At 35.7% G+C, this 139,067-nt stretch overlaps 1 long non-coding RNA gene across 1 annotated transcript; it reads left to right on the forward strand.

The window, feature by feature from the left end:
- The first annotated feature begins 61,032 nt into the window (after positions 1-61,032).
- LOC121391088 lies at positions 61,033-121,530 on the forward strand. Its single transcript, XR_005960353.1, has 3 exons — positions 61,033-61,073; positions 77,058-77,136; positions 121,189-121,530. It is a non-coding gene; the product is annotated as an uncharacterized LOC121391088 (long non-coding RNA).
- The last annotated feature ends 17,537 nt before the right edge of the window (positions 121,531-139,067 follow it).

Genomic DNA, 139,067 nt, shown 5'->3' on the forward strand with positions numbered 1-139,067 from the left:
AAGTCATACTTTACTACATTACAATCTGGTTGATTGAATGCTGTGTATTTCGAGGTTGATTGTATGTTGTGTATGTTTTATCAAATAATCCCTGCATAGTTACACTTTCGACTCTGCCCCTTCTTTGCACAGAACAGAAACTATCCTGACAGGCTCTAATCTAGAATTGAAAAAGTAGGAGAAGTGAATTTCTCCCTTTCAAGAAGAAAGGGAAGAAGTATGATACAAATAGGCGAAGTGAACATTTATTGGTACATTTTGTAATGTTTTCGAAAGGCTTCAAATTAGACACACAGTTCTGATTCGTAGGTACACTGGCAGTGTAACCCCCAGTGTATACAACTCTACAAACATTTTGATAGTCAATACAGATTCAAACATACTTGCACCAGTTTCAGGACCACATTTGTGAGAGCAATGAAACTCCAGGGATTTCTTGGAATGCCAAGCACAAAATAGGGTTCCTCTTTTCTGAGCTAAAGACAACTTACTTTTATCCGTCAATTGCAGCATGAGCTGTATGCAATAGCAAGCATCAATCAACTTGAAAACACCGGATGGCATACAACCTTGGACATTGTTTTAATATTTGTTATCAAAACACTTTCCCTTGGAGTGTATTTGTGTATACTGCCTTCCTTCATCCTTTGACTAAGAAAGTATTTAAATTGGTGATATTGATAACCTGATTCCGAAAGATTCTCAACTGTTTTACAAAATATGTTGCTGTTAGTAAATGTCCCATGATATATACCAATCACAATATTAACATGTTTTGTGTAATGCTTTATACACCATTGATCTACCACCTCTAAACACTTAACATAAACACTGTTTACTACCTGGACTAAGTCAATCCCATCAACAATAGTTAAACAATTTCTGTTAGACTATCTGCTCATTTCAAATTCATTTGCAACGAGGCCCATAATAGAGGTACCAATGAAAGTTAAAGGATATCTGGAAATTATGCTCAGTGATTCACGCAAACAGTGATTACATTTTTGTCACAAATGGTTAATGTTTCAGCTTTTTGTGTTCTGATTTTGTCATGAGATTTATTGGTATATATAATGGCCTTGAAGCTAGGTGACATTGTTCTTCATCAAGTCAAAGGCAGTAAGTATCCACTGAAACTGCTTATGCAGTACAGAATTTCTCAGAAAATGCATTTAATCAACACTGAATGAGGATTACTACCAGTACTATGGAATATACTCATAAACCCGTTAAACGTTTGGCTTGGAAACTCTTTATAATAACACATTGATGTTTTGCTGTATCTTTTATCTGCAGAATGTAGCCTTAACCCTGTTGTAACCTCTAGAGTCCGGGCATCTTTGTTCACTTAAACTTATGGTTTTTAGGAATGCATCCACAAATATTGTTGTCATACATTTGATAAAAAATGCTGACAATCTGAAAGGCTTCAACCATATCAAGGTGCTTAATTGGAAGATAGGTTTTGTGCTTAATACGTCGGTGTGTACGTGCCATAATACAGCTTTTCAAAGCAGAGAACCGTGGAATCACTAATTTAATAGCCCTAAAGTGCAATTCCCACATGATATGCTCGTAGAAGGCTAAGCAATGCATCTATATAACTGTGAGGCTTCAAAAACGCTGAAAACTCTTAATTTCTGTTTGACAAACATTTGAATAAATCTTTCTAGAGATTGTTTAACCCTACTAAAACTTGGCAAACTGCTAGGCTGTCAAATTTCTTTTGGTACAAGTCTTTAACCATGCTGGGGGTTTTCTTTGGTTGGCTTTTTGCCCACATAGTAAACTGACCAGGCTAGTCTCATAATACTTTTAGAGCTTCATGATATACTTCTACATAGTTGTACATTTTTACTTCAAGGACTCAACTAACTACTATACCCCTATACCTATGTGCAAGCCTTAAAATCGCCATCATATGATCCCTATAGCATTAAGAATGATTCCATTCTTAAGATAATAATGACATAGCCGTCTTTATGCCTTTGCAAACTGTTTGATTCGTCAGTACGGCAATGGTTTGTAAAGGTAGTTTTATTCTGAGATGCTTTGGTTCTGGTTCACAATTTGAAATACAATCGTTGGCTCGGAAAAGAACGTATTGATAGTAGGCAGGTATCTTTGAGATGGTTCATATTGAAATCTGGTGCTCATACTGAATTCGGTCCAACTTTGGATTTTCCATTTATTTGTCTTTGTCTGCTGTGCTAGCCTCCACATGAGGTTATTTGTTTTGAAGCAACTTTAGCTAAATGTTTGGGGTTTTGTTTTACCATTGGTACGATCCATTACCAGTGATTCTGGTCCAACACATGCTCCAGAAATATAAAATTTCAAACATTTGCTTGACCAGTTCGAGCCACCTCCAGTCTTTCAATGTTGTCCAAAGATAGATTTGTCTGTATTAGGCTAAATGGTGGCTGCAAAATATAGCAGTGGTAACTCGTGGTAGCCTCTAGTTTCAGGAGACATAAAGCTCTATCATTTGTCTTCAGCAGGGAGTATGCCACATCCTGTCATGTTATTTTCAACGTCTGGATTAGTTCAACATAATTATGAAGGTAGTAATGGATTAATATTAAATTTTAGGAAACGTGTACAGCTGAATCACTTACTAGTGTATTAGTGCAATTAACAAATAGGTAAACTTGAATATAATAAAAAAAATGTGTTGTTTTGCATATTTGTGTGTGGTCATGTTATTATATGTTAGTATCTTCCATGGACTCTGTACAATAATACCTTTATAGTCATGGTTATATTACAAAGATAACAATAAATACATGATCAATATGGGGTTTAAATCAATAATGTAGACTTTTAATCGGTTTTAGTCTAATGAGAGATCATTTTAATGGCATCTCACCAACATATAACGTCAAATTCACTTTACATGCAGGACCTAAGTAGTATTTAGCAGTCTAATATAGATTTGTGTTCAATAAAATCCCCGAAACAGAACATTTGAGGATGTCAACCTAAACTTCATGTGAAATTACTGTTGAGAAATGGTGGAAATTGCACTACGTAATGTCAAAATAAAAGTGTTACTTGAGATCCTCTAGGGATAACACGATTGCTTCTATTTCTGAAATTCATATTCCACTAACTTGCTCTTCTCTTATTTTTGCCTTGACCATCCTAATAAATATTTTATAATGTGTTTTATTTAGTCACTGTTAACAATTCCACTGAAATATTGCTGTTGAGGAAATAGGGGTAGGGTTATAAAATGTGTAACTACACAGCAAATCTTGCAACAAAACTTTAATTTTGTAACCTTACAGAAAAAGTGTTATATGAGACCTTAATCCTGAAAGGATTTCAATGTTGGTAATATATCTGAATTCTCCAATCTATTATCTGCCAAGTTATATTTTCCTAAATGCCCTGAGAAATATTTTACAATGTTTTTAATATGGTCACCCTTCAGCAATTCTGTAAAAATATAACTGTTGAGGAAAGAGGGGTAGGATTATAAAATGTGTAATTACACAGCAAATCTTACAACAACACTTTATTTATAGGATGTAAATAATAACTGGATGTCCAAATGAGCTTCTGTTATAATTAGAACGTTTAAAGAGAATATTTGAGGTGCTGAGCCTAAACTTTATGCTAAATTTCTGCTGAAAAATTAAACTGTGTGATGTTACAAAAAAATGTTATAAGAAAACCCTAATCCTCGAAGGATTTAAATATTGATAATATATCTGAATTCTCCAATCCATTATCTCCCAATCCTCTAAATTTGGTATTCTTAAATGCCCTAACAAATATTTTACAATGATTTTAATATAATCACCCTTTAGCAATTCTGTAAAAATATAACTGTCGTGGAAATGGGGGTACGGTCATAAAACGGGTAGATATATACAAAAAGTTGTGAGTCCTGCAATGCTACCATAAATTTTCCATCCCTAGGGATGTAGGCTGTGACAAAAATCACTATGAGCATTCGTCCCCCCAGATGGTACTGACTGACCCCTCTGTCTCATGGACTATTAGTGCTAATTAGGGATTTAATTGTTGTGAAAGTTCCATCCTTGGAACCAAATGTTAAATGTAGAGTGCTCACCCGATTCAGAATTACCAATTTAAGAAAAAAATATTGCGGGAAAGTTTACTTAAGAAGAGGTCAAATGCTAATTAGTACTAATTAGGGATTTAATTGTTGTGAAAGTTCCATCCAAAATTCCTTTGCTATTTGGTAGAGGACATCTCACTGAGCCCAAATCCACTACTGTTCTGTAAAAGACTATTAGGGGTACACGAAAGAACTTGTAACGATGTTGTTTATAATGAATTAGGACAATTCCCAATGCAAATTATAAGAAAAGTACGGATTTTTAAATATTGGATAAATCTGCGTAACATTAATAACAGTATATTAAGAGCTATACGTGAGAAAATGGTTCAGTATGAAGATGACTGGTTAATGAAGGTCAAACAGGAACTAAACGAACTAGGTTTAAATTATATATGAAACTTAGCACATGTTAATAAGAATGTTTACAATGTAATTAGAGAAAGGATAACTGACATATTCAAGCAACAATGTTACAGTAGAATAATGATAACTCCAAAGAGAAGTCTATACAAACACTTTTTAAATAATTTCACATTACAAGATTATCTTAGAAAACCATTGGACGCTCGTCTTTTAAAAGAAATAACTAAAATCAAAATATGTGTACATAAATTAAATATAGAATTTGGCAGGTATAGAAATATTGAAAGATCAGAGAGAAAATGTACACTATGTGACAAAAATGAAATAGAAGACGAGTATCATTTTATCCTCCAGTGCCCATGATATAATGATTTAAGAATGAAATTTATTAAAACATATTACCATAGACGTCCAAACGTTTTTAAACTTACCCAGCTATTAGCGTCTGACAATGCTAAATAATTTAATAATCTCGGAAAATATTTATTTAGAGCAAATGCCGTTAGAGATCAGCTATTGGAGCAAATTGGTTAATATTAACATTACTTCTATTTATTCAGTATAGTACTATTCGATTATATGCATATTAAACTAATAATAAATGTATCTCTCAGTATACTTAATAATGACTTATATGTATTAAATAATATAAGTCAATAGAATCTTAATTAATTAATTAATTAATTAATTAATTATTATTATTATTATTATTATTATTATTATTATTATTATTATTAATATTATTATTGTTTACTGAATCACTCTCCACCATAATCCTGTACATATCCTGTATATATTTATTATTTTGTTGCACACTATATTATGCTGATAAGTTGTAAAAACTTAAAGCAATAAAGAACTTGAACTTGATGCCGATGGAACGAACTACTTAAGAAAAATATTTTGCGGGAAAGGCTACTTAAGAAAGACTCTAGTTAGTGCTAATTAGGGATTTAATTGTTGTGAAAGTTCCATCCTTGGAACTAAATGTTAAATGTAGAGTATGCTCACCCGATTCAGAATTACCAATTTAAGAAAAAAATATTGTGGGAAAGATAAGATAATGAGGTAATTTCATCATATTGTAACTGCATTATGAAGCATGTCAGCCTTAAATTTTTGTAGTTGATTGCTTTCAACTAGACGGATGGCGATTTCGATAGTGCCACCACTCACAAGGAATGGCCACCACATGTCAGCCATATTGGATTTGGTTTCCACTGGATAACTCATGACTGCTTTAACTGACTGACCTGAAAGTTTTGTTGTGGATTATGTACTCAACTCCGGAAAATTACTTTTGCTAATCTGCATGTATTCCCCCTTATCTAAAATGTCCACAGCATTGTGTAGAGGCATATGTAGCTAAAATAGATCTTGTGGGAATTTCATATTAATTTTTGGAACCAATGATATTTATAATCACTAATGTATACAGAGTCAGAAAAAAATATGGTTCCAGTTTTTCTGATGAATATCAAGGTCATTTTGAAGTCACCAAAGGTCACCACTATAAATCTGTTAAATTAAGGCACTAAGTAAAATAGGGTGTGACTATATATTGCCTTGGCATGTAGCATGCTAAAAGAAAGGACACCATGTAAACTACAATAAACATGTTTGTTTTGTTGTCATTAGGGGCGAATATAATAATTTGAAGGGCGGATGTGTGTGTGTGTGTGTGTGTGTGTGTGCGTGTGAAATATTCTAACTACTGGTATTAGATGTCATATTTGATCAAAATCACCACAAAATTTGCACATTTTCTGTTAAAAAATTGATATTTAGTGTCTGTCAAATAGGTTCTATTCAGAGTAAATCAAAAGTAGGGGTGCACACACCTTTCAGCTAGTGGGTACAATGTGGGCATTGACTAAAGCACAAGTAAGTTTTCTGAGAGATGTGTGCCATCTTCTAAAATGGGTTTTTCAGACTAATAATTGGAGGCCATCCATAAAGTTTAGGTTTTTTTCAAAACCAGAGATTGTTTTATCACCCATGCTCCATGTACACCTTTTGTACATTTCATCATTACTCCCCCCTCCTTCCCCCGCGTGTTCGGGTGTAAATTAATCTTCCACGCTGAAAAATACATCGCACACAATTAGGAGCATGGACTGCATCCATCTGACACCAATAAAATAATACATTTTGGCGTATGTACCCCCTGCCCTTGTATTGCCTAACACACACACCCCTTTTTCTGAGCAAATGTACTTTATAGATGGCCTCTTATTGCAAGACAAAATATATTAAAGTTGTTTTTAAAATAGTTAATAACAAATAGTTTTCGATCCCGACAGCCTGTCACAATTAATACAGCAAATACTAGTATGTTATATAAAGGTGGTTTCACCCCTTGTACCGCCAGGATCTGCTTGTGTAACATACTGACATATGTCTCGATCTTCATAATAGAAGAGCCTTGAAACATGTGAACACCATTTCCTGCAATGACATAAATGGAATTTTTGGCATGCATTAATGGCCTACAGTAGAGTTGTCCACACTGACTCCTACCTCTCTGTGGGCAGCAGGATCTAACTCAGTCGGTAGAGCATTTACCTGAGGTGCTTGAGTCGAAGGAACCCAAGCTCTTGACTGGGGTTTTCCTGTCTCATCCAGTGCCCAACGCCTGGTACATCAAAGGAAAAATATAGTGGTTTCCTCTTAGATTATATGACCAAACGTTTGACATCCATTATGTAACACACTCATTGTCGTTGGAAAGAAAACAAGGTAGGGTCAAGGGTCAGGGATTTATTCCCAGGCAGAACCAGAAGTTATACAGAAATAATACACACGACTCTACAAAATAATAAAAATAATACATTAATAATCACTAATATCACATTTACAACATTTTCATCCAGAGTTATGGTTCTTGAATGATCGACAACTCGCAATCAACAATGACATTTGAACCCATGGATGGTTGGGAAACACAGTCATACAAGCCAGACTTCCAATCGATTATTTCACAGACATAAAAAATATACCTAAAGGGACACTCCTGAATTTGCTGCAATTTTTAAGATGTTATCCACTAACAGAGACTTTTTAACGATTGTAATTACATATCAAATATATTTTTCTGCATAAAATATTAGTGGCTGCATATTAAACGCAGTTCTGGTCGTTCTAATATTTGTACTAGGTTAAATTTCATTTTATTTCCTAAAACATTATTTATTTGTACGTACGAAATTATTTGAATACAAAATCCAGATCTAACGGCCTACCGCAATACGAATAAACTTCACACGAGTGTGATTACATTTTGTATTTGATCTTGCGACAGCATTCTGATTACTCGGCAAGTGACAATCAGTATTCAACTAATTAAGCAGCCCGTCGTTCAGTCAAATCCCAATCCGGTGTAGACAGAGGTAATTAATGCACGAACAGTTCTTTTGTTCTTGATTTTTGATCCAGAGTCCGGAGTAGACAGAATACAGATTAGGCAGAGATTTATACCTAAGAGATAAACGGTAGCTGGACAGGGCTTTAGAAATGGACCGGTTTATGCAGAGATCCGGATTACACAGAATCCGGTTTAGACAGAGTCCACTGTGTAAATATATATATTGAACAAAAAAAGAAACTTCCGATTTGTACATATAGTATTTGTTGTGTTAAAGAATTCATTGTGTAATGAAATTATATAGGTAGTATTAGCCTTGAGCTGTATTATCAGGATTCACGAATTTTATTGATTATTTTTGCAGTTAATTGTCGACAACGTGAAATTCAATTTGCACGTGCATGCATGGTTCGACACATCCCGTGTAGTATTCGGTCAGTTTGTTTTACTTGTCTTACTGACATTGTTGTCAAATGAACGAAAACGCTTCAAAATTTGTAAAAAAATTAACGTTTTTTACATTGTAGCATTTCTAGTATGCCAAGAATAGCCAATAATTTACGCGAATGGGCGATTGGCATGCTTGATGCAGGCATGTCGACAGAAGACGTTGCAAGGCATGTTGGGAGTTCTAGTAAAGCGATACGAAATCTTTGCGTAAGATTTCGAACGACAGGAAGCACCAATGACTTGCCACGTCGTGGACGTCCGCGTGTTACAGCGCGTGGTCAAGACCGCTATATCATGAACATGCATTCGCGCAATCGATTCCAAACTGCCACTGCTACTGCTGCTAACACACCTGGGCTTCATAATAACCGAATCAGTGGGCAAACTGTTCGTAATCATCTGTGGGAGAACGGTTTACATGCACAATGTCCTTACGTCCAATGCATTTTAACGCAATGTCATCGTCTTAATTGGGCACGTGTACACACTCGTTGGATACGGCGACGCTGGAATACCGTTCTTTTTTCGGATGAATCCAGATTTTCTTTACAACGTGGTGGTGGCAGGGTGCGCATCTACCGTAGGAGAAATGAACGCTATGTTGACTGTTGTGTTCTTGAACGAGATCGTTTCGGGGGTGGGGGTTCTGTCATGGTCTGGGCAGCCATTGCCCATGGTTATCGTTCACGACTAGTCGTCATTGATGGCAATTTAAATGCTCAACATTACCGCGATGACATTCTCGCTCATCACGTCATTCCTCTGTTCCATAACAACGCCAACATCTTGATTTTTCAGCATGATAATGCCACCTCTCATACAGCTAGAGACACTGTAAATTTTCTTAGGACAAATAACATTGATTTCATTGATGACTGGCCCGCTAAAAGTCCTGATCTCAACCCCATCGAGCATGTCTGGGATAGTCTGGACAGACGATTGAGGCGTCGTCCCAACCCACCCGTTAACGTCAACGAACTTTGTCAAGCGCTCATTCAGGAATGGAACAATATTCCACAGGCAGAAATCAACACTTTAGTCAATTCTATGCGCCTGCGATGCACTGCAGTGGTCAATTCAAGAGGTGATCATACCCGTTATTAAGTGCGTGGTTTTTTTTTTTTAACCCCTACCACACTTGGTCAAAATTTCTCCCAGTTTCTGTTAACCTATGGCCATGATTTTTGCACCAAACGATGCATCATGGAACACTCTTTAAACGCATTTATAACAATTATTCCCCCAGTTTGTTTTCATCAAATTATGTTCACGCAAAGTTAGCGGAAGTTTCTTATTTTGTTCAGTATATATCCTTTAATTAATACATTCACCTTTTCATCATACTTCAATTTAAAAGCATACAAAAATATAATCAAGACTATAAATTCAATTTAAAAGCATATAAAAATATAATCAAGACTATAAATAATAAATTAAAACGTGTAGAAATACAATGCATATTCAATCATTCACAAAATAATATGCATGATAAACACATATTTCCAAAACAGACAATATAATAGAAATCGTTGCAAGTGACACGAGTGCAGGCCATTACACTCGTGCAACACACGCACCGCACATGATTTAAAGAATAAAACAATTACACCCCTTCGTTGTGGGCGATGAGTCTCACAGGGATAAAAGAACTGTTACATCAAAACCTATAAATAAATAACACTTATAAGCTATTGTACCAATACAGAATAATAGTGTACTTTAGTTGTAATTAAAATGAGATGTTATATTTAACTATGATTAAAATAACTAGTTTTAATTAAATACCATTTACTCATTACTACTTAGTTATGTGACTAAAATGAAACTTCTAAATTACTTTAATTCATGTTCATTTACTTATTATTAGTTACAGTTTACTAAATATATTTATACAGTTTATAATAATGTGCCATATTAAAACCACCAATACATGCATATTACTCAAACCTGTGCTGTGTTCAATGGCGATGAATCGGAAAAAGACCAACAGACCCTTCTTACTTAATCAAAATCTTATGGTGTTGTGTGTATATGTGAATGTTGCACGGACGTTACATGAAACATCACGTGATAAAATAAAACCATATCATTGGCTATTGGCTAATAACAAGCTAGGGCTTTGTCCAAACGAAATACGATATTCTCAACAGAATATCGTAACCTAGAAAACAGAAATAAAATACATATACAGTAAATATTAAAATAAACTAATTACAAATATTTACTCCCCGTTACATACTCCCCCCTACATACTCCCCCCAGTTAAAAAATGGCGTCCCGACATTTACTTTATGGCTTAAAGGAACTTGTGACGATCTGGATCACAGCATTCACTGCATCGGCTGGTATGTGATCAAACAAATTCCAAGAATCCATGTCAGTAAGAATACTGACCCGTTCCTTCCAGTCACAGCCAATAGCACGAGTCATGGCGTAATCCCCTTGAGTCATCCACCTAGGAGGATGTCTGACCCGTGTAGACCTCCATGGAACCGGCACTGGAATACCAAGATTGACTTCAGACTCCAGCAAAGAAGCAAAGTCCAACTCACCTGCCACCTCCTCCATAGCTGATCCGTCATTACCTGTTTCAGCTACTCCAGCAGACGTCTTAGTTGAGCGTCCTGGTGTAGAAGCACTGACTGGATCCATGGCACCTACAGAATCCGTGTCAGCAACGTGTGGGGTGCTGGCATCTGTAGGTTCTGGGATCACTGCATATCTTACCAACACAACAGAGTCCACATCAAGATCAAACTTTTGATCCAACGAGTCTGAATCGTCGTGTGACTCTGGCGAAGGTACTCTCTTTGCAGGAAAGCGTCTTGGTCTTGGTGGTTGTGGCATATCCTGGTCATGCAAGTCAACGGGAAGAGATCCAATGGGCAACGGAAGATTCCTATGCAATGTTCAACTTCTTCCCTGCCCATTCTCCTTCCGTACCACAAACACTGGTACATCCTTATTTGGCTGGTCACGAATGATGTAAGGATCTCCTTCCCATCTATCAGCAATCATGTGTTTCCCCTCAAATGCCAAGGTTTGAACCAAAACTCTGTCGCCCGTCTGTAGAATGGACCCTTGAACTCTGACGTAGTTCTTCTTCTGGCGTTTCCTACTGTCTTCAGCTGCCTTGGAAGCCAAGTTGTAGGAGTCCTGTAACCTCTGACGTAAAGCTGAAGTGTAGTCATGCAGGCTTTGCTTGTCCTGTTTTGGTTTCAAACCTAGAGCAACTTCCACCAGTAGTCCTGGATTCCTGCCAAACATAAGAGAAAATGGAGAATAGCCTGTAGACTCATGCCTAGTACAATTGTAAGCATGAACCAGCGGAGCTATGTGACTCTCCCAGTCAACCTTCTCAACAGGATCCAGGGTACCAAGCATGTTTAACAGCGTCCTGTTAAATCTCTCGGTCATAATACTACTACTAATAATAATAATAATAAAATTCTTTATTTTCAGAGGGTAAACACATTCAGTACAAGGTGACTGGTCTCCCATGAGGCCCTCTCTAATCTATACATGATATTATACATACAAAGAAACAACATCAACATACATGTAATATGTATAGCATGAGTTACAATAGCACATATTATGAATATTTAAATAATATTTAATTCAATTTGTTAAGAAACTTGAGTCAGTGATAACTCAATACATCATAATTATTTTAACAAACACAAAATCAACAACAAAGGTATATCTTAAAACTGATTATTATTTGAATAGTGCTTAAAATAACTGGATTTGAATGAGGCGAGGGATTGAGAATATTTATCTTTGAAGGTAGTGTGTTCCACAATTTAGCTCACCTGCATGAAAAACTATGGCGATAAAATTCTGTTCTTGGTTTTAATTCATAAAGATGACATACCATTACCCATTGGGTGATACGGTGTGATCCTGGATGTCAGTATGCCTGAAATAGAACATAATGCCTTCTTATGGAAAACCATAATGAACAATAAAATGGTTAAATAAAACCACTGCAGTTGTCCTAGCAGTTTGGTTCCCCATAGCTATATGGCCTGAACATATCGGGTAAAATGATCTGTTATAACCAGTATGTTTTGAAAGCCACCTTTAGAGGTTGACTTGTAGTTATGTTGATTAATGGTGCTCTGATGTTGGTTTGTCCCTTACGACGAAGACATCTGTCGCAGGCTTTGATCCACTCGTCAACACTTTTGTTCATGGCAGGCCAGTAGAATCTGTCCTTTAAAAGAGCAAGTGTCCTCTCTCGACCCATGTGTCCAACATCATCATGAAGACCTCTAATGGCTGTGACACGATACTTTACAGGAAGTACCATCTGCATCTTCTGCTTCCCATTCACTGTTGTAGAGCGATAAAGGACTCCTCATTGCAGTTTTAAATGGACAAACTCCCTGTACCAAGACACGGCCTCTGGACAACGAGGAAGAGCATCAATGGATGGCCTTTTACCTTGAGACAGATTTCTCAGGAATGGCTCAATCACTGTATCATTTGTTTGATGATGTCTCCAATCCCTGGGCGTCATGTTACTGATTGAAGCACCATCATCATCGTTGTCATCGATGACATCAGCTGACATACACAGACTTTCCACATAATTTAAAACCTGGCACACTGCTGAAATTGCCTTAATGGACTCTGCAGTAATAGTCGGTCGTTGATCATCAGTTCTGTTTTCTGGAAGACGAGATAGAGCGTCGGCATCAGCATTACATTTTCCTGCTCTGTAAAGAATGTTAAAATCATAGGATGCTAAAGATGCCAACCACCTATGTCCCGTAGCATCTAACTTGGCGGTTGTTAGAACATAAGTGAGAGGGTTGTTATCTGTGTACACAACAAACTTGTGACCATACAAATAATCACTGAACTTTTCAGTTACTGCCCACTTTAGGGCTAAAAACTCAAGTTTATGAGCAGGATAATTACGTCCAGTCTTAGAAAGACCACGGCTGGCATAAGCTATCACCCTCTTTGCTCCATCCTGTTCTTGGTACAGCACTGCCCCAAGTCCAGCGTATGCAGCTCAAACGGAAGAGAATAATCTGCATATGCTAATATGGGAGGTGACGTCAAAGCATGCTTCAGCTGATTGAAAGCATTCTGCTGATGTGTTCCCCACATCCATTCCACTTCAGACGATCCTTTCTTAGACTTAAACTTAGTTCTGGTTGGTGGAAGAAGCATAATGAGTGGACGTGCTGTGGTGGAGAAATCGGCAATATACTTCCTGTAATATCCCAGGAAACCGAGAACACGTTGCAACTCCTCTGGATTTGTAGGTGCAGGCCAGTTGATGATCTCTACCGTATCCAGATCCACCTTGATTCCATCTGCAGACACGATATGGCCCAGATACTTGACCTGATCCTGAAAGAAACTACATTTCTTAGGTGCTAACTTAAGTTTGTAGTCCCTAAGCCGTTGGAAAACTAACTCCAATCTGTGAAGGTGTTGCTCAAATGTTGATGAAAAAACTATCAAGACATCAATAAATATACAACACTTCTGCAGGTACAGATCCTCAAGGCATTCTTCCATGAGTCGCTGGTAAGTGGCAGGACTGTTAGTCAAGCCAAAACCCATCTGGTTATACTCATAGAAGTCAAGGGGTCCTACAGTAAATGCTGTCCTGGGTTTGTGTTCCTCTGCTATCTCTACCTGATGATAACCACTTTTCATGTCAACTACCGAGAAGAACTTTGAACCAGCAAGACAATCAAAGATTTCCTCTGTCCTGGGCAGGGCATAAGAATCCTTGACTGTTCGTGAATTCAACTGTCGATAATCTACGCACATATGCAGAGAACCATCCTTCTTCCGGGCAGTTACCACTCGACAGACCCAAGGATTGTGAAACTTCCATATTATTCCACTCAACAAAAGCTGTTGTAAATGCTTTACCTCATCGTACATTGATGGCGGAATACGGCAATGTCTCTGTTTGATGGGTATTGGATTGGTTACCTCAATCCGATGTTGAACCTTGGTGCAATGCCTTATATCAAAGTCACCTGAAGAAAAGAGATCTTGGTATTTCTGTATCAAGTTGATACCCATCTGTAATCTTCTGCAGCTGCCAGTCCATACCTGTATTGCTTTCTGGTGACATATCCACTAATGTTACTTCCTTGATCTCACACAACAGAGCTCTGGGAGGAACAACAACTGTCCGCATAGTAACATTGGATAATCTCACATTCACTGTGGAATTAGAGCCAAACTGATACCTGAATACGATGGGTGTTACCTTCAGGTCTGGTTGTACCACATCTCCAGTTGCCACCATCATGGCACACGTATCTTCTTATCAATGTAACCTGTAACAGTAACCATAGAATTTGGAGTTATGAAGATTGCCTGAGCACTCCTAATCATTCCCAATCTACCGTTACTTCTTGTCAAACGCTTATCCTGTAATATGATACTCCTGAAGGCAAGATACCTGGGAGTACGTAAGTCTGCTACCTGCAAGAACCTATCACCATACCTCTGTCTACATTCATTCAATGCAGGAGTTAAAATTTTGGTGCCCAGTAACACTGGAACTGTGGCATTGTAACTGCCATGGCCATCAAGATCACCAGATCTCAACCCCATTGAACATCTATGGGATGAACTGGACAGACGTGTACACCAGCATGACCCGGAGCCTCAGACGCTTCCGCAACTGTCACATGCACTGCAGGAAGAATGGGCTAGGATTCCACGTGCCCAGATTCAGAGACTCATTCAGTCTATGCCAAGGAGATGTCGCATAGTGATTGCTGCTGCTGGTGGCCATACATCATATTGTAACTGCATTATGAACCATGTAGTATGGTACGCGGATGACAACATAATACGCATTAGTTATAAACATGCAATTGTTTTTAGGTAATTAGTCATTTTTGCACTAGGCCTTTGACCGATCAACCTGATCTTTTTAATGATGGAGAGAGCTTTGTTTTCAATAACCGGAACCGCTGCTTATTTAAGATGGCCACTATTACCAGCCATATTGAATGTGGTTTCCTGTTGATAACTGAAGAACGCTGATCCATCAGCCTTAAATTTCTGTGGTTGATTGCTTTCAACTAGATGGATGGCGATTTTGATAGTGCCACCACTTATAAAAGATGGCCACCACATGTCAGCCATATTAAATTTGGTTTCCACTGGATAACTCAGGACTGCTTTAACTGATTGACCTGAAAGTTTTGTTGTGGATTATACTCAACTCCGGAAAAGTTACTTTTGATAACTTGCATGTATTCCCCTCATCTAAAATGTCCACAGCATAGTGCAGGGGCATATGTAGCTAAATTCGGTCCCGTGGGAATTTCATGTTAATTTTTGGAACCAATGATATTTATAATCACTATTGTATACAGATTCAGAAAAAAATATGGTTCCAGTTTTGCTGATGAATATCAAGATCTTTTTGAGGTCACCAAAATAAATCTGTTCAAGACACTAGGTAAAATAAGGTGTCACTATATATTATCTTTAAAATGTTGGCATGTAGCATGTTAAAAGAAAGGAAACCATGTAAACTACACTAAAACATGCATACATATTTGCTTTGTTGTTGTTAGGGGCAGATATAGTAATTTGAAGGGTGTGTGTGTGAACTATTCTAACTACCAATACTAGATGTTATATTTAATCAAATTCACCACAAAGTTTGTACATTTTCTGTTAAAAAGGGATATTTAGTGTCTGTCAAAAAGGGTCTGTTCAGTGTAACTCAAAAGTAGGGGGTGCACATACCTTTCTGCTAGTGGGTACAATGTGGGCATTGACTAAAGCGCAAGTAACTTTGCTGAGAGATGTGTGCCATCTTGTCACTGTAAAATGGTTTTTTCAGATTACTAATTGGAGTCTATCCATAAAGGTTTTCATTTTTCAAAATCAGGGACTGTTTTATTACCCCTGCTCCATGTACACCTTTTGTACATTTGATCATTACTACCCCCTCCTTCCCCCGCGTGTTCGGGTGTAAATTAATCTTCCACGCTGAAAAGTACATCGGACACAATTAGGAACATGGACTGCATCCATCAGACACCAATAAAATAATACATTGTGGCGTATATACCCCCTTCCCTGGTAATGCCCGACCCCCTCCTTTTCTGGGCAAATGTACTTTATAGATGGCCCCTTGTTGCAAGACAAAATATATCAAAGATTATTTTAAAACAGTTAATAACAAATAGTTTTCGACCATACAGTCTGCCACAATACAGCAAATACTAGTATGTCATAAAGGTGGTTTCACCCCTTGTACCGCCAGGGTCTGCTTGTGTAACATACTCCAATGTCTCTGCATTTCAACACGATTCCTTGCAGCGACATAAATGGAATTTTCAACATGCATTAATGGCTCACAATAGAATTGTCCACACTGACTCCTACCTCTCCGTGGGTGGCAGGATCTAACTAAGTAGAGCATTCACTGAGTCGAAGGATTGAATCGAATCCCTTAGGTGAACCCAAACACTGATTGTTTTTTTCCTGTCTCAACCAGTGCCCCACTCCTGGTACATCAAAGGAAAAGTATAACGGTTTCTTCTTAGATTATATGATTAAATGTTTCTCATCCAATAGCCAATGATTAATAAATCAATGTGCTCTAATGGTGTCATTGAACAAAACAAACTAACCTGTTACTCTAACGCAAGGCATGTGTCAATTTAGTTGGTAATGGCAATTATGGAACACTGCATTTTCCTGCATGCTGTATTACGGTAAAAAAAAGAACTTCCCGTGCTCAGAGGATGCTGGTCTGGTTAAAGCACAGAAATCTTTATTAATGATTGCCTCCCCAGTGGCCCAGTATGTTTTCTTGCTCCTATCAATGAACAGAAACATTTTGTAACATTGGCAATGAAAGACACCTGCCAGGTCCTAAACTTCAAGACATCACGTGGGCATCCAGTTATTGAAAAGTGTTTCCAGCGTCAAAAGCAAACCGTGGCTATTAAAAATGTTCAGTTTCGCTGCTATGGAAAGAACCAAGAAAACTGTCCACTGTGTGTATTTTGATTTAAGAATGTCCTTCACTGACAGCATCACTTACTTAAACCAAAATATGTCTGTACTTGACAAGAAATGTAATAAAGCCTGGAACAGTCTTTCTTCCAGAAAGATGCTGCTGTTGTCTGGATTTATTATAAACTAGAAGTTATTTGAAGAAAAGATTATTCATCTTGAAACGATCTGAGAAACAAGACATTCCTTCATAAATATATCATACTTGTCATTGACTATCTTAATAAGTCTGTTCATCATATCATTGAAAGCTTGAACTTCAATGTCTCGTCTTTTTGCTGCTTTCTCTAAATATATTTTCCATATGTCCCAACCTGATATCTCTCAGAAATGTCTTCTGGGTGTATTTGGTCTGTTCATGGTGTCTGAGATATTTCAACTTTTCACCGATCTTTATAGATGACTCTAACTCTACTGCCACCTTTCATAGAAGCATTATTCTGCTCACGTCCCTTGTCAATAGCAACAGCAGAGAATGCTTATTATGGGGGTTTTTTCTCTGTGAAGCACCATGCCAAAATTCATCGTATACATCAACATGGTATTCATTAAGTGTCGCCAAATCTTGCAAATGGACTGAAAGTCACCTAGTTTGTGTTGTTTCAAGAAACCAGTAATGATAAAATACTTTTATACAAAATGAAGTTTGCTTTTCAAGTGCTGAGAGAAAGAGCATTATTTTTATTTCCGACTGCAGAACTGGAAAACAAAACTGGAACAGGGTTCATGATTCAGCTCTATGATTGCAGCAATCTTTGACTAACGAAGTATAAGTCATACATGCCTTCTACTATAGGATGGTGGGGAAGTGTCACATTAGTGGCTTTTAGGAAAGGAGTCTATCGATCCTGAAGAGGCAACTCCAGCCTATATAACCTAGGACATCTACTAATTTACTACCATCAAGAATATAGACCTGCTACCACTTTGAGTGCTGCCATCTTTATATGAAGGCATCCAAAAAACTAAATTAAATGATATTCACTATGACTTAATAGACATACACTTGATACGTTTGTCATTAACATACAAAGGGTGGTCCAGGATAATTATGAATATTTGGTTGGGATTCAGAATGCCAACTTCCGTTTTCACCACACACATTGAGTGATGAATAGGCAGCGTCACAAAAATAGGAATACAAGAGAAATGATGGTCACATTCCTCTCAAGGGTGGTACTCCCTGGTTGACGGTTATCGTGGAATATAGCCACGAAATAATCTCACCTTCGTCAAAAGCATACAATTCAAAAAATATTTCTGGTACATGTGACTCATATGCCCTATAAGGTTCATGTCTGCAATATGTGAATTGGTATATGTACTAACCAGTGTAATGTGAATCCTGCGAATGTTTGCAACATAATTAAATATACAAGTCACTTTCCCCATAGAAATAAGGTGGACATAACCCTTCTTCAATGAACAGTATTTGGCATTAATTCTGATGTTGCCCTTGAAATACCAGTCTAATATAAACAATGTAAATCTTTAATGTTAGCTATTTAAAAAAACCAAAAGCAATAAATTACAAGATGTGTAACGGACAATATGTGTTATTTAAGTGTGTAAATAACAATAAATATGTTCAATTCTAACACCTACACTGGCTTTCATAACAGCCAAAGTGGCCATTTTGAAAAATGGCTGTCACAACATTTACCGAATAAATCTCCAATGTTCCTATTTCAAACATATTTCCTAAGATATGTCCTAAAATGCAAAATGGCATGTTTTTATCATCAAAGACACACATTTGTCCTTGGTGGTGATGAATCGGATGATCATGTTAATATTGAGCGAAACCTTTTAGTTGAAATGCACGCATAATATTTAAGGGCAGGTAATATAGTATTCTCACTATAATACAAGATGTTGTATATTCCCTTAATTTACCTAAGAAACGGAGATTATTTAGGCGTATATAAATTTTATAATATAACCTAATCCACATAGGTTTTTAGATGAAACAAAGAGAGACTTTTTAAAACTATATTTAATTTAAAATGACCATTAACATGTCTTATGAACCTGTATACTATATTCATACATACTATTGACTTATTTGTACAATACTCACTACAAGCTATCCATTGATATAATACATGTCCACGTTGTAAAGAAAAAACACTTCTCACATTGATGCTATAAGTCGAATACTGACCTTGAACAACAAAAAGTAACATTCAAATCCCATGGAATTATGTATGCCCTTACACTAAGTAGTTAAAATTCCTGCAAACCAGAGGCATGCCATTTTTCCACATGACTGGAACTTTCACAAACATTAAATCCCTAATTAGTACTAATTAGCATTTGACCTCTTCTTAAGTGCACTTTCCCGCAATATTTTTTTTCTTAAAGTGGTAATTCTGAATCTCCCACAAATGTAACTAAAATGTCTTTAAACAGTGTGAAATATTCTTAAATGTTGTGTAAATTTGATGGATGGTCTTCTTAATGAATATTTTATTAATTGCATAAATGTATTGATGCCATGTCTATTGATGTTATTCAATGCTGTTTTTAAATCAGGCCATTTCCCACAGAATTGGGCAATCTAAGGTTGTATAGTGCCAGTTTTTAAAAAGGGAAATGCCAATGATACGGATAATTTCAGAGACATCACCTTAGTTAGCTGTTTAGGAAAGCTGTTCACCACTATTATGAATGAAAGATTGTTTAAGTTTGACATGGAAAATAATTATTATAACTGATGCACAGTTTGGTTTCAGAAAAAATATGTCTCCTGTAGATGCAATTTTTGTTTTAAATGCTTTGATAAATAGGGCGTTAAAGTCTCGCAAACGGTTATATTGCTGTTTTGTTGATTACAGAAAAGCATTTGATTTTATCAACAGGCAAATGTTATGGTATAAATTAATTAAACAAGACATCAGAGGAAAAATGCTTACTATCATAAGGTCATTATATTATAATGTTAAATGTTGTGTCAAATATAATAATATAATTTCTGATGTCTTTATATGCAAAAATGGATTATTACAGGGAGAAATGTTATCCCCCATATTATTTTCCATGTATGTTAATGATTGTGAATTGCATTTCATGTCTGATAATTGTCCATATATTGATATACAGATGTTAAATATTTTTCTTATAATGTACGCCGATGATATGGTTCTTTTAGCGGAGACACCCGAAGGACTACAAAAAATTATTAATCCTCTGTCAAGTTATACACGTAAATGGGATTTAACAGTAAATACAGAAAAGACCAAAATAGTTATTTTTAGAAATGGAGGACGAATTCGAGACAACGAGAAGTGGTACTTTAATGGATGTAAATTTGATGTTGTAAATGAATTTATTTATCTTGGTGTTTTATTTTTCTACAACGGCAAATTCGCACGCACACAGAAGCGATTTGCAGAACAAGGGCGTAAAAGCATTGTTTTCTTTAATGAATGTATGTAAAAATAATTTTTTCAATATTGAAACAATGCTGTCTGTTTTTGATACATATGTTAATTCTATTTTAAGCTATGCTTCTGAAATATGGGGTTTCCACAAGGCACTTAATGTTGAAAAGCTGCACATACAATTCTGTAAAAGACTATTGGGTGTTAAGACGGGAACGTGCAACGAATTTGTTTATAGTGAACTTGGGCGTTTCCCGCTGCAAATCACAAGAAAACTCAGAATATTTAAATACTGGATAAAATTACCTAACTCCACTAATTATTTGATACGCGGCATATATGAAGAAATGATACAATACAATGTTAATTGGTTAATGAATACGTAACATGCTGGGTTTGAATTACATTTGGAATTTAGATTATGTTGACAATAGATGTTATATTATTATTAAAGAAAGAATATGCGACACATGTAAGCAACTCTGTTATAGCAGGACAATTACAACATCCAAGGGATATCTTTACCAGCATTTATTAAACGAGTTTTATTAGTTCTTTATTCACATTGAGATTTACAGCAAAAATACATAGCCACAGGAGAATAAAATTCAATAAACAAGAAAACCCATATCACATGAAACAAATAAACTACACACATACGGAAAATGCCTTAAAAAACTTCTTTTCTTAATTGAACTGCTTTATATAAATATTTTCCAAAATTACATAACGTTTTAGAATTTTGTACATTATATAATTGCAGTTGCTTAAAAAATGATGGCTTTTTCCAGTAATAAGGTTTAATATATTTTTTCTCTCAAATCAGTATGTAAGTAGCAGTTTAAGATAAAATGAAACTCATCTTCCATAACATTTAAACAGTGACAACATAATCTACCATGTCGCTGTGTATGACTATATCTGCCAGTTTCAATTGCTAACATATGAGATGACATTGTAAATTTTGACACATATTTTCTATAAAGTACTGGAAGTGGTTTCCGTAAATAAAATTGCAGATTGAATGTATCTGTACAATATTTGTACATAATACATTTTGGAGAAATATCAATTTCACTCCTAATATATTGCATAGCTTGGTCTAAAATTCTTTTTTTGATTACAGATAAACATCCAGGATATAGTACTTGATTAAACCATATATCCCCCAAACCCAAATTAATCAATTCCTTTTTAATGTGGTATACCCAGTTTTGTTCTTTATAATGTTCTACTCTGTCATACAAACATTCATAACAATTCTTCAATATACAGTTAGATGTCACTAACAGCTCACACCAGTATTTAATCATATTATATATTCGCTGGTATCTTAATGGATAACAACCAAGTTCCGCATAAATCATTACATTACATGTAGATTTTTTAACACCCAACAGTTTTTTTTTACAAAATTCCACATGAATACGCTCAATATTAGCTCCCTTATGTGAACCCCATACTTCTGATGCATAATACAAAATACTACCAATATAACAATCAAACAATGATAGCATAGTTGCTGGATTGAGATACAGAGCTTTAACATTTCGGTTCAATGCAAAAATAGCTTTTCTATCTTGCTCAGACAATATTTTTTCAGCAATATTAAATTTGTTATTATAGTTTAATACAATACCCAGGTATGTAAAGTTATTCACAATTTTAATACAATTATCATCGTAGAACCATTTTTCATTCTCTCTAAGTTTACCTGCATTTCTAAAAACAACAATTTTTGTCTTTGCATTATACCCTTACGGAAATAACTTATACAAACTTATAAGTGGAATATACTTTACTTATACGCCACTTATAAGTGGCCTATAAGTTACCCATATATTGGTATAAGTGAAGTATCAGTGTGTATAAGTATAAGTGAAAAGAATGGTTAACTGATACATCACTGATACTCCACATATATTTCACCTATAAGTGGTTTATCAGCGGTATAAGTGAACTGGAATTAAGACATTTTTTGTTTGTTTCTATAAGCGAAATATAAGTGAACTATTAGTTTGGAGATAGTCCTTTTGCAAAGGAAATGGTGTGTTCCAAATGAACGGGGGAAAATCTAGGTCCAAAACATTTTCATGGTTATTTTTTTAAAATTCATAACTTCTCACAGGATTGATCAAATTCATTGGGAACAGTGGCTAAACAACCAAACATACATGTAACAGAATTTGATAGTATTTCCAATAATAATTTTAAAAATTATTAATATTAATATTAATACACATGATGCTATTTGATTATAATTATCCCATGCTACCTCCTCACTTAAATAGACCCTCCAGACTCACCACCTGTCACAATAAATATCTGTAAAATTGTAGCTGTAGGGCAGAGGGGTGTGGAGAGGGAGGGGGATGCAGGTGAGCTCCATTTCAATGTTTATTACAGTATGGATTTATTTTATCTATTAATGGTAATTTGTATTTACATATAAAAAAAAGTTAATTAACTTTAAAAAAAATAAATAAAAAAAAATCCAAAAAATCAAGAAAACCCCCCCCACAAGAAAAACAAAGACAACAACAATGACATCAGGAATTGAGATAGAACAAGGGATTATTATGAGAGGTGGAAAATCCTGAGATTAATAGCCTTGCCATCTACGGCAGTATGGTGCAACTTCAAAAGGACTTAATTCAGATACCACTGTGTGGGTCTCCAGCCAGTAGCAGGAATTAAAGAAGAAAACCAAAATGGCGGCACCTGGCCATTTTCTTTGTGCACATGTGTTTAGTTAAGACTATACCTCATGTCCGTGGAACAAGTCTATCATACAGGAAAACTAATTTGGTAAGTATCTGTCTACATGTAGCACCTATTTTTTAATTTTAACACTTCATGTTTTTCATTTAAAAACCATGCATTACAATCATTGTTGGATTTTCAAATAGACAAAATGGCGGCATTCCTTTGATAAATTATCTTTATTTATGTTAATGCATGTGCATAGACATTTCATTTAGTGAATACAACTATACTAAAAGTTCAAACTAGTGCTGATTATAGTTATTTTGTCAAACAAAGGTTTGGTGTTGTTGTTTACATTTAAATATTATAAGTAATTAGTAGTACTTAATTAAAATATACTTGTGGTTTTCCTCTGTTACCAACAAACATGATTTTTCTTTCTTTTTTTATGTCAAAGCAAATTTTAAAGTTTTTAAATCCATATGATCAATTAATAGCTTGGAAGTATTAATAAGTTATAATTTTTAATAAATATAATTTTGATCATTGTGACTAGCTGTCCCTCCATTTCTGGCAATTGAGGAACATTTGTGCCATTGTACATTAAAACAGTTTATGTGATAAAACCAACTTGAAAAGCATCATATATATATATATATGTATTTTGATTAAATGAACTAAAATAATTTATGTAATGTTAATCAACTTCTGCAATTCACAAACACTGGAAATCTTTAGATATCACCTTACAAAGGGATTACATAGCTCCACTAATTAGGGCAATAAAATGTCTAGGAGAATGGGAGTTGTCACCTGATCACTTTGTACCTGTCTTATCAAAAGGATGTGTATCTCTACTTCTGGCAGACTGGGAGTAATTAATTTACTTCACACAGTGCTAATTAAAAGCCCATGGGAAATGGGGGCAGCTGTAATGACTGACATTTTAAACAGTAACATGAAAAATATTTGTTAGCTTTTATGTTTGCTTAATACACATATTAATTTTTATAAGCCCAATCATTGCATGTTAATATCATTTACATTAAACTGTTCTAAAGTCAGAATACCTATTGTTTGTTCAGAAAAATAAAGATGCTACAGAGAACACCAAAAGAAAAACCTATGGTCATCATATTTTTTTGCAAAATGCACAATTAAAATGGATGTTTTCATTTATTCCCCAGTTATAATGTATCTCCAGATACATACATGTTGTAATGGTTCATGTACTGAACAAATCAGTCTGACTGATGTTTTATTAAAGTTGATCATCGATCAGCTTTAATATCCTCAACATGTACATACAAATACATGAAACTTATGGAAACATAATCAGTTGAATCAGAGAAATTTATAAACAGTTATTTGCATGATTCTTTCTAGTAGTTTCCAGAACTTAAGTGATTAAAAATATATGTATCTACATGTATGTATTTTATTTTCTGGTTTCTTCTTAATTAAAATTAAAGTTCAACATTGAACATTTCAAAGTCTGTTTTAATTAAAAAAAAATTAACGTCTATCCTAAAGATTTGATTGAATATTTTTTTTAAACTATTATTTTTAGAAGTAAAATTGAAAATTTAACTGAAAGTTAGTTTTGTCCTGAAGTTTTGATTCCCCACATCTGAAACTTGGTAGGCTGTGATTCTCTAACTTAGTCTTTAAAAACTAATAGAAAGAACTAAATGTTTACATTAAACAATTGTTAATTACATAGCAGATCTATCCAGACTATATGAAATATTTTTTTCTTTTTTGTTTTGCAGAATCCCATCTGAATGTTGGATGACATATATCAAGATGGCACCGAACAAGACATAACTGAAAAAAAGGGATGTGAGAGAATCCAATCTAACATTTAAAAATAAATATACATTTTTATTATTTATAAAATATTTCTTTGCATATACTGTTCAGATATACATGTATTAGTGGGTCACTTCGGGAAGAATGAAACACCACTTTGTTAAGACTATTGTGCTTCAATTTTTATGTCTTGCTGACAGTTTATAGATAGGGTGTGGAAGTGCTGTCATACTGTACTGGAGACATAAGAACAATAACTTTTTAAATCAATTATTTGAATTAAATGGGTCATGGGAATTCCCATGGTATTCATGGATTTTGAACCTGTTGTTTCACTCTTCTTTTTTCTTTTCTTTTTCTTTTTCTTGACAAAACATTTGTTACCAGTTGGTAACTTGACCAAAATTGGTGTCCATTTCTGTGGATGGAGATAGGGTCAGTCGCATTAATACAGAAATTACCTGAGAATATTGAAATTTGGCCTCCAGGGACAGATTGCTGCCTAATTTCATTTGTTTAATGATGTCACCAGAGCACTGATTAGTTCATCACTGGCTACTGGATGTAAAAAATTAAATTGATAATTACGGTAATTCTGACCCATAGTCTTCAGAGGAAGCTCTCTACATGTTTCAAAAGCAGCAAGTCATCTTTTATATGATCTTACCTCAGACAGGACAGAACATACCACAACCTTTGATATTCACTTATATTTCACTTATACTTCACTTATACAGCGTTTTTGTAAAATATCAGTGAATCACTTATACTTCACTTATACAGCAATGTTTGTAAATATCAGTGAATCACTTATACTTCACCTATACTTTACTTATACAACAGTTTCTGTTAAATATCAGTGAATGACTTATACTTCACTTATACTTCACTTATAGTAGGTTTTTTGTAAAATATCAGTGAATCACTTATACTTCACTTATACAGCAATGTTTGTAAATATCAGTGAATCACTTATACTTCACCTATACTTTACTTATACAACAGTTTCTGTTAAATATCAGTGAATGACTTATACTTCACTTATACTTCAGTTATAGTGGGGTTTTTTGTAAAATATCAGTGAATCACTTATACTTCACTTATACAGCAATGTTTGTAAATATCAGTGAATCACTTATACTTCACTTATATTTCACTTATACTTCACTTATACAGCATTTTTTGTAAAATATCAGTGAATCACTTATACTTCACTATACAGCAATGTTTGTAAATATCAGTGAATCACTTATACTTCACCTATACTTTACTTATACAGCAGTTTGTGTTAAATATCAGTGAATCACTTATACTTCACTTATACCTGGTACTTCACTTATAAGTCACTTATATATATCTAACACTTCTGTTAAATATAAGCGAATGACTTACACTTCACTTATATGTCACATATACTTTGTATAAGTGATACCTCATTTGCATATAAAAAATCCTAATCGTTTACTTATAAGTCACTTATACTTGAAAAGTATTAACGACTTATACTTCACTTATAAGTGAAAAATATAAGTCATTTCGGTAAGGGATATTTACATGTAGATCCCATTTTCTAGAATAATCTAGCAAAGTGTCTAATTGTAACTGAAAATCATCAATTGATTCTGAAAAAATTACAAGATCATCTGCATACATTAATAAATATAAACTAAGTGACTGACACTCATATGGTATACAGTTCCCTTGGATAAAACTTACTTCAAAATCATTGATATATAAAGAAAACAAAATCGGTGACAAAACTTCACCTTGCATCAAACCTAACCCATTACAAAAGTAATCTGACTGAAAGCCGTTAATAGTAACACAAGATTTAACATTCTGATACATAGAATAAATAACAGATAACACTTTGCCCCTTATACCAATCTTATGTAGTTTAAACCATAACTTACACCGATTAATTGTATCAAAAGCCTTTTTGAAATCTATAAATGCACAATAAAGACGCTTTTTAGATGCCAAAGACTTACTAATAATTGAATGCAGTGCAATAATAGCATCAACAGTACCAAACTTGGGTTGGAAACCAAACTGAGAATCAGTAATAATATCATTGTTTTTCGACCATGACAGAAGACGCTGATTAATAATTGATGTAAAACAATTTACCAAGACAACTAATTGAACTAATTCCACGATAATTATTTGGGTCCATTGTGTCACCTTTTTTAAAAATTGGTACAATTACAGCTGTAGACCAACTCCTTGGGAAATAACCTGTTGATAATACGCAGTTAAATATATTGAGCAATAGTGGTATCAAAAACTCTCTAAATTCAATAAAGTATTCATTAATAATACCATCAATACCATGGGCTTTATTTCTTTTCAGGCCATTTCTACTTCTTCTGCAGTAATAGTTGTTTCAAGCTCATCAAACATAATATTTCCTTCAAAACTATAAATATCATCATAACATTTATCAACATCTAATGACAAACTCTTAAAATGTTCAAAAAAAGTTTGTAAATCTACACCTTCCATTTTTTTTTTTTGCGTTTTTAAAATTTAGCATAAAATTGTTTCGGATTAGTTCTTCTTAAAAGGTCAAGCATATCACCTTCTGTACGTAAATAATTTCTTTTTCTTTGTTGTTCTAAACTTTTATATATATATATACAATTTTTTTTATTAAGAAGCTGGTGATTTTCCAATGATTTGTTAATATTAATTTGTTTTAAAGCATTTAAATAATCCAAATAGTGTTCCTTTAATTTATCGTCAAACCATAGCTTGTCATCGCTTCGTGGAGGGGGGTGAGGAATGTTGCAATGTTTACTATTTGAAGGGCGTCCTTCACTAGCACGTGATTTTGACTTGACAGGTACCTTGAAAAAAGGTGAAACAATATCATTTAACATTTGCGTAAATCCTTCAACACTATTATCCATATCTGTTTGTGAAGTGATATTATTTGCAATAAAAGATTTACTTAATTTGTCAAGATTAACTCTAATAGCTTCCCTGCATTCATGCAAATACTCTGATTTCCACCGTGAAACTGCACGGACTTGACCTTTGTTCATGTCAATTTCACTATTAACACGTTGGGTCATACCGAGTTGTCTAATAATCAACACAACATGCAATGGTGTATGATCCGAAAACTGATTGAAATTACAGACGATCAATTTTGAAAAGTTATCAAACATTTTGGAAAACAAAGTAAATAGTCAATAACAGATAAACCACGGCTTCCACTGTAAGTGAAATCATTACTATAACCATCTTTATCTCGGCCGTTCACAATAAGCAAACCAGTTGTTTTACAAAGATCTAATAGCCATTTTGCATATTCATTACACCCTTTATCTGGATTAACACGTGGTGGTAACTTGGTGTCGTTAATATAAGAAAATAATCTACCAAATTTGTCACAAACAGATTTATGCAAATTATCATTTTCAATAAAATCATTTTTAGTTTGAGTGCGACTATTTAAATCACCCAAAATAAACACATTTCCTTTAGCTGAATATTTTACAATTTGATTTTCTAATTCGTAAAAGATATCACAATCATACTGTCTGTAAAAAGAAGAATTAGATGGTGGTAAGTATACAAGAGCAGAACATAAATCTTCGTTATCAACAGTAACATGTTTATCTATTTTTAACCAAACAGTGGTATCGTATGATATTTCACTTACCGTAATTACTTTTGTAAATGTATCTCTAATTAAAATGACTGATCCTCTTCCTCTTTGTTTTGATTTTGAATTAAACCTTTGGTACACATATGATTGAAAAACATCGGTTTCTAAAACATAATCATTTTCATTCCAACACTCACACTAAAAAATAATATAAGTACAAATAAAGTTCGGAAAAGAAGTGTCATTCCATTTACTGTCAAACCCACCATTAATATACCAGGAAATAAATGTTAAACTGTCATGAACAGCATTTCCCGATAAATCCTATTTTGTCGGCAACATACCAGTGTAGAGTTTCCCATCAATGTACAGAGTTCAAATTACAGTCTTACCTTAAATTACCAATAGATGAACGATATTCAAAGGAAATATGCAGAATCAGAATATGTGCTCATAAATTAAATATAGAATCTGGCCGATATCGTAACATCGAAATGTGGCAGGCTTGTATTGGTTGCATATTGAGGTTATGGCAGGTTTAGGTTTTAATATAGTTAATTTAATATAGTTTGATAAAGTCTAGGTTTTAATGTATTTATTGAAACTGATTTTAGGCAAGTCTAACTCAAATAAAGCACAGACCGTGCATGAGCAAAGTTCACTAGCACATGAACTCTTTCTTTTGTCTGAGCATGAGCTTTTTCCATTTTTTTCTGCCTCAAGTCAGTTGCTATGTTCAGTTGACTTGCTGACTTCAGATGTGTTGGTTGTGTTTTAGCTTTTAACTTTATTTTATTATGAAGACAGAAACCTGAGTTTCATCTGGTTAATGTTGGACCCAGATCCCATATATTTAGCGAGTTATTTGCAGTTAATATATATTAATTTCATTACACTTAGACTCTAATACTAAATGTAAATGTTAGATATAACAATCACTTAGGTAAAACTATTATATGTATGTAAGTGCGGGATTGTGTTTAAAGTATTCACATGAGTTGTATTTATTGTGTACGCTATTGTGTACATGTGTAAGTGTACATTATGATACATTGTCATAATTGATGTTTTGATATTAATAATATGGATGATGTTATACACGACGTGATGGCCATGAACAATATGTATGTATATGTGTAATATGTCGTGTTGGTCGGATATATGTTTATGTATTTTATTTTAATTATTTCAGGGTCTTTAATTATTACTTCGGACACGACCCAAACCTGAATAAACGAGTTCTGAACCCTGAGCAGCTTTTGCGTTTCTATGAACTAAAACCCATGCTGCTACAGAAAGATCAAAAAGAAAGTGTACAATTTGTAATACAAATGTTATAGAAGATGAATACCATTTTATAATGCAATGCCCACAATACAAAGATTTGCGAAATAAGTACATAAAAAGGTATTATCACAGGCGGCCAAGCGTTTTTCTATTTATACAGTTGTTAACTACAAGTAACAAAAAAGAACTTAATAACCTAGGAAAATATCTAGTACAAGCAAACAAATTAGAGATCAGCTATTACAGTAAGGAAAACCTTTTTTTGTTTTTTTGTTTTTGTATCCCTAATTACTTTTAAGAAAACCCTACCCACCATTTTTGTGCACATGTATATATTGTATATATATATTTGTTTTGTATTATGTTTTGTATATATGCTGATGAGTTTTAAAAGTTATAGCTAATATAGAATTGAATTGAATTGAATCGGGTGAGCATACTCTACATTTGACATTTGGTTCCAAGGATGGAACTTTCACAACAATTAAATCCCTAATTAGCACTAATTAGAATCTTTCTTAAATAGCGTTTCCCGCAAAATATTTTTTTCTTAAGTAGTGGATTTGGGCTCAGTGAGATGTCCTCTACCAAATAGCAAAGGAATTTTGGATGGAACTTTGACAACAATTAAATCCCATTTTGGGGGTAATTTCAATAGCGCCCCCTATATACTCCCACACTAGATTTACTTAAGAATTGGGTTTCTGTGGTCAGTTGGGGTCCCTCTACACCTCAACCATCTCAAACCTTTTGGAACTCTCGCAACAATTAAATCTCACTTGGCTCCCACACTAAATCCCCAACCAGCATTGTAATTGGGAATAAATATTGTTTAAACAACGTTACTTCTTTTCAACCATTCATGTACCAATTAACGGTCTCAGTGGCACAGTGGTTAAGCCATCATTTTACAGGCTGGTAGGTACAGGGTTCGCAGCCCGGTACTGGCTCCAACCCAAAGCGAGTTCTTAAGGACTCAATGGATAGGTGTAAGACCACTACACCCTCTTCTCTCTCACTAACCACTAACCAACTAACACTAACCCACTGTCCTGGACAGACAACCCAGATAGCTGGGTGTGTGCCCAGGACAACGTGCTTGGACATTAATTGGATATAAGCATGAAAATAAGTTGAAATGAAATGAAATGTACCAATTATTCTTGAAGACTGACAGCAGCTATTTTAGTAGATCACTCAGTTGAACCTCCACAACTGAAACCTCTAGAAACTTGATTCTACGGATGGGTCAAGACAACAGGTTTTTGCCAGAATAGTTGGGATTTTTTAATTTAATTTTATTTACTACATCTTGTGTCTAGTAGCACTGTCCTGTGTTAAGGTCGGCCCGCTTTCACTGATTCGAGTCCAAAACGACCATGTTGCCAATCCAATGAGCACTGATCATCAAAGCTCATCCTCTGTAAAGTTTGTGTATTTTCATGTACCGACAGAGAAATCTTTGGGATTCGAAAATGTTTGCAAGTGAATAAAGCTATACATAGTGTCTACCACCAGTTTCTTAAGTATCAGCTGAATAAAATAAGTCAGCAGTTTTCTGAACTGAGGTATACATGTAGCTTCAGGTTAGCATTGGTATATCTATAAGCTGAAGATGTCATGTCTGATATTAAATCTATATGCGCTAGTGGTGTCGTTAAACAAAACAAACTTTAAAGGCGCAGACCCTAGTTTTAGCCCATAAAAATGGACACCAAGTCTGGTTAAGTTACAAACCTGTAACACATTTGGATAACGTTACAAGAGAGTGAAACAAGAGTCTGTGAAGTTGAAACAGTGAAATATCGCTAAAAATAGACTAAAACTCGACTTCATAATTGTTACTTCTCAAACGCACGTGTATTTAAAAAAATATTTTTAAAATGCATTTTGTGGTATTAGAAACACCAGGATGACCAGAAACACTTTGGTTCTACGGAAATGGATAAGCTAAATAATAAAATATAAGTAATGTTTGATTTCAGTGATCATAAACATCTCTAATAGTGGAAAATATGCTGTAGTGATTAAAAACTAGGGTCCGTCTCTTTAATGTTTCACTCCAAGCATGAATAGAACACTTTTTTCTGACATCTTTAATGAAATGTGTGGGTGTTTTTTTTTTTTTAACGGCACCACTAGAGCACATTGATTAATTAATCATCGGTTATTGGATGTCAAACGTTTGGTAATTCTGACACGTAATCATCAGAGGAAACCCGCTGCACACTTATTTCATGAATTGTGGAAAAGCCCACTATTTTTTGCTTTGTTCATCTGATGATCTTATGGACATTGTATCGTTCGTTTTATCATCTTACAGTAATGCAGAAACAATAGCAAGATACTCATATCATTTAAATTTAATTAACAGCTTGCAGATTCTTTACTAAATCTAGTGTAGTAGACGCAACAAGTCCATCATCATCTGCGTTTGTTTCAAGTACCGGTACTGAATGAGCACAACAACGAAAGTAACTTTAATTGTGATTTTACCAATTTGTAACAACTACGATTGTAATGTGCCTCTGCTGCAACAATGTCTCTGGAAGTTATGGCGAGAAGTCGTTCATTAGCGGTCTTTATTGCAATGTTTAGAATAGTCTGGCCAGCCCGAAGGTCTACGGCCTGTGTCAAGGGTTCTCTACTCTGTGTTCCTTTTACATACTTGTTTTTACGTTCACAAAAAATGCACACCTTATCATACACACGTGATTTTTCTTCAGTTCCCGTTTGTCGCAATGATTGCCTTGGTTCTGTCTTTTCCCCTTCAGTCCTAACCAATTCTTGCCTTTTTACCACGTTTTGTAGCCGTGTCAGTTCCTTTTTGTGCGTAAATCCTGATCTGCATTCACGATGATACAGTACATTGGGTACAACACTTAGATTGTCAGTCGACAGTTTTATGACAGGTTCAAAATGTCGTATCTCTGCAGCATCGCAAAGCATTTTCCAAGATTCCAGATCTCTTGGCCTCACCATTTGATCAGGTGGAGAGTTCTTTCCACAGATTATGCAGGGGTCAAGTTTGGGGCGTTTCTGTGGGGGCTATGCCATGGCTTCACATCTGAAATAAACAGCATTTATCAGAATCGGAATCAGACAAGTGGCAATACCTAGTAGGCATTGGGGGTAATAGAAATCATAGAGCATAGTCCTAGTGACTCCACGGACGTGCAGTTCAGGTTACACCTATAAAAATGTAGATGGCGCCTTGGATGAGTGGCTCCATATACCTACAATAGCCAGGTTACACATGTGAAATATAGAGGGTCTTACTAGAATTTCGTTTACCACGAAATTCCAATTCTTGCCACTTCCGCTACCTGGGACATAATCACTTTAATGTTGTGAAACACATCGGGGACAATGTCTAGAATTTTTATGAAAATATCTAGCCTTTTAAACTAGGGCTACATTGACAATCATTGCAATGTTTAATTACATCGCCACAGTGGGGCTACATCCATCCATCCACAGTATAGAGTATCAATAGAAACTGGCCTACAGCATACAGGTGTGCAATGTACATGCAATGGTTATGCATTGCAGAGGTGACCTACATAAAATAGCCCTCACAAAGTATGCACAAGTGGGATTAACGTATATCATAAGTCAATACTCACCATTTCTGTAGGCCTACTGGAAGTTTTAGGCCTTCACGATAACAATAATTTGAGCTAGATCAAAGTAACATTTTGACACATGCACGTGTCTGTAGTTTCTGGCATCCATGATGAAAGTGAACGTAGTATTTGTTGTGGTTGTTTTTTTGTTATAGCCAATTCTGTAGGGCCCGTGTATAATGAATCATGGTAGGCCTAAGTCTGCAAGTCATTGGTACTGTGGTTGGCCAACATGTATGTTTTGGTAGATTATTTAAAACGACTAAACCATCGGAACCTATAGGCCTATGAACAGACTATAAGGGTTGAAGTGGTGTAAAATTATAAATATATGAATACAAAATGTATTTTGATATCAAATTAGCCTAACTTCATGTCCCCAAGTCATCTTTATGATTCCTTATAGCAGCTTGTTAAAGATCTGATACTATCCCTACCCCAAAAGAGCCGAAAACGAAAATTAGGTATCTATACTAAAACGCGTCACCAGAGTACAAAAATGGTCAAACAAGACCATGTAATGGTGGTTATGGATGGCATATGAATACATCGAGATGACATAGGTGAAAATTTGACCATAACATGTATAGATAGAGAATGGTGATACATTTTACTAGAAAAATGTGGAAAAACCCACACATTTGTTACATTATTTCTTAAATTTGGAACAGACAATAGTAATTAAGGTACACTATATATACATCATAAGATGCGTAATCCAAAGATGAACAAAATACTCCAAACCCCATGTCTGTAGGTCATGTGATTAGAGCTCCAAAGTCACTTTTATGAAGTATCATATTTTAGTCCCAAACCGGCGGCCATCTTTAAAGATGGCCGCCATACGGGCACTAAGCTACACTTCCAAAAAGTCCATCAAAGGTTTTTGGACCACTCAGGTACCAGACTAACCAAAAATCACTGTTGGATCTGGTCACCTTTTTGGTAGTCAATCTAAAAAATCCAGGGTCTGGCTCATGGACTATAAAAAGGAAGTTCTTTTAACTCAACCATATGCATGGGGCCTACAATCTACGCGGTCGATCCCGCTTACATGCATGAAACAGTGGGCAGACCTGGCACTGGCTAGTATGTATTGATGTATGAATATCTATATATTGTATGTATGTCAAGGTTGACTGTTACATACATAGATATTAACGCACTGGCGCAGGGGATAATTAAATCCTTTCTGGCCTCACACATTTTCCATGCTGTTGCTGGGACTCGAACCTGTGGCACCGAATCGCCCGCAAATTGCAAGACTAACCACGATACACTATGTATGTATGTATGTATGTGTATCTATCTATCTATCTATCTAGATAGATAGATAGATAGGTAGACAGACAGACAGACAGACAGACATCTATACATACATACATAGATAGATAGATAGATAGATAGATAGATAGATAGATAGATGGATATTTACACTTCACTTCCTATGTACACTTCACTTCATATGATCATCCACACAAGCCAGAACATTTTGACATTAATTTATATTATACCTTTAATACTGATAACAGAGCACAAACTTATAAATAAAAAGAACCAAACTTAAAGTAAAGCTAGTTCACCAATAAATAATGTCTTGTTTATGGAAAGTATATTGACCCGTAACAATGCGGTTTATTGTGTATATATTATTTTGACTCCATATTTCGTAAACTGTTGAAGACAATTTGAAACTGTGGAATAACTGATGCTGAGTTCCGGATTTGCCATAAAATAACTATTTTACTTATAATGCATCAACTAGGGGGATCCTCGTGTGCCAAAAATGTACTGTAAGTTACCCACTGGAATTTTGAAGGTGACCACTTCCCTTAACAGAAAAATTTGGTTACCATTTCCATAACCCGGCAATAAGTGAGAAAATGATGCCTCTTTTTTTTTTTTTTTTTCTTCTTTTTTTTTGGGGGGGGGGGGGGGGGGGGATCCGACGAAAGTCTTTTATCCTAGAAACAACAACGACCCCTCAAAATGTCGGTCTTGAGACAATCTTTAATATGATATGCAAATTATGTTGATTTGGTCAACAATGAGGTCACTAGAGGTCACGAAAATGTTTGTCAAGTGAAAATCTTACCTATCTCTGGAACATGCCCCACAGAACATACTATATCCATATTGTACCCTCTCTGCGGGTCTAATCCATTACCATAGGTGCCAAGGAACTCAATAATATCACAAAGTGTACTTTATTGCAAAAAATGAAAACAGCACAAAATGGAAAGCAGTCTACATTCAATTTGATCACTTTTGGCAACTGCTTAAACGATTTCCTGTATTGAAACTTAAATGGCTATTATTTAACGTCCGTTCACCTTAGATAGACTAATTACCCCTTAAAACATTTATCTTAGAACACTCTTTCATATGATATTACATTTATGGAGATTGGGTCAATAATGAGGTCACTAGAGGTCAAAAGGTCACGAAATGTGGGTCAAGTGAAAATGTTACCTTTCTGTGGAAAATGTCTAACAGCACAGATCCATATTTTGTTTTATCTATGAGGATCAATGCCCGCAGAATATTTGCCAATGAACACAATCAAATCGGTAAATGGCACTTAAATTAGGGATCTTGTATGAAACCAACAATTAGTTTAATTGCACGTTGATTTTTAGCCATCACCATAGGTGGCAGCACTTGTACAGTTACCGCCATTACATAAAAAAGACTGATTGTATGCTGTGTATTAGGCACGGTTCTTTGAAAATTTCTCCAAACACTGTAAAGTTCCTGTGAAAACGTGAAACGGCAATGCAGAACAATGTTTTATGAATTATGAATAAGTAAGTATCTTAGTTTTCTATTCTAAATTAAAGTGCTCTGAAGTTAGTTGAACATTGACATGTAAGCTAGTCTCCTATATGCATTGTGCATATATGATTCATGCAAAAGTGCCACTCTCATAACAAGTTTTAACTGCTTTGGCTTAGATTCAAGTTATGATGAGCTCCTGTGCCACCAGATTGATATGGCATCCTTTACCGTTGAGAGCAACTCAGATACAGTTCCATTTCCAAGTTAATTTGACTAGGCAATGTTCACCATTGGTGCTTTCGACTTTGACGAGGCAAACCTGTCTGGAATTTGAGGAAGACATGATACAGTTGCTGTGTTGTTTCAATTCAAGATGAGGAAGGATGTCATATCCGCAAGCCAAAACGGTCTGAAACAGATGTTCAGCATGGGTGACGAACATTCACTGCTGAACTAAAGTGCCAGTCATTGAGATAATTTTACAAGCCTGCCAAGAAGCCAGATCTCCCTGAAGATTACATGGATTTTCCTTCTCATCCAGTTAACCAGGATCTCCTGAATAATGTACGGACAAGGGAAATAGCATGACTGTTAAGCAGAATGGACCTATGCGAAACTGACCCTCGATGCCTGAACACACAACCTTAGAATCAAACATGCCTATATGGAGTGCTGGAAACTGTGCCCTGAGTACTGAGGACATATCCCGCAAATGTGTGACGTTTCTACCTGTCCTTCCCTACCCAGTGACCGATTATGTTTCTGTGTACACAGCCTTGAAGAATTTCCAATGTGTTCTTGAATTCCTTGACCAGCCAAAGCTTCCTGTGACCTGTGATGGGGTGTACCATAGAATACGTGAAATACAGCTGGTCCTTTCAAATGAGTTTGGGAATATCATGCTGTGCCTTGGTTCCTTCCACATGGCTAAAGTTGCTTTGAGTTGCATTGGCAAGTATACAAAGAGCAGTGGGGCAGAAAACATACTGACAGAGAGTTGCGTGTTTGGAGTAAATGTTGTAGAATCGGTCATAGGCGGAAAAAAGTATGTGAGGTCTCTGAAAGGACTGCAGCTGCTGAAAGAAGCATTTGCAAGGTTAGAGTGGGAAGCCTTCTTCAACGAAGACGACCGAGCTACAAAATACAAGGATCTACTAGATACCCTCCAGCATTTGAAAGAAGAAGTAGCATCAAAATCTCCGGAGAGTGTGCCCCTCCTTCACACATGCCAGGATTACATCGGCTCTGAAGTAGATGAATTTAAATGATTCATTACAAAGTGTATTGAGAAACGTGAGACATTCAAGTATTGGAACACCTTTTTACACCTGATGTCTCATCTTGAGAACCTGATTCGGAGTGATCGCAAGGGAAACTGGAGCCTACCGGTACAAGCCATTCAAGATATGCTACCCTTGTTTGCTGCTTTTGATTGCACGAACTACTTGACATGGTGCTCCCTGTACATTGAGGACATGAGGAGGCTGCCTAATATAGCACCAGAAGTGCATTCAGAGTTTATAGAGGGCAAATTTGCCATAAAACGAACAATGGGATGTTTCAAAGCTGTTGGAGCAGACCTTGCGTTGGAACAGAGCCCAGAAACAAATGCATCAGGAATAATTGGTAGTTCACAAAAGAAGAAGTTTGTTGCCAAGTGGGAACTGATATATCATGAGATGATTGCCATCACAAACCTTCAGAGAACTTGCTGGTATAGGTAGTTCCTCTTATGAGTTAGACTGTAACAGGCCATTCAGCAAGGCAGCAACCGATGTTGATGAGGCCAACATTCAAGCCATACTAGATGTCATAGAGAAGAATGAGAACCCCTTCCTCACTCCCCCAAAAGAGAAAAGGCTCCACAATATCTTAACCAAGGAAGTCATGTCAGAAGATATCAGTGAACAGCTGCTTAATGTGGAGAGAATCGGCAACGATGCCTATGAGAAACGTCGTAGAGAAAGGTACATAGAGAAGACTGTTCCACTGTCAGACACGATTCATTGTACAAACCTTAAAACCTTCGCTGCAATCCACAAGGATTCAATCCTGCATAAAAGAAAAGCAGAATTCAACAAGCGAGAAGATGCTCAGATGAAATGTACACTGGAGATTGCAAAAGACGGACGATGGATGAACTGCTGCAGTACGATGTGCGTACAACATCTCCTCTATTTGATGACCAAGCCAGTTGAAATTATCCACGAACTTGAAGCTCATTTCAGCAATCAGGACCCAAGAACACCGAAACCTGATGACTCAATGGGAACATGCTGTATAGTTAATGTGATGACAAACATTCGGAAGATCCAAACAAAGAGTTCCAAAAAGTTTGGTGAATTCTGTGATGCCTTTGTAGGCTATGTTGCCTCTACAGTAAAGGGTGCCTCAAGAATTGATTTTTGTGTTTGATTCCTACACGGAATCGTCTTTGAAGGATTTTGAGTTGCAAAGGCGAGAGAAGAAGTCACCCATAAAACTGCATATGTCCAGTGAAACCCCTCTCCCTCGAAAAATGTACAGGTTTTGGCCATCCAGTGTCAACAAAGCAAAATTTGAATTCCTCATTCATGCAGAGGCGCTAGTACGGAATTGGAGCACTCCTACGATGGAGATTATAATTACTCATTTCTGTGAAACAGACAGCATCATCGTTCTGTGTTGGTTCAAGACAACAATACCTTTACAGGTTTCAGAACTGAAGTGTAATGTAGAAGAGGCTGATATGAGGATTATATCACATGCGATGCATGCTGTTAAACAAGGTAAAAACCGTATCATAGTCCTATCGTCAGACAAAGATGCGTTCATTTTGCTGACGTTCTACTGGAGCGAGCTGAATGCAAACGGCCTCGAAGAACTCTGGGTGAAGGCTGGGGTTGGTGACTCGACAAGATACATTCCGATACACATTCTTTCAAAGAAGATCGGACGAAGTTTGTGTCAGGTTGTGCTCGCTGTCCACACACTAACTGGGTGTGACTACACAAGTAAAGTTGGAACCAAGCATACTGCCCTAATGGCCAATCCAGAGATGCCCTTAAATGACTTTGTGGTGACAATAGGTAACCTGGATAAAGTGAATGATAAAGCAGAAACCTATCTGACACAGGTACTTAAGAAAGGAACACTGATGAAAACCACGAACCAGCTTCGAAGCCTAAGGTATCATCATGCCAAGCGGTCATGTTTGGATGACCTGCCACTCACAAGTCATGCCATTAGGTTGCACATTGCGAAAGCCTACTTTGCTACAAACGAGATGGTGTCCCTCCTCACATCATGTGAACCCTTTGACCCAAGACATTTTGGTTTTGAACCTATCAGGGGGAACAATCCAATTCCCGAAGATCTTGCAATGCACATGTCAAAAGTGTGGAACGCAGAAATGTCCTTGCTGCTGGTCTAAAATTCCTGTTGTACATTTTGTACTTTTTAAAGTGACTCGGAAAAGTCAGGATGACAAAGTGTATTTGGTGTCTTCAAAAACTGAGTGACTGACTCACAAGTATAAATACATACGAATTTCCAAACCAGAATCACATTCCACCCATTGGTGTCATAAAACGTGATTACATACTCTGTTAAAGTGGCAGTTTTCATTTATTGTTTAGGCCCTATGGTGGTCATTAAGTACATTCCATTCATATCTGTATTTTTCTGTATCTATTCCAAAACGTTAGACTCTAGGAGAGGACAAAAACATGGATCTGCCATGTGCTGCTAGGCATTTTGCACAGACAGGTAAAATTTTCACTTGACCCACATTTCCGTGACCTTTTTGTTCTCTAGTTACCTCAGTAATGACCCAATCTCCATAACGATAATATCATATTAAAGAGTATTCCCAGACAAACATTTTAATGGGTAATTTGTCCATCTAGGGTGAATGGACGTGAAATAATAGCCATTTAAATTTCCATACAGGAAATCGTTTAAGCTGTTGACAAAAGTGATCAAATTGAAAGTAGACTGTTTTTCATTTTGTGCTGTTTTCATATATTTGTTTGCAATAAAGTACACTTTGTTGATATTATTGTGTTCCTTGGTATCTATGGTGATAGATTAGACCCTCAGAGAGGGTAAGATATGGATATGGCATGTTCTGTGGGGCATGTTCCAGAGATAGATAAGATTTTCACATGATCCATATTTTCGTGACCTTTTGATGAACAGACGTGAAGTAATAACCATTTAAGTTTCCATACAGGATATCGTTTAAGCGGTTGCCAAAAGTTATCAAATTGAAAATAGACTGCTTTACCATTTTGTGCTGTTTTAATGTTTTTGCAATAAAGTACACTTTATTGATATTATTGTGTTCCTTGGCACCTATGGTGATGGATTAGACCCTCAGAGATGGAAAGATATGGATATGACATGTTCTGTGGGGCATGTTCCAGAGATAGGTAAGATTTTCATTAGACCCATATTTTCGTGACCTTTTGAACTCTAGTGACCTTATTCTTGACCAAATCAACATAATTTGCATATCATTTTGAGGGGTCGTTGTTGTTTCTAGGGTGAACGACTGCAAAGTAATAGTAATTTTCATTTCCCCATCCCCTAATATTGCCCCCCCCCCCCCCCCCCCCCCCCCCCCCCCCCCCCCCCCCCCCCCCCCCCCCCCCCCCCCCCCCCCCCCCCCCCCCCCCCCCCCCCCCCCCCCCCCCCCCCCCCCCCCACCCCCCCCCCCACCCCCCCCCCCCCCCCCACCCCCCCCCCCCCCCCCCCCCCAAAAAAAAAAAGAAGAAGAATAAAGTTCCTCAGTTTCTCACTTATTGCCTGGTTATGGAAATGGGAACCACGTTTTTCTGTCAAGGGAAGTGATCACCTTCAAAATTCCAGTGGGTAACTTAGAGTACATTTTTTTGAACACGAGGACCCCCCTAGCTGATACACTATTACGTAGTCAGTCAAAAAACCCACAAAAACAAACAAAAAACAAAAAACAAAACAAAACAAACAAATAAACAAAAAACAAGAAAACAAACCAGGTCGCCCGTTAGATTGGCAGATACATTTTTTAACTCGTCCGTCAGAATTTTCACTCGCATTTGGCGAGCGGGCGAGTACTTTCTGCACCCCTGATATAATATCATATAATATCTTACATGTTCAGTGCAATCATAGTATGTGATATTTTTCCGATCACATACTTTAAAAATTTGATAACTTTGCAAATTAGATGTAAATTAATCGAGGTCACGGTACTAGGTTTATTGACATTTAAGCAAACGTAATAGGGTGACACTCCATAATTAACGTATGCATTCATAGTCATCAAATAAAAACATTTCAATAGCAATTTTACACTGAAAGCTGTCCAGCGTTCAGAAAACAAAAAACGTTTTGCACTAATTTTGATGTAAGGACATCCAAAATGACGTCATTCAAGTTTGACGTCATTTCCATTCAATAAGACACCACGCCACATATTCTTATGTCATTTGAATATCTAGTAATGGCGGACTGGAATTAAAGTTGCGTGTACATTTTACAAAAACACGTTGTATTAACCTTGAGATTATATGATAAAGAGATTATTACCCTCGTGTAATAATGTATTTGATCGCATAATACAAGTTTTATTCCTAATATATGATATTGACGATATCAATAAACACTCTGGTAATAACCCGCCATCTCCCTCTCTCTCTCTCTCTCTCTCTCTCTCTCTCTCTCTCTCTCTCTCTCTCTCTCTCTCTCTCTCTCTCTCTCTCTCTCTCTCTCTCTCTCTCTATATATATATATATATATATATATATATATGGGTCATTCTACAGAAAGTATCACTTTTCAAAATTCAAGATAAAACAGTTAAAAGATATAAATTGTTATTGTTAACTTTTGGAAACTAGATGAACAAAGAAACATAAAATTATATCTGGCATCGCAGAACTGTAATTGGCCTGCACGTGCAGACACATGTTGCTCTATGAACAAGCTCATTATGTCATTGGTGTTACCGGACAAGTGTGTTCAGCAGTGTGATCCAAGTATGCAATTAGTATTTCCTTAAAAGAAAAACCTATTTTCGAAAAATACCTTAATATAATTCCTGAAATATTATGGTCCAGTGTCATAAAATTTAGAACTTCAAATCACTATTTACCTGTAGAAACTGGAAGATGGAATCATATTTTATTTGAAGATAGATTATGTCCTTTATGTGATGAAACGATATCGGAGATGAATACCATTACTTGTTTGTGTGCAAGTTTTTTTTATAAATCTCGAAAATAATGTTTACAGCCCTATTACTATAAAAAAAAAAAACCAAGTACTTACGAATTCAAAGAATTAATGAACAGTAAGAAAATAAGTGTATTAAAAAAACTAGCAAAATTTATAAATATAATTTGCAAGGTCTTTAAAAACCCAAGAAATTAAACTAGTCAACAACTCTATTCTTTAGCTACTACTACTATTACTAACATTAAACTGTTGATATTATTTATATAAATATATATCCTGCATCTATGACAAAACATGTATATTATTTTTATGTATGGCTACCATTGTAACCAGTATTTCAATAATTATGTTTTCTTTCTGCATTACACACTATTTATATATTTCATCCTGTAAACCATCTTGCCAAATGTATGTAATTTATTATGCATGTTCCTATAATGCCGTTGTGTAACGGCCTAAGTGTAATAAAGTTTTGTTCTGTTCAGTTCTGTTCTGTTCTTAAATGGGGTTTTTTCTAAAAACAATTTCTTCAGTCTACAACTATTAAAGGCCTATTAGAATAATTGTGTGTTTCTGTATTGATAAGATAGGGCCGGTCAGACAGTTTTAAAAATATAGTAAATTAAGACACAGAATTTTAATTTTGTTAAATATTAAATTAAAGATTTATTCATTCATTAATTTTATGCAGATGACAACAAATTGGATGTTAATTGCGCGTCCATTTTTTCAATAAATGAGTTCCATATACCATTTTGTTGGTAATAAAGTGTTCTATCTCCTTATTAATAGTTCATTTAGCTACAGATAACTATAAATGAGTTATTGCCAATTATATTTTGTTCTATGTCCAAAAAGTACAAAACGATCAGTACTTAATGTTTTGTGTCCATTGATCAATCAGTTTTCTCACTATCAGTCACGTGACTAGAAGTGTATATCAAAATCAGCATGGCCATAGAATGGCATATTTGATGTCTTTTCTTAAACATTGTTTGTTATAGAATTAATATATTAAAAACATATATGGAATTTAAATTTCAGTGAATCCTATTGTCGGAAAACATTATTTTACTTCATTTTATTATGGAGATAGAACATTATATCTACAATCTTTGTCATCGTCACCATGAAGATAGAACATTACATGATATAATTTGTTGTAAATACAAACAGTAAACACAAAATAGCATATTACGGAAAGCTCATAAAACATACCACCCCATTAAATAACATTATCTGTTTTAATTATAAATACATTTTCACATTATTTGAAATTAATGTTACAAGAGTTGTGAATAAAAAAAACCCCACCCTGTTTGTGCACAATAACGTTTCCTTTTTATTAATCATCATTTGATCCATTTCAATCTTGATTTTATGAATTCTACGACAACCTCAACGTATGATTTCATGGTATCTTTATCAAGGTCTAAGGGCAGATTGCAAGATAGTAATTGGGTAATAAACGCCTCGTCTGAAAGATAATGCAATTCTGTGCTTAGCTCAATTGGACCAATATCTAAGATTTAACACCAAAAGTCATCTCTTGTTTTAAATAAATACTTACAACTAATTATAACATGTATAAGAAGATCTGAGTAATGTAAATTACAAAGGGAACAAAAACCTTGTGATGATCGTGGCCTTCAAGTAGCATATATACTTATAACATGATGTGCCTGTTCTTTTAGCAAAGGGTTTGAACGAGAGATATCCCATGCTTTATGTATTTGTAGGTTTGGGGGCGGATTTTGTAGAAAATGATTAGTATCCAGAGTTTACAGATATTTTATGTTTTCCATTCTCTTTCCTCAAACTCGAAGACACAATTTTTTTCACTATTTATTCAATATTTTATGTTTGGGATCCTATGTATCGAAAATTGGACGTTTTTTTTTTTATACGTAGTCTTTTTTTTTTTTTTTCTTTCCTCCCCTTGTTTTTTTTTTTTTTTTTTTTTAGAGTAGGTAGGATTGAAAGGGTATTTTTTTTTTTTTTTATTTAAGTATTTTTTTTAATTTATTCTATTTGCAAAGGATCCTATGTATGTCTGCTGCAAATTCAACTGGAGAAGAAACGAACATATTTTTAAAACATAATAATCTGCTTGTTATAACCTTATAGGGTAACGTCCATGTAGGCAAGCGAAGGAGATATCCCAGGAAATATAGTTTATTAGTGTATTTTTGCTTCAACTGAAATAGTACCAATTAACCCTAAACATATGTTTGTTCGTGTCCTTTTGGGTAAACCCTGAATACTTTTTATTGCAAATCTGAAGGCCCTTTCTAGTGCTAATAACTCGCTTTTAGTAATAGAGTTCCAAACTTCACACCCATAGAGAGTTTTGGATAAGCAAAGAGCATTAACTAATTTTACACTTGTAGCTGGATTTAGGCCGCGTGTGTGACTTGTAGACTTGATAGTCTTACATGCTTGTAAAGTTCGATCCCAGTTATTTAGATTTTTATTCAAAGTGATGCCAACTTGTTTTATACAATTTGTGATAGATATTTGTTTATTATATAGAAAAAAGGTGGATCCGCCTCTCTACAGAAATTAATCATTTGACTTTTAAGCGACGAGAATATGAATCGCCATTTTAAGCTATATTGTTCACAGATCAATAGCATATCTTGCATATTGCTTGATGTAGGAGAAATAATAGCTATATCGTCCGCTTGTGTGGGGCAAGATACGTGAACACCCAAGTATCATAGTTCCTTTTTCGATTGGCTTGACTTGCTTAGCAATTCATTTATGTATAAAACAAAGTTTAGGAGAAAGAATACTACCTTGACATAACCCCCTTTGTTGCCTAAGTACTGTGAGTATATATTGTTTACAAAAACACACGATTTGGCATTGCTATATATCCTGTTAAAAATAAGCCAGACTTTAGGAGGGATTCCTATTTCTGATAGTTTATATAGCAAACCTGCATGCCAGACAGTATCGAAGGCTTTTGAACTATCCAGAAATGTGACACAAGTGCCGTCACTGCGTTCCTTATAGTGATTTAATTTTTCTTGTAACACAAAAGAAGCATCGATGCTTGACAGGCCTTATTGAAATCCACATTGATGATTATTCGGGTAATCAGTCGTTGAGACTAGCTGTGGCATTAATGATTCTAAAACTTTCTCAGAAATCTTAAAAACTACAGATAAAAGGGTAATCCCTCTGTATGAATCTGGACTTAATTTGGACTTATTATGTCCTTTGTAAATGTACACCAAGACATCGCGATACCATTCATCAGGAATACATCCATTGTTAATCATTAGTGAAAATAACCTTGATAAACAGAAGAAGAAATATTCGCCTCCATATTTAATATGTTCATAAAATATTCCGTCTAGGCCACATGTCTTATTATTTGGAAGCTTGGTGCATATATTGCCAACTAAATTGGGTGAAATATCGAGTTTTCATCCAATCTTAGTGCATCAGCTTTAAACGTCGACACCTTGGCTTCCAAGCTTGATTTAAAGTTATCATTAAAATTCGCGTCTGTTTCGTTAAACACTTTGCAAAAATGATCAGCTATAGAGTTACAAATGTCTTCTGGTTGAGTAATAACTTTCATATCGACCACGAGGGACATTATTACTTCTTTTTTTTATTACAAAGTGTGGTCCATAAAGTCTTGTGGTCAACATCAATGGCTTCGTCTAAGGAATTATAAAAATCCCTTTCATATTTCAAATATGCGTTTTGGAGTCATACGAAATGCAGCTTTTGCTTTTTTGTACAACCTAAACGTGTCGAATTGCATACCACGTGGTCTACCTTCAGCTAACCACAGACTTCTGTGATACGACATTGCTACATGACATTCTTTAACTGCATCAGACCAATATGGCTTCGAACGTTGTTATATTTTGAACAAGGAATAGTTTCCTTGACTGCTTGAGTTAATACATTTATTATCTTATTGTAAAATTTAAGAATATCGGGTGCTGATGCACTTTTGCTTGGAATATGTATTGGCCATAACATGTGAGAAATGGAGAAAGTATAGTCTTAACAGATTATGGTGTCTTGCCTTTTCCCCCAAGAAGGTTTTTCTGGTGGGATGCTTTGTTCCTCTTTAGAATCATTGACTAAAATTGAACACATTATTGCTTTATGATCAGAAAGCAAACGCTCACAGTCGTCTTTGACTAATACATCTTGAACATAGTGGATTAAATAATCAGGTACTAGAATGTGATCTATAGCTGAGGAAGGACCTCCAGTATGAGATTCGTAAGTATGAGACGGACCTTTACAAAAAGGTTGACCATTGATTGAAATCAAGTTACGTCAACTAACAAATGTATGGAAGATATAACTTCTTTTGTTTTTAACAAATTGGGTTTTTGGACACTATTTTTACATTAAGATCACCAATAATAATAGCAGTTCCAATTGAACTATAAGCAATGTACAATTCCTCCAACAAATCTAAACATTCAAGATATAAACCATTAGATAAATTAGATGCAGGGAGATAAGTACAAAATACATAGATGACTGGAATCATTGAGCACAACTTCAACTCCTATATAATACGATCACTGTCAATTTCTATTATAGTAGTACATCGACTCAAATGTTTCTTAACGAGTAAAGCTACACCTCCTTTGTTAATAATTCGGTATAGCATGGTGTCTTTTTTCTGTTGCACATTTCGTAAATGCAGTGTAATTAGGGTCAATAGTATTTAAGAAATTACTGTTATATTTTCTTAAATGGTGCTCACTTATTCCACAAACATCTATACCATATTCGTTTAAACATGTAAGAAAATAGGGTGTTCCAGACATAACACCCCGACAATTACAACACATAATGTTAATCATCAACTGAGCCATTTCCATTATTATTGTTAAACTGATTTAAAAACCTTTGCTTGGAAAGCCACGGTTTGACATAAATGCCATAGGGCCAAGAACCTTCACTTTCAATTATGTCTCGGTGTTCGTATGGCACATTAACTTGTGCTGAGGCTGTTTTTCTGTTATCCCTATTGAAAAATCTCAAAAAGGTTAGTTTAACACCATTTTCACTTAGAACATCCCTTAGGCCAGCCTCATAAAAACAAGCCACTTTGTGTTTTGAAACACCACAGAATATTGACTGTTTAGATAAAGTAGCACTACACTGGTCTGTAGGTGCCCATACACTACTGTTGTTGCCATGAGGACAAGAATCGTTAGGTAAGTCACGCTGGGTGTGGTGTGTCACGGTGGGCCGATCACGCTGGGTGTGGTTTGTATCGGGGGGGGGGGGGGGGGGGGGGGGACAAGTCACGATCCGAGTTGTATGTCTCGGTGGCCAGCTAGGGACGGGCAAGACATTAGTGTTTGCGGAGGTGTCGCGTTCGGGTAAATGCAACTTGTGCTCCTGGCGGACAGTACCGTTACCTGAATTTGTATTGAGGACTAATGAATCAGTACAGTCGATTCACTCACGCTATGGGACGCCAGTAACGTGCTACACTCAGTGTGTGTATGCGGTTTGTCATTCACGGCACTCCCGGTTGAATCGCATATATTGAATGTTTTTGTTGATGTCACAGATGGACGAGAGATTGACTATCAATAAGACATTGTCCAAGAAACAAGTCAAACAAAACATTTTAACAAATTTATATACAAAATATAAATATACAAAATGACGATATCACTCCAAACACATCACTACCCCAACCTTAAATTAAACCCCCCCAAAAAACTGTATTCTGGTGTCCATGGTAAGCCAGTCTGAGCCAACTAGCTTCTAGTCAATGTCCAAGCCTTAGTTAAATAATCATTTTGAACCAGTTCAATTTGTATCAGTATAAACTCATCTGAAATTCACTGTCATTGCGAATACTATCAGTATCTTGATGACGACCAGACACTAGCACATCTTGGTTTGTTGGCTGTTGACATCTCTTGCAGATATCCTAATCACAGTCCGCCACCACGCTAGTCTGTAGACATCTCTTGCAGATGGTTCTACAGTTCCGCTGGTTACATGTGTCATCCCTCACACCCAGTTATAGCTTACATAGCTCACATAGCTACCGTAGATCACATACTTCTCATGGTTCTGGCTCACGCTCAAACCTAAAAGGCTGAAACAGAAATGTCTACAAATAGGCTCACTTAATATAATTATGGCAATAAACTACCACCTCATTATCAAGCCCGTCTGACACTTATAAAAACTATTGTGACACAATAAACCAAATTAACCTTAACCCCTTGTTTTGTACCATAGTTACTCCTGGCGCACAACAAATTACGCTTAACCCTCTAATACGGTCAGTTACACAACCGAAAACATACACTATACACACACCCAAATATCCTATAACAAAGTAAAACCACCTAAGTTATAGCACCTGATATTATGCACTAATATACAACACCACTTACATATATACTGAATAAAAAAAAGAAACTTCCGATTTGTACATATAGTGTTTGTTGTATTAAAGAATTCATTGTGTAATGAAATTATATAGGTAGTATTAGCCTTGAGCTGTATTATCAGGATTAATGAATTTTATCGATTATTTTTGCACTTTTAATCGTCAACAACGTGAAATTCAATTTGCACATGCATGCATGGTTCGACATGTCCCGTGTAGTATTCGGTCAATTTGTTTTACTTGTCTTACTAACATTGTTGTCAAGTGAACGAAAACGCTTCTAAATTTGTAAAAAATTAACGTTTTTCACATTGTAGCATTTTTAGTTTGCCAAGAATACCCAATAATTTACGCGAACGGGCGATTGGCATGCTTGATGCTGGCATGTCGACAGAAGACGTTGCAAGGCATGTTGGGAGCTGTAGTCGAGCGATACGAAATCTTCGCGTAAGATTTCGAACGACAATAAGCACCAACGACTTGCCACCTCGTGGACGTCCGCGTGTTACAACACGTGGTCAAGACCACTATATCATGAACACGCATTTGCGCAATAGATTCCAAACTGCCACTGCTACTGCTGCTAACACACCTGGGCTTCACAATAACCGAATCAGTGGGCAAACTGTTCGTAATCGTCTGCGGGAGAACGGTTTACATGCACGACGTCCTTACGTCGGATGCGTTTTAACGCAACGTCATCGTCTAAATCGTCTTAATTGAGCACGTGTACACACTCGTTGGATACGGCGACGCTGGAATACCGTTCTTTTTTCGAATGAATCCCGATTTTCTTTATAACGTGGTGATGGCAAGGTGCGCGTCTACCGTTGGAGAAATGAACGCTATGCTTATTGTTGTGTTCTTGAACGAGATCGTTTCGGGGGTGGGGGTTCTGTCATGGTCTGGGCAGCCATTACCCATGGTTATCGTTCACCACTAGTCGTCATTGATGGCAATTTAAATGCTCAACATTACCGCGATGACATTCTCGCTCATCACGTCATTCCTCTGTTCCATAACAACGCCAACATCTCGATTTTTCAGCATGATAATGCCACCTCTCATACAGCTAGAGACACTGTAAATTTTCTTAGGAAAAACAACATTGATTTCATTGATGACTGGCCCACTAAAAGTCCTGATCTCAACCCCATCGAGCATGCCTGGGATAGTCTGGACAGACGATTGAGGCGTCGTCCCAACCCACCCGCTAACGTCAACGAACTTCGTCAAGCGCTCATTCAGGAATGGAACAATATTCCACAGGCAGAAATCAACACTTTAGTCAATTCTATGCGCCTGCGATGCACTGCAGTGGTCAATTCAAGAGGTGGTCATACCAGTTATTAAGTGGGTGTTTTTATTTTTAACCCCTACCACACTTGGTCAAAATTTCTCCCAGTTTCTGTTAACCTATGGCCATGATTTTTGCACCAAACGCATATATAACAATTATTCCCCCGGTTTGTTTTCATCAAGTTATGTTCAAGCAAAGTTAGCGGAAGTTTCTTATTTTGTTCAGTATATATCTAAATACAACAAAATAAACAACCCTATTAATAATCACCAGAAACAAATTACAATTAACTAAATTGCCCTGTATTTGAGTCTTGGGGAAAAATATAGTCAAACTATCTGTTCAAAAGACTAAACCACATACCTCCTAAGAGCCATTTCCCAGTCAATTTGCCTGCTGGAAACGTTCTTGGCAAATGCACTGATGAACAGACAGGTGACGTTTACCTTTCCCACAGCCTGTATGCTTTTTACCTGCAGCTTAATTTCCCACTGAAGAAACTCAATATACTGCTCATAAAAAGTTATGACACAACGTTGTCACAATTTACCCAGTATGCTCATGCTCTACCAGATATAACATCATAAAATACATAAAACTAATCTTTTCTGTGACAGTTGATATGTTACGTATTATTGCCTCTCGGTAACCTTTTTTCGTCGAAACATTTTTTATTTCTTTTTCCAATAAAGTCACGCGTTTCCGCATATCAGTTGTTGAGGTTGTTATTGACTTTATTAAATTTGTCATCTCATCCAAATTTTCTTCTATGTCTTTTACTTTTGTGTTTGTTATCTGAACTTTCGCCCCTGTGCGTGCTGTAACCTCACCGTGGTGCAGGGGTGTAACATTCTCTTTGAGAATGGCCAATACAGCACAAAATTGAAGTTTTGATTAAAATTCAGTATCCGTAAAATTCTGTGATATTTGTGTTTTTGCACAGTTCTTTACACTGTTCTTTACACTGTTTTTTTTAAACCTTGAATTTTTATATCATCACTTTATTTATTTGCATTACCATAGTTTGACACCCAATAGCCGATGTATTTTTCGTGCTGGGGTGTCGTTAAACATTCATTCATTCATTCTGAACTTTCGATTTGATTGATGAAACACCCATACTTTTTTCGTCGTCTAGACGAGAAATATTAAGACAACCATTATCAACTTTCTGTTTAAGATAGTTGAAATATTTCTGCAAATAATCAGGTGAAGTTTTAATTTTTCCTGTTGATTGTTCTAATTTCTTTAAAGAAAGAACTGCATTTTTTAAATCATCAAATGCTTTGGATGTGAGATTTCATATCAGTGCTGTTTTTGTCAATGTCAGACCTGAAATTTTTATTTTGTTCATAAACCTTTTTAAATTCTCCCAGAGTTTGTTTTAACATAGTTTTATGATCTATTGACTGCTTCTCCAGCTTTTGTTGAACAGTAATTACTGTTTCTTTTAACTGTTGATTTTCATTTTCTCCAACAAGAGCCTTATGTGTTGGAAAGATGCATACCCGGACCACCAACACATACTGACACTTTAACAAATGAAAAACGCGTAATTTTAGAGTTAATAAAAAAACATGATTATTCCTGCTAACTGTTTCGTTTTTGTGACGTCCGGTAGTATAGCTTGAGGCGAAGTGACGTCAGCTCCGTCCAACTTCTCTATGCACAGTGTAAACAAACGCTCTAATTTACGGCAAGGCGCTTCGCTTTCATCAACCTGACTTGTAAAACAACATAAATGACTTGATAGTATAATAAACTATTTAACTAAATATATTTCAATTTGCATCAATATAACGAACTGGAGTCCAAAGACAAAAATGCATATTATTAGGCCTATTGGTAGGATACGTTCAAGCAAAAACGACCACTCACGATACCCAAGTGATAATTTCCTTTTCTTTGGGACTAATTAATAATATTGGTCAGTTTTGTGATTTTAGATGGGAAAGTCTACTTAACCAAGGGTTTTACAGAATTACTTACAGTAATAAAGCAGGACCGCTGGTAATGTCCATTACGATTTGAAGTTATCACACCATACCCTGTGATCTTAATAAAAGGGGCACGTCTTTTTAGTGTGTCTAGACACAGTGTCTGGGGACCGTCTAAATTTTCATCTGCCAATCAAGAACCACAGGTACAAGCCACGGAAAGAAAAGACCAATTAACCAAGAAAACACTCCGACTATTTCAGTACGTGGCTTAATTTATGTACAAAACATAATACAGTTATTTCAACACTTTGACAATGGTGGTTTATTTTGTATTAAAAAATAAACCACATATACACGTTGCTGTGTTACTGGGATGGATATTATTACAGAACATTGCGATGCATCCGCAAAAATCAGGTATGTTTTGTTTCTTCAGTTTGAAGACTAATTCCTGACGTGACACGTTAGGTATTACGTAACCACCAGCTCGCCAGAAGGCGTATTCACTGGGATGGTACAAAATGGCTTCGTCCGTTATATATAATAGCCGTCACATTTAACCGTTTATTAATTAACTATACGATTATACTTGTTGATATTAAGCAATAATGTGCATTATGTATCGTTGATATACATACCAGTCCAAAAGCCTTGCTTTAGCATTCCTTTAAGAGTAGAATGTTGGCTTACTCTTCTATTTTGTTGCGAGAACAGTCGATGTCTTGAATAAGTTCACCGCGAAGCGTAATCAGGTCACGTTCAATTCGAGCAAGCGATTCACGGAATACAATGCCCGATGTGTCGCTCTGGATCTCGCCTGAACACGGCTCACTGTCTGTTGTAAGGGTTTGATGTTTGGATATGTGTATTACATCAAACAAATCTTCGTGAAGATCGAAATAATATACAACAATCTTTTGCGAGTTTTTTAATCATGCTTTCGCCTGTTCTTGTTCGCGCCTCATATCTTCTTTTTAACTGAGCCGTTTTGTGCTCAAACTTTTCACTGATTCTGCACAATTTTAACAATTCATGGCGCAGAATTTCTAATTAATTTTTATTATTTTCGACAATTTCAATAAAGCGACCAGTAAACACATCTTTAGGTAGACATGACAAGTCACTGAAGATAAACTAGCAGATCAGAGCATTTTCTTGGTACTTGACTATGCAAACATTGGTTTGTTTGAAAATCAGTTGTGTCGACAATGGGGTATGTCATGCTACCCTAAGAAGGGCTCGCAGGTCCACCCATATAAATGTACGAAAAGTCATAAAAAAAAATATTGGCGTTGGGGGTTCAACATTAACTATATCCATACCTGATGTGTTAACTCTTCGAGTAGTGTGGGTATGACAATCTGTAGTACCTGTAGAACTTGAATTATCAAGATTGTGATCGGAGCCTATACCGGGTGGTTGCCCACCGGTCGCCATCTTGTTTCCCCAAAACACTCTGGTAATAACCCTCTCTCTCTCTCTCTCTCTCTCTCTCTCTCTCTCTCTCTCTCTCTCTCTCTCTCTCTCTCTCTCTGTATATATATATATATATATATATATATATATATATATATATATATATATATATATAATATATATATACTCTGTCAAAAAAGAAACGCATAGGTGATAGGGAAAGAAGAAAAGTGTTTGATTTGACAAAATATAGTTTTTTTGTACAATGTTGCTGAATGACTATGTTTGTTAATGTTCCTGGAATGGGACAGCATGCTCAAATGCACCCTAAAACAAATTTAACGCACGTTGTTACACGTTGTGCGACAATTGCGGGAAATCGGCGTGAAATTGTCAGATTTTGGCGAATGCAGGTGAAACTCGGTGAAAAGACGAGTTACAAGATACCATGACTAAGTCTGCCAAATCGAAACATTGCAATAGGCCGCCTCCAGTTCGGTGAATCGCAGTCAGCAGTTGCACGCCACATAAACGTCCATCAGAGCACCATTTCACGTCTCTGGGACAGGTACCAGCTGTTCCAATCAGCTGAAGACCGGCCCAGAAGTGGAAGACTTCGCATAACAACTGCAGCACAAGATCGCTACATCCGGGTTCTGCACTTGCGTCACCGAACTGCCACAGCAACGAACCCTGCTGGACGCATACCTGATTTGAGAAGGGTGTCTGCACAAACCATTTTGAACCGACTTCGAGAAGCTGGTTTACGGGCTAGGAGACCGTATGTTGACCCCGCCCTGCGACGTCAACATCGACATTTACGTGTTCGCTGCTGCACGAATGTACAGGGGTGGAACTTGGGAAACTGGCGGTGAGTATGGTTCAGCGACGAGTCACGATTCCTTCTACAGCGACGTGATGGACTACAACGTGTTTACAGACGCCGCATTGAACGTTTTGCCAACAACTGCGTCGCCCAAGTTGACAGATTCGGTGGAGGGAGTGTCATGATGTGGGGAGCCATGTCATACACCGGCAGAAGTGAACTTGTGTTCGTACAAGGCAACCTGACAGTTGTACGCTACCGGGATGAAATTCTTCGCCGTCACATGCTTCCCATTTTAGATCAACAGAGAGAACTCTTTCAGCAGGACAATGCCAGGCCGCATACGGCACGTGTAGCAATGGATTTCCTACAGAATGAGAACATTAATGTGCTGCCATGGCCATCAAGATCGCCAGATCTCAACCCCATTGAACATCTATGGAACGAACTGGACAGACGTGTACGCCAGCATGACCCGGAGCCTCAGACGCTTCCGCAACTGTCACATGCACTGCAGGAAGAATGGGCTAGGATTCCATGTGCCCGGATTCAGTCTATGCCAAGGAGATGTTTCGCAGTGATTGCTGCTGCTGGTGGCCACACAAGCTACTGATTTCAGCGCCCTCGTGCGACACTGTTTGGTGACGAAACGCCTCAATTGCCGTCAGTCCATAGCAAGAACATTGTCACATACTCATGTCAAATTTGACTGTGGTACGATCATAAATAACGAAATTATGGCACTTTGTATTAAAGAGATAATTCCATGAATATTTCGCCTATGCGTTTATTTTTTAACAGAGTATATATACATGGGTCATTCTACAGAAAGTGTCACTTTTCAAAATACAAATTCAAGATAAAACAGTTAAAAGATATATATTTTTATTGTTAACTTTTGGAAACTAGATGAACAAAGAAACATAAAATTATATCTGGCATCGCAGAACTGTAATCGGCCTGCACGTGTGTAGTGCCCACAAATGTTGCTCTATGAACAAGCTCATTATGTCATTGGTGTTACCGGACAAGTCTCCGCAAGGCTCAATGGATAGGTGTAAACCACTTGCACCGACCATTGATCCATAACTGGTTCAACAAAGGCCATGGTTTGTGCTATCCTTCCTGTGGGAAGCGCAAATAAAAGATCCCTTGCTGCCTGTCGTAAAAGAGTAGACTATGTGGCGACAGCGGGTTTCCTCTAAAAAACAGTATCAGAATGACCATATTATGTTTAACGTCCAATAGCCGATGATAAGATAAAAAAAATCAACGTCGTTAAATACAACAAAACCTTTACCGGACAAGTGGAATAGATCGGCAGTGTGATCCAATTGGTTTATAGTGATCAAGAGCACATGGATGTGTTATTTGGGTGTCCTTAATAACATACATAGAATAACTTTGGAATTAAAAGCTATCCAAGGGTATAATTGTGCATTTCCACACGGATATTCTATATGTGACTTAAATTATACACTGTGGCAGTTTTAATTATATAAAAATATGGAGTCCTTCAAAATAAATTTCATCAAAGTCGTAAAGGTAAAAGGTATGCTTTCCAAAATAAAGAATTTAAATTTAAACTTTTTCTTTTTGAGAAATGACAGCTAAAATATTCGTGCGTAACACCAATGACAAAACAAGTAACACCAATGACAATGTGTAACAACAATGACATTCAAGACTGTATCCTTGTAACACTAAATTATTCTTGAGACTACCACTATTAGTATTTCCTTAAATGTTTTTTACTTCTGTTTTTTTTTCTTCTTCAGCCTACAACTATTAAAGGCCTATTAGAATAATTGTGTGTTTCTGTATTGATAAGATAGGGCCGGTCAGACAGTTTAAAAAATATAGTAAATTAAGACACAAAATTAATTCATTAATTTTATGCAGACGACAACAAATCGGATGTTAATTGCGCAAACCAAGCATAACGCAGTTAGGGACGTTGAAGATATACTCTTTACATTCCAACAAAACATTTATTTTACCCAAAGTGCCATTATGCAACTATGGTGCAGCACAAGTCCCTTTAATTTTCAAATCATCTTCAAAAATATGCAAAGCGAGGAAAACGGCATCTTATTTAAACGCATTGTCATTGGTGTTACTAATGGTCATTGATGTTTCTCGGTACCTGGTAACACCAATGATAGGTAACACCAATGACAAATAAGTGCATAATAAAGAAACAGTTGAGAAAACTGAAAAAGTGCATGTTGTAGCAGACATACGATGTCTATAATAACATACAAAGAAATTTCTTAAAATTATTAACCATTACATAAATACGATCGTAACACCAATGGCAGTGAATAAACATACTTTTATATTTTGACAACACATTCATGACGTTTAAAGAAACCTATTCACAACTGTTTATATGTCTGCTGTTTTTGACAAATAAGTTTGATAGCCGATATCTACTGGTGGAATGTTTCATCCACAGAGCATTTAGTTTCTTTTGTTTTTTCATAAGTATATACATTAATACCAATGACATAAAACTCCAGGGACAAGTTTATATTGCGCACCATCTTTTGAATACGGAACATATTTACAAGATTCCTTCTTTAGTGAGTAAGTCAGCCATCAGTATGTATTACATTAAAGATATTCAGTGTTATGTCTTCTGTTATATATTTTAACAGTGCATGTTATGTATGGCGTTATGCTAGGGACAGGCAACACCAATGTCATTTTACACTAATCTCGAATAAAATCTCTATCAAAACTGATTACCAGGGAGAAAAAATGCTATGACAGGATGGATGATATTATTAATAAGGTATCATTAAAGACAAGAAATTTAGTTTTCTTTATATAAAGAAAAAATGAAATTATGCTGGGACATAAAAGTGACACTTTCTGTAGAATGATCCATATACTCTTCAAAAACGTAGTGGAACTCTAATAAGAATTTACAATTGCCAAAATTGTAAGGTATATTACCTGTGGGGGATGGTTATATGATAATAGTGGATTAATTGGGCAAACATTACAACCGGTAGTTCAGTATTACAGTAGGTTTTATGACCACTAAAGATTTAGAAGGACGATTGGGGTCAAAAGTGAAATTTCAAAGTTGACGTTTTTCTATCAGTAAATCGCAAAGTCAAACAATAAAAATGACTGAAAATAATATAGTGAAATGATTCCGTTTGTTTATTAAAACTGATAAAAGTTGGAATGGGAATTTGTTGCCCATGTCCTGTTGAGCATTGACAGTGATTTTGAGATATTAAAATGAAACATAACATATGGAAAATGAAGTTTATTACAAAACGGCACTTTAGCGCTATTGCTCCAAACACGCACTTAATGCACTTAAACAATATGGGTAATTTCCCAAGTCTGTGGATAGAGAAACTAATGAAAAAAATATGCCAAATTTGGTCTGGTGGTACATATTTCGGCCCCAAGATTAAGTTAGAATAGATTAGAATTACATTTACATTTTTAATTTTTAATTTTTTTTTAATTACAATTCGCTACTTTATTACAAAACGACCCTTGAAAATGTTTTAATTGGATGGCTTTAAACGCCTTTTTTCTTTTCTTTTTTTGCATCTGAATAGCAAAATTAGTCGTTTTTAGACAACAATTTAAAACTAGTTTAAGGATTATTTTGTATAGTATTTTAACCCAAGAATGTTTTCATTTTAATGGCGATAACTGAGGCGGGATGTAATCCAGTGATAAAGCGATCGCTTGGTGCGGGGTCGGTTTCGGATCGATCCCCGTCGGTGGGCCCATTGGCTATTGCTAGTTCCAGCCAGTGCACCACGACTGGTATATTAAAGACCGTGGTATGTGCCATCTTGTCTCTGGGATGGTGCATATAAAAGACCCCTTGCTACTAATGGAAAAATGTAGCGGGTTTTCTCTCTATTACTATATATTACATGTATGACAAAATTACCAAATGTTTGACATCCAATAATATTCTGCTCTAGTGGTGTCGTTAAACAAAACAAAAACACAAATTTAGATGGCTTTAAACGCACTAGAGCACACCGATTAAGTGGAAAGAGAGAGGGGGCAGAGATGAGCCCGAAACGTCTAGAGGGGGGTCGGGGAGGGGGTATGCTGTCCCGTGAAAATTTTAAAATTGGATAGCTTTTTAAAACGTGATTTCTTGGCATCTGAATCACAAACTATCTCATGGTCCATTCCTTGACGTGATGAGGTAGCTTGCACGTCTCAATTACTCGGAGAGCTGTGCCAGCTGGAACATCAGCTCCTGATAGGGTCACCCAAGCTGGACTGGTCAAAGGGTAGAGACTAGACTAATATGGACCGGACAGACAGAAGACATGAGTCAAGAAAGGCAACTGTCTAGGAGAAGCAAACTCCAAAATCAAAACTGGCTTGGAGAGGCTCAGAATCGTAATAAAGAAACTCTCCTAGGAGAAAGAAAACTCAAACTCAAACCAAGTCCACTGAAGTCAGCGTACAGAAGTTATGCATAAGGTTGTACTATACCAAATAAAGTCCCATAGGCGATCATGGTAACATCTGTGCTTATTAAAGTTACAGTGTCTGGTTACCATATAATAATATCATGCACAAATATGAAATACAAGTTCAACTGCACTTTTAAAAAATTCGTGTGTGTTCGCTATGAACGGAGAACGTCAAAAGTATACGATCGATTCGTCGCCTGTGCGGTCATTGCTCGGCAAACCACAAACGACAGCCTGTTGTCAATTTCAGTTAACAGGTGCGTTTGCGGATTTGAAATTGTAGGGTTCGTCTCAAGAAATGAAATGAGAATTCTAGCGCTATACAACGAACGTTCGGTTGAGGATACGTACTGTTCTTTCGTTAAAACCGGTTTTGATCTTGACAACGTTAGTTTGTTTTGTTTAACGACACCAGTGTTAGAGCATATTGATTTAATAATCATCTGCTTTTGGATGTCAAACGTTTGGTAATTTTGACATATAATCTAAGAGAGGAAACGTGCGCATGTGCAGGGGGGAGTCTATAACCCCCAACCCCGCTGAAATCCCTGCACACGCGCCTTGGAAACCCGCTACATTTTTTTGACCTGGATAAGCCAGCGTAGTGAAACCAATGCGGAGTGCGGCGTCATATATGCACCAAACGTAATTGGATTTTCTGTTCTATATGCTTAAATAATAAAAATATTCCGGATACTGCCGCTTTAAAACACTATATGCAATATATCAACCAAACTATGACTCATAAATATCAGTACTACAACCCCTACCTCAAAGTATTAACTGAAGAAAATGATACCTTTCATGTCTCACTTTCGGCAACACCCTAGTTTTGAACAAAATGTGAGTACTTTTTTGAAAAATTGACCCCTTCTAGGGCTATTCTGAGGTGTTTTCTGCTGGCTAGCCGAGCTGCTTTCTGACAAAAAAAATTTCGCCTTGAGCGGGTGTGTGTGTGTGTCTTTCGACCCCCAACCCCCCCCCCCCGCGCACGCGCATGTACATACATATATGTATATGTGTATGTGTATATGTGTGTATACACACACACACACACACACACACACACACACACACACACACACACACACACACAGACCATGGGAAACAACTTTTATTTCAGTTAAAGAACTGTTTCATTTTTTTAAAAATAATTAGTTGTTTCAGAAGACGACAATTGAGCATAGACACTAAACAAGATAGTTGTAAAACATTTAATAATATGTCATAGACAGTTATATCATAGACAGTGTTACCATAGACAGTTTAATAGTGCTCAATATAAACGAGTAATAAGTATTTTTATTTCTAATTAAAAAATCTTTACTTTTTAAAGAAGAAAGGATGTAACAGTATTTGTATTTGATAGAAGCGGTCTTTATGCATGTTTGATTATTGGTCAAAGTTCGAGGTGTACCAAACTTTTGATAGAGAAGTTAACACCAGATTGGTTATAAATGTCAGTGTTGGTTGTAGAAAACATTAGTTTCATCTGGGCTAAAAATGTAGCGAAACAAAGGGGTTGTAGTACTGATATCCATTGGGTTTTATTTGGTATAATCTGACCTAAATAAAGGAACAACGGCTATACATCGGTGTTCCATCGACTGGTACTAATCATAAACCCATAACCGCAGACAGGGACCCGAACGCCCGTGGGACGGACAAAAGCGAAGACGCACCAAACCCTACATTGCCTTTTTAGCGAAGGCGAACTGGTAAATCATTGAGGGGGGGGGGGGGGTGCATTGTATTAATACGTTGTGGTGTGTGTGTGTGTGTGTGTGTGTGTGTGTGTGTGTGTGTGTGTGTGTGTGTGTGAACTGACATACTTTTGGGGGCGAACATGCTTGAGGCGAAACGTCAGGCATTCGACTGAAAGTGGGTACGATTAATCCAGGTACGTTTCGATTTGGGTACGTTTTTGCAAGTTGCTAGTGTTTTTAGCACTCAAGCAGGAACTATTTTTGTGGATGGTTCTGCAAGAAGATTCAGGTAGATGGACATTTTATTTAGTCATTTACCCGTTACATTTTGTTTTTAATGGTCACATTTAGTCATGAGTTCGACCAGTACCCCCCTTTCACTTGTTAAGGCAGTTTTAGGAATAGGGTTAGTCTTTAGAGCCTTTGATATAGAGGGGTACGGGTCGATAGAAGTTAGAACAATAATATATTACTGTTTAACCTATTATAATATACACCGTCTCCACTTAAAATGTATATTATTTAGGACCCTTCCAGTGATTAACATCACTTGGCAAACAAAATCGAGGGAGGACCCTTCCAGTGATCAACATCACTTGCCACTTGGCAAACAACATAAATGTCCCGGCCAAACCTTAAAGAGGGGACAATTAAGGCATTTGGCATGGTATACATATTCAACGATATATAATGCACATTATTGCTTAATATCAACAAGTATAATCTTATAGTTAATTAATAAAACTGTTAAATGTGACGGCTATTATATATAACGGGCGCAGCCATTTTGTACCATCCTAGTGAATACGTCCTCCTCTAATAATAGCCATCCCAGTAAGCCAGCACCAATTATATATTATTTTTTCAATACAAAATAAACCACCATTGTCAGTGTTGAAATAACTATTATATTTTGTACATAAATTAACCCATGTATAGAAATAATAATTGGAGTGTTTTCTTGGTTAATTGGTCTTTTCTTTCCGTGGCCTGTACCTGTGGTTCCTGATTGGCAGGTGTATATTTAGACGGTCCTCAGACACTGTCTAGACACACTAAAAAGACGTGCCTCTTTTATTAAGAACACAGGGTATTGTATTATAACCGCACGGATACCCCGTTTATTCGTAATGGACATTACCAGCCGCCCTGCTACTGTAAGTAATTCTGTAAAACCCTTGCTTAAGTAGACTTTCCCATCTAAAATCACAAAACTGACCAATTACGTCATCCCAAAGAAAAGAAAAGTATCACTTTGGTATCGTGAGTGGTCGTTTTTGCTCGAACTTACCCTACCTATAGGCCTAATAATATGCATTTTGTCTTTGGATTTTAAAAAAAAGAAAAATACTATAACTTCATTTCGTTCTATTGATACAAACTGAAATATATTTAGTTAAATAGTTTATTATACAATCAAGTCATTTATGTTATTTTACAAGTCAGGTTGATGAAAGCGAAGCGCCTTGTCGTAAATTAAAGCATTTGTTTACCCTGTGTATAGAGGAGATGGACGAAGCTGACGTCACTTCGCCCCAAGCTATACCACTGGACGTCACAAAAACTAAACAAAATGACTGCCCCCAGTTAGCAGGAATAATCATGTAAATTTATTAAAGTGTCAGTATGTGTTGGTGGTCCGGGTATGCATCTTTCCAACACATAAGGCTCTTGTTTGAGTTGACCCTACCTTTAATTGACAAATCAATAAAAAAAAAAATATTCTGAAATAAATATTTTCACATTTCTTTCATATAGATTTTCAAAATTCAAGTGACATCCCGCAAGTATTTAACGGAACAATATATATTTAAAACAGCAACATACTTTCAACGTAATCAATCAATTTGTCACAATTTTTACTCCCATATTGCGAACGGGGGCTAGTACTTTCTGCACTCCTGTCAGTATGATGTATTTAAATATATTAAAACAATTAATGGAGGAAATTATTCAAACAAATTTAAATTGCATTTTTCATCTCCTGCCCATACATAACGAAATGCCCTCCCCTTATTGATATTGATATGTAGGGGAAGTCTAGTAGTATGGTGGCTTAGCAAAAAAATTGTGACATGCTGGTCCAAAGCACCAAATTTGGTATACTTGACTATACAAAAACATAATTTGATGAGGTGCCCGACCTACGACCCCCAGATTAGTATTTTTCAAGATGGCCGCCAACACCATTATCAGAAATAGGTTTTGTCACCATAACTTTTAAACTAAAGGACTAAAGAAGTGGAACCAGTGTCTATATCTACTACTTGAATGGTGTTATTGGTTTCATAGTGATTAAAATAATATTTATTGATATTCCAAGATGGCCGCCACCGCCATTAGAAATACCCATTATTTCAAGGTCAATACTGATTTTAAATAGGCTGATATTATAGTTGATCATATTCCAAAATGGCTGCCAACGCCATTATTAAAAATGACCCATTTCAACGTAACTTCAACACTTATACTAAAAGTTTGAGACATACAAACAGAATATATACCTATTATTACATGCTGTGTGAAGATATTGGATTTACTGTAATTAAAATCATATTTGCAGGGGTTCAAAAATCCCATCGCCCGACGCCCGTGCCAAGTGGAATTTTCATGCCGGGCAAGTAATTATGTTAACTGCATATGCCCGATGACAAGTGACTAATGTAACACCTAAAACCTATTTAAAATTTTGTTACAAATCTCGGTAAAAGCTTTGGAAAGAGTTCCGATCGTGCGACCATGTACATAGCTCTAAGGAGAACTAACCCTAACCCTAAATGCTGGAATGATCGGAACTCTTGTCAATGTGTTGACACACCAAAACGGAAAACAATGTGTTGAAAAGTTCGATAACAACTTTAGAGTTATTCCCCTTTTACTATTGACTAAGATCGGTAATTTCCGCCACTGAACGTTCGACTGAATTCAGACAAGTAATCGGTTCGATGATCTTCAAACTTAGAAATAACATCCAATACGCTTTACAGCTTATATAAAAATAAAGTATGCATGCATTGTGTGTGCAATCGTAAATTTTAATCCTTGCAGACATGGTAAATGATACAGTTTAAAATTGTCATATTCAAATTAAATTAGACATTAACGTGGTTCCAGAATCAGGACCCATATTCACAAAAAGGTGTAAATTTACGTCTACGACTAGCACTTACGTCTGCCATAGATTTACGTTTACGTGCAAGAAGCACCTTATTCTCAAAGACGGTCGTAAATGTAAACGTAACTTAGTTGGACGTAAATCTACGATTTAACACTCTCACCGGAGAAATAAAAAACCCCACATTAGAAACGATGGCTACCGGGTAAACAATCTAATTAAAATTAGCTCCACTATTACATGTGGATCTAACAGCAGCCCGTTGGAGCTCATGTCCAGCTGACCTTTCATTCGACCAAACAAAACATTACTTGCAAAATCATGCAAGTGATTTGAAAATAATTTGAAAACATTCGGGATTATGCCGAGGGTATACGAAATGATTCGGGTGAATTACGAAGTATGCCAGAAACTAATTTCAATATAAAATTTTATATACAATTCGTATCAAGATATTTTTAGAATTTGTATGCTCCCGAATAACGTTATAAAAGGCGAAGTGTAATTGGTCGATATTTAAATTGTTATTTATAGATGAAATGTCACCTGGACATGGGAGTCCATGCAATGCTGTTAGATCTACTAGTGAGACCAGTAGAGCTAATTTTAATCAGATTGCCTGGTAAATAACAAATGCGCAAAACGTAATTTCGTTTGTCGTCTGCTAACAATAACATCGCGAACAGTGAACCTTGACATTTTGGTATTGGTGAGGAACCGCGTTTTGGTACGAACTTGAGGATATTTCTTTAAAAGGAAAAGATAACTCAAGAGAAATTGGCCGAGTCGAAAACATCCATTCGATCACCAACAAAAATATGTTAAATCCGTGGGTGTTCGCCATCGCAAACTGCTTCAGTTATTGGAAATGCTGCCAGTTTTCGGAAATAATAGTAAATAACGGCGATCATGCTTGATTTATTATATGTACACGACTTACATGCAGCGTTAGTTGTAACTGGAGGCACTCTTATATATATGTCCAACTTTACACCTAACTTACGTTTTCGTTGTTTCGTGAATAGCTGTCGTGATTTATATGTAAACATACATCTATGTACTGAAGAGCTATTTAAAGCCATTTGCAAAGTAACAGAGCTCATGTTCACTTTGAGCACAGCCACGACTATTTGCGAGAGACTTTTCTCAGCTATTAACAGGGTAAAACTCCAGAGAAGTGTTTTGGGGCAAAACAATTTAAATAATATACACACAATAATGACTCATGGGCCAAAATCCCTAAACATTTTTGAACCAATGCCAGCCATAAAAGAATGGCTCACGAGTGGAAATGGATCTCATAACATTCCCGGCCATACAAGTGGTCACTAAGGCATACATTGACACAATAATTATATTTAGATGAACAAGTGGACACTACCAAACAAATAAAGTTTAAATCAACAAATGGGCATTATTTAAAAAATAAAGTTTAAATCAACAAATATAGAAGACAGTTGATACTAGGCCTACTGGACAGACATATACATTTAGTACTTCCTAGGTAAATGTAACCTATTGGCAAAATTCTTTATTTGTACAATTAAATCAATTACTTACAAGATTATTACACTATTAATCACTGTGTTAAATTAAATAGGAGTAACACAATTGGTTGCCGTAAGAAGTATGGGAAAGTGGAAAAATATATGGGACAAGTGAATATCTGATTGGCACTTGCCCTGTGGCAAGTAATTGTTTTGAAAAATTTTGAATCCCTGATTTGTCTGTAACCGGGTGTTTTAAACTACATTCACTACACACATACTATTTTAAAACACTGTTCACATAGTTTTATTCTGTCAGGTTATACTTGTGCAGGCTTTCTTTGTTTTCCTGCTTTCTCTGGTTTTCTGGGCTTGGGTTGTGCTCACTGACAACTCAGTTCGTGCAAGCCCAGTGTCATTGTTTCTGTGTTCTCCTGGTCAGAATCTTTATGACATTCAAGGAGAACAGACCACTTTTATGAGAAGACAAGCTTTTATTAACAGCAACTGCACAACTAACATTCACAGAGAATTTTAAAGGGTCTTTGAATGTGTGTGTATATGTCTGTTATAGCGATATCTGGAACCAGGGATCTTCATATCCCACCCGATTGATGATCTAGAATAAACCCTAAACCCCTGCCAAGTTGTTCGAGTTCTTTCATACAACCATTCAGTAATATGTCCATATTCCAAGATGGCCACCCATGGAATGAACAGTAAGATGCAAAATGTTCTTCAAATGTCAAGAATATAGGACAATATTGTCTGAAACTTATAATTCAATGTCATTCCGTGAGATATTCATATTATTGGTTATTTGAATCAGCACTTATATTACTTAGTACAAAGTCCTCTACAGTGGCACAATGTAGTGCATTTGAGTCCTGTTCTGCAAACACATTTCCTTTTACAAATAGGTTCTGCCTTGCTTCCACATTTGATCAGCTGCTTGCAAGTTTTTGATACTTCTGGTTGTGTTGTCCAAATTGGCTCCCAATGGCTGTTCTTTTTAACCCAACCAAATCTCTCTGGACTAGGACAGTTCTGTTCAGATTCCAAGCATCTCAACCAGATACTAGCCTGATACACACTTCGATTTGTGTGTTTGATCAAAACAGCCTGAGTTGGTGGCAGGTTTGCATCATTGGAGTCTTTCGCGGGAACATTGCTCTTCTTAGGTTGTTTACAGTTCTTGAGCGTGATGATCTATCAATAAAAATGCATGTAAAGTTTTTTATGACTTCAAAGTGTCGAGAATTGAAACTCATTGGATCAAATGGGTTCACATTAGGATAAGTGAATGCCTGCTGTCACAGGTGGAAATGACGTCCAAGCTTCCCAGCATCTTTTCTTGGCCTTTCCAAAAAACTCAGATGTAGTATCTGATCCAGCAAAGGCATGGAAGAATGGAAGATCACAGCATCGGTCTTTTCCAAGCTCAGAGCAAATGGAATTGATATGAAAGTATCAGAAGTTCTTGCCTTTGCCAAATGCTACCCAAAGCTGAATACCAGGGTGCAACTTTGCCAGTTGGAAATAAATGCCAATAAGAATAACGACCACATCTGTGTCTACAGTGCTGATCATAATCATTCTTTTTCCTTTTTATGCAGCATCTGCAACATGTAGACATATTCTGGTATTTGCCTCTTCCTGGTCAGATTCTGGCATCGGCTCACTGCTGCCCTTTGTCACAACTGAGTGACCAGAGGTAACACAGACTACTTTGTCTGGTGGAAAATCAGTGGCTTCTATATCTTCAGTGAGTAGAGCAAACAATCCTCCTTTATTGGTTGAGTCATGTAGAAAAGCACCAAAGTCCTTTGGTAGCTTTGTCTGTGCAGAAACCTTTGGCCTACTTTAGACTATTGGTCTTGTAGACATCCCATACAACATCAATACGCTTACAGTTGTGAAGTTGACGATAGGCCCAGTGTCTGAGGATCTCCTTGCTGTACTGGCCAAATGTTGAAGCATCTCCAACTGGAAGTGAATACACCACTGCTGGGCCATCAAATAGTTTGACATCAAAGCTAGATGGAGCTTCCGGCGTTTTGGAGTACAAAAGATCCAGTAGGTTGGATTTGCAACATGGTATTCGAAGTTTGCCATGGTCACTTAGAGATGGAGGCATGGGTGGTTTTTGTGCATAAAGACCTCTTCCAAGTTTCCATCACGCACTTGACAGGAAATGAACAACTGGCTGAAGAGGCTATAGTCACTCTTAATGTCTCCCATTTGTTGTTTGGTCTTTGCTTTACTTTTAGCAGTGGGTTTTTATGTTGAATAAACTGTCTTTATTGTTATGTAATGTTATATTTATTACAAAACAAATAAATCACAAATGAGTATTTAAATACAGGTATAAAACTAGTATCACCACATAGATTGATTCTAAAATAATTGATATAAATAGTGGACATATGTCTTGTAAATCAAAACTTAGCTGGAAAGAGTGTCTTTTTAAACATTTATAATTGCGTTAGGGGCCATATTGAATATGGGCAAATGTGATACTGGCCACCATAACTCTAGTATTACCACATAAAACCTTAATATCCAATAGTAGGTATATACACTAGTTCTACCCCTCTGTCTTGTAGTTTTAAAGCCATGCTGAAATGAGTGATGTTTTATAATGGCGGTTGCGGCCATCTTGAATATGGGCAAGTATGATACTGGGCAAGTATGATACTGGCCATCATAACTGTAGTATTACCACATAACACCTTGATGCTGAAATAGTAGGTATAGTCCTACCTCTCTATGTCTTTTAGTTTCAAAGCTATGTTGAAAAGGGTGATATTTTTATAATGGCGGTGGTGGCCATCTTGGAATATGGACATATATGATTTTAATCACTATAAAACCAGTAACACCATTCAAGTAGTAGATATAGACAGTGGTTTCACTTCTTTAAGACCTTTAGTTTCAAAGTTATGGTGAAAAGGGTTATTTCTGATAATGTTGATGGCAGCCATCTTGAGAAATATTGTTCTGGGGGTTGTAGATCGGGCACCTCATCGAATAATATTTTTGTATGATCTAACTGACAAGTATACCAAATTTGGTGCTTTGGACCAGCATGTCATGATTTCTTCAAAATTTGGAGCTATAAGCCACTCCACTATAGAGGAAATTCTATATAATGCTTTGGCAATTGTTGACAACCAAATAATCGTAAGCTACTGTGTCTAAAATACAATTTTTGTTTTTCTAAATCTGATGCATCATAGCTTTATATATATGTATATATAAGAAATCGGTAGTCAAAACACCCGGGGCTACTGCTAAGATCTAGCCCTGTTCAGTTTGATTATTCTCGAGTCCATAGTTGTGACATTAAACTTACATGTTGTTAACCAGTTCCCAATGCTACATGAAGAAAACCGACGTCGCTATGTGAAACAAACCTGTGCTGTAACATAGAGAAGACTGTGTTTCTTCGTGTAACGTTGGTTCCGGTTAACAACATGTAAGTTTAATGTCTTGACTGAACTTGGAGAATAATCAAACTAAACAGGGCTAGATCTTAGCAGTAGCCCAGGGTGTTTTGGCTACCGATTTCTCACTTGGACTACCAGATGTCTAAACCTGGTAGTCTGCCAGGCTACTAGATGTTTTTGGTACATCTGCAATCAACAAGATTCTTAAACAACATTTTTTAATAAAAATAAATTATTTTACTTTTTTTTCTCTCGTTTTTTTAAAACATTTATTAAAATTATGAGGATACTAATTTTTACTGAGGGCTGCCAGATTTCATAACTTGGGCTACCACTGAAAAATGTTACAGTCAAGGCCTGGAATCGGATTTAGATTTTTGTTTTTGTATTTTAGACACAGCTAGCTAGCCCCAAACAAAAATGCATGCTTGTGGCTAGGTTATCGCACGGTAGTTACAAGGTTTTTACAAGGTAGTACAAGTAATGCAAGATAACATTTAGCTCGCGTAAGGTAGTCAGTAATTCTGCAAGCTTGCCGCATGCATGTTTTCATTTGTGCAAGGCATGTGCAAGCTTGCTGCATGCATATCTTCAACAGTGCAAGCTTCCCGCAAGCATATTTTCATTTTTGCAAGCTTACTGCATGTATATCTTCAACTGTCCCAAACAAAAATGCATGCTTGCGGCTAGGTTGTTGCAAGGTAGTTACAAGGTTGTTACAAGGTAGTACAAGCAATGCAAGCTATTTGCAAGCTAACATTTAGCTCGCGTAAGGTAGTCAGTATTTCTGCAAGCTTGCCGCATGCATGTTTTCATTTGTGAAAGCATGTGCAAGCTTGCTGCATGCATATCTTCAACTGTGCAAGCTTCCCGCAAGCATGTTTTCATTTTTGCTAGCTTGCTGCAAGCATATCTTCAACTGTGCAAGCTTCCCGCAAGCATGTTTTCATTTTGCAAGCTTGCTGCATGCATATCTTCAACTGTGCAAGCTTCCCGCAAGCATGTTTTCATTTTGTAAGCTTGCGCAAGCTTGCTGCATGCATATCTTCAACTGTGCAAGCTTCCCGCAAGCATGTTTTCATTTTTGTAAGCTTGCTGCATGTATATCTTCAACTGTGAAAGCATGTCTACACTTGTGGAGAAAAAGCTACGTCCAAATAATTTTCATGGTTATTTTTTTTTTAATTCATAACTTCTCATATGATTTATTAAATTCAGTGGGAACAGTGGCTAAACAACCAAACATACATGTTACATATTTAGATAGTATTTACAATAATAATTAAAACAAAATTAATATTAATACATACGAATGATAATACAATATGGTTAAAACAGAATCATCTTGTAATAATTGGATTTTCAATTGGCCCCAAAAATAATAACATATGCATGGCCACGAGAGGATGACATGGGCCATGTTTGGTTGAAATTAGCCTGGTGGAATTTGAGAAGATGTTGAAAATGTCTGAGCCAATCAGAGGCCAGGGTGGCCATCTTGGATTTTGAATCAGCCACAAAAATAACAACACTTAGTAAGTCATGAGAGAATCATTTGGACTAAGTTTGATTGAAACCGGCCTGGTGGACCTTGAAAAGAAGCAAAAAAATGTCTCTGTCAATCAGAGGCCAGGGCAGCGATCTTGATTTTAAATCTGCCCGAAAAAATAACAAACTTGGTCAGGGCCATGAGAGGATCATTAGGAATACATATGGTTTAAATTTGCATGGTGGAACTTGAGTAAAAGTTAAAAATGTCTCAGTTATTCAGAGGCCAGGGTGGCCATCTTGGAATTTTTATTGGCCTGAAAAATAATAACACTTGGTCAGGTCTATAACAGGATCATTTGGACCAAGTTTGGTTGAATCCTGCTTGGTGGAACAGGAGAAAAAAGAAAACAAGAAGAAACAAACAAATCACTTTACACCACAGTGTGGATCTCCAGATAGTGGAGGAATATAACCTAAAACAAGAAGAAGAAGAAGAAGAAGAATATAGGACCAGGAGCTTTTTAGCATATTAGTTTAGTCAAGACTATCCCACATAAATGGAACATGTCTATCAGACAGGTAAACTAATTTTGTAGCCTAAGTATCTGACAACATGTAGCACCTATTTTTTTGTTTTAACTGTTCATGTTTTTCACTTTAAAACCATTGTTGTGTTTTTTAAAGAATTATACAAGATGCAAGATGGCTGCCACTGATGCAAGCTTGTAGGTAGATCGTCGCAAGCTTGCAGGAAGCTTGTTGCAAGCTTGCGGGAAGCTCGTCGGAAGCGTGCGGGTAGCTCGTCGCAAGCTTGCGGGAAGCTCGTCGCAAGCTTGCAACAAGGTTGTAAAAAGGTTCCAAATACTAGCTTAAACTGAATAAGCTTGCGGGAAGCTCGTCGCAAGCTTGCGGCAAGGTTGCAACAAGCTTCCCGCAAGCTTGCGGCAAGGTTGCAACAAGCTTGCGGCAAGGTTGCAACAAGCTTGCGGCAAGGTTGCAACAAGCTTCCCGCAAGCTTGCGGCAAGGTTGCAACAAGCTTGCAACAAGCTTGCGGAAAGCTCGTCGCAAGCTTGCGGCAAGGTTGTAAAAAGGTTCCAAATACTAGCTTAAACTGAATAAGCTTGCATGCAGGAAGCTCGTCGCAAGGTTGCAAGAAGCTCGTCGCAAGCTTGTGGCAAGGTTGTAAAAAGGTTCCAAATACTAGCTCGAAACGCGGTAGTTACTACCTTGCTGCAAGGTTGTTACCAGCTATTTATTAAGCTTGCAATTTTTGTTTGGGCGTGAAAGCATGTCTACACTTGTGGAAGCTTGCTGCTTGTATATCTTCAACTGTGAAAGCATGTCTACACTTGTGGAAGCTTGCGCAAGGTTCCACACAAGAAAGGCTTAGTTTGTGTAGCTGAATTTTAACAGAAACAGCTGTCCAAATCATGTTCATGGTTATTTTTTTAAAATTGATAACTTCTCACATTACTTATCAAAGTCAATGGGAACAGTGGCTAAACAACCAAACATATGTGTAACAGATTTAGATAGTATTTACAATAATAATTAAAACAAAATTAATATTATTAATACAATATGGTTAAAACAGGATCATCTTGTAATTATTGGATTTTCAGTTGGCCCCCAAAATAATAACATATGCATGGCCATGAGAGGATGACATGGGCCATGTTTGGTTGAAATTAATTAGCCTGGTGGAATTTGAGATGTTGAAAATGTCTGAGCCAATCAGAGGCCAGGGTGGCCATCTTGGATTTTGAATCAGCTCCCAAAGTAGCAATACTTTGTCAGGTCCACGAGAGGATCGTTTCAACCAAGTTTGGTTAAAACCTGGATGGTGGACCTTGAAAAGAAGTTAAAAATGTCTCAGACAATCGGAGGCCAGGCTGGCCATCTTGGATTTTGAATCGGTCTTAAAAATAACAATACTTGGTCAGGGCCATGAGAGGATAATTTGGAATAGAATTTGTTGAAATCTGCTTGTACGTGGACCATGAGAAGTCAAAAACAACTCCGTCAATCAAAGGCCAGATTGGCCACCTTGGATTTTGCAACTGCCCCCAAAATAACAACTCTTGGTAAGTGTCATGAGAGGATCACTTGGACTGAATTTGATTGAAACGTGGCTAGTGGAAGTTAAGAACTAAAAGGTCTCAATTAATCAGAGGCCTGGGAGGCCATCTTGGATTTTGAATCAGCCCCAAAAATAACAACACTTGGTAAGTCATGAGAGAATCATTTGGACTAAGTTTGATTGAAACCTGCCTGGTGGACCTTGAGAAGAAGCAAAAAAATGTCTGTCAATCAGAGGCTAGGACGGCCAACTTGGATTTTAAATCTGCCCGAAAAATAACAAATTTGGTCAGGGTCATGAGAGGAATACATATGATTGAAATTTGGATGGTGGAACTTGTTAAAAAGTAAAAAAATGTGTCAGTTATTCAGAGGCCAGGGTGGCCATCTTGGAATTTTTATCAGCCTGAAAAATAACAACACTTGGTCAGGTCTATAAAACGATCATTTGGACCAAGTTTGGTTGAATCCTGCTTGGTGGAACAGAAGAAAAAAGAAAACAAGAAGAGATAATAGTGTTTTCCCTAGCTTGTTTTAGCATGGTGCAGCACCATGCCTCAATAGTCTTAGCACCATCTTGCCTCAATCAGTGCCATGCTGCCCTGAGATTAAACAAGCCTTTTTCAGTAATTAATTCTAAAATTGCCTTTATAAAACACCCAAAAAGGTATTATTAATTAATAAAATATGCCTTTTATATCTTTTGCCATTCATTTTGCAAGCACACAAATTACATTAATGTTTATTTTAATTAATTTGTTTTGTATTTTTAATGAAGAATAAGTGCCCCGAAAATGGTGAAAATGCCCCAAAAGTGTTTGGTCTACCATGCCTTGTCTAATTTTTAGGGAAATCACTAGATAAACAAATGACTTTACACCACTGTGTGGATCTCCAGATAGTGGAGGAATATAACCTAAAACAAAAAGAAGAATATAAGACCAGGAGCTTTTTAGCATATCAGTTTAGTCAAGACTATCTCACATGTATACATGGAACATGTCTATCGTACAGGAAAACTAATTGTGTAGCCTAAGTATCTGACAACGTGTAGCATCTATTTTTTTGTTTTGCAAGCATGCGGAAAGCTTGTCGCAAACGTGCAGGTAGCTTGTCGTAAGCTTGCGAGAAGTTTGTCACAAGCATGCGGGAAGCCCGTCGCAAGGTTGTAAAAAGGTTCCAAATACTAGCTTAAACAGGGACCGCTCCATAGTCCGAAGGTTCAATAGTCCGAAGGTTTAGTAGTCTGAAGGTTCATTGATCCAAAACACTGTACTCCGTTTATTGAAATCCAACAGTTAAAGCTGCTATATACGGTTACAATGTTATAATATCGATTACTAAATCAAAATGCAGGCATAACTGCACTTTTATGTCTTGCGAATTGCATGAATAGTAGGTTTTTGATAATATCCGTTGATAGCGAAGATGGACGAGTGTAATAAAGGTGCAGTGTAGGGTCTGCTATTCGACATCATAACATGGAAACCGGATATAGGAGCTTTAACTGTTGGATTTCAATAAATTTCTTTTAATTAAATATCGGCATTTCCTTTTTGTTAATTAATGTATTATATATATACTACTGACCTATCCAGGTGTGGCATGTATTATACTACCGGCCTATACAGATGTGGTTTATGTTTTCAAATATCTACTCTTAAAAGGAAGGAAGGAAATGTTTTATTTAGCGACATACTCAACACATTTTATTTTATGGTTATATGGCGTCGGACATATGGTTGAGGACAACACAGACATTGAGAGAGGAAACCCGCTGTCGCCACTTCATGGACTACTCTTTTTCGATTAGCAGCAAGGGATTTTTTAATATGCACCATCCCATAACCAGGATAGCACATACCACGACTAGAGGGGATGATTTTCCGTTTCAGATTTTGCCACATTCCGTTTCAGATTTCTGCAAATTCCGTTTTTTTCTTCAATTAGTGTCATGTTTTATTGTTATAAACTATATACATTTGTTTTATTGTTCCAGCTCTGAGCTGGTTTGCTATTGCTATTTTTTTAAATACCTGTAAAAAAAACATTTGAAACAAACTTTCAAAAAAGAAGAAGTGTATAAACCGCACCACTTGGTTCCCACTTTTATCCGTAAATAAACCGCACCTTTAAATAAGCCATGGTTAAAACAAAGCCACAAACTTAATTACGGTTAATTATTGTTTGTATATTTAATAATAATAAAGAGATCCATTCTCCTTTAAATTCAAACAATAAATAATTGTTGATAGTGTGGCTTTCAGGTTCATTATGGGTAAGTTTAATAACGATTTTTTCTTTTAAACAAAACAGTCTAAATTAGATATACATCACTAATTGTTTATTTTGATAACATATAACTAAACTATAACAACATAATGTTAATACGATAACCAAGAGAGTAACAAGCATCGCATCCCTATTTAGAAATTGGACTTGCCGAACATCAGACCTAGAAACAACCATGGCCGCCAAAGTTGTTCGCTTCGAACAATCTAAAACACAATTTTTAACTTCATTTAAAAATAAATAATGAACTCGTACAAGACGTGAATGTTGTCCATCATGAAAATGACCGCCTTCGCGCAATTGGTATGATCCAGGCTGGTATGCTCCACCGTGCTGTTGCTATGCAATTTGGTGTCCACATAAACACTATTCAGGCTTTGTGGAGACGTTTTCAACAATTTGGTTGTTGTTGTTTGTTCATTCTTTTTGCATGTGCCTACATCCATTGAACATGTGTTGCGTACATGTAATAAATATATGTTCCAACTTGTTCCAAAATGTAATATTTTAATTATTGTATGATATCGACACAATATTCTACTACGTTATTATAGTGATTTACTTTGTATGGTTTAGAAATATTTTTATTATCGTTATTATCCATATCATAATTAAATAGTGATTATGCCTTTAACTTGTGCTGTGTGTTTATTTCTCTAGTGGATGTGATTATTGTTTGTATAGATTGCTGTCAGCTTAGTATTTTTTTAATTCCTCATCATACGGCCATAAAAGCACTTTATTCATTCCAAGACTGAGCCTTGGTAAAACCTTTCAGATGTTGTTATTAATTATTGTTTGTATTATATGGTAACATGTTTTTAAAGTGCAATTTAAGCATTTTTATTTTTTTTATTATTATTTTTTTTTAACGAAATTCGGTCGGGGGCCATTCAAAAGTTGTACGGGCAAGTCAATGTGTTGCTTTGAGTGGCCCGATTGGCCAGTAAAAAAAAATCCCAAGTACATACCCTGCAGTAATAGTGTTTTCACAACTTGTGTCTGGACAAAATGTGGGGGGAATGTAAAAGTAATTAAAGGTAGGAGAGTAATTTATCGTAGTTGTTAACAAATTGGTCACTTTTCGGACCCTTGTTTTGGCTTCGTACACAATAAATAAAACATATCCAGAGGTCATTTTTTGATATGCTATATTTATTGTGTACGAAGCCAAAACAGGTGCGAAAAGTGACTGTTAAATTGCCTACCTTAATTCCCTGGGCTGATCTTGTGTTCTAAGTGGAAATGCTTATCAAAATAATTTTAATTTTCAAAATTCACATCATTGTTACCAGATGAGTAATAAATGCATACATTAATCATGGAAACCAAAAAGTGTTTAACCTATAGGTGTGTATGATGCCTGGATATGATTCCAATATAAATGTATCATTTTTTGGGCTGTGCTAAGGCTTTTAGTCTGGACTCAATTTGTATAGCTTTGGCATATCGACATTAAGGTCACACACAAACCTCTAGCCTTTAGAAGAGGTCAATGTTTTTGTTGTTTTTCATAAATGATAATCATCATAGATTCATATGCCTGACAATCTCATCTCTCTTTGTCCCTTAGTTAGGTCAATGTCTGAGGCACTTGCATCCATGGATCATTTAAATATTTTCATTGTATTGAAACAAATTCATTAAAAAAAATGGTGGTACATGTGAATCTTTGATTTTTATATTTGCTGCATTGCAAACAGTGTGCAATTTGTTTAATAACTGCTAAGCCTGAAGTGAAGTGGCTGATAAAATATTTTACGTATAATTATTTAACATTTATGTATTGATGTTTTGTATGCTTTCATGACCAATAATTATTTTTGTTATGTCCCGTTTGTGCCTGAGGAGGGTTGAAGTTTACTATAGTGCGTCCCACAGGGAACACCTTTTTTCATGCTATGAAATTTAGTACAAGTAATTTATTTCTTAGCCAATTGTTTTCTAAATTGGACACGAAAATAATATTTTTTGGTTATTTACAAAATACTTTAATTTTCTTCTTACATAAAACAAAACAAAAATTATTTACAAGAAACATTTTTGTAGGAGGTTGGACTAGATGCATTTAAACTCATTTTTTGACAACTATTGGATCATTTCCAAACTAAATGGGGTGAAAAGCTCCCTTGAACCAACACACCCCCCCCCACCCCACCCCCCCCCACCCCACCCCACCCCACCCCACCCCCCACCCCACCCCCCACCCCACCCCAAAAATGGATATGGTGGATGATGTCAATAATTTACTTCGGTGACTGTTTAGTGCAGTGGACCTCTTATTATAAATTTGGTACTTTTGCAGTCTCATTGACATACATACATGTGTATACTGTCAGTTCTTTTTATATAATTACAGAAATACTCCACGATGAGGAAGATTTGTTTGTTGCAGCAGTATCTTTTACTTCTAATACTCGGCTGTTCAACGAATTATTGTAAGTTATGCTTATATTCCTTCTGCAGTAATTTTGTATGGTCATCGTTTCATTGTTGTCATTGTTTCACTTGATGATTTAACGAAATCCCTATAATTTTGTAATTATTTATTATACTATCAGGGTTTTATCACCTACATGTACGTTTCTAAACTCCGATAATTGGCATTATTCCCCACTATTCACAGAAGGCTGTCATTTTGTATTCCCAATTTTGGACTAAAACATTCCCAATATGAATGTAGATATTCCTTTTGTTTATTATTATATACAGATATATTTTGATATCCATACGATCAAACACTTGACAAACACCCCTTCCCTCAACCATAACATTTCATAATGCAAAATAGATAAATTAATTTAAACAAATACAAGTACATTATGTGTATAGTATTATTCTTTTAAAATCTAACTTGGTTTAATAAGATGAAAATTTCCTCTTCTGTTTTGTAAAATGACACACAAATTCCCAAAGTCAAAGCCATGGGCATCAAGTCAAATTTTAGAAATAAAACCCAGACTATCATTCTGGGTGACTATAATAGATTCTTCTCATAATGTGGTGCTTTACATGCAGTGATTGAGAATTGGAACTATAAACTTGTGACGTCAGTGGGGGTAACGTGAACAGAAACGAACAGAAATAATATGTTTTTCCAACTATACCACAGTATTCTAGCCAGGATTTTGATAGAGCAGGGTGCTTGTTTACCATATTTTTTTACATCAGTGCTGGATATTGACAATTTGTAAAAAAAAAAAAAAAAAAAAATTATTCAAAAGTATAATTAATAAAATACAGAGTGGTATAAATTAACAATTATGAAATGAGTTTTATAAATTTTATATGGCACTACGATGAATGTATGTATCTATCTATCATGATATAAATGCAGTGAAAACTGGACCCTCTCTAAACCAGTGTCACAGGAAATTTACCCCCCCCCTCCAAATATCTCCCCCCCCCCCCCAGTAGGTACATGCATATATCCTAGGAAATACACCCCTTGTCGGAATATTTCCTGTTGATTCAGAGTACTTAATAATTGTATTAGGATATTTTAAAAATACTTTGTAATTGTATTATAATTATTACTTACATTTTTTTTATCTTTGTTACCTGAACCAACAGTACTTGGAAAGAAATTAATCTACAGAACTGATATTGCATATGCAATCAAAAGTACAGGTGGGTTTTGTAGTGCACTTATGTCCAATTTTGAGGTGTCATGGGAATTTTATTTAGCGGGTGTAAGAAAAATAAATTGCTGTGCATAAAATTTAGCACGGATAATTTTGTCGTTCGTCTCCATTATGCAAAACCAGTTGAATACAACAAATAGTTTGTGCAAATAATATCCTTTTACATGTTTCAGTTATTCATCTTCAGAAAGGAACTGCTAAATAACTGCTAAATATGATGTCATACATATTGTAAAAGCTAACAATTTCATCGCCGACGACACCACAGAATGGGACAACGACTCGCTGTAAGGGGTTGAGAGGTTCTTTATTCTGGTAGTGGCTCAAGTTACAACAAAATATCAAATCATGGAAAAACAAATAAAAAGACTCTGAAAGGATCAAATACAACATTGTCAATATCACTTCATGACACGACCTAATTCATAAAAATACATTACTCCACATACTAATTGTTATGCAGCACAATATTACATTCAATACTTTAATGTATTATTTCATTTCCACTTGCACCTTTGACAGACAGCTACATATAATATCTTTTGACAAACACATTTAAAGAACTATATACATTAAAATAAAACCTCCTGCTACACACTCCCCCCGTTTCTGAAATGGCATCTCCGTCATTAACAACTATCAACTGTTTGGTTACAACTGACACCATCGCCTCATAACAGTTTTTCTGGATATTTTGAAAACCAACTCTTCTCAGCCAAAGACTCTAAAAATGTAGCCTTGTCCAACCATTCAGAGGTCCTAACATTTTATGACATTACAAACCCCCCTGAAGTCATCCAGTTTGGTTTACGCTTTTGTCTTACTGGACGCAATGGAACAGCTGAATCTCTAGCATCTAACAAACTATCAGTAACTTTAGTAGCTGGAGAATCAATATTTTCTACATTGTCAATTTCATGTACATTTTCCTCCATAAATGTTTTCACTTCTGTCTCATCTGCATTAATTCCTTCTATATCATTATTCACTATTTCCTGATCTCTGTTCATGTCAACATCTTCAACAATCGTTTGATCAAAACCTAATGGATTTTTAATATCCAATCGTGACGGATTTGCTGAAATATCAGTTTTAACATCTGAATGAATCATGTCATTATCCGTTTTGTCCTCAACCACTAATTGTGGCAATGGTACCAAAGGAACACATTCCACACACTCATCTGAAGCAATAGAGACTACATCTGCACACTGATCGAGTTCACTAACTCCTGTTTTCTTTTTAGTATCCAACACTATTCGAACAATGTCCCTAGTCAGTAAATTCCCCAACGATCCATCCTTGGAATCCGGTGAAACAACATAAACAGGAATATTGACATTATAATGTCGATAGGCTGTTCTATCACAATATATGGCTCATTTTCCCATTTATCAGCCAACTTATGTTTACCATCATGTGCTAAAATCTTCACTAGAACTTTATCCCCTTTCTGAAGACTTGCCCCCTTAGCGTTTACATCATATAGTTTTGTTTTTGTCATTCTTGAGATTTCTGAGTAATTTTAGACGCAAAGACTTTACATACAAACATCGATTCATATCCTAGATTTCCGTCTTTTCCTAATTCTATATCTACAGGCAATCTTGGGTGTCTACCAAACATTACTAGATAAGGAGAAAACCCTGTGGTATCATGTTTCATACAATTGTAAGCGTGAACTAGTGGACCCACATGTGATTTCCAATCAGACTTTTAGCAGGATCCATAGTTCCCAACATAGCTAACAATGTTCTATTAAAACGCTCACACTGTCCATTTCCCATGGGGTGGTACGGGATTTATCCATTCCCATGATAGCACAGAGTTCCTTGACCAACTTGCTTTCAAAAATTTCACCCTGATCAGAGTGAATTTTGGAAGGAATACCATAATGGATAATAAAATGGTTGAAGAGCACTTCTGCGGTAGTACATGTTTCTAGTGGGGATGGCTTGGACATCTTTTGTGAAATGATCAGTTATTACAAGGATGTGCTGAAAATTTCCTTTAGAAGGTTCAAGTGTTAGAAAATCCATAGCTACCAATTCTAATGGATGTGTAGTAGTTATACTGACTAATGGAACTCTTAACATTTGTACTGGTCTTTCTCTTTATGCACCTATCACAACTTTTAATCCATGAATCAACCTCCTGTGCCATACCAGGCCAATAAAATCTCTCTCTTAGCAAGGACAGAGTTTGGTCACGCCCTGGATGATCTATATCATCGTGCAGCCCTGTTAAAACTATTTTCCTATATACAGAAGGTAATACTAACTGACTTTTTGTATATCATTTTCTGAAGTAATTCTGAACAGAATTCCTTGTTTAAACCAAAGCTGATCAAATTTTCTCCTCAATGCATTAAACTCAACTGATGGAAGAAAATTAATATACTCATGGAAAAAAGTTCCCGTGTATCATTAACATTTTAGTGAGACGTATATTTATAAAAATGTTAAAATATTGTGTTTTACATAGATGTACTATTTATCTGTCAAAAGTACATTGATCCCCTCCTGTCCTCAGAACCTGAAATACGGTCTACACAATGATTGGTGCACCGTCGGTGACGATATAACAGAACAACGTATTGACGTCATGTCATGGTCGTACTTTGTGATCACCTAATCGGTTGCGTAAAGTTCTTCCACTGATTGGCCTTAACACAGGGATGTATTGGGATGTTAAACTTGTCATTTCCAAATGATTCCACATGTGTACCCGCTTGATATTGACGATTGGTTAACATGACGTCACGTGTCGACTCACTAAACATGGAATATCCCTCGTATTCATAAACTGTCGAGAACATCTCCGCAGACACTGCATAGTTTTCTGATGAACACCAATGAACACCAAAATGACTAGCACCAACGCTTGTGCCATTCTAACTGCAATCATGCCCATCTTTTGGAGAAGTTAATTTTTTTGAAGGCGTGACATCACACTGACGATGATCAGATACCAACAAAAGTATTTTTCTGAGTGATGAGAATCCATACAATAGTTGAGTCTAATGATAAGAAAAATGATGTCAAAGAGGAGCATGTGACCAAGAATGCTAGTAATGCAACGTATGATCACAAAGCATGAATAGCTCGTGCAATTGACTGGGCACTGCTGGGATATGGAAGGAAGTGTTTATAAGTTTATTTACTGAATTTTTTTGTGACCATTTTCAAGTAAATTATACTCTATATGTAATTATTTGGTGCACAGAAACCTTTTCCCGCTAGTATAGATGTTTTTTTCCTCTCTTTCACAAATCTCATCATTACAGAAATAATAGGATCATCAGCTTGAGCTTTTCTCCAATCTCTCTTTGACATATAATCCAATTCTAACCCATCATCTGGAATGGATTCACCTGATATACCCAAACTTTCAACAAAGCCTTCTCTTGATGCAACATTACAAATGGCCCTAAGAGATTCCATCTGAATTTCTTTCCACTCTACCCCATGACTATTGCCTGGTAGCCTATAAAGTGCATCTGCATCCATATTCGAAGTGCCTGGACGATATCTGATACTGAAGTCATAAGTTGAAAGAGCGGCTAACCATCTATGCCCAACAGCATCCAACTTTGCAGATGTCAGTATATAGGTTAACAGATTGTTATCAGTATTCACTACAAAAGAATGTCCATACAAGTAGTCGTAGAACTTTTCAGTAACTGCCCATTTGAGTGACAGGAACTCCAATTTATGCGCTGAATAGTTTTGCTCAGATTTATTTAAACCCCTACTTGCATATGCTATCACTCTCAAATTATCATCTCGTCCCTCATACAACACAGCACCCAAACCCTGATTACTAGCATCAACATGTAATTCAAAGGGCATAGAAAAATCAGGAAATGCTAGTGCTGGAAACGTAATAAGTTTTTCCTTCAATTCCTTAAAAGCTATGTCATGTTCCTCTTTCCAAATAAAATCTTTCTTCACAGAAGTCTTATTTGAAACTGATATCAGCAGAAATGATGGTTTTGCAATTTTAGAAAAATTAGCAACAAACCTATAATAACCCGCAAATCCTAAAAATTTACGAACTTCTTCTGCCGAAGTTGGAGTTTTTCAAGACTTCACAACCTCAATCTTGTCAACATAGGGCTCTATACCCTGTTCTGATATGACATGCCCAACATAACAAACGTTTCTTTTGAAAAAACTACATTTCTCAGGTGCAAGTTTCAAATTACATTCTCTCAATCTATTGAAAACTGTAGAAAGTCTGTTCAAATGTTCATCAAATGTCCAAGAATAAATAATCAAATCATCAATGTACACACAACAAATGGAAAGATGTAAATCACCAAGACACTCTTCCATTAATCTCTGAAAGGTAGCAGGACTATATTACAGAGGCCAAAGGGAAGTCTATTATATTCATAAAACCCTAAGGGGCCTACTGTAAAAGCTGTCCTCTCCTTGTGCTCCTCAAGCACCTCAACCTGATAGCTATCACCCAGATTTCATGTCGAGTTTAGTAAAATACTTATTTCCAGACAAGACAAGTAATTCTTCAATTCTGGGCAAAGCATATGAATCCTTAACTCTGATATTATTTAGCTGCCTGTATTCAACACACATCCTCAATTTGTTTTTTGTTTTTCTACAAAGAACCACATTAGAACTCCAAGGACTGTGACTGTGACTTCCTGATAACACCACAAGCTAACAACTGCTTCAAATGTTCCTTAACCTCATTAAACATTGCAGGGGGTATTCGCCTATGACGCTGCTTGAAGGGTGTAACATCTACCAAATCTATTCGATGTTGAACAGCCGTTTAATGCCCTAAATCCATATCATTGTGGGAAAAGATATCATCAAATGTGGAAATCAACTCAATCCCGTCCTTATATTGTTCATCAGTTAGGGATGTCTCTACATCAACTTTGTCTATAACAGATGATTTATCTGCAGAAGATCCACAAAACCCATCTTCAACAGTAACCGGTTGAACTTCACACAATATTGCACCGGGGGACACTACTATAGCATTGGTAGTCACGTTGGAAATATGAATATCTACTATATTTTTCATTCCAAATTCATACATCATCAAAGATGGTGCAGTATCAATATCACTTGGCAACCCTGACTCCTTACATGATTGTACAATTGCAGCTGACCTAGGGTGAAACATTTGTTTGTCAATAAAACCCTTAACAACAACATCGCTATTAGGAGGAATTATTACATTTTTCACCTCTGCTCTTTTTACAATTCCTAACCGCCATTTTGCTTTTATCAAATCCCTTTCTGCTAAAGTCATACTACAGAACGCCAAATACCACGATGTATGAATGTTGGGGTTTTGCAAAAACTTTGAATGAGAATTCTCTTTACACTTGTTCATAAGTGGTGTCAGTATATTAGTCCCCAACAAAATTGGTACTCTTGAATTGTAACTACTTGTAGGAACTACTAACAGTAAACAAGGCAAACTGTCCTATTCATTCAACCCATTGGTATCTAACTCAACTTCTATATAGCCCAAATAAGGAAGATTATTACCATCTGCACATTCTGTATTCAAAATGGTGCTAATTGCAGAGTAGATATGTTAATATGTGACAAATTGGACTTGTAAAAATCTTCACTAATGGTGGACACGGTTGAACCTGTATCCAACAATGCTAAACATTCCACACCAGAAACAATCACTACACTTTCATTTGATTCACCAACTAAATGTGTTTGAAGAGGTGACTCATTACTTATAGTTGCGGTCTGTCTTTGGTCCAGTGGATACCGCCTTCCACGGACCGATTCATGTTTAAAGACTCATTGATAACACCACCCTACAACCTTTCTTAATATGGCCTTCTTGACCACACCTCCAACAAACTGGATATGACTTAGTTTGTGACCTGTCATATGTACCTTGATTGGACACTGGCACAGGACCATCCCAATTACCATCAATACGTTGGTTTGGATAGCAAACTATAAACCTCTTTGTTGGTCCCTACCGGGAAATGACCTAAATTCCGACATTTTCTGTGGAGGCGGATTCTGAGTATTCTGTTTGACCTGATTCCTAAGGTGACCTACTTCAGTAGTTAACCTTTTAACCATACCTGTCAACTCTTTAATCTCTAACACCTCAATTGTGTTGGATGCCATTTTCACAATAGCCTGTTTACCACGTTCAGATAATTGTCTTTGACTACATTCACGTTCTATTCGCCTAATTGCCAAAGTCAATTCACCAAAATTCAGTATTGTTTCATGTTGAAAAAAATCTGCCTTCAAAGATTCTGGTTCTTCGCAGGTACCATACACACTGTCCAGCTTAGCAAGTAACACTTCAATACTAGCATCTGCACTTGTAAAGGACGCTGTTTTAGCTGCATGCATCACCCCTGATGCCTGAACAAGCACATGCTCCGGATAGCTTGCTTTGTTTATCAAACATTGTACTTCATATCGCCAAACATCGTAAGTAACCTCACCTTTACCATTTTCACCCATAAATATCTATAACCTTGGTGGTTGGGTAATGTTAGTCAATGCCTCAGTCAACTGATTTATCTCACTATCCACCTTACCATTAACAGGCTCATTGAACTTCGATTCTGTTGACAAAAACTCACTTGGTATGTCACCTGATGATACAAGAAAATCCATCATCCATTTTCTCAACTGAGAAGGGTTATCTGCCTTTGGTAAAAAACCCCATATATTTTAATGTTTGAATCAAACTATCATAATCGGAATCGACATCGACATCTGGTTCCATTTTCGATTCAGCCATTTGGACAAAATTAAAGAGATGAAACAAAAAACCCACACAAAAAAAACAAAGGAGAGAACCCCACGAATACTAGCAAACCAATACATGTATTGCTAGATTACCCCACCCATCAATGACATACCGGGTATGTTCCTCAGAGGATACAAAAATATAGTGCTATGTTCTAACTATACTACCTAATTCCCTAACTTCAGGTTACTATCTATTAGTAAATATAAGTGAAAGCCATCTTATATCACCACACCGCTAAGTTCATTGTCATTAGAAAGTACTATCACTTTCCTAAACTGTTAATGTTCACAAACAGGCAAAGTTCACAAATCACTAATATATCATAGTATACAACATGCCCCTCACAGAATAATCTGTACACCAAAATCAGTCAGTTATTAAACCACACTGTCAAATGTCAAATCGAAAAACACTTCAAACAAGGTTTTTTTCAAATTTCCCATTGGAAAAGTTTATCGAATAAACTGTATTAAATAAAATTATCACTTCACAGTTAAAGATCTAATTATTCTGGCGAATAATGTGATTGTTGAATCCTCGAATTCAGATTTCCTAGAAATATTATCAAACACTCAACACATGAACACATGTTGTGATGTCATCATGGAATGTAGTGGCATCTCGTGAATCATCCCGGCTGTGGGTCTTCAAGAATAAAGAAATCTTCACTGGAGGCTCCATTTGTTACAGCTAACAATTTCATCGCCGACGACACCAAAGAATGGAATGACTCGCTGTAAGGGGTTGAGAGGTTCTTTATTCTGGTAGTGGCTCAAGTTACGACAAAATATCAAATCATGGAAAAACAAATAAAAAGACTCTGAAAGGATCAAATACAACATTGTCAATATCACTTCATGACACGACCTAATTCATAAAAATACATTACTCCACATACTAATTGTTATGCAGCACAATATTACATTCAATACCTTAATGTACTATTTCATTTCCACTTACACCTTTGACAGACAGCTACATATATCTTTTGACAAACATATTTAAAGAACTATATTCATTAAAAATAAAACCTGCTACATATTATGACATGACTGCAGTAGAAGAGGATTGATAATTACTTAATTATGTAATGGTTGCTCTTGTCTAACTAAGAGCATATAGAAGTCTTTCTTTTCATTTTGTATGTTTGTAACTATTGGGTTAAGCATTCTAGCTCAGATGGTGGAGTTTGCGGTTAGAAACCTGATACTCAAATTGGGGTGCATTCTCAAAAAGACTACAATCCAGTCTTTACCAGGGATGTTAAATGGGATCTTTACATGCAGTCGACGGACAAGTCTTGCCACTCGAATAGCTAGCATTCTGCGAGTTATCCCAAATCGCTGCACTATACAGCAGCCTTTATTTTCAAAACGAGCTTTGCTTCAATTTCCTGCGATAAAACCGTTGGCCATCCATGAGAAGCTAATTATGATCCACCTTTCCTTGAACCCTGTGTTGGATTATCATAACTAGCACTCCATATTTGGCAAATGTTTTCCTTAATGATAGTGTTTTTGATCGTACTTCGTTTACTGCTGAAATCAGGTCTTTCTCGCAGTACCTTTTCTTTGAAGACATTTTGCTGAAGAAACTTAAAATGATACAATAATAGAAACTAACAACAATGGGATGTCAACATTGTTCTTTGTTACCATTTTACATCGATCATATGTATTCAATCAGATAATATATACGAGTGCATATAGGATTGTTTTCAGTTTTTTTACCAAGAAATTTAAGAACCAATGACTCAGTGTCAAGCATCACCAAGTCATATTCTGAATAGCTGTACGTGGCTGAACACACGTACCAGCGAATATACTGCATCATGCCAAGCTCTGGGTCAACTAATAAATTTTAACAGTAGTTTTTGAATTTCATATTGTTCATCATCAAACTTTGTTGAATTCTTGCATTATTTCTAATTGGATCTTGAATCTAAGTTCATAGTTTCTTGGGCCCTTTATTATTCCACAGCTTATACAGTGAAACTGAATCACGTTGGGGACCAACTATTTTTCCAGTTTAGACCCGATTCAGTGTTTAAAGTGTCACATTTTAGAATACAGTTATTTCCCTTGATATCTGCATCAAATTCATAACTGTAAACGAACAAGTCCGAGAATTGCCTAACAAATGTGACTGTTGGACTAATAATAATGTTACAGTATCCCAATTTTGTTAAGTATATTTCTTATTTAGGAACTAACATTAAAACAAATCAAAACAACAACAAAATTCAAAGTAATTTAGTTTTTACCATAATTAAGATTGCATAATACAGTTTGTGTATTTATCATTTCTATTGCAGAAATGATAGCATTTTTTAAATTTTATATTTAGTGTATAAAATACAAATTAAGTCATTTCACCCTAAATTTAGTTGTTTCTAGCATTCATTTCATTCCAACTTATTTTAGTGCTTATATTCAATTAAGGTTCAAGCATGCTGTCCCGGGCATACACCTCAGCTATCTGGGCTGTCTGTCCAGGACAGTAGTTTAGTTGATAGTTGGTTAGTGGTTAGTGAGAGAGAAGAGGGTGTAGTGGCCGTACACCTACCCTTTGAGCCCTTAACTCTTTTCATTCTGCAACCCACATGTGAATGTGACCTCCAATATCTGAGAATTTCTGGAATTTCTGGAAATGCATGTGGGAATTCGCTGTTTACTATAAATTGCCATAAAATATTTATTTATCAAGTTATATATATAAATGAAAATACCATTTTGTTTGGAATTGAATGCCCTTTATAACTGTGTACTTTATTATAAATTTTATGCAATATTTATATTTTATTATATATATTATATACCATAATATGGTAGTAAAAAAAATTAAAATTGTGTTGATGTCAAAATATCTGAATGAAAACATGCTAAAAGAGGTGATTGTCAGTGTATTAATTATAGGCAATTCAATTATCTACATTATGATGTAAAAATATCTAAGATACACCAATAAATAATGGAGTTATAATAAATTCAAGTCGACGTGTCAAAAGTGCCTATACTGCAAGCAAAACGATTCACATCACATCATTATGATCCAAAATAATAAAACTTCACTGAAAGTTCATTCATGGTAAGACAAATAATTTATTATACTTACTGATCAAAACATGTATCCAGGTTGATTTTCCAAGAGCACATACACACTATTTACACTGCAATAATCCATGGAATTGTCAAAAAAAAGAAGAAAGAAAAAAAGTTCAGGCGAGTATTCAAATGAAAATATATACAGGTTTGTCACTTGATATGTACACAAATGTTTTGACAGCAGTTCAGGCACTGTAACATCTCATAATGTGCTTGGACTGGCATTCAACATGCACAGGAATCTGACATTGCACACATCCAAAATTTGTAGCTCCTGGCCTCTGCCTCTTTCCTGATGCCGCTAATGAACACTCTCGACACACTTTTCGTTTTGTGAAAAAATTTTCAACCTTGTGTTCTAGCACTGGCCTTTCAATGTTACACACTTTGACAGCCTTTTTACCGGCCTCGGTGGCGTCGTGGCAGGCCATCGGTCTACAGGCTGGTAGGTACTGGGTTCAGATCCCAGTCGAGGCATGGGATTTTTAATCGAGATACCGACTCCAAACCCTGAGTGAGTGCTCCGCAAGGCTCAATGGGTAGGTGTAAACCACTTGCACCGACCAGTGATCCATAACTGGTTCAACAAAGGCCATGGTTTGTGCTATCCTGCCTATGGGAAGCGCAAATAAAAGATCCCTTGCTGCCTGTCGTAAAAAGAGTAGCCTATGTGGCGACAGCGGGTTTCCTCTAAAAACAGTGTCAGAATGACCACATGTTTGACGTCCAATAGCCGATGATAAGATAAAAAATCAATGTGCTCTAGCGGCGTCGTTAAATAAAACAAACTTTTTGACAGCCTTTTTTGCCCTGCTGTTACCAATAAGTTCCTCAGATAAGTCTTCGATAAAATCCTGGAAGTTGGGCCAGCGATTCATCGATGGTATCGGATGTTCATCCTTGGCACATATGTATGCATTATGTGCGCATGACATGGCCAGGCTGAAAAATATACGCCTCCACCACTTGCGAGATCGATGATTTATCATGTAGTAGTGAATCATCTGGTCCATGCGATCTACACCTCCCATATTCATCTGGTAGTCACTGATGAGTGATGGCGTTGTTGACGTTCACTTTTTGGCGGACGTTGTTTCTTCTGGATACGATTCCAGTATTCATCCGGAGAATGAAAATTTTGAAAGGAAGAGAACAGGTTTGGTATCTTGCCAAATGCAGTATGTCAGTTCATCTTTCTGAGCTAACTTGAATTCATGCTTTTGAAGCTTTGTATTCTTCGGCAAAAAGTCTGTTTGGTAGTCCTTTTCGGTTTGCCCTGACTGTTCCGCAAGCATGGATTCCATGTACATGCAAATCGTGAAATGTTGACAGTTCAATTCCTGTATAGTAGTTGTCCCATGTAAATACAAGCGTTAGTTCCAAACAATGGCGTGCACAAATCCATGACAACACGGTGTGTGACAGACCGTTCTCCTGGACTCCGTTATCTTTTCCGGTATAAATTGGGAAGTTGTACAAATAACCAGTGTCTGCTTCGCACACCGACCAAAATTTTCACTCCCCATTTGATGGGTTTTGCAGGCATGTACTGTCGAAATCCCAATCTGCCTTTGAATTTGACCATACTCTCGTCCAAAGAAAAACTGTCCGTGTATGGCATGTAAACAGACTGGAATTTTTCATTCAGATAGTTTACACAACCATCTGATCTTGAAAAAGTTTGTCGGCATTTCTATCTCCTTGGGGTCCCAATTCTTCATTATTCTGTAGATGCAGATAACGCCACAACAAGTTAAAAGTATCCTTGGCATGATGTGGTTGTAATTTGTTTTGAACAAAAACTTTCCAACACGCCAATAGTCATTTCTGGCAGGCAACCTCAGTATTCCCATCCCAAAACACAATCCAATGAATGATTTCATTTCCGGAAGTCTGTTGGTCTATAATGAGGGGCGTAGGTTGGTGGGGGATTTTTGTCTCGTTCTTGTTCGGAGAATAAATGGTTTGTCTCGGTCACAATGTGTTGCCACATGTTCAAGTCCCAAAAATGTTCAAAATAAATCCAGTGCACCGGCTTCTTCTGGATGGACACAAAGCAGACCCGCCCTCTTTTCTGAATAGGTTTGCTTTTGCCCTCTGAGAAAATTCCTCGTAAATCCATTCCTCGTGGAAACCATCAAAATCGCAGTTTCTTCATCGCCGGCGGTATCAGATTCAAACAAATCTAGTGTATCCACTCTTCATTTGCGTCTATCACAGTAAAACTATCGCCTACATAATCGTTTTCTGCTTCAATGTCACTCCCGTCGCTAGATGCATCCGCCATGACAGTTTTTGAAACAAAAAAATCGCGAAAAAATTCTATAAAAACTACGATATCTACCAACAAAACAATACTTTTCTCAGTTTAAAAATGGCGGTAAGCCGGAAGGAAGTGTGCTCTATTACCTACCGCGTGGAATTGTGGGATAACTTCCGTGGATATAAATAGATAAGGGACATCCCAAGGAATTCCCAAACTACACATGTATGCGTATCCCGAATGAAAAGTAGTATTACGCATGAGTGCGTATGCCGAATGAAAAGAGTTAAGAACTTACTCTGAGTTCGAATTGGTACCAGGCTGTGAACCCTGTACCTTGTACCTACCAGCCTGATGGCTTAACCACGACGCCACCGAGGCCGGTTTTGTTTCTAGCATTTTGTTCTCAGTGTGTCAGTATGTCTTTTTATCAAAGTGCATAAATTGTCCAAAAATCAAATGTGTGAGTATCTGCGAAAAGAATTTGCACTGCTCCAGACAGTACAATTGAAAACAACCGAGCATTAATTACTCTGATGTCTGCTAAGCTGGGCTGATACAGCAGAAATCGGTGACCCCTGACATAACACTGGATGCTGCACAGCATATTTTCTGGTCAGCATTGTTTTCTGGTAGTCGTGTTTTCGCTAAGTTGACACTTCATTTGTTTACACTAAGCAGGTTTGTTCAGGTTAATTACGGATTTTACATTTCTGAATCAAAAATCAATCTGGTTTCCAAAATGGACAGGTTCTGGTTTTATTAAGTTTTTAGTTCATATGGTTTAAATAAGAAAAAAATTGGGACCATGAAATCTGACCAGTTTTGACACAATTTCAGTATGTACAGGCTAGGGTCCAGTTTAGACAGCTTTCACTGTATATCTAAGATTTTCCACATCAGAATTGAAAAAAAAACCCTATATATAATTGTTTATAAATTAATTTAGAAGTATAGTCAGCCATTCATATTACGGATAGATAGTTCGAGCAATAAAACTATGGATGTCAAAATATAATCATCCCTTCCCCATCTCATGGAGTTGAAACCCCTCATGCATATTGCAGCTGGGGTCCATGTAGCTACTGATTTACATTTTTAAATTTGTATATGCATTAAATGTACTACAAATTCCTCTGAGGGCAACCCATATCTTAAAATTAATCTTTGATTCATATAAAATTCCTACAAACTGTCCTGAGATTAGCTAGTCTGTGCACCTATGTTAGCAAACTTTGGTTTCTGGGTGTTTGTACGGAATTTGCCATAGCTGTAAAAGTTGATTCTATCCCACCGTGAGGTGCGGATACCTAATAATAATAATAATAATAATGATCCCAGTAAAAACAATAGGTTCCCAGCCGAAGAAGCTTGGGATAAATAATAATAAATAATCAGTGTTCTCACTGCGCCAATAGGTTCTGTTGACCGCAATTGGATTGTTACATGTAGTTTGTGTTCGGTTTTTAGTATTGACATTTGTGGTAATAAAGTCACTTCCGGTTACTATTCTGCCAAAAGATGTCTTGTGTTATTTTAGATTGGGTATTTGTGTAAAACTTAACTTACTGGAGTGGTGGCAGTGGTGGGACACGATCCTATGTATTAACAGTGTTACCTGCAGGTTCATTCATGTCAAATCATTTGCAACATATCGCAACCAATCTATTTTAAATACTATATTTTAGCATATTCTGGCAAACATCCGGTGTCGGTGTTACACGTTTCTGCGAGAGGAAACTAGAGGAAAAGGGTGTTTTTGTGCGACCTGAGGATGTAGGTGTCTCAGTTGAATATGTCAACCCATCATTCCTGATAAATAACCCTAATGGCGGCACACGTTTGGTTACTGCACTTGCTGATGTTGGACGTTACAGTAAACCACAACCAGCACTCTTACCTGACATTGACTCCACTCTCAGAAAAATTGCCAAGTGGAAGTATATCATCATCACTGATCTCACCAGTGCCTTTTATCAAATTCCTTTAGCCAAAGAATCAATGAAATTCTGTTGCGGTGTGACCCCCTTTGGAGGTGTTCGTGTTTTTGCCCAATCAGCAATGGGCATGCCAGGCTCAGAAACAGCCCTTGAAGAATTAATGTGCCGTGTACTTGGAGACTTGGTAAAAGAGAGCTGTGTAGCAAAAATTGCTGATGACCTTTTTTGTGGAGGTGATGTACTTTACCTGAGCTCCTACTCGACTGGAGTAATGTACATGTACTTGCACGTTTATCAAAATCCAACCTTCGTCTATCAGGTCTAAAAACTACCATATGTCCAGAGTCTACAACTCTTTTGGGATGGACTTGGAGGTCAGGCACACTCAGAGCTAATTCACACTGTGTTGCTACTCTCACATCCTGCTCTGTTCCTTCCTTGGCTGAGGGTTTGCGATAATTTATTGGAGCTTTTAAAGTTCTGTCCAGTGTACTGCCTGGGTGTGCTTCAATCTTATCACCACTGGATGACATAGTTGCTGGAAAGGAGTCTAAAGACAGCATTGTATGGTGTGAGAGTAAATTGGCATCCTTCCTCAAGGTTCAGAAAGAGTTGGCTAACCATAAGTCCATTTTGATTCCAAAACCGTCTGATCACTTATGGATTGTGACTGATGGATCTTTCAAACATTATGGTCTCAGTGCTACACTATACATCACAAGAGATGGCCAAACATGCCTATCTGGCTTCTTTAGTGCCAAACTTCGAGCTCGTCAGCTCACATGGATTCCTTGTGAAATCGAGGCATTAGCTATAGCCGTTGCATTCAGACACCTTAGTCCGTACATTATCCAGTCACAACATGACACCATCATTCATGTGTACAGGCATATGAAAAACTACATAGAGGTGAAGTTTCTACAATCCCTGCATAGTAACCTTCTTGTCTACTGCTAGTAGATACCAAACCATCTTAAGACATATTGCAGGTGCAGCTAATATTCAGTCTGACATCTCAAGTTGAGGTGCCAAATTTGCAGTTTCTTACGACAAACTGAGGAAGCTACGGTTAGACCGATTGGTCTTCAAGATATTGTGCAGGGCACTGTTCGTTTACCATTTACCAGTCGACATGCATGGTTGTATATTTAGCAAGAATGCTCAGATATGAGACGCACCCTTGTACATTTATGCCAAGGAATACATCTGTCCAAAAAGCTAACAAACATTAAAGACGTCAAATGTTACCTTATAGTGGCATCCATCTCAACTGATGGTTTACTCGTGGTCAAAAGACACGAACCACCTCATCCAACTCAAGACTGTATTATAGTCCCATGTCAGTTCCTACTAACTGTTCTTCACATACAGTTAGACCACCCAACTCGCCATCAGTTGAAATTGGTATTTCACCAGTATTTCTATGCCCTAGACAGCGATAAGGCCATTGATATTATGTCTACAACCCTGCCACCAATGCGTTCACTTACAAAGATCACTCCAACTATCAAAGCACAGATGTCGTGTCCTCCCCCAGAAGCCATTGGCACCACCTTCACCGCTGATGAACACAGTTATAAAACACAACCAACAACTAATTTTTGTCCTCAGAGAAACTGTAACCTCATATACAGCTACCATGCTAATTGAAAGTGAACGATATGAATCATTACGAGAGGCTTTGATTCGATTATGTGTTGATCTTCGACCACTTGATGGACCACCAGCTGTTGTGCGGACAGATCCAGCTCCCAGCTGAAGAAAGAATCAGCTTGTTGGGAAGGATAAAGAATCCTAAAAAGAATCTTGTTGCTGAAAAGGTTGTCCAAGAGTTAGAAGAAGAACTCTTACGACATACTCCTCTCAACAGTTACATTTCTGCTATGATTTTAGCTGTTGTTACAGCAAGGCTGAATTCTTGAATCCGCTCTCATGGTCTATCTACAAGAGAGATGTGGACACACAGAGATTAATTCACCCACAAACAAATTCCAGCTGATGACCAACAGTTAATCAATGAGCAGCAAGTGATTAATTCCAATAATGTTGAACATAGTGAAAGGTCTAAGACTCCGTCCAACATCTTTCATCACTCTCCCAAGATATCAGTGGGTGACAGAAAACTCACAGTAGACCCCGGTACTTGGTAACTCACATAGATGGCACGTGGGTTAATGTGGCCAAGTTCATTGGCAGTCAGTTATGTAGTACCACTTACAGAGTACGAGACAGCGAGTGTTTCAAGGTTCCTAGCTCTGTTATTTCCAGAAACAAATCATGTTTGTACACCTAGTGACCAGTTATTGGAGGATTGACCAACCAACCCCTTTGCCATCTGTTCCCAGACAATCCTCAGCCATTGATTTCCAAATGGACAACATTCCACCCCATACTATAGTTCCAGACATTGCACCAACTGATACTCATGACTTATGTGATAAGTCTCCGAACCCTACCCCTTCTAATAATGTTGATGTACCTCATCGGCCTGCTCGTCATCGTATCAAACCCAAATACCTAGATGACTATGAAACAGAATTTTGACACAAGGCAGAATAATCCTGTGGTTTGGAGGTAATTTACCCACTGTGTCAAATTATTTTACATGTGTACAACGTAATACCTTTCAAATTTTAGTACAGTTACATCATATTCATGTGGTTTGTTTATACACAGTGTAGTAGTTGTTTTGGTGACATGAGTATTTGTATGTATGTTACTTAACCCTTTCACTGATTGCTCCCTGCTAACAAGCTAACCCCTGACAATGGCTTCCATGACCTAATTAGCATAATTTGATTGTCTTTACTAATTTCGCTGTCATAGATTAAATTTTGTACTTGGATGCACAAACTTTTGGATTTAGTGAGATGAATGGATAAGAGAGTTAGTAATGTAAAAAAAAAAATGTTATTACCTGTCAAATAAATTGCATTTACAGGTTAAAAACAAAAGTCACACAAAATCTGTTTGTTTTTAAGTAAATTTAAAGGCATTCAGTCATGGATTTAATATCCTTATTTTATTTTTATTTCTGTAAATATGGATTACAAATTAAACTTACATTTACATGTATCTGAAATACCTAACCTCACTTTTGTATCATCCAAGACGTTTTAATTAAATCACAGTGGAAGGGATTCCCTGTCAACCTGTTATCAATTAAAAATGTCAAATTTTGGAACTCTCTCACGATAAGTGCAAAAATTACATCGGAACTCCTCGCATCTTTTCGGCGAAAATATTTCCGCTGCCGGAAATAGTTGAAATGTTCCGATTGAAATAGGATATTTGCATCGCTTTTGAGAGAATTTGTCCCCAGTTCAAGATTGGACCAAGACATTTTGCGTCAACTACAAGATGGAGTAAGAGGTTTGTTCTACACATATTCTCATTGTTTATCTTGTTTCTATTATTACGTTTTGTTAATGTCATATATTAGCAAGTTTGGACATCATGTAGTCTTACTGCAGATATGGAGTCCAGTTTCTCGCCTTCTAAGATAAGACCGCGGTTTTGACATTTTGTTACAAAATTAATCATAGGTGTTCAGGCTCCCATTTTCGTAAGGAGGGCAGGCTGGCTTTTTCCCGAATTAATTGAATTTTGCCCAAATCTGGATAGCAAAATTTATATTCATATTGGCAATACTGCCAGACAGCTATATATGGTTGGAAACGAATCACTATGCATCTTTACATAGATTACAACCAATTTTGAGGGTAGAATGATGGAAATAAATGGCCGAAAATCTTAATAATTTTTGCCCGAATTTGAAGTTTTGAGACAGCACTAGGGAGGCAGTTCCCCCATCCTCCACCCTCCTGCTCATGAAGTTTGTAAATTGGTTAGATTCATTTGTAAACTTGAAAATCGTATATCCTGGCGTCATATGTTTTTGATACGATAAGCAAAAAAATTAAATATAATAAAAACAATACTTTGTACATACAATACTACTTTACCTTTCTCAAGTCACATTACATGTAGTTTATTGTGAAAAACAGTGATAATTTCCCATGAACACCAAGTTTTCCTCCAAAACAACTAGCTGCTAAATTTTAGGTCATACAGGTGTTTCCGCTATATTTTCACAAACATCATATGTTTTCGATAGTTTGATTGGCTGTCTATTTTTGTCCTTGTTACGGCAGTGAAGGGTCTATACTCCGTGTAATAATTTACATCAAAATCTTCATTTGAAAATAAAATCATAAAATGTTTGTAACTTGTAAAAAAATATTGAATAATCTTCAGACCAATAGACAGTGTTCACTGAAAACATATTTACATTAGGTTTTCGTCATAGGCTAATGTCTAATCCTCTTGTTATACGTATCAACAACACCAAAATTCAGATTGTGACCTTAAGTACTCTGACAGCTATACAGAACTATATATTTTCAAAAAATCTAATTCCACCAAACCACCTTTATTTGTAGTAAATGTAAATGCACATGTAAACATGCCCCCACCAGAAATTACAGAAAAGAACGTTGCTATGAATGACATAAGAGGTAACCCAACCAGCCTTCCAAAAAATGTATTGTTCGGTGTAATGATCACGTGGTATATCGTCTAACTTTGGCAGGTCAGATGTCAGTGTTGCAAGCGATAACTTTGCAGGGATTTGTGATACCTGGATTTCGCTATGTGAGGCGTTTCATTAGTACCAAAATTTTGCATTACGAAAAACTGATAACATGCACACTATTTATGGTATTATAATTAAAACATAAAGTTGGCAGCTTGACTTGAAGCATTTTTAATATTGTGAGGAAAAAGACACTTCTTTGTTTATATTCAGGCTGATAGTGACGTAATATCTCGCATAATCTAGCGATACATGCAGTTACAAAGTATCGAATACATACGTCGATCGAAATTGTATGACGGTACGATATATTAAATATTTTTTCTTTACATTTATCCAAAAGTCTCAAATTATACATTAAAAATAATAATAAATAAAACTATTGACTTGCACTAGTTGCAGTGTTCTAGGGCAATCGAAAATTGTGATCTAAGTTCTGAAATAGTTACAGAATATACTTCTTGCACAAAAACAAAAACAAAGAAAGCCCAAAAACCCACACCCAAAGCAACACTCTTACCAAGAGAATATCTACCCCCCCTCCCCCACACACTTTGTTTTTGTTTGGACATTACAAATGTATATAGATAGTGATGGGAGAAATGGTGAAACCACATGCAGTATTTCCATTTTGGTATGGGTCATGTGGTCTAAAAGTACCCCATGTACAAGATATGTGTGCATGCATGCAGGGTTAGCTTAAAATGTTCTACTCACCCAGAGCTATAGCCTTGTACTTAATATAATGCTCATCTGGCATTTGTTTTTACCTCACCAAATTGAATAATTGGTAACAAGCGAGTGTGTAAGAATTTATTAGCAAAGTTTATGGGGTTACCTGAAAAAATAGTGGAAAAACAAAAAAATTGCTTCAGTCGCAGGGGTGGATTTTTTGGTATACAACTGAATGTACATCAACATATGTTTGTTTTGAACTGAATAATAAGAATAACTAGCACAGGCAAATTTATTTATTTGTAACATTTCTTTAGTAGTTTACCATGCAATGTTCAGTATACATATATGTTTAGTACTTTATATTAAATGCACGTTTATATGAGGGCCATAGTATGGTATGATACAGGGCTCAAACTTAATGACAGCAATTACTGTCGTTGAGATATAAATGTCCCATATACATACACATGCACACACATACAGAGAGCCCACTGACCCTCCACTTCCAATATATTTCCCTCCTTCTAACGACAGCACATGCATACATTATCTGCAAGTATATAACATTTGTACATTTGAAATATGTTTTTCAGTCATGTTTATTATTCTGCAAAAGTCAGTTTTTCCAGAGCCATTTGCTAATTTTTATACAAAATGGCTACAAAACAGAGTCTTTGACAAATATAAATTCCTAAAATTAAACACATTTTAATAAATTTCAAGATACATGTCTGAAAATTGGTTAAACCAAAATTTGTTCCAGTGAGCTGTTTTTAAAAAATTGTCATATAGGCTCAAAATTGCTGTTTCACCCATGGCATTTGGTTTTAGTTGCAATTGTAATGGTACACAAATTCTTCAGTTCGAGCCCTGTCATAGCTAAAAGTATGCCCTACATTGGTGGTGGTGGTAGTACTACTAGTAGGATGGGAAAGAATAGTCTTCAAACATTATGACCAAAAATGTATTTTATGGTCTTTGAGATGTACATACTAAACAAAAAAAAATTACAGTACGTATGGCTCTGCTACATAAAATAATATGCATATATTCAGTTCTGAAATATTCTTCTGTAACTAGTATAGTTAGTAAATATACAACATTATACTGAATTATATTAATTAGTATTATTCATCATGTCACATACTGTAAGATGTTATATTTTTTCAGTTTGAGTTTTGAAATATCCAAAAGGAAGGGGTAGAAGCCAAGGGAGGGAATGTGCATGCGCTACGTATATGCCATTCGAGATGAGGACTATAACAGGTCCATGAGCCATGCAGCATATATAAACTGATCTTATGGCAGTTTGGACCAAGGAGATAGAAGGGTCATTGTGAGGTGTTGTGTTTAGAAGATAAGAAATACATACCCTGACCCCAATGGCACGTATATAGACAAAACTACATATATGCGGTTTTCTGATTTCTGTATTCCACGAGTGTATTTCCTGCAGGAAACCCTGATGCCACAGGCAGAAGGGTTTTCCTGCAGGAAATACACGAGTGGAATACAGAAATCAGAAAACCACATATATTTAGTTTTGTATTTATTACATACCCTAAATTGGAATTTTTTTTCCAAATAATAATTAAAAAATTGTAACACTGCTAGCTAATGACGGGAATTTCTAAATTTACACAACTAGGTCAGCTGTGTTACTACGCGGACCGAAGAACCACCAATTATTACACATAGGAATATAGTTCTGTTTAAACAATAAACAGAAATAAGAAAGAATGAGTGAAAAGTTACCTATAATTTTAATGATAATGTTTGAAATGCCTTTTAAAGACAATGTAATAGCTAAAATTCACGAACAATATAATATTTAATTTGCTCGTAATACGTCAGTAAACCTTCAGCGTGCCAGTTTTATCAACGAAGAAAAATGTCAAGAATTGTTCACTCGGTGTCTGAGTCGTCATCGGTGTGTTTTCTTTTATTGATGTTCATGGAATTATTCGTTGCTGAAAGTTTAAGTTTATATTAAATGTGCCTCCATAAATCATCACTCCACTGAATAATCCAGTTGACAGTTCATTCAAGTTTTCTACGTGCGGAGACGGTGCATGCGATGGCATTGTTGCTAAAGTCGACGACAGTCACTTTTCGCACCCTTGTTTTGGCTTCGTACACAATAAATATAACATATCTTACTGTAATTTCACTAGAAATCCATATTCCGTAAAAGGTACAATTTTTTAATCACAAGATTTTGTTCAAACACATCCAGGTGCATTAGTAATGTTAAAAAATATATAAATTCAATAGCAATTTTACATTGGAATTTTTCCAAAAAGGAAACGTCATATACCCAGTTTCTGGTTATTGTAAGGAGATGCAAAGTGACGTCATTGGAATACTGACCGTCATTTAAATTGAAAATTAGCTGTATTATTACAATGCTGTGCCACATTAAAATAAAAACTAGTCTACTAACCTTGACCTCTGTCAAATTCCGATAACAAGCAGACAACGCTGGTTACAGGTCGATACTTTTTTTTTTTTTCATAATTCTGGACAAAATATTATTTTGAAGTTTTGAAAGATGAAAGAAATAAAAGGTACCTTTTATCAAATATATCATATCACAAAATTACGGTTGGAAAAGTTTTATTTATTGAATAAGAATAAGAATTGTGTACGAAGCCAAAACAAGGGTCCAAAAAGTGACTGTCGTCGACCTTAACTATCGTGGATTAAAAGCTCGTTGGTTAGTAGTGTTCCCGTCTCAAGTTTTGGTATCGCGCTCATTAAATTGTAAATATTTGTCACCGTTTTCGTCTGTTTTCAGTTCATATTTTCCACAAAATAGCATTTTAAACAAACCAAGCACAAACTTTGTTTACATATCGCGAAGGGCATTCCCGGTAACCTTGTGCTATAAATAGTAGCGTTGAATACGGTATAGTTCCGGCAGTTGAGTTGAATACGGAAAAGTGTATTTCATTTTTGTATTCAGGGCTGTATTTATATAGTAAGATTTAATGGGTATGTAATAAAATGGGTATATGCCATCAAGAATGGGGTAAACTTTTTTCCTGTTAATCATTAAAAGATTCTTGATTAAGTAATTGGTTTGTTTTGTTTTTTTGTTGAATTTGAACAGATCAGCTGCTACCTGAATAATCAAGCTACTTGCAGAAAATTAGTGTAAATGGTGTATGGGGAAAGAGGCATAGGTTAAATTAATTTTTGAGTAAAATGTCAAATTGCTATAAAGTATACAGATGCAAAGATATAGACTTTCTGCCCCCCCCCCCCCCCCCCCCCCCAGTGTTTGCAAGATTGTCTTCAGTATTTGGACTCAAAGCGAGATTTCTGTCCTGCCATATTAGCCTAAATAATGTGACAATTAATGCCTTTATATAGTTTATGCATATCGAATAAATTATTTAAATAGTATGATAGCAGGTTTTTAGAAAACAAATTCAGGCAAGACGAACAGCGCTGCCTTTTTCAACACTGAGTTGATAACTCAATTGGCCATTTCAACAATTTTCCCACTTCTTGGACACTGTCTATGTCTACTGAGGTAGCCCTCTTGTTTGTGGCATATTTTTTTCTTCTTCTTTTCCGTTCTGGTGTTCTTAATTGGACATGTCGCCCACGCTTTATCGGCGTGTACAGGTTGGTCAGCCATTTTGACACTGAACGCTTAGACCGGTGTATACTCGTCACGTGACTAAAAAATAATATGTCACACCTCTGCTATCCAAATAGCTGTTATTTTTCTTTGAATTATGGACCGTCGACATAATTCAGTTATTTTTTACAAAATATCAATAATCAATATGGTGGTTATGTAGGTGGTTAAATAAAGTATTTTTTAGGGACAAATCAAATGTATATATTTTCAGATAATACTTTGTTGGGTCGTTAATTAGGTCACCATCCGTGACTGACTGCATTTAAGTCAAATTTCTAATATGAGTGAATATAAATACATTTCAAATACACATGTAGTTTTTATCCAGTGTATACATTTAGAAACATATTTATTATTTAAAAAAACCCTATTTACCTGTGTATAGTTGAAATCCAAGTACACAGATTTTGTCCAGTTCACATTGTGAATAAACAATCCAAATGTCATAGAATTGTATTTGTTATATATATATTACAGGTACATGCATAGATACAATTTAGAAGCACCAAAAGGTAAACAGGTGAACTGAACTGGTAAATATCAACAGGTGAAAAATAATTAGCGAGGCCACACTATAGCTATAGTACTGTCGGAAATAGAATAAAAATTATTTTCGTCGATTATTTCTTACATATGAAACTGACAAGTAAATATTGTATAAATATCTATTTAATGATTTAGCATTTACTTGTTTGGGCACTCATTGATGTTCATGGTGGTGTTTACTCCTGAAATTAAAAGAAAAATGTCAGTAAACAGGTGATTTGTGCACTTTATTGGAACAAATTTTGGTCAACATGTGTCAATTTCATTGCTGTTACAATATGTGAGGGACATATTCCCTCTCCAAAACAAAATATTTGTAGTCATTTGTAAGTAACTTTTGAGCAAAACTGTCAAGAACCATTATGAGTGATCCATTATACCGGTATTAAAGGTGCTATCTCAATGTTGCATAATGACAGCTATTTCAAATCATTTTTTTTATATATATAAAATTTTGATTTAACATTTAAAGAAGACACTTTTAACAATATGCCCATAAATGATTATAGGAAATAATTTTATCTACTGGTAGAAAATACATTTTTATTGGAGAGTCTTTATCACAGCTCGCACATAACTATGATATAGCAGCTTTAAATTGTTGCAAGATTGTGTAAATTTCTAATGTACTTATATTGAATTTATATTCAATAAATATGCTTGTCATAATTACTAATTTTTGCTGCAATTCAAAATAATCAGTTAACTTGCAGTTTTAAATTAAAAGTTTGTTTAAGGGTAAATGAAATTGACAAATATCATCAAAATGTGTTATAGTCTGTTCCAATAACGGTCACAAATCACCTGTTTACTGACATCTTTATTTCAATTTCAAGAGTAAAGACTACCTTGTACATCAATGAGAGCCAAAACAAGTAAATGCTAAATTAGGTAGAATATCATTAAATAGATATTTACACAATATTTACATGTCAGTTTAATATGAAAGAAATAATTGACGAAAATAATTTTTATTGTATTTCCGACAGTACTTTAGTGCCATGTCCACATTATAAATAAACAATCCAAATGTCACAGAACTGTATTTGTTACATAAACAGCCACATGTATCAATAAGAATTTTATACAGTCACAGTTTAGAAGCACAAAAAGGTTGTCGGGAAAACATCAACAGCAGAACTGTAATTAGCATCTCCACACATAATTTGTTCACATTGTGAATGAACAATCCAAATGTCACAGAATTGTGTTGTTATATATGTAGGTACATGCAGTGTTCTCACTGGGTGAAAATTAAAGGAGGGTGGCCGCGCAGCACCACACCCTTCCAAAAAAAAAAACCCCAAAAAAACCTTTTTTAAAAGGTGGGGGGGGGGGGGGTGAGAGCTTGGTGGTTACCATGTTGTAGTGTGTTGATAGACTTTGTGGAAAGACATATTCCTCATTTTGATTACAACACGTTTATACGAAATACAAGCAGGCTCGTCTTTTAATTGAACCGAAGATATTCACGGTCAGTTCCGGTTTTGCTGAACTGATCAAAGTTTTAATATTATTTTAATAAAGATTTCAAGATATACGAAAAACACAAAAGACGTGTGTGTGATCCCCTAATGTCGAAAAAAAAATTTGTTATTCCCATCTTCATCGAATAAATCGATCGCTGTGATAAAATATCATTTCGTTTTTGTAGTGGCGGTGTATATATTATTTGGCACCCAAGATGAATGATTTTAATGCTAAACACTACCACTTCCGTTGATTTTATAAGCAGTGATATCCCCCCAAAATGAAAAGTTTACAATATGTTATAAGAACTGCTGAATAAACAATGACAGAAATGACAGAAAGTAAAAATCGTCAGTTATAATCAATTATATCTGTAACTGAGGACAAAATATCCTACGACAGTAGAAACAAAAGATAGAGTGACCGTTCTGATCACGTGACAAGTTTGGCACCAAAGAAGGGTTTGTTTTTCAGTCGGAGATTACCGAATACATAAAAAATAAAAATGTTTTCATTGCTCAAATAAAATATAACTTTTATTGTGTGTATTAAACATACAAATGGATACAGGTATGGGACAAAATAGAGGCTGTTAAAAATACTATTAAATTACGTTATGGTAACTGTCGTAAATGTGTCGTCAGCTGGGTTGCTTTTTCGTACACAACGTGGCTTGTTTCCTTTGATGTCCAGTGTGCAGACTGATCGTTGTGTTTTTTTTATGTGTGGAAAAAAGTGTGCATTTGGAAATAGCGGAGATAGGTGCTGAAAAATATAGTAGGGTGCTGGAAAATAAAGAGGGGCGCAGAAAAATAAAGGAGGGCGGAGAATGTGAAAGGAGGGCGGCAAAGTGCAATAGCAGGGCGGGCCGCCCCGCTTAAATGTAGAGTAAACTCAAACAAGAGATTTATGTGTTGGAAAGATGCATACCCGGACCACCATCACATACTGACACTTTAACAAATGAAAAACGCGTAATTTTAGAGTTAATAAAAAAACATGATTATTCCTGCTAACTGGGGGCAGCCATTTTGTTTAGTTTTTGTGATGTTTGGTGGTATAGCTTGGGGTGAAGTGACGTCAGCTCCGTCCATCAGCTGCTCAGTCTAAACCCCCTCAGTCTAAACCCCCTCCAGTCAAAACCCCCTCCAGTCAAAACCCCCTCCAGTCAAAACCCCCTTATTTAGGAAATAATTATAAAAAATGACAAAATAATTAATACCCAAAATATTTATTCACACTTGCATATTATAACATTTGATTGCATAGACTTTTGTATAAGTCATAATCCATTAGATCGCATTTAGATCTATTTCCATCTGATGCAGTGTCCGATGCCTTTGAGAGTATCCTCCATTGACTTAGCACCATCTTGGCGGGCTGTGCACAAATTCAAGAGCTTAGACTGCAATTTGACTGTTTTACGGCGAACACGTTTTGCTGGGGGCTCACCCCTGTTGTCTCGCAGTAACAGTGTGGATGCCATTGCCTGGTCTTTTCGCAGACTGTCTATGGCACGCCAGATGGTTGGGTGAGCAAGAAAAGGAAGCCCTGTTGGAGCATTCCCATCACACTGTAGACTTAGACTTGTTCTTTTTGGTATACATATATCCTTCATGCAGAAGCTTTTGACCACACTTGTGATTTTGTATCACTTCCATGGTTGTTCACAGAATGAATGATTAATAGACCAGACCCTAACCATTTTCGTGTAGCATCCCATGTGACATTTGCTGCATGTACTCTACTTTCATGTTCAAAAATAACTGCTCAATCATTAATCCCATCAATAGCTAAGATCCCTTCAATAGCTAAGATCACATAAGTAACAGAGATTGCTAATTACTATCAAATTCTTTCATTATATTATTTAAAGGATTTCTCAAGGCTTCCCAATTACATTAATCCCTGCAGCAGCTAGCCAAGATCAAGCTGTTGTTGTTGTTGTTGTTGCTAATTACTATCATGTTCTTTCCTTATATTGCAAATTACTATCAAGTTCTTTCATTATACTATTATATTATATAAGTAGTTTTCCTAGGCTTCCCAATTACATCTATCTCTAAGATCAAACATTTTGTAAAAACTACAATTCTAAGTCTATGAGTAGCTTCACTGAAAGCCTAAAGTCTATGTAGTGTAACATACACTAAATAACAACATAAATAAATATATTTCAGATAATTATTCAAAAGAGATTAAAACAATTATTCGTCTATGTTAATATTATACCAACTTTACCACTATAAATACCAAACAATAATAATAAGAGGGGTTTTTGACCGTCTGACTATTTATTGCAGGGGGTTTTGACTGGAGGGGGTTTTGACCGAGGGGTTTTTGACCGAGGGGGTTTTGACCGAAGGGGGTTTTCACCTGGATTCTGGTATGCTATGTTCGAGCAAAAACGGCCACTCACGATACCCAAGTGATAATTTTCTTTTCTTTGGGACTACGTAATTGGTCAGTTTTGTGATTTTAGATGGGAAAGTCTACTTAATCAAGGGTTTTATAGAATAAGTTACAGTAATAAAGCAGGATGGCTGATTGATTACGATTAGAGGAGTGTCCGTGCTGTTATCACACAATACCCTGTATCTTAATAAAAGACGCACATCTTTTTAGTGTGTCTAGACACAGTATCTGGGGACTGTCTAAATATACACCTGCCAATCAGGAACCACAGGTACAGGCCATGGAAAGAAAAGACCAATTAACTAAGAAAACACTCCGATTATTATTCAGTACATGGGTTAATTTATGTACAAGCCCATATAATACAGTTATTTCAACACTTTGACAATGGTGGTTTATTTTGTATGAAAAATAATATATAATTGTTGCTCTCTTATTGGGATGACTATTATTACAGAATATTGCAATTCATCCACAAAAATCAGGTATGTTTTGTTTCTTCAGTTCGAAGACTAATTCCTGACGTGACACGTTAGGTATTACGTAACCACCAGCTCGCCAGAGGGCGTATTCACTGGGATGGTACAAAATGGCTGCGCCCGTTATATATAATAGCCGTCACTTTTAACCGTTCTATTAATTAACTATACGATTATACTTGTTGATATTAAGCAATAATGTGCATTATATATTGTTGAATATGCATACCAGGTCAAATGCCTTGATTGTCCCTTCCTTTAAATGGAGCAGCGAGAACACTGGGTACATGTATCAATAAGAATTATAGTCACAGTTTAGAAGCATTAAAAAGTAAGCTGTACATGTAAATAGGTGAACTATACAGGTACCGTATTTGACCGGAAATAAGCCCAGGGGGCCAAGGCAACTCATTGTGAGCTTAGCATGGGGTGGGCTTATTCCCAGACAAGGGGCCAGTTTTGTTGAAAAAAATATTAATAATAATAATTAAAATAAATAATAATAATAGTAATTAAATTAACTAATAATAATTAAATTAACTAGGAAGAAAACAAAAAACGTTCAGTAGCACATCTATTGATTAGTGTTATTGTTATTAATAAATAATAATTGTTTATTAATTAAATAGTTTTTTTTACTAGTATCTAATTATCAGAAACACACCTTCTATGTTAAAATTACTTAAGTGCTGTTTATTTACATCCAAAATTTAATGCCGAGAAGACTTAAAACAACAGCAATTAACAACAAACTCAATAGCGTATACACACGTTTCTGACACAGGCAGCCAGCTAACACTAAAAAGAATTGTCAATCAAGGTCATTGTTCTTAGCCAATCAGAATAAGGTATTTGCCTAATTAGCATTAACTGCTGACCCAGTGTGGTGGTAAAAATAGATGTTGGTTTTAGTTCAGACTTGGGCTTGTGTACTTCAAAGAAATACTGCAGGCATGAAATTGAAAACAATGTTACACACTGTTACTGTTAGACTGCTAAGTCTCACTGGTGGTAAAATATTGTGTTACATTTGTGTTTAATTATCTGCAGGAGGTATGACCTTTTAAATGAACTTTGAACAAACGTACAATTTCGTGTTATTTATAAGGTGACAAAGTTGGGGGGTGGGCTTATTTACGAATGAGGGCCTAATTTCTTAAATGCTATCAAAACGGAGGGGGGCTTATTCAAAGACGTGGGCTAATTTCCGGTCAAATACGGTAAATGTTCACAGGTGTACTGTTTCCAGTATTCCACTTTCGTGTGAAAATCACGGAAGCATGTGGATCCTTTCTTGATGCACAGGTAGGTGATACAAACCACTACATTTGAAAATTGTCTTCGTTAGTTTGAAGGGGTTATCTTTTCGGGATAACCCTCCATGTGCATTTGAATGTACATGATGTTTCTTTGTACAAATGACACAGATGTGGTTAGTGCTGTCCGTATCATCAGTGGTTGGAAAGTGAGAGCCAACATCCAGCAGGCAACCAGAAATCTCATTATCCACACTTGCTCTTTTCCTTTTTTCCCAAACATCTCTGTTCTCGCCAACCAGAGAATAAACCAATTCATCAATGAACTGCTGAAAATCTCTTACTCTTCCCCTGCCAGGTGTGTGGTTGATCACATGACCCTCGATGACATAAGCATTGAAAACACACCACAATAATCCCTTTGGTACCAGACGCATGCACCACCTGTACTGTTTTGCTGATTTTGAATAATGACACATCTGATCATTCCGATCAATGCCTCGCAATATATATTTCAACCCTGTAGCAGTACGTATGCTGTTGCAGAATCGCAAAGTAAAAATGCCTTTATTCCCCATTTTGTCGGTTTTGATTTGATGTATTTATTCATCCCCAGTCTGCCCTTGAAAGAGATAATGCATTCATCAATAGATATGTGTTGGGAGAGATAACATTCAGACTTAAACTTATCTTGAATGTAGGACAGGAAAGGTCTGACTTTGTACAGTCTATCAGTTTTGTCTGCAACAGTTTCATCACAAAAATGTAAGTATCGACTGAGTTGAATGTATCGGTGGTATGTGATAACTTTTCCAAACCCTGGTGTATGAAAGATCCATTTGTCTGGTTTTTCACAAAAATGGCGTTCAATTCTGGGGCAGTCAACACACATCAGCATAGCAAAGTAGCTTTTTATTTCTAGCAAATATAGTCGAATCCATTCAGCTTTGTTGTTTCTGGATCGGTAGCTATTTTGGAACACACATTTTTGTCAGCCCAGTAGCATATTTGTTAAAAAAGTTCAGCAGTAAAGAACAACTGAAAGTACTGAAGTACCGAGTAGCTTTCGTCGAAAATCTGCATTGGACCTGGTCGTCCCGAATAAACAATTGACATATCATTCGATTGTTCACAGTGTTCTATATTGCGACCAAAATGTTAGCGTGGCGACTGATTGAATTTATTATTGTCGCCATTTGGCGACTGACTCCAAAAACATCTAAGTATTAAATTATTTGTCATGTGCGTTCAGAGTCCTAGCAGCAAAAACAAATGAAATTTGTTGACATCATTGTGCAGTCAGAACATTTCACTATTTACGAAGTTGTCCGATTGATCACTGTGAGTTCCGTATTAATTGTCAGTACAATTTGGAACTCATCGTTGATTTTAGTAATTTGGCGAAAACAATCCAGATACTTACAACACATTCATAAATGATATAAAATGAGTAGTATCGCACTGTGGCGAGTAACATTTTAAGCTTGGCTAGTAAATTTTGTTTGTCCACTAGCCAAAGAAGAGTAAGTTATGAAACCGAGTGTAGAACACTGGTTCATTATGAAAATCAAAATGCGGATCCTTTTCAAAGTCCGGTAAAACACCATCAGAATTAATTTTGTCGTCGTCTTCCAACATGGCCAAAATACGTTTTCTCCCCACGTCTTGTTCATCACAAAATAAAACAAAATCCTCCTTAATTTGCTCATCTGATAAGTCGCTGTCTGATGTACTGTCATCGGATTCAGACATCGCCAAAAGATGTCTTGGGTTATTTTAGATCAGGTATTTGTGTAAAACTTAACTAACTGGCGCCATTGGGTCTCCCCGCTATTTCATTTTGCCACCCTCCATTATTTTTCTGCACTCCTCTTTATTTTCCCACACCCTACTATATTTTACAGAACTTATCTCTGCTATTTCCAAATGCAAACACTTATAGCATACCCCCCCCCCCCCCAAAAAAAAAAAAAAGAAAAAAAAGAAAAAAGGATCAGTCTGCATACTGGACATTAAAGGAAACAAGACGTGTTGTGTGTAAGAAACAACAACTGACAAAAAACTTCAGTAGCTTATGACAGTTACTGTAACGTAATTTAACAGTATTTTAACAGCCTCTATTTTGTCCCATATCTGTATACATTTGTATATTTTATACACACAATAAAAGTTATATTTTATTTGAGCAATAAAAATTTTTTTTGTCGATTTGGTAATCTCCAACTGAACACTCCCCCCCCCCCCTCCCCCCACGTATTTGGCGCCATATTTGTCATGTGATCAGAATGGTCATTGTCTTTTGTTTCCGCTAACTATCGTCTGATATTTTGTCCTCAATTGCAGATTTAATTGGTTGTAACTGATGATTTTTACTTTCTGTCATTTCTGTCATTTTGTTTATTCAGCATTTCTTTATAAAATAGTATAAACTTTTAATTTTGGGGGGGATATCACTGTAGTGTTTATGTAATGTATATAGCATTAATACCAATAGCGATATAGAAACTATTATTTAGTTTAGTTACTATTACCGGAAGTGTTAATATAACAATATCCTGAAGAGTATCCTAGGGTTATGGCATGGCCAAGCAGACAACACGTCTATGTGTTCTTGGTGAATAAAAGCCACAATCATTTTTGAAATGAGTTTGTTGAGCCAGAACATTACAGAATTGGCGACGAGGTAGATCTGGAACTTGGTTATTATGGCAGAGTCGATTCGTTTAACTAGGATATTGAATTTTGGACAGCATACACCAAACGCCTATTCTTGGAACCGAACATACGGGTGCTTCGGCCCTATCCGCCATTGTTTATCACGTGACGCAGTGAAGCTTCTCCTTAGTTACGTATGGTTTGATAGTGAATTTAGTCAACTTCAGTCAATCATTTACAACAGTTAACGGCCAAGATGCCTAAAATATGTTGTGCATAACTTGATGTTAAAAAAAATATTGTTTTACAAATTTCGAAAAGAAGAGGCCAGACGGCGCTTTTGGGTAGAGGCACTAAAATGTGACAAACCTGATGCAACGCCATGGCTTCCCACACAGAATGCGACTACGTTGAGTTTAATGTCGACAATAACCAATGTTAATAGCAACCAAAATGGTTAAAGCATGTGCAATGATAACATTTAATCTAATTTTAGAGTTGATTGGACATTCTCTATACTTGTATTTATTTTACCATCTTCGGCTGCTACATCTATTTATTTAATTTTAATTTTTAAAATAAAAGTATATGCAGTTAAATTACACACACACACACACACACAATAATTTATCATACAAGTTCTTTTTTAGACTTTATTAAAAAAAATTGTGTGTGCAAATGTCTGTAGCAGGCCTGCAGTACGAAATTAGAGGTTTTCTTCTACTTTATATATAAATATGGCTTCTCCCCCTCCAAAGATTGTCCCTACTACTCAAGATTTTGCCCCTTACCCCACTCCAGATATTATACCTGCGGACATGTAATAGCCCAAATGTATAATGTATTAAATAATAAAGGTATACTTGTATCTCGGATACATACATACATACATACATACGCATACATGTGTATAATATATACATATATATACATGTATGTTTCTGGGTGTTTTTTAATTTACTCTGTTATGAATCAATGTAATTTGGTGTTTGTGGCACATTTGTAGATTTTGCTTCTGTTCAAGTTAAAGGGCTTAACTTTTTGCATCTACATGTCGTTTTATGGTATTCTGCAGTTCTTCGGATTATGTGTGTGTGTGTGTGTGTGTGTGTGTGTGCGCACGTGTGTGCACACAATCTGCTTTAGCAATTATCTGCAATAAAATGAATGGTCATCTGCCATATCAGATATTTGTTTTCCTTTCTGAAAACTGTTTCACATGGAGAATAATATTGCATTTAACCATCTCATTCATACATTTTCCTTGAATATGCTACATAAGTGCATCTATACAAGAGGTAATTTAACCCTGGTTAAAAGGAACTTAGGTTAAATATGTGTAGTCTAGCAGAAGGCATATTGATACAGATCAGTTTACTAACAGTCATGATAATTGCCTCTATCTCCTTTCTCCACCTGTATCTTATGAAAAATTAGTTTTGTACATATTACTTAAATTTTAATTGCAATAACAATTCCAATACAGCTCAAGACTGAACAAGAAAATATCTGCAATATCCACTGACTAGATATATAAACAACACCAATATATATATAATATCTTACATTTTCAGTGCAATCAAAGTATGTGATATTTTTCAGATCACATACTTTAATAATTTGATAGCTTTGCAAATTAGATGTAATAGAGGTCACGGCACTAGGTTTATTGACATTTAAGCAAACGTACTTGGGTGACACTCTATAATTGACGTATGCATTCATAGTCATCAAATAAAAACATTTCAATGGCAATTTGACACTGAAAGCTGTCCAGCGTTAGAAAACAAAAAAACGTTAGGCCCTAATTTATTTTGATGTAAGGACTTCCAAAATGACGTCATTCGAGTTTGACGTCATTTCTATTCAAAAATACAACGCGTCACATATTCTTATGTCATTTGAATATCTAGTAATGGCTGATTGGAATTAAAGTTGCGTGTACAGTTTACAAAAACATGTTGTATGAAGCTTGAGATTATATGATAAAGAGATTATTACCCTCGTGTATTTCGGTATCGTCAATATCATATATTAGGAATAAAAATAATGTATTATGCTCGCCAGAGGCTTGCATAATACAATTTTTATTCCTAATATATGATATTGACGATACCGAAAAACACTGGTAATAACCTCTATATTGAAACATGTAGAGAGCTTCCTCTGAAGACTATGGGTCAGAATTAATTATCAATTTAATTTTTTACATCCAGTAGCCAGTGATGAACTAATCAGTGCTCTGGTGACATCATTAAACAAATGAAATTAGGCAGCAATCTGTCCCTGGAGGCCAAATTTCAATATTCTCAGGTAATTTCTGTATTATTGCGACTGACCCTATCTCCACCCACGGAAATGGACACCAATTTTTGTCAAGCTACCAACTGGTAACAAATGTTTTGTCAAGAAAGAGAAAAAGAAAAGAAAAAAGAAGAGTGAAACAACAGGTTCAAAATCCATGAATACCATGGGAATTCCCATGACCCATTTAATTCAAATAATTGTTTTAAAAAGTTATTGTTCTTATGTCACCGGTACAGTATGACAGCACTTCCACACCCTATCTGTAAACTGTCAGCAAGACATAAAAATTGAAGCACAACAGTCTTAACAAAGTGGTGTTTCATTCTTCCCGAAGTGACCCACTAATATATCTGAACAGTATATGCAAAGAAATATTTTATAAATAATATAAATGTATATTTATTTTGAAATGTTAGATTGGATTCTCTCACATCCCTTTTCTTCAGTTATGTCTTGTTCAGTGCCATCTTGATACATGTCACCCAACATTCAGATGGGATTCTGCAAAACAAAAAAGAAAAAAATATTTCATATAGTCTGGATAGATCTGCTATGTAATTAGCAATTGTTTAATGTAAACATTTAGTTCTTTCTATTAGTTTTTAAAGACTAAGTTAGAGAATCACAGCCTACCAAGTTTCAGATGTGGGGAATTGAAACTTCGGGAAAAAACAAACTTTCAGTTAAATTTTAAATTTTACTTCTAAAAATAATAGTTTAAAAAAATATTCAATCAAATCTCTAGGATAAACATTAATTTTTATATTAAAACAGACTTTGAAATATTCAATGTTGAACTTTAATTTTAATTAAGAAGAAACCAGAAAATAAAATACAAACATGTATATACATATATTTTTTATCTCTTATGTTCTTGAAACTACTAGAAAGAATCATGCAAATAACTGTTTATAAATTTCTCTGATTCAACTGATTATGTTTCCATAAGTTTCATGTATTTGTATGTACATGTTGAGGATATAAAAGCTGGATGATCAACATTAATAAAACATCAGACTGATTTGTTCAGTACATGAACCATTACAACATGTATGTATCTGGAGATAACTGGTGAATAAATGAAAACATCCATTTTAATTGTGCATTTTGTAAAAAATATGATGACACTAGGTTTTTCTTTTGGTGTTCTCTAGCATCTTTATTTTTCTGAACAAACAATAGGTATTCTGACTTTAGAACAGTTTAATGTAAATGATATTAACATGCAATGATTGGGCTTATAAAAATTAATATGTGTATTAAGCAAACATAAAAGCTAACAAATATTTTTCATGTTACTGTTTAAAATGTCAGTCATTACAACTGCCCCCATTTCCCTTGGGCTTTTAATTAGCACTGTGTGAAGTAAATTAATTACTAGAGATACACATCCTTTTGATAAGACAGGTACAAAGTGATCAGGTGACAACTCCCATTCTCCTATAGACATTTTATTGCCCCAATTAGTGGAGCTATGTAATCCCTTTGTAAGGTGATATCTAAAGACTTCCAGTGTTTGTGAATTGCAGAAGTTGATGAACATTACATAAATTATTTTAGTTCATTTAATCAAAATACATATATATATATATATGATGCTTTTCAAGTTGGTTTTATCACATAAACTGTTTTAATGTACAATGGCACAAATGTTCCTCCATTACAGCTAGTCACAATGATCAAAATTATATTTATTAAAAATTATAACTTATTAATACTTCCAAGCTATTAATTGATCATATGGATTTTAAAACTTTAAAATTTGCCTTGACATAAAAAAAGAAATAAAAATCATGTTTGTTGGTAACAGAGGGAAACCACAAGTATATTTTAATCAATTACTACTAATTACTTATATTTAAATGTAAACAACAAGACCAAACCTTATGTGACAAAATAACTATAATCAGCACTAGTTTGAACTATAGTTGTATTCACTAAATGAAATGTCTATGCACATGCATTAACATAAATGAAGAGAATTCTATCAGACAAAGGAATGCCGCCATTTTGTCTATTTGAAAATCCAACAATGTTTGTAATGCATGGTTTTTAAATGAAAAACATGAAGTGTTAAAATTAAAAAATAGGTGCTACATGTAGTAAGATACTTACCAAATTAGTTTTCCTGTATGATAGACTTGTTCCACGGACATGAGGTATAGTCTTAACTAAACACATGTGCACAAAGAAAATGTCCAGGTGCCGCCATTTTGGTTTTCTTCTTTTGGTTTCCTCCTACTGGCTGGAGACCCACACAGTGGTATCTGAATTAAGTCCTTTTGAAGTTGCACCATACTGCCTAAGATGGCAAAGCTATTAATCTCAGGATTTTGTATCTTTCATAATAATCCCTTGTTCTATATGAATTCCTGATGTCGTTGTTGTCTTTGTTTTTCTTGTGGGTTTTTTTTGTTGATTTTTTAAAAAACATTTTAAGTTAATTAACTTTTTTTTATATGTAAATACAAATTACCATTAATAGATAAAATAAAACCATACTGTAATAAACATTGAAATGGAGCTCACCTCCAATTTTTAAAAATTATTATTGGAAATACTATCAAATTCTGTTACATGTATGTTTGGTTGTTTAGCCACTGTTCCCAATGAATTTGATCAATCCTGTGAGAAGTTATGAATTTTTAAAAAATAACCATGAAAATGTTTTGGACTTAGTTTTTTCCCTGTTCATTTGGAACACATCATTTCCTTTGCAAAAGGACTATTTCCAAACTAATAGTTCACTTATATTTCACTTATAGAAACAAACAAAAAATGTCTTAATTCCAGTTCACTTATACCACTGATAAACCACTTATAGGTGAAATATATGTGGAGTATCAGTGATGTATCAGTTAACCATTTTTTTCACTTATACTTATACACACGGATACTTCACTTATACCAATATATGGGTAACTTATAGGCCACTTATAAGTGGTGTTTAAGTAAAGTATATTCCTCTTATAAGTTTGTATAAGTTATTTCCGTAAGGATATATATATATATATATATATATATATATATATATATATATATATATATATATATATATATATATATATATATATATGTTAACCATTATTTACTCAGGTAAGTTTTTGTGTTTTATTAATAAATATACCATGTTAAACCCTAATATTAAAACATTTGTATGTTTGTTTGATGAGGTAACACTATATTTTAGTAGGTTGTACACCATGACATGAAAATAACTGAGGGGAGTTACTCCCCTAACTTAGATTATGGGGGGCAATTTAAAATATTAATATTCACATGCCAAAGGGAGCTATGTATTATTCTCCTTGAACTAATCTCAGGGTAGTGATGGGTAGCTAGAGAGAGATATAACTCCCCTTAGATGACAAGGTCTGAGGTTGGCTATATTTTATTATTGCTATTTTCTTTTCGCCTGCATTCAACCGGTAAGAAAGGCCAACATGAGATAATTTCACAATCTGTAAAAACAAAATGATTTCATTATTTCAACAAACTGTTGGGTTTTTTTTTAAAGAATAAAAGAATGTATTCAGTGGAACATTTTCACTGTTGCCATTACATCTATATAATAAAATGACAATGATAATACTGTAATTTAAAGTTTTAAAGTAACAACTTTGCAATTGTTTAATTATATCATAAAAATAATTATCTTGAATCATGCATACAAATTTTATTATTATACATACAAATTATATATTTTGTAGCCCACATCATAATTATTATAATATTAATAATTATCTTATTATTTCAAAGTTGTTAAAATTTATAATTAATATTACCTGAAAATTGCATCAACAAAAAATTATATTCTGCCCAACCTGCCTCTATAGTCAGGTTCACTCGACATACTAGCTATACGGAAACACGTAGGTAATAAATATAGATTATACTAATTCAGATTCCCATTGTTCACTTCTGCTATAATACTCATAAGACATGCTGCAACTACGTGTTAGCTGCAGAAAATAAATGACAATATGCAAGGCATGCAAAAAGTTAATATGATAATTTTATTCTATGTAAAACAGTAATCACTAAGGCTTTGCTTCACCCCCAAAGACCCGGATAAACAACAAGCTATTCTGTTGAGTGTTGTTGGACCAAAAACACATGCATTAATGCGAACTCTCGTATCTCCTGACCGTCCTAAAGACAAAACCCTCGGTTATCGTTCAGTGATTTAAATTTAAGACAGAGGTCAAGGAATTTCTGAGTTTGTTGCTGAATTGAGATATCTTGCTGAACATTGAGAATACGGTGCAGTGTTAGATGACATGCTGCGTGATCGTATTGTATGTGGGGTTTCTGATGAAGGTGTTCAAAAATATTTATTGACCAAACCAAACCTAAATTTCAGTCGTGCACTAGAAATTTTGCGGAGTATGGAAATGGCTGCTCACAATGTGACATGCATTCAAAATGGTATGCATGGTCCTGTTTCTTCACGACAGGAAGAAAAGGTAAATAAAGTAGTTTACAAAAACACAAAACTATGTAGGACATGATGAAAACAATCACAACAGGTCTAAAGAATTGGTTAGTCACTGTGCGAAAAACTTTAGAAACTTTAGAAACATTGGGGGGTTGGGGTGGGGACAGAACCAAAAATATTCACTAGCGGTTGGGCATGGCGATAGTTGTTATTTACTAACCCAACATTGAACATCACTAGCCATGGAAGTGGGGCTACCATAATCTAGAAGTCCGGTGGTTCAGTAAAATGAAAACTGATAGTGACAATTATGTTCAATGCATGTGAATCCTGATGAGGAGGAATACTCATTGTACCACGCTTTGGTGTCGGTCCCTTTGATTTTACCCGTGGTGTATCCCATAGTTGGACCACGGGTGTGTCTGACCTAAATTTTAGCAGTTGCTGAATGGATGTAGAAAGTTATGCCTACAGGCCACATATATTTCAGCAAGAAGTAAATTAGAACATTGTTTTAAAAAGTAACACTTTCACTAACATTAGTAATTTAGTTACAATAGAAATCTGTTATTATAAAATAATTTTCATAAAAAACAACAACTAACAAACAAAAATTAAATATTAAATAGTTTTGCTTCTTTTTCTATTACATTACTTTATCAGTTGCAACATTTAAAAAGAACACCACCTGTAATGAAGGAGTTAGCAGCATTAAAAAGGACGCCTATAACAAGAGGCCATGACACACCACCCACTATTCCATGTTACACTGTTCAGAAGGCTTTAAATATATTTGAACACCTAAAATTCAAAATGTTCCCAAGGAAGCATGCCCAGACCCACAAATACATGTATTGTGATCCACAGATATTCGCTCCACCCCCGACCCCATTTTCAAATACACTCTGCGGGCCCTGTGTAAGTCTTGAAAAGTAACCCCCCCACCCCATTACCTGTTAAATATATATTCGTCTGTTATAATTATATACATGACTCAAAGACAGCGTGAGTGCCCTCCCCACGTATGTGTACTCCTCAATATAAAATGGCCAAGCTCGTACCAAAATTCACCAGCGTATATATTATCTACAGGGTAATTATCAAGCTGAGCAAGATATTACGTTCTCCACTGAAAAAACAAAACAATAAATGCATTGTATTCACCTGCTAAACATTTCATTTTTTTCCGGGGCACTCAAATTTCGAGGAGGGGTTACACAACGCTCTCTCTCTCTTTATATGCCTATCTGCACTTGTAATGTCAGATGAATTAGTATTCCTGACATGTTTACCCGCATAGGCTAATCGAAGCAAGTAGTCCAAGGCAAATCCAATAATTTGCAAAAACCCACATGTTTGCTACATGTACGTCCGATTCGGACTACAAAGCAAGATGAAATGTACTCGCTAAAATTAAATTGTAAAACCTCTTTACTACCATGGTGATGTCATGAAGGCATGGTAATGTGGCGTGGTACAAGCTAGTTACCTCATCCATCACTCGAGATTTGTCTAGTTAGACCATGGTTATTGCGGCCATTGAGTGATGGCGGGGTGTAATAGATCTCGGGCTATGCCCTCTATCATTACACCGTCACTCAACAACCGCAAAAACCATGGTCTAACTAGAAAATCTCTTGGAAAAGGATGATGTAACTGTAACTTTATCATGTAAATGGATGTGAAAGATCATCATCTGTATCGATCACTGTGGATGTCTGTATGATCAGTAAACCAGTTACACTGCATGTTGACACAGTCACTAGTGTATCTCTGATGAGTCGTGCTATAAGTAAACATGGTCTGAACTTGAAGCTTCTCCATTAAGGAATTCGAAAGCCATACTTCATACATTTGTACATACACAGGTGAACAAATTACGGTCCCTGTGTCATAGACATTTACATAGAATGTCAGGGACAAAAGGTTAATGCATCTATTATGATCATCAAAGGTCAAGAAGCAAATCTACTTGGGAGAGATCTGCTTAAAAATATTCATCTGAATTGAAACACAATCTGTCATGTGGAAAATGCTGGACAAGTATTCTGACATTTTTAAAGATGAACTGGGAGAAATTAATGGGGTAGCCTGTAATTAACACTTTGAGTGGTGTTGTACCATACCCATAAAGCAGAGATGGTCTGTCTGGAGACGCCTTAAGTACCTTGCCAAAGCTGGTTGACTTGCTCCTGCTTGCAATCTTCCAATGGCATTAATGCATCGAGCTGACGTCAATCTTGGCATCATTGTGTTACCTACAGTGTTGTTATGCGGTCTGTTTGAATCACTGCTGATGTGGCCTTTTATGCCCTACCAACAGAGGGTTATGCATGCAGAGTTACAGAACTTCATGATGCATGTACTTCTCTGAGGGTTGCGCTTTTGCGTTTCAGTACAAACGTTGATTATGGCTAAGTTTATTCGAATCAAACGTGTTTTAGTGTTTTTGTATCACCATTCGCTCACTTGATTGTCTTTACAATGTCTTTGATTCTGTAAAAATAATATGATAGCATTATTTTTACCAAATTCAAGTTTCTTTTTTTGAAGAGTATATATACACCAACTTTACAAAAACTAAACTAGCTTTTATTAGCTAGAGATATCAAAGCGATCGATTCATTCGATGAAGATGGAAATAAAATGAACATAATTATTTTTTTATCCCACAGTAGGGGATCACTTTACAAACATCTTTATTGTTTTTCATATATCTTGAAATCTTTATAAAAATAATATTATTAAAACTTTGATCGGTTCAGCAAAACCGGAACTGCCCATGAATGTCAGACCAATAACATCTTCGGTTCAATTAAAAGATGAGTCATCTTTTTTTTGTACCAAATAATGAGAGGCAAAATGAGAAGTATGTCTTTCCACAAAGTCGACCAACACACAATAATATATGGTAACTAAGCTTTTTCTTCTTCTTTTTTTGAAGGGTTTGGTACTGCACAGCTGCCCTCCTTTAATTTTCACCCAGCGTGAACACTGAAATTATCTTGCAGTTTATTCTAGGTGCCATTATTTTATTTTTTGGACTAATAATCAGCTGTCTGTTTTGCAGGTGCTTGTATTCTTTCAAAGGGCAGAACTATACCAGTAATTGGTCAGCCACTGACTCTAACATACACACATATATTTTGATTTGTTTTGTAGGTGCTCGTATTCTTTCAAAGGGCAGAACTATACCAGTAATTGGTCAGCCACTGATTCTAACATACACACATATATTTTGATTTGTTTTGCAGGTGCTTGTATTCTTTCAAAGGGCAGAACTATACCAGTAATTGGTCAGCCACTGATTCTAACATACACACACATATTTTGATTTGTTTTGTAGGTGCTCGTATTCTTTCAAAGGGCAGAACTATACCAGTAATTGGTCAGCCATTGACTCTAACATACACACATATATTTTGATTTGTTTTGTAGGTGCTTGTATTCTTTCAAAGGGCAGAACTATACCAGTAATTGGTCAGCCACTGACTCTAACATACACACATATATTTTGATTTGTTTTGTAGGTGCTCGTATTCTTTCAAAGGGCAGAACTATACCAGTAATTGGTCAGCCACTGATTCTAACATACACACATATATTTTGATTTGTTTTGTAGGTGCTCGTATTCTTTCAAAGGGCAGAACTATACCAGTAATTGGTCAGCCACTGATTCTAACATACACACATATATTTTGATTTGTTTTGTAGGTGCTTGTATTCTTTCAAAGGGCAGAACTATACCAGTAATTGGTCAGCCACTGATTCTAACATACACACATATATTTTGATTTGTTTTGTAGGTGCTCGTATTCTTTCAAAGGGCAGAACTATACCAGTCATTGGTCAGCCACTGATTCTAACATACACACATATATTTTGATTTGTTTTGTAGGTGCTCGTATTCTTTCAAAGGGCAGAACTATACCAGTAATTGGTCAGCCACTGATTCTAACATACACACATATATTTTGATTTGTTTTGTAGGTGCTTGTATTCTTTCAAAGGGCAGAACTATACCAGTAATTGGTCAGCCACTGATTCTAACATACACACATATATTTTGATTTGTTTTGTAGGTGCTCGTATTCTTTCAAAGGGCAGAACTATACCAGTAATTGGTCAGCCACTGATTCTAACATACACACATATATTTTGATTTGTTTTGTAGGTGCTCGTATTCTTTCAAAGGGCAGAACTATACCAGTAATTGGTCAGCCACTGATTCTAACATACACACATATATTTTGATTTGTTTTGTAGGTGCTCGTATTCTTTCAAAGGACAGAACTATACCAGTAATTGGTCAGCCACTGACTCTAACATACAACAATAATGAGACAACAGACATTACAGATACAGTTCGTTTCATTGTGAATACATCTATAGAGGGAGTTCTGAAGACATCTATAGAGGGAACATGTTTGAAGAACCACGGAACGTGTGGCTCTGGAAAAGGGAATAATGTCACGAGAATCTCGTCAAATGTAATCAGACTTGTAATACCTTCATTTAATGCATCACGGCATGCTGGTGCTTGGAGAGTACAGGAAGGACCCATTAACACCGGTGTATTTTCAAATTATTTGAATTTAACACCTCCATTTGCACGTAAGTAACAATTTGAAAACTAGCAACATTGTTTTCATTATGATGGGGTGAGGGGTGGGGGTTTCCAACATTCATTCTTTTGCTTTTCTGTGTACTTTTTGTGCTGTGCACCATGAACTGGGCCTTATAATAGTCTAGTAGCAGGGGACAATATTTCAAAATCTGAGGTAATCGGAAGTTGGTTCACATGGTTTTTACCTAGATAACCAATTGTTCGGTTATGTTATTTATATTTGTGTAACCTGTGGGTTAACTGATCGGTTACCACAAAGTTACGTTGAAATTTTATTTTAAATACATAATTTTTAGCTCGAAGTTAAAACAAAATACAAAAGAAAACATTTTATAAAACAGATTCTTTAAAGCTTTCTTAAGTTAACAATATTGTAAAAGGATTAAAATTTATATCAGCCCCATTACTGAAACAATATAGATACACTTCCAGATTCTTTTTCTCATTTTACGGTGGCCAAGTTACTTTCACTTTATCGATGCATGGTATTCTATACTACAGTAACTTTCTAAATGTTTGTTTTTTAAAGCTCATTAAGTGATGTTAGTATTTTTCAACTTGGATTCCTGTTTACGTTAACACTGTTTTCAACATTTGTAAAATATTATGTCTAATATATATTCTTTTAGACAGGAATCACCTTGGATAAAAAATACCTGTAGGAAAAATATTAGCCAAATGGAATTTTTATTAACCATATTGGAAATGCTTTAACCAAAATTATTATACACAGTACTGTATAGAGTATTTATATATGAATATGAAAATGCATCTTTTTCAGCTAATTGTGTACAAACTGAAATAAATCTGGATAACAAAACCGTATTACCTGATCAAAATCAAAGACAGCAATGGGGGTAGGGGCAGTTAATATTACTTTGATTTTTCAGCGGGGGGTGGGGGGTGGGGGGGATGCATTAATATCTTCAGAATTGGAAGCCATGCAGTACCCCGTACACCCACACCTACTTCTAAGGCCTATGACATTAAATTAACAAACATACAGAACTGTGGGGGGGGGGGGGGGGGGGGGTGGATATGTATGGTATGTGTTATTTTTTCTTTCTTCCTTTTTTCTCAAATAAAAATTTGAGTTGTTTTTTTCTTTTCTTTTTTAAATTATTTCTTTAAAAAGCAATCTTTATTTTAATTTGAATTTCTTTTTCTTTTTTAACTTTAAAAAAAAAAATTACTTTTTTTTTTAAGTAACCCATCAATTCCCCACCCCCAACAATTTCATAATTTGCGCCATGTTGCTGTTGATTTCAGCATCGTGTTAAATGCTTGTTGTGATTTCTGCTTGTAAAATACCTAGGCTAAAAACGCTGACTTCCATTTATATATATTGTGTGCTTCAAATGGACAAGACGGACATCATTATTCCACATGCTTCACATGTCAAGAGACATTGTTGCAGACATTAAACAATACGATTACACAGGAGTAAATCTTGGTGTAAATTTGTAGAAAAACAATAGTTGTTCGCATCAATGAATACCTCACTGCAGTTTCGTTTATTTCCTTTGTCTTTGGTTTGCTACATATTAAGTATATAAAAATCAGTGTAAAGAATCTGTTGGAATACTAAAGTTCGAACCAAATTGTTAACAACTACAATAAATAGAGATTATTATATGAGCTTGTGTGTTGTACTGATTTTACGAAACGAGTGTCAGGATTTTGTATTGCCCGAGCGAGAGCAATAGATAAAGTATAGAGGCTAGAGGCTAATAGAGGCTATTAATAGATAAATTCTGACATGAGTTTCGTAAAATCAGTACGACACACACGCGAGTGTAATAATTACTTTATTATCTATATTATTATTGTAATTCTTTGTGAATAACGAGGACCGTCTCAAAATATTTCAGCCTCAACTAAAAGGAGATGACGAAATGACGTCATATTTCAAATGCAAAGTCTGAACTAGGACTGGAGCAGACAATGTCATGTTGTGACTTCGTTTCCCAAAATTGCGTCATCACACTTGCTTTTACATGTGTGCTTCGATGATTATTATTATATATATTAACTCGGTTATGTTGAACCATGTGGGTAATAAACTGCTCTCCTACCTTTATATTTTGTTAGATTTTATCCACATTTTGTCCAGACAGAAATCTTGAAAAAGGGGTGGAAGGATATAACTTAATCTAACAACGTCATAACTAGGGGTGTAACGATATACTCGAATATTCGGTGCACCGAACAGCGATCTGTCACTAGCTGAACCGAATACACGAATACTTATATATAATGTTTACTGTATAATTTATGTTTCTAATTCATACTAACCAAAACGCAATAACGATTTCGATCGTTTTTATTGTCCTTTTTTATATTAGGTCAACCGCATGGTCAGACTCATAGACCGATCCTTTTTTTTTTTATTCCATGCGTTGGACTGGTACTCTACATGCAGCTTGACTGCGTTTCTGTCAAAACACTGTATGACGTCGCATAGTCTCGTTCAACCAGCCTAATACGAGACACGGGCGAGTGTAGTTCGTTAATTTATGCAGTGCAACGTCAATAATGTTGAACCAATATTCTAACTTTTAAATGGCAGCTCAAAACAAAATATATTTTTATAATTCTTAACGAGAACTGTGGCATATTAGCAATTCAAATATGGATATAAATTGATTAATACTAGATACCAAAAACCAAAATGGCCTTAAAAATATATATTTGATATTCAAAATAAAATTAATTTACCGGTAATCCATAACTTCTGTCTACATTATACAATGTATATACGGTTTCGGTTTGCATGCATGGAAAAGGGTGAATTGTTATCAAAGCACTTAAGAATATTTTTTAAAATATGTACAATTTGTACATTTATGTTTGCAAAGGCCATGGTATATTTTAAAATTCCGATAATAACATATACATATTTTAACTTGTTACTATTTTGGTTCCCGTATAAGGCTTTTAAAATGTTTTGCGCGAAAAGGTGATTGTAGGATTGTTGCAGTGAATTTTGTTCACAGCTAGTGAGTAGTTATCTTTCGATATTTTCGAATTCGAGCGCTCGCGGCAAACAATATATTGCTTAATTGAACAGAAAACCCCCCCCAGCAAACAGAAAACTAACAACAACAACAAACAGTGTCAAACAGCCTCACAGAAACAAAGGAAAACGTTCGTAAACATTCGCGTTATGAAACGCGCATCAAACTTCAGCTATTTCCATTAACTTTCGGGACTTGATAGGTCCTGTGTAATCACTAATCAGGTTTTACTTTAAAAATAAATACTTTTTTTTCCTTTCAGCAAAGCCTTTGTACTTGTGTAATGTGTTTTCATGGATGTGAATACATATTCGTATTCGTCACCTTATATTCGTGATATGTATCGTATTTGCCACCATGTGTATTCGTCACACCCCTAGTCATAACGTGTTATGATATAAAAGCAAACGTGAAAACGTCATATTATTTTTTATTATTATTTGTTTTGTTTAAAAATACCACTAGAGAACATTGATTTTATATTAATTATGTCACATACTTTGGAGGCTTTCACCCCTCTTGAAGAGTATTCCATAAAAAAGCAAAATGGCAGACGGCAGAAAACTGCATGTATTTTTCCCTATGTGATCTCAGCTTAGTCGATACTGGTGACATTGTTACAGTCTGATATGTGGAATATGTGTCACTGTAATGGTTTTTTAACAACTTATGTCTGGACAAAATGGGGGGAAATGTAACGGTAATTAAAAGTAGTAGAGTAATTTATCGTAATTGTTAACAAATTGGTCCTGAATTTAGACTAAAGTTTAGGGTCTCGAAATTACAATACTCAACTGTATAATAAACTTACTGTAATCGTGAAGTTTGCAAGTTTTAATTTCTGAACGTTTACAAGTCATGACATAACCAATTTGCAGTTCGCATAAATTTAATTTTGCCTAACCGACATGCGAACAGAACGGTGGTTCGCGTGAAATATTGTGCCCTGTAATAGCTTAGCAACATATTTGGATTATATGTGGACAGACCAACATTTTTTTTTATACTTCTATACATGTAGGTCGTAATTAAGATTTTATTTTTGGTTATGTGCCATTTAATCAGTGCTTTGATACTAATACAAAACGTATATATACTGACGGAAAAAACAAACGCAAGTTCAGTTTTGGTAATATAACTTTTTTTATCCGTATACCAAATATAGTAACATTTCACACACAGTTACATGTACCTCATTGTTCTGTCTAAAGAATCTTTGGTTATAATTGGGACAAATGCCATGTGCTATATATATATATATATATATATATATATATATATATATATATATATATATATATATAAACACAACAAAACTTGTCAAAATGCATTGAGTAATGAATTGATAACCTAAAAATCCAAACAATGAAATAATTATGAATAAAACATTTGAAATATTAACCACCGAAAACAAAATTGCTTTGATTTTTCCGTCTGTGCACAGCTAAGCATTTGTGTTATATTTTAAAGTTAAAATCTTTCTTTAAAAGTATTTGTTTCGTGCACTGCCACAGTACAATGGAACAATAAATGTGTTACTACTGAAAGTTATTTTAATTGAAAATATTTTTAAACTCAAGTAATGAGTGCATTTTTAGTGGCACAGGGATAGAAGCTGACGCTCGCCCCCTTACCCCAGGTGAGTAGAAATCCATGGGGGTGAGTACAATTTAAATGACGCTAGTCCCCCGGGTGAGTAACACTGGGCAGTTGTGACCCAGATTCATGATGCGGACAGTCAAACTATTTTGCCAACGAAACCTGTTAAACATACAAACTGTAGATGTATTTAATCAAAATAAATTGCCATGACAGGTTGACAAAGTCAAAAGTATCGCAGTTTCGTTTGGTCTCGATAAATCCTGATATTTATGGTAAACACAATCAGAACTTTCCTATTTTTGTTTCCGAATTCCACAAATTGCCGAAATATTCCAATTATAGATGAGGCATGTTCGGAAGGGAAATAGTGTTTTCTTTGTGTGTGTGTGTTGGTGTTTTGTGTTTGTTTTGTTGGTGATAAATACAGTCTTTAATTAAACGCATTGTAATAGACCATGTTGGCATCGATCGATTTTAAGTAGTTGCTTCCAAACGTCTGGAGTGGAGAAAGTAAAGTAAAGTTTGTTTTATTTAACGATGCCACTAGAGCACATTGATTTTTTATCTTATCATCAGCTATTGGACGTCAAACATATGGTCATTCTGACACTGTTTTTTGTTTTTTAGAGGAAACCCGCTGTTGCCACATAGGCTACTCTTTTACAACAGGCAGCAAGGGATCTTTTATTTGCACTTCCCACAAGCAGGATAGCACAAACCATGGCCTTTGTTGAACCAGTTATGGATCACTGGTCAGTGCAAGTGGTTTACACCTACCCATTGAGCCTTGCAGAACACTCACTCAGGGTTTGGAGTGGGTATCTGGATTAAAAATCCCATGCCTCGACTGGGATCCGAACCCAGTACCTACCAGCCTGTAGACTGATGGTCTAACCACGATGCCACCGAGGCCGGTCTCTGGAGTAGAGAGTTCCGAGTTTACCAATGGACATCTGAGTGTATTGGGACAGAATAAAATAATTCAGTAACAGTAAAGATAATTCCTGAGTGTTATGACTTAAATTAATTTAATAACATAATTGCTAGGTGGTGTTGTTTTTGCTTGCTTTTTTTGTAAAAACTGCACCCTTTGCTACCGCCTTGGGGAGGGGGGAGGGTAATTTTAAAAAAACATTGACCAAGTTGGTGTAGCATGTTATACTTGAAATCAACCTGTGAAAACACTGTTAATTTTTGTACGTTATGCTTATTTTAGTTGCCATGTATAGTTTCCATATAGATTTGGTCTTCTCAAACTGCTTCAGTAATGAAGTGGGGGTGGGGGGCTAGTGATTTTTCCTGGGGACTAGTAACTTTCCTCAAAACATTTTTTTGTAACTCTGAAACTTGTCACATTAGTCTGCAACGGCACAAAATTCGGTGCATGTTAATTACGTTACACTGCGTCTTGAAACAAGTGTCGGGGTATGTGTGTAAACATACAAACAGTGTTAATTTGATTCATAAAACAATTGTAAAACAACACATCTTCATTGTGAACTGGTAGATAATTTTTTTTTTTTTAAAACCTCTGAATTAATGCACTAAAAGTATACTTTTGCCACCTCGATCAGCGTGTTTTTGTATCTCCTGTTTACACATGTCTGTCACCGCTGTAAACAATTCAGTTTTGTTTTCACAGGTGATGTTCATATTATTTCACACCTAAGATCATTGTAATGATAAACTCTACCACTTTTGTTGTTAGATAACCGATAACATATCCCTGACAAAATGAAAAGTTTCTATATTTTATTATGAATTGCAGAATAAACAAATAACAGTAAGTAAAAATCATCATTTATGACCTATTACAACCGAGGACAAGATATCAGTCAGTGGACACAAAAGTCTCAGTGACTGTTCTGATCATGTCATTATAATTCCATTTAAAATTACTGTTTTGTAATAGGTGTCTGGATTGGTTAAAATACTATCACGTGATGTAAAAAACCAACGTTCATTCTTCCATGAATGTGAAAACTGCACTTTTTCTGTAAACAAATAAAAACAGAATGCTATTACCGGAACTACTTTTTATCAATTACATCAACAACGGAATCCCCGAGAATTCCATCATTTCTATTTTTATCCCAATATTGTCTGCTATTCATACCGGTTTTGGTGTTTATCATCGCATGAACATAAAAAATATAACGTTCAATTCGTAAGAGAGATTGACGGACAAAATAATATTTAAACAATTAAAACATTGGAATTCAGCCCCGTAGGAACTAGGGGTGGGAGTGGGGTAAGGGGGCCCAAAAATGCACAGGTTTTTTTGTTGTCCTAGCTATTCTATATAAATAAAGGTAAAACTATAGCTTTCTTTCCTCTCCAAAAGTAAAGCTCGATTCACCTATAGGGTGTATACCCTTACAGAAATGACTTATATTTTTCTCCTATAAGTGAAATATAAGTTGTTAACACTTTTTAAGTATAAGTGACTTACATGTATTAGTAAACAATTAGGATTTTGTATGCAAATGAGGTACCACTTATACAAAATATATGTGACATATAGATGAAGTGTTAGCCATATATATACGTTATTAAGTTATATTATTATTATTATAAGTGAAGTGTAAGTCATTCGCTTATATTTAACAAAAAAGTCCTGTATAAGTAAAGTATAAGTGAGGTACAAGTGATTCACTGATATTTTACAAAAACTGCTGTAGAAGTGAAGTATAAGTGAAGTACAAATGATTCACTGATACTTTACAAAAACTGCTGTAGAAGTGAAGTATAAGTGAAGTACAAGTGATTCACTGATATTTTACAAAAACTGCTGTATAAGTGAAGTGTAAGTGATTCACTGATATTTGACAGACACTGTTGTATAAGTGGAATATAAGCTAAGTATAAGTGATTAATGACATTTAACAGTTAAATTGCTGCATAAGTGAAATATAAGTGAAATACAAGTCAAATATAAGTGAAATATAAGTGAATATCAAAGGCTGTGGTATGTTCTGTCCTGTCTGGGGTAAGATCATATAAAAGATGACTTGCTGCTTTTGAAACATGTATAGAGAGCTTCTTCTAAAGACTATGGGTCAGAATAAATTATCAATTAGTTTTTTTACATCCAGTAGCCAGTGATAAACTAATCAGTGTTCTGGTGGCATCATTAAACAAATAAAATTAGGCAGCAATCTGTCCTCGAAGGCCAAATTTCAATATTCTTAAGGTCAGTGGCATTAATACAGCAATTACCTATCTCCACCCACGGAAATGGACACCAATTTTGGTCAATGTAACAACCTGTAACAAATCTGGACAAATGTTTTGTCCAAAAAAAGAAAAAAAAGAAGAGTGAAACAACAGGTTCAAAATCCATAAATACCACGGGAATTCCCTGGACCCATTTAATTCAAATAATTGTTTTAAAAAGTTATTGTTCTTATGTCACAGGTACAGTATGACAGCACTTCCACACCCTATCTGTAAACTGTCAGCAAAACATAAACATTGAAGCACAATAGTCTAATTAACACATTTTCTTAAGTGCAGGGCTCGAAATGCAGTGTTAGTACATGCACCGGTGCATGCTAATTTTGCGTGCGCATGTAACTTTTAAAACTGGATGCACGCGGTGCATGCTAATATTTTTCAAGTACTGTCTATTGCGTATACTAGTATCCTGTTGTCTACCAGATTCAGACTCAAGTTGTTGAATTTTGCGTATGCATTTCGTAATCTGTTCGCCACATGAAAACGATAACTTTTATCTTATGGGCACATTCATTTTGTATCCCATAATCCTACTTACAACAATGGCGCCCTTTCGGTCATTTCCGTGAAATATATTTGCGAAAATTGCCGGCAATATTTTGGTTATATCCGTGAACGGTATTAGGGAAGGTGGTCAAGACCGACCACGCGCATAACACAGTTATTGTCGTCACTGACAAATTGAACTCCACCAGATCTGTGATCGATACAAAGTACCGTAACTGCCTTGAACATTTTCGACCTCAGATATGGACACTTGATCAGATGATTGCGAACGTGCAGGTGCGTTACTCGCATAGTTGACTCGAAGTGAGCCAGTGATTATTTCAATCGCAACTTCTCGTCAAATTCCGTAGGCTAATTTATATTATACCAACAGATCTTATTGAGTTAAAAAAGTTGATAACTTGCTTAATACAAAACACAAATATTCGTACGTTTTTGTAATAGGCCTATTATAGATTTCTGTAAGGCGTTTACGTTGGGTGAAATTATTAAATTTGATCAAGAATCAGTAATAAACGCAGTTGTATAACGTTCCGGTACTGTTAACAAATAAATATAGGTATTGCCGAATAATTCCGAATAGCTTCGTATAAAAAAAAAAAAAAATCAACACTGTAATCAAGGTAATTAAAATAGTATTTTCCTCATTGTTAACAGGATTTACCTTATTTTTGGTGCATGCAGAATTTTAATGGTGCATGTAACTTTTTTTTCAGCATGCACCTGGTGCATGTAGATTTTTTTTTTCATTTCTAGCACTGTAAGTGGTGTTTCATTCTTCCCGATGTGACCCACTAATATATCTCAACAGTATATGCAAACAAATATTTTGTAAATAACAGGGATTTACCTTGTTTTTCTGAAATGGGGGTCCCTTGGACTCACCTCTTTCTTTTCTGGGGGTCCCAACCTGAAAACAAAGGGTCCCAAAACCACACAAATGACAGAGAGCTGCAGACAACAAATCACGTGTATACTGTATATGTTTCATTAAAGTAAATTTAACAAGCTGTGTTGTTGTTTTTCCTTTCGGGAAATCAATGTCGGTATTCATTGTTTATTCTTTCAAAATCAACATTTCACTTTGATCTGTATAATAATTTGAACCATTTCCTGCAAGCTAAATGACACTCACAATACCATGCGTTGTTTATGAATCATGCTACTTGTTTGTTAATGCAAATCAGAACATTTAACCAATTTGTTTTATTCGCCCGGGAATTTCCGATTGTGTTCGGCCTGTTGACGAGAAGTTCCGAATGATCGCAAATCCGCGATCTCTTTCCGGAAATTACCAACTTTACACGATTAAGCGCAGCAAAGGATAAAGACGCAGTGTTCCCAGAGATTAAAACTTTTTGTTTTCGATATGGGGAATCCCCATTTGAATACGCAGTTTATAGGTAGAAAAGAAATAGTGTGTTACACAGAATGATCGATCTTTGATAGTGGACAGGGTTACTGAAAATGTCAGATATTTTATGCGTCCCACGGGACGCAGTATCTCTATTTTTGCGGGTCCAGTTAAGTTTTAGTGCGTCCTATACGCAGGTTTTGTGCGTCCGGTAAATCCCTGAAATAATATATATATTTATTTCCATCTTAATACATGTATATGTCATCCAGTATTCAGATGGGAATCTGAAAAAAAGATTTTTTTATATATTTTTTTATTATATAGTCTGGATAGATCTGCTATGTAATTAGCAATTGTTTAATGTAAACATTTAGTTCTTTCTATTAGTTTTTAAAGACTACCCTAGAGAATCTTAGCCTACCAAGTTTTAGGTGTGGGGAATCAAAACTTCACGAGAAAACAAACTAACTTTCAGTTAAATTTTAAATTTTACTTATAACTATTCAATTAAATCTCCAGGATAAAACAAACCTTGAAATATTGTTGACCTTTAATTTTAATTAAGAAGAAACCCCAAAATAAATATATATATATTTTTTAAAGGGACAGACCCTAGTTTCTAAAAACGCACATTTGTCTAAGTTCTAGTGACAAGCTCTAGTTATTTTAGACAGTATTTCCCTGTTTAAACATAACAGACTTAAATTAGCTTGTGACGGTCTATGTTATAACCGTATTCAAATGTGTCACAGGTTTGTAGATTAACCAAACTTAATATCGATATTTTCGGGCTAGATGAAGGGTGTTGGACTGAAAGGGAAAAAAAAAAAAAAAAAATACATGCATTTATCTACATGTATTGGTTTCAGTGTTCTTGCTGCTCCATTTAAGCGGGGCTGCCCACCCCGCTATTGCATTTTGCCACCCTTCTTTCACGTTATCCACCCTGTTATATTTTTCTGCGCCCCTCTTATTTTCCAGCACCCTACTATATTTTACAACACCTGTCTCTGCTATTTCCAAATACACATTTTTTTCCACACATAAAAACCCCCCACAACAATCAGTCTGCACACTGGACATCAAAGGAATCAAGACGTGTTGTGTACGAAAAAGCAATTGACGAAACATTTACTACAGTTACTGCAACATAATTTAACAGTATTTTTAACAGCCTCTATTTTGTCCCATACCTGTGTCCATTTGTATGTTTAGTACACACAATAAAAGTTATATTTTATTTGAGCAATGAAAACATTAATTTTTTTTATGAATTCGGCAATCTCCGATTGAAAACCCTCCCACTTATTTGGCGCCAAATTTGTCATGTGATCAGAATGGTCATTCTGTCTTTTGTTTCCACTAACTATCGTCTAATATTTTGTCCTCAATTGCAGATTTAATTGGTTGTAACTGATGATTTTTACTTTCTGTTATTTCTGTCATTCTGTTTATTCGATCAACAGTTCTTTATAAAATATTGTAAACTTTTGTTCTTCTTTTTTTTTTGGGGGTGGGGGGGGAGAGATATCACTGCTTATAAAAACAACGGAAGTGGTAGTGTTTATCATTAAAATCATTTATTTTGGGTGCCAAATAATATATACACACCATCTTTACAAAAACACAGCGATCGATTCATTCGACGAAGATGGAAATAACAAAAAATGTATCCGACATTAGGGGATCACTTTTCGTATTTCTTGAAATCTTTATTAAAATAATAATATTAAAACTTTGATTGGCAAAATAAGAAGTATGTCTTTCTACAAAGTCTACCAACACAACAATATGGTAACCAAGCTAACCCCCTTTTTTTTTTTTTGCTTTTCATTTTTTTTTTTTTTTTGAAGGGCGTGGTGCCACGCAGCTACCCTCCTTTAATTTTCACCCAGCGAGAACACTTGAGTTTGTACATGCAACTCCTTTAAAGCCATATTTTATAACCTTTTTCTCTGTAATAATTAACACAAGTTTAGTACTGACTTGACACAGATCTATGTCACTCACTGGCTTTGAGCATTTCGACCTTGCTGATATCCATGTCACTGCTTGTCAGTGGCCATACATGTGATGTCAGATGCTGTTCTAATGTGAACTGGAAGTTACTTGGGTTTTTAAAAATTTAACTGTTTAATTCAAGATGCCATGCTTGCTCATACTGAATATGGGTGGAGAAGGGAGAATTAAAAAAAAAAAAGAGAAAAAAATCTAATGTTATGGAAAGTGTAAAAGTAAAGGATTCTAATGTTATGGTAAGTGTAAAAGTTATAGTTAATTTATTCTAAAAATAGATGTTTTAAAAATTACCACTATTATGCACAGATTGCATTTCCTACTAACCTCATGGAAACAGTTGTTCCCGGTACCTTGTTGGTAGCATGTAGATAAAATCATGGATCTAAAATTTTATTTCTTATATTACCATGATTATTATATTGAGTATGACTATTTAACGAATATAATATACATAACAAAACAGTTTTCGATGGGTTCCCTTGATCACAAGGCATGGAATGAAAAGTGTTTCCCCATGAAATTTGAAATCCTATGGCCTGGACCTGGTATAATAATCAAAATTAATTTCTTTAACACTGATTATATCAAATGTTTTGAATAATTAGGTAGAATTGCTTGTCAAATCAAACACCACCACCCATGCATGTAGTCATGCATCTTAAAACAAGATTATCTTTTGCTAAATACATACCTGTCACAAAAATGTCCACAATATGATGGGGGGGGGGGGGGGGGGGGGGGGTGGCAGTGTTCAAGATTAACAGTATCCTGGGAGATACCAGAATTTAATTTTGGATACCAGACTTCAAGAACCCAGTATTCCTCCGGGATACCATATAAAGTTCTTGGGTTTTTTAATCCTGCATTTTTATTTTTTACTGAAATAATGAAAGTTGTCATTTACTGGTGAAGTTAAGTAACAGTATTTTTAAGCTCATACCCAGTCTAATGCTATGCCGTAACAATATCTCCCCCAACTTGTACCCGGTCTAATGCTACAGTGGAGCAATAGTGGTGCAGCAAAAGACTGGGAACCGCTAAGCCGCTATTGTTTTTGTTGGATGTTTCCTCCCTTCAAATTTTATTTGAGATATTGATTCCATATCTTCAGAAAATTGATACAGGTATGTTTATCATTAGTAATGTCAGAAACACTTATAGATTACTGCTAAATATTAATTTATGTCAGTATTATGCAAAAATAGATGCAGCAAATCTTTTTGCAAATTCCGTTTGATTACGAATTTGACGAATTCCACGATTTCTATTGCAGTGTAGCAATATAGACTGGGAACGAGAACGGTGTCGTCCAAGTTTGTTGTGATGTTATTTATGAATTTCGTTTAAGTGGGATACTAAATTCTCAGGTGGGATACCAGATTTTGAATTGTTAGTATCCAACTGGGATACTGCCCAAAATGTTTAATCTCGAACACTGCGGGGCCTCCAGAATGAAAATGGGTTAGGATTATGAAAATCATACAGTAATGATAATTAAGAGTAATTAATTTTGTTAAAAGGTTAACTTAAAAAATTAAATCTTCAAACAAATTGAAGTGAACTGAGGGTAAACAAGTAACACAAAATATATATATTTCTTACACACCCATTGGTAAGAACATCATTTGTTATTTTTGGTTACACATGGTTGTTAACACATGTACGTGTGTTAACAATTTCAAGACATACAACTGGCAGCTCTGAGAGGTCATGACCCAGTAACCAAAGCGATCGAAAGTGGAGTGACGTCACTTTACATTCTGACTCCGGTGGAAATGAAATGGGGTGACGTCACTTTACACTCCATACGCCATGACCCAGTTAGGCTACGTTCTGTAACAACATAATTTAGTTCATTATATTGTTTACATTTTCATTTTTTCGAGGTATGTAAGAAATAGAATACTACATTCGTGTCCGTTTGATACCATTTATCTTACAACTCATTGTTTAAAAACATATCCAACTCGCTTTCGCTAGTTGGATACGTTTTTAAACAACTCGTTGTAAGATAAATGGTATCAAATGGAAACTCATGTATTATTCTCTATATATATATTTTAAACAAGTTGTAATTATTAAATGAATATAGCACACATCAAAAAGTTAAAAAAATTGCTACCAATTAAGGAATGAAAGATCAGAACACCAAAATTATGTTCTAGCATCCCCTACCCCAAGTGTATTTACAGAATATAATATATATATATATATACAGGGTTAGATCTTCACCATTTTTTCAGGGTGTTAACAGGACTACCTGGCTTTCATTTCAGATAGTCCATTTAAGTTTCAGGTGGTCCATATTTTGTAATAATTTGAAGTTAAAATAACGCTACGGTTTGCTATTTTGATAATTTAGGACTGGGTAAATCATTATGCATGTTCTGTACATACTATTAATAATTATAATATATCAATTCATACTAAAACACATCGAATCAATATTCAGTCTGGAACTGACACTGGTAGTATATCAAATTATGTTGCTTGACCTGTTAAATATGAACTAAAATTGTGAGTATGCCTACTACATTGCTCAGGGCTTTGGTATTATTAGGGACGTTTCTTCTCCCCGATCAGGACACCTAGATCTGAGCCTGTATATATATTTGATATAAAATCTTTACAAGCCCCACAGCCCCTGCACATTACTTACTGTTATGTCATGCGAAACTAAAACATTCAACTACCTACTCCAGTTGGGTTATGAATATTGCAACACAGTGAATAACAGACAAAATAATTAAAAATATTTCTTTACAATATAGCTTATATTGCCTTAATAAAATATTTCTTAGCTATTATTGTAACAAAATATTAGAAACTTTGTGTTTTAACTCAAACGATCTGTTATTCATTGTGATCTGTTATTGATACTGACAGTACTATGGCTGAAATAGAGTAATTATGTGTAGACCTATTATAATTGGTTTTAACTAGAACGATCCGTTATTCATTGTGATCTGTTATTGATAAACTGACAGTACTATGGCTGAAATATAGTGTAATTATGTGTCGACGTATTATATTTGGTTCAATCAAAACATGCATTTAATGTTAGATAACTCAGGGCTGACCATATCCTAAAATTTTCTATTGCCTGCCGGGCAAGTAACTCTCAAATTTCATTTGCCCACAAAAAAATTACCTAGTTCCAAGAAGTAAGCAGTTTAAATCAAAATTAAATTGTATGTTTCTAACAATTTCACAACACGCAAAGCACTTGTAAGCCCTGTATTACTAAATATGTTTGGGGGGTGGGGGTCTGTTTTTTTTTTTTTTTTTTTTTTTTAAAGAGGGAAGGGTTCATGGCGGAGGAATTTTTCAGGATGAAATTTACTTGTGGATGCAGGACATTGCATTTTTGGACATTTAATTTTCACAATTTTCAGCTGGAGTATACCATCGGTTTGCCTTAGGAAATCCGGCGTTTAGAGGTCTCGACGTGAGTCCGACAAACAGACTCAGTCGGAGACGGCTTTGATCCCGTTTCCAATTTTCCAGCACGCGTGCCTACTCAGTGTTCTTTAACATTTAGTCAATTAAATGTTAATTGCATGTATATTTAATAAATCAATTTAATTGTGAAACAAATATGAAAACTTGCAGATGGACAACCTAATTTTGTAATACGAAACGCTACATTAGTGAAAAAACGACCGTGCGGTGGGAATTCCCTGACCTCATTTTACGTCACACGTGTGTTTCGCGAGCTCACTTAGATAAAGCGAAAACTAATTTTACAAAGAGTGTACTTATCCATTTTAGTAACGTGCTGGATCATAATGTTCTAAACAGCTTTTTCTCGATTCTTCAACGTTTTCAGCAAGTTACTTCACGGACACCGACATAAAATACTATGATTTACGAATAAATGCCTGGGTGCTTATTCAAAGACGTGGGCCTACTTCCGGTCAAATACAGTATTCGATATAATAATCAGGGGCCTCACACACACACATGCAGGAATGCATGCTTGCTGCAGACTACTGAATTACAACAATTGCAAGTGTACAAAAGGGATACACAGGCACTTTGTGTTTGGAAATGTTGGCCAGCCCTGATATAATAAATTGAACATAATAAATATTGTTAAATGATGTAATCTGAGATGAAAAGTTGATTGAAACATGCAAGCAGTTTTGCGTAAAAATGGGGGAAATTGTGAGGGAAAATGACATCCTTGTAACTCTGTGAAAATTAATATGCATGTATCGGCAGGCATTTCCATAACGGCATTTCTATCATAACACACCTCTGCACTCTAAATTTTAACTTCGGTGAGCAAGTTCGCCGTTTTACGAAAACGTGCGACAATTGCCGATCGATGCTTAATATTATTTTGCTGAGAATGGTCAACTTCGGCAGTTCCTTTCATTCCGATGTGTGACGTTGGTAAATTAAACTACCATTCTATGAAAATGTTCGAGGTATCCCGTTATTTTCCAAATTCAAGATGATTGTATTTTGGCAGAAAACTGCATCGACTACAAAATGTGTAACTCGCGCATGCTCAGTTTAGTCAGGATGCGGTAACATTTAAAAACAAAATCACATCGCGTACTGTAAATGAATGTGATATGATGGGGAACCAGTTAAGTTAATTGCGATACAATTGTTTTCTGAACAAGCCTCTGTTTCTGCTGTTTGAAATAGGTTAGCATAGTTCCACAAAACGTTTAATTTGTGCCAAATAGATTTTAAAATTCCAGGTGGTCCGACGGACTACGTGTTTGCAGGTTCAGGTAGTCCTGTTAATTTTCAGGTAGTCTCAGACTACCGGACTACCGTTAAGATCGAACCCTGATATATATATATATATATATCCTTATTAACCTGTAGCCTGCTGCAGACATGTATACATGTTCTAGGTCTAGTATTATGATGTCACATGGAACCGTTGTCATAGCGTTGCTATGGTTTGACTGTTTTATTTGTTTTTACATATAAAAACGTTAATGGACAATAGGTGCATAAAATCATCATAAAATTTAAAAATTAAGATGCGTTTGTTTTTAATCTATGATGTTGCAGTTTTTATTCCTCAGTGTAGGCCTACCCACATGCTACAATGAACTGTATTATACATTGCTATATCACCAGAATTACAAGAACAGTGTAGTTTCACTTCGAAATATTACTAAAATGTAGTTATATGGACACGTTTTACTATAACGACCTGACGACGTCTAGTACCCAAAAGGACATTTCCGCCAGCTGATCACGTGATGTTATTGTTGACCTCGTTTTCCCTTTCCCAATCGATTTAAAAAAAGAAGATTAATTGATGTTATATTAGATGTTATAAAGCAGTTGATATTTATTACAAAAATGGATCATTTGACAGCACAAGTACCATTTCCTTTTATCACGAAAGACGTCAGTAGCGCCAGTGTATCAACGAATATCAGTGTTAATTGTTGTGTTGTTTTGTTTTTCTTTTGGGTTTGTGTTTTGTTTTTTTTCCTTCCTTTAAATTTTGTTTTTGTTTTTGTTTGGATGTACATACATGTATTATTAAATCATTAAGTTATTATTGTCGTACTTCATAAAAAAATGACTAAACTCTATGGTACGGTAATGCAGTGTAATTTTGCATGCGATTTACAGGCCTATATCGCTATTTACAAAGATGAATTGCCTAAACAAAAATAAATAATAATAATTGTTTTGGTTGCACTAATTATGGTGAACTGCATTTACTCTAGATAGTGTTTGTCTCCCCAACTCCCATCAAATCACTCTTCATTTTAAAACGAAAACTACCGGGTAGGTT

Source organism: Gigantopelta aegis, unplaced genomic scaffold (genome assembly GCF_016097555.1).
Source record: "Gigantopelta aegis isolate Gae_Host unplaced genomic scaffold, Gae_host_genome ctg1621_pilon_pilon:::debris, whole genome shotgun sequence".
NCBI lineage: Eukaryota > Metazoa > Mollusca > Gastropoda > Neomphalida > Peltospiridae > Gigantopelta > Gigantopelta aegis.